Source organism: Siphateles boraxobius, unplaced genomic scaffold (assembly GCF_051911475.1).
Source record: "Siphateles boraxobius isolate OS27281-9 unplaced genomic scaffold, OSU_SipBor_1 65, whole genome shotgun sequence".
Taxonomy (NCBI): domain Eukaryota; kingdom Metazoa; phylum Chordata; class Actinopteri; order Cypriniformes; family Leuciscidae; genus Siphateles; species Siphateles boraxobius.
In genome coordinates, this window is record NW_027509192.1 from 22,902,576 (window position 1) to 23,046,754 (window position 144,179).

General features: G+C 43.0%; 12 protein-coding genes and 2 long non-coding RNA genes across 15 annotated transcripts; 9 read left to right on the forward strand and 5 right to left on the reverse strand.

Annotated features, from left to right (window-relative positions):
- The first annotated feature begins 11,878 nt into the window (after positions 1 to 11,878).
- Positions 11,879 to 75,668, forward strand: LOC143721241 (histone H1-like). 2 transcript variants are annotated; one of them, XM_077211526.1, is made up of 2 exons: positions 11,879 to 12,436; positions 75,645 to 75,668. In XM_077211526.1, exons 1-2 carry the CDS (start codon positions 11,879 to 11,881, stop codon positions 75,663 to 75,665), a joined length of 579 nt encoding a protein of 192 aa, XP_077067641.1. In that variant the 3' UTR covers positions 75,666 to 75,668. The 2 variants fall into 2 exon arrangements, with proteins under 2 accessions (XP_077067641.1, XP_077067640.1); XM_077211525.1 differs by lacking the exon at positions 75,645 to 75,668 and having other exon boundaries at positions 11,879 to 12,472.
- LOC143721246 (histone H2A-like) lies at positions 13,168 to 13,641 on the forward strand. Its single transcript, XM_077211533.1, has one exon. The coding sequence runs from the start codon at positions 13,204 to 13,206 to the stop codon at positions 13,588 to 13,590; it is 387 nt and encodes a 128-aa protein (XP_077067648.1). The 5' UTR covers positions 13,168 to 13,203; the 3' UTR covers positions 13,591 to 13,641.
- LOC143720485 (histone H3-like) lies at positions 14,387 to 14,815 on the forward strand. The gene has a single exon (XM_077209948.1). The coding sequence runs from the start codon at positions 14,387 to 14,389 to the stop codon at positions 14,795 to 14,797; it is 411 nt and encodes a 136-aa protein (XP_077066063.1). The 3' UTR covers positions 14,798 to 14,815.
- Positions 18,467 to 18,903, forward strand: LOC143720486 (histone H2B-like). The gene has a single exon (XM_077209949.1). It carries the CDS (start codon positions 18,483 to 18,485, stop codon positions 18,855 to 18,857), a length of 375 nt encoding a protein of 124 aa, XP_077066064.1. The 5' UTR covers positions 18,467 to 18,482; the 3' UTR covers positions 18,858 to 18,903.
- A 678-nt stretch (positions 75,669 to 76,346) lies between the features above and the next one.
- On the forward strand, positions 76,347 to 76,813 carry LOC143721245 (histone H2A-like). Its single transcript, XM_077211532.1, has one exon. The coding sequence runs from the start codon at positions 76,378 to 76,380 to the stop codon at positions 76,762 to 76,764; it is 387 nt and encodes a 128-aa protein (XP_077067647.1). The 5' UTR covers positions 76,347 to 76,377; the 3' UTR covers positions 76,765 to 76,813.
- A 697-nt stretch (positions 76,814 to 77,510) lies between these two features.
- LOC143721243 (histone H3-like) lies at positions 77,511 to 77,969 on the forward strand. The gene has a single exon (XM_077211529.1). The coding sequence runs from the start codon at positions 77,511 to 77,513 to the stop codon at positions 77,919 to 77,921; it is 411 nt and encodes a 136-aa protein (XP_077067644.1). The 3' UTR covers positions 77,922 to 77,969.
- A 1,995-nt stretch (positions 77,970 to 79,964) lies between these two features.
- LOC143721291 (histone H4) lies at positions 79,965 to 80,276 on the forward strand. Its single transcript, XM_077211579.1, has one exon. The coding sequence runs from the start codon at positions 79,965 to 79,967 to the stop codon at positions 80,274 to 80,276; it is 312 nt and encodes a 103-aa protein (XP_077067694.1).
- A 1,690-nt stretch (positions 80,277 to 81,966) lies between these two features.
- On the reverse strand, positions 81,967 to 82,278 carry LOC143721292 (histone H4). Its single transcript, XM_077211580.1, has one exon. The coding sequence runs from the start codon at positions 82,276 to 82,278 to the stop codon at positions 81,967 to 81,969; it is 312 nt and encodes a 103-aa protein (XP_077067695.1).
- A 2,715-nt stretch (positions 82,279 to 84,993) lies between these two features.
- Positions 84,994 to 85,498, reverse strand: LOC143720487 (histone H3-like). Its single transcript, XM_077209950.1, has one exon. The coding sequence runs from the start codon at positions 85,456 to 85,458 to the stop codon at positions 85,048 to 85,050; it is 411 nt and encodes a 136-aa protein (XP_077066065.1). The 5' UTR covers positions 85,459 to 85,498; the 3' UTR covers positions 84,994 to 85,047.
- Positions 85,499 to 86,178: 680 nt separating this feature from the next.
- Positions 86,179 to 86,605, reverse strand: LOC143721248 (histone H2A-like). The gene has a single exon (XM_077211535.1). The coding sequence runs from the start codon at positions 86,591 to 86,593 to the stop codon at positions 86,207 to 86,209; it is 387 nt and encodes a 128-aa protein (XP_077067650.1). The 5' UTR covers positions 86,594 to 86,605; the 3' UTR covers positions 86,179 to 86,206.
- A 7,286-nt stretch (positions 86,606 to 93,891) lies between these two features.
- Positions 93,892 to 96,137, reverse strand: LOC143721236 (uncharacterized). Its single transcript, XR_013196697.1, has 3 exons — positions 95,403 to 96,137; positions 95,122 to 95,312; positions 93,892 to 95,015 (listed from the first exon to the last, which is right to left on the reverse strand). It is a non-coding gene; the product is annotated as an uncharacterized LOC143721236 (long non-coding RNA).
- Positions 96,138 to 99,074: 2,937 nt separating this feature from the next.
- LOC143721293 (histone H4) lies at positions 99,075 to 99,386 on the forward strand. Its single transcript, XM_077211581.1, has one exon. It carries the CDS (start codon positions 99,075 to 99,077, stop codon positions 99,384 to 99,386), a length of 312 nt encoding a protein of 103 aa, XP_077067696.1.
- Positions 99,387 to 100,363: 977 nt separating this feature from the next.
- Positions 100,364 to 100,874, forward strand: LOC143721237 (histone H2B-like). Its single transcript, XM_077211518.1, has one exon. The coding sequence runs from the start codon at positions 100,378 to 100,380 to the stop codon at positions 100,750 to 100,752; it is 375 nt and encodes a 124-aa protein (XP_077067633.1). The 5' UTR covers positions 100,364 to 100,377; the 3' UTR covers positions 100,753 to 100,874.
- Positions 100,875 to 106,487: 5,613 nt separating this feature from the next.
- On the reverse strand, positions 106,488 to 107,746 carry LOC143720488 (uncharacterized). Its single transcript, XR_013196584.1, has 3 exons — positions 107,398 to 107,746; positions 106,985 to 107,162; positions 106,488 to 106,612 (listed from the first exon to the last, which is right to left on the reverse strand). It is a non-coding gene; the product is annotated as an uncharacterized LOC143720488 (long non-coding RNA).
- Positions 107,747 to 144,179: the final 36,433 nt, after the last annotated feature.

Genomic DNA, 144,179 nt, shown 5'->3' on the forward strand with positions numbered 1-144,179 from the left:
TCCTGCTTTTGGATCGGTCGGTCTGCGAGAAGCCGTTGCATCTCGAACAAGCCTGGTGTGTTTGTGTTTGGCTGCCGCGCTAGCGTTGCTGGGCAACATGAGATGTATACAGTGATGTAAGATCTGGCTCTGTGGTGTCTCTCTGGCCTGTGGAAAGGCAAACCGGATTTAGAAGAATCGTCATTCGAACCTTTTCCGAACTGGCAAAAGCTCTGGCTCTGTACTTGCACCAGGTTCATGCCGGTTAGAAAAGGGGTATTTGTCTGACTTTCCTGCTCATGTGACAGATCAAAAACATGCCAATAATATACTTTAATCTGACAATTGTAACGTTAATTCCGCAATGTTCTTACATATTATTGTGCACATTAAATTAACTCTTTGGGAAAACGTGTATAAACATTTGAAGATCATACATCAGTATCAACAAACACTTAAAGTCCCTCGGGATTCAGTTTGTTTTGTGGTGTGTAAGAACTAGGTTAGTTTAACTTTAGTAAAAATGAAGCTTGTTGCAAGGGAACAGGGTTTGTATACATTTTCCATTTCAAAATCCCATACTTTTCCACACTCAAATTATTTACAGCATTATGTCGGGCATATACAGTCATCTATAAATACTTTTATTTTGTTTCTTTCCCCCTCCCCTATTTGTTTTCTCAAAGTGATAACATGTGCGTGCTTACATGATGAGAAGAAATTTAAACACTTTATAACCTCTATATATTTATAGAGTGAATGCTGACAGGGGCGCCGCTAAATTAGGACTATAAAGGGCTCACACACTTTTGGGGCCCTCTATTTTATTAGGAGTAACAGTGTAATAGGGGCCCAACCAACCTCATATTTTTTCATAGGGCCCGACATTGCTAACAGGAGTCCTTACATTTAGGCTCCTCAAGAACAATAAATGACAGTAATATGTGACTGTATACAGGGACTTCATGTGTGTTTTCTTATAGAACTTTCTGCAACACTTTTTACATACTATAACATGTAGGCCCACAGCACATTTTTGCGTAGATCATAAAAAAAAATATATGTTTTTAATAATCTAGTTAGTGAGAAATCCGATTGGCTGGTAATATTAGCAAATTTAGGGACAGTTTCTTAAAAAAATACTGCATCTAGTACATTGGGCTTAAGTATTTGGGTATTGCATTATTAAGACGTAGTTAAAAATAAATTGCTGGATCCTCTTGTCATTGGTGTCCTCAAAGTCTCTAGGGAAACATAAGGATAATTATTTTTCTTATAATTACTGTGTGTCATGAGAGCCCCATTTCTTTTCACAAGAACAAAAGTAAGAAAATGATAATATTTTCTTTTTTAGGCTCCAATTTGGATTATTCTGGTGTAAGACTGCCCTGGTATACCTTTTATCTGTTATGTACACATCATGGACACACCTAGACAAAACAAGAACCATGCCTTGGACACACTATATTCAAACTCAAGATGGACACATTTGAACTTCTGACCTCTCTTACTTGTTATTATATTTATTAATATTCCGTAGGGGTTGATCTTTCAGTATTATGATTGGATGGCCTGGACATTGTGGATGATTCTGCTTTATCTTGTATAAATATGACCCTTCTTCCTTGATAAAGTTGAGAACGTGATGGTAGCCTACTACACAGTCTGTGTCTTGATCATCGATCTCGCACTGATGCCACACATCACAGGGGTCAAGGCCTGTTTCCATCTGATTACTGACAGATGCTTCGAGACTACAGAGTCTACCTGAAATTGAATCTAACAGAAAAATATTGTCTTCGGTCAGAATACCCTCGTATTCTCTGTTTTCAATTCCAAGAAACACATTTAGGAATTAAGTTGAACACTTCTAAACAACTGAGACCCAACAAAACTACATTTTGAATTGTTCTTGAGTGTTTAATTCAAAATGTTTTAACTTAGTTATTATCAGTTCTTTAGCTCCAGCGTCCTCATAATTTAGTACTAATCCCATTTTAACCTGACTGTGTAATTCTGAAAACCTTCATTATCCTGATCTGGTGTTTGTTTGGGTTAGAGCTGAACTAGTAGTCTGACCAAAACCTTAAAATCTGTGCAATTATATCCTACTGAGACCCGAGAGTTTGCCTGGTGTGCATTTTATAATTTTTCTTGCTATTCGGTATAAGTAGGACCTAATAAGTATAATAACTAAAATTTGTTTTTGTACAGGAAGTAGTTTTTGCATAAAATGACTTTATCCTCCTGAGAACTGAGTTTTGGTTTGGCGTACATTTTAGATTTATTCTAGGTTTTTGGGGTTTATGGCAAGCCGTTTTAACTTTTATTCATTTTCAGGATATGAATTCTTGATATCAACAATTCAATTTTCACTAGTTAAAATAATAGTTATTGATATCAGGAATTAGATTTCTACTAATAACAATGGCAATTTTTGATATCTGTAATTGTATTTTCACTTCTGAAAAGTCTCCATAAGCTGCCATTCAAAATCAATTGTTGATATCAAGAATTGATTTTTTACTAGTTGAAATTCCAATTTCACATATCAGAAATACAATTCTTATAGTAAAAACCTTTATTCTTGATATCAACAATTGAATTGCTCATAGTCACATAGTTCATTTATGATATCAATAATTTCATTTTCACTAGTGACAATGTTAATTTCTGATATCATGAATGTAATTGTTACTAGTAAGAAAGCCATTTTAGATATCTGAAATTATATAGATATCAGAAATACATTTTCAGATATCAAAAATTAACATTTTTACTAGTAGCATTTAATTGTTGATATCAAGAATAGACATTTCAACTAGTAACAATTGAATTATTTAAATCAGGAATTCGCATTTTTACTAGTAACCTAACAATGTAATTATTGATATCAAAAATTATATTTCTACTAGTAAGAAATCAATTCTTGATATCAACAATTCATATCCTGTGTGTGTGTGTGTGTGTGATCGCGATCGAGCAAGAGAGAGTGTGTGTGTGCGCGCGAGATCGCGAGAGAGAGAGAGAGAGAGAGAGAGAGAGAGAGAGAGAGAGAGAGAGAGAGAGAGAGAGTGTGTGTGTGTGCGAGTGAGTGAGCAAAGCAGTGGCGGATGCAGAACGTGACAGATGGGTGGGCCTGGATTAAGTCGAGGTGGGCCTGAATCTAGGGTTTAGTAGGCTATATTTATGGAGATGAGAAATAAAAACCGCACTGTACAGCTATGATCAGCTGTTCGGCCGAGCGAGCTTTCGAAGTTGTTAATAAGGAAAGACCGAAGCTGACCGGTTGGTTTTAGTCAAATGACCTTGCGGCACTCTCTGAAAAGTTGAGATGTTTTTCATCTCGCCGCGGCACATAGGCGCGCCTGGAAAAACGAGCGCGCTGCAGCCTGCACCACATGCGTATGGCAAGCAGTGTTGCCAGATTGGAAATGTCCAATTATCGTACCAGAAGTTCAAAATGATCGTATTTGGAAGAACTTTATCGTACACGACGTAAACGTGCAGAATACAGCTATTTATCCCAAGATGTAGGATGGATTAGATGGAGTAGGCTAGTGTTGACGTGCGGGCCGGGCGACACGTGTGGTGCCTGTGTGTGTGTGTGTGTGTATACGTGCTTGCGTGCAGGCAGGTGAGCCTGCAAAATGATTCTGGGTCAGAGAGAGAAGCGGTAGGATTATGGCAAGCCGTTTTAACTTTTATTCATTTCCAGGATATGAATTCTTGATATCAACAATTCAATTTTAACTAGTTAAAATTATAGTTAATGATATCAGGAATTAGATTTATACTAGTAACAATGGCAATTTTTGATATCAGAAATTACATTTCCATTAGTAACAATGCTAATTCTTGATATCAACAATCACATTTTTACTAATTAAAATGCTAATTCTAGATATCAAGAATTGTATTTCAACTAGTAAAAACTATAATTCTTGATATCTGTAATTGTATTTTCACTAGTGAAATGTCACCATAGTCTGCCATTCAAAATCAATTGTTGATATCAATAATTGATTTCTTACTAGTTGCAATTCCAATTTCACATATCAGAAATACAAGTCTTACTAGTAAAAACCTTTATTTTTGATATCAAGAATTCAATTGTCACTAGTTGAAATGTCTATTCTTGATATCAACAATTGAATTGCTACTAGTAACAATGTTCATTTTTGACATCAATAATTCCATTTTCACTAGTGACTATGTTAATTTCTGATATCATGAATGTGATTGTTACTAGTAAGAAAGCCATTTTAGATATCTGAAATTATATTGATGTCAGAAATACATTTTCAGATATCAAAAATGAAAGTTTTTACTAGTAGCAATTAAATTGTTGATATCAAGAATAGACATTTCAACTAGTGACAATTGAATTATTGATATCAGGAATTCACATTCTTACCAGTAACAATGTAATTATTGATATGAAAAATTATATTTCTACTAGTAAGAAATCAATTGTTGATATCAACAATTAATTTTGAATGGCAGCCTATGGTGACATTTCACTAGTGAAAATACAATTACAGATATCAAGAATTCAATTGTTGATATCAATAATTAAATTGTTGATATCAAAAATGTAATTGTTGATATCAAAAATGTAATTGTTGATATCAAAAATTGAATTGTTGATATCAAGAATTCATATCCTGGAAATGAATAAAAGTTAAAACGGCTTGCAGTAGGATGTGTGTTTGGACGAACGACTGAAAACTCTGAAATTACATTATGGGATTTTTTTTCATTATTGATCGTACATCGTACAGAGGTCAAGTCAAGTCAAGTCACCTTTATTTATATAGCGCTTTTTACAATACAGATTGTATCAAAGCAGCTTCACAGTGATAACATGAAAATAATATAACAGAGTTTGTTTCTAAAAGAAAATTGAGTCAACGTCCACCTTAAGCAAGGCAGATCAATAATATTATTGAATATTAAATGTCCCCAACTAAGCAAGCCAAAAGCCAAGGCAACAGTGGCAAGGAACCAAAACTCCATCAGGTGACAGAATGGAGAAAAAAACCTTGGGAGAAACCAGACTCAGTCGGAGGGCCAGTTCTCCTCTGGCCAACGAAGGAACAGTGCATGATTTATGATTCGGGCAGCATTACAAGTCAGATTGGATCGGAACATTTAGAATATTTATCCATTTCCATCTTTTGAAAGTCCAAGTAATCACGCCGGTGTTGAGACGAGTTGTTGAGGATCAGTGCCGTCCACCATAGAGGGTCCATATCGCCGGTGTTGAGTCGTCTCTTCACAGGCTTTGTGATTGGCGTATCTGAAGTCTCTGTGAAAGGCTGGATACAAACTGGAGCTGACGAACGCCGTTTTTCTCGGGACTCGCGTCCCGAGATAACAGCAGAAAAGCAAAAAGGGAAGATAATTAGCGTAGCTGCTGTTCATAATGATTTCCATAACACGGGCGTAAATGATAAAAAACATGAAGACAGTGATTCTTGCGTCCCAGAGTCACCCCCCTCCGTCCCCCACTCAACTCAGCCCTGCTTACTGACCTCTACATCCCTCCTGCTGCTGAGACCCAACCACAATCTCACAATCTCTCCGCAACCCAACCATACGCGCCGACCCGTTTGACTAAGGCTGTCGAGCCCCACTCTCGTCGTTAATGCAGGTTCAGTGGCAACGGTTCCGTATGGCATACCAACTACCGCAAAACACAATATCTACCCAACCACCCGTCATTCACGCAATATACACAGGAACGTAATGACTGTAAATACTATGCAACTTATACAAATAACCTACAGACTCTTCAAGTTTTATAATATTAAATGCATTTGATCTGATTCAGCAGTGGTATAAAAGGTAAGCATTATGTAAATGCTTGGCTAAAGAGATGCGTCTTTAATCTAGTTTTAAACTGGGACAGCGAGTCAGAGCTTCGAACAATATCAGGAAGGCTATTCCAGAGTTTTGGAGCTAAATGTGAGAACGCCCTTCCTCCTTTAGTGGACTTAGATATCCTAGGAATGACCAGAAGCCTCGAATTTAGTGATCTTAAAGAACGTGATGGATTGTAGGGCGATAGAAGGTCCATTAAATACACAGGAGCTAAACCATTTAGGGCTTTATAGGTCAGTAATAGTACTTTGTAATTGATACGGAACTTGATAGGTAACCAGTGTAGAGATGATAAAATTGGTGTTATATGATCATATTTTCTTGACCTAGTAAGAACTCTAGCAGCTGCATTTTGCACTAACTGTAGCTTGTTTATTGAGGATGCAGGACAGCCAGCTAATATAGCATTACAATAATCTAGTCTCGAGGTCATGAATGCATGAACTAACTTTTCTGCATCAGAAACAGATAGCATGTTACGTAGCTTTGTAATGTTTCTAAGGTGGAAAAAGGCTGTTCTTGTAACATATGAAATATGATTTTCGAAAGACAAGTTGCGGTCTAGTATAACACCCAGGTCTTTTACTGTAGTGGATAAAGTAACTGGACATCCTTCTATATTAAAGTTGTATTGTAAGTGAGTTTGTGGGTAGTTTTTTGCACCAATAAGTAATACCTCCGTTTTATCTGAATTTAGTAGCAGGAAATTACGCGTCATCCAGCATTTTATATCTTTGAGACACTCTGTCAAATTTGATAAGTTAGTGTTTTCATCTGGCCGTGATGAAATATATAATTGAGTGTCATCAGCATAACAGTGGAAATTAATTGCATGTTTTCTTATAATATTACCAAGTGGGAGCATATATATTGAGAATAGCAGAGGGCCTAACACCGATCCTTGCGGCACTCCATAGTCTACTGACGTTATCTTTGATTTTTCCCCATTTAAACAGACAAAATGATAACGGTCTGATAAGTACGATCTAAACCAGCTTAATGCCTGTCCCTGAACACCAGTGTAGTTTTGTAGTCGATCCAGGAGTATTTTATGATCGATAGTGTCGAACGCAGCGCTTAGATCGAGTAGAACTAGTATTGAGATACAGCCTTGGTCAGAAGCTAAAAGTAAATCATTTGTAATTTTAACTAGCGCAGTTTCTGTGCTATGATGCGGTCTGAATCCTGACTGGAATTTTTCATATATCTCATTTTCTTGCAAGAAAGAGCACAATTGAGCGGACACAATTTTTTCTAGTATTTTAGACATAAATGGAAGATTTGAAATGGGTCTGTAATTTGCTAAGTTATTTGGGTCTAATTGCGGTTTCTTAATGAGAGGTTTTATTACTGCCAGCTTGAATATTCTTGGAACATGACCTAAAAATAAAGACGAGTTAATAATATTGAGAAGAGGCTCTTCCACTACAGGTAACACTTCTTTCAGTAGTTTAGTGGGTATTGGATCTAATAAACATGTTGTTGGTTTCGATGCAATGATAAGTTTATTTAGCTCTTCCTGTCCTATAGTTGTAAAGCGGTGTAGTTGTTCCAGAGGGGCGATAATTGAGGCTGAATCATAAGACACCATAAAAGAGTGTACATTTACAATTGTGTTACGGATGCTTTCTATTTTCTCATTAAAGTAGTTCATAAAATCATTACTACTATACTGTAACGGAATATTTTGCTCTGGTGATGTCTGTATATTTGTTAGTCTAGCCACGGTGTTAAATAAAAACCTTGGATTATTTTGGTTATTTTCTATTAGTTTGTGGAGATGCTCAGCCCTGGCTGCTTTTAGAGCCTTTTTATAACGTGCCGATGATCACGGCGTCGTCGCGTTCCGACTCGCGAAGGGGGGAGAAGCGGTTCCGGGTGGAGATCTCGAAGACCGGGAGGGGCGGAGAGGTTCTTGCTCTGGTCCTGGCTCGTGTCTTTCGCTGTGGGATCACCCAGGGTCCATGGTGTTGTGTCGGTGCCGGAGTGAATGATGCCAGAGATGATCGCGTCCTCCTGGGCAGAGAAACGCACGGAGTAGACGAAGTCGGAGTCAAAAAGTTACTAACCACTGACTTATGAGCATCGGCGCGTGACGTTTCAAGCGCTGACCGCCGATCCCGCAGCTCGGCTTGTTTCTCCAGCAGACCACGGATCTGTTTCTCCACCGATTCCAGCTCCAATCGTACCGAAATCAGCTCGAATGTGTCCTCACCTGCACTCAGAGGTAACGTTAGACACACATCCGATATGTTCGCCATTATAACAGATGAACAGTAAATTAGTAGTGATACTATCAATATCACTACTAATTTAGGAGTGAAATGCTGGATATAACCTGTATCCTTTCAGTGAAACGGGTGTAAAATAAGACGGTCGGTAGGCGCGAGGCCACGCGTGAAATGCTAGCGGACTAAAGGCTAGTAGCCGAGATTCGCAAAGTTGGATCTAAGTAGCGATATCAAAGTAATCCGATTGTTTTTTATAAGGAATAGTAGCGAGGATAAGTTCCCATGATATAAAAATAGAAAGTGCTTGTTTATAAATTAGTTGAAAAGAAGAAAAGCTAGGATTAATGAATCAATTCGACGGAGCTCCAAACACAAACACAAACCGCATGCCTCTCAAAAAAAAAGAGGTCAAAATTATCGTACAAATACGATAATTATCGTACATCTGGCAACACTGATGGCAAGCTAAAGTATTCATAAGGCATGCGGGACGCGCGATTTGCCATAAAAGCGCGCATTCTTAACGTGCACTTTGTGGTCACGGAAAACGCGCGCCAGAAATTTGTGGTTTTTGCATTAAAAAAAAAAATAATGTTTGAAACTTTATTGTAAAGTGTTACCGGAATTACAACTGGAAAATTTGCGAGATGTGTCTCGAACGAAGGGATTAAGGGACTGTCCGAGGTGCTGAAATAAAAAACAGTGAACTTGAAACCGAGAGTTGTTTTTCTTTTCTTGTTACAAAAACACTTCAGAGGCATAAAAAACCTGCAGACAGAAACAATATCATTTAAATAGCAGATCACACGTCGAGGACGCACGTTTTGATGCAAAAGACGCGCGTTTCTGACGCGCTTTTTCCGTGACCACAAAGCGCACGTTAAGAATGCGCTTTTTTATGACAAATTGCGAGTCCCTTGGCAGTCGAAACGCATGCGTTTGACGAGTCAATCAGATGCCTGACCACGTCTTTCACGACCGCGTTGCTTCCATTATGAGCGCGAACATCTGAAATAACAAACTTGAGCGCGCAAAAAACGCGATATGTGAACGGGCCCGTCTTTGTCTTTCCAAGACACGGTGTTCATGTGAACAATGAGCCTCGTCCCCTCTCCTTGCAAGGGTGTCAAAGTCTGGACAAAATATGTACAGTGACATGACATAACTGCCAGATTCAAACTGTGCGTTCGCGCGTTGTCTGGCGCTGAGCCAGAGATGGACGCGCTCAGGCTTGTCATATATCATATAAAGTGTTCGGCGGGCCGTATATGGCCAAACTTAATTCATTATTATTATTATTATTAAACATTTTAATTTCGTTTTTATTAATCTGATTGGACGTGCCCACCCAGGCCCGCCCATAAATCCGCGCCTGGAGCAAAGTGACGGTACTGATCCACTTTTGCAACACTTTTGCGACACTTTTACGACTGAAGTGTGGTGTCGCACGCCTCTCCACATTTGTAAGTTGATGGGCGTTCCTTAAGTTTACCGCTATGGGCGTGGTTTTGACCCAGCGGCCAGTCTAGAACAAAGGCCCCTCGAGAGACTACTTCTATTGGATAGACGCGTCGCGTTTGACGGATTCATTTGCATAAAGATGGGAATGGCCAGCTTTTTGACGCGCAGCATTTTTCCAAATGAAGCGCTGCCTTCCCGGGATGCTTTGCGGGCGCGTTAAAGTCACGTGACGTCACCCATAGGAATAAAGTGGAGTGCGGCGCGACTGAAGTGTCGCACGGACAAGTGGATCAGCACCGTCAGTGTGTGTGTCGCGAGCGCGCGACGAGCAAGAGAGAGAGACAGAGAAAGTGTGTGTGTGTGTGTGTGTATGTATGTGTGTGTCTGTGTGTGTGTGCGATCGTGAGTGAACTGAAGCCCCGTTGAGTGTGTGTGTGTGTGTGCGCGCGCTCGAGTGAGTGAAGGGTCTTTCACACAGGACGCGGAATGCGCTGCGCTGGCCGCTGGGTTGAGCGTTGCCCTTCAGATACAACGTGATTTTGCGCTGCGCTATGCCATAACGATATATTAATTATATATATATATATATATATATATATATATATATATATATATATATATAAATAATTTGTTCCTTTGTTGTCAGCTTTAATGTTTGAATAAATGTTTTATTCTAAAAAAGAACTGAGCTCATGATTCCCTGTGTTGATTTCGATGTTATGTGTAGGCTACATATATATATATATATATATATATATATATATATATATATGTAGCCTACACATAACATCGAAATCAACAGTGTGCGTCACGAAGCTCAATGCAACTACAAATTTTTATTTTTGCTAACATCTTATACAATTTCAACAAAGCTAAGTCCCATTGTCCTCATATGTGGACATCAAGTTTAGCAGCATAGTAAATCTTTATTGTTACAAAAGTTTGTCAAATGTGCATGCCATTTTAATCGTACAACTCTTCTATGCATAACTTAACAAGAATCAACAATGAAATGTTTTTAGATTTTTTATCTTGTGGACGTTTTGGTCTGGAGTGGCTGCGTGACATCTAACCTGTGTTCTCCGCCATCTTTAAATTATTTATGTTACATTTTTTTTCTCTTCTGACCCCACCAGATGGCAGTGTAAGTGTCCTCGTTTGTGAAAAACATGTTTCAGTTACACAGAATTAAGTATTATGCTGCACACAACCAAAAATGTGATGTCCTCATATGAGGTCGCAGGGTCTCAGGAGGATATCAAACATATAATGCAAATGATATGACTGTTTTATGAATTAGCATTCAATAGTGGTTAAATCAAAATATAACAAACTTACAATGAGTGACCTGTTCTTTATCACATTAATTTAGCAGATGATTTTATCCAAAGCACCCTATGAAGAGATACAAGCGATTCATCTTAAGGAGGCAAGGACAAGAAATGCTTGCAATATAAAGTTTCAAACATTATCCAAAAAAGTACAAGCTATAGAACAAGGGAAATATGAAACTGGAGAAAAATAAGTTGTTTTTTGAGTCACTTGCTCTGCCTTGTTTTAAATGAGCAGCTCATTCAGATGAGTTTTTACTAAATCCTCCTGCACATGCCGAAAACATATAATTTAAGAATAAGGATTAACAAATATGACGATTTACATTTGTATTTACGTGATATGATGTATCAGCTTATGAAAAGGCTATATATTTATTATTAATAGTAATACATTTATATTATCTTAATGACAGATCACTGCTGGCCAGAAATGAGAGTCAGAGAGAGACTCAGAGCCTCGGATGATGTCCGTGTGCTTCAAGCTAACCAAAACAACATCTATATGAAAGCCTCCTCACGGCCCTCACTGATGCTGATTTCATTAAAGTCTCTTTCAGACTGTTGGCTGAACACACAAATGTGGCGTTCAGGCTTTTATCAACTTTATCACTTAAGCTATCCATCAAATTTACATAAGGCTTTCCCCCGTGGCTGATGCTCTCGCCTTGGATTTGATCTGACGAAGGCAAAATAAACATTTTCTCTCGCGTATTTTAGTCTCCGATGAAAGCTCAGAACCTCTGCTTGGTGTTCACTTTGTTTTGACTGCGCCAAACTATTTTACCACTCCAGTTTTTAACCAAATGTTAGAGAAGAAAACACACGCATGATGGGCTTGTGGACACGCACAGACGCCGACCGGGTAGGTTGAGTCTATAAGGTTCTCATGTGGTATTTAAGAGCGCCGCGCCGCTCGAGCAAAATCATTACTCATTGCTGAAATCAAAGACAGCTTTTGGAAGACTGCAGATCCGATCAAAGAGAGAAATGGCAGAAACCGCCCCAGCACCCGCTGCTGCCGCCCCGGCCAAAGCGTCCAAGAAGAAGTCCGCTGCGAAAGCAAAGAAAGCAGGTCCAGGAGTCGGTGAACTCATCGTCAAAGCTGTGTCCGCATCCAAGGAGAGGAGCGGCGTGTCCCTCGCCGCGCTGAAGAAAGCGCTCGCTGCGGGCGGCTACGATGTGGAGAAGAACAACTCCCGCGTCAAGATCGCCATCAAGAGCCTGGTGACTAAAGGCACACTGGTGCAGGTCAAAGGGACCGGCGCCTCGGGCTCATTCAAGGTCAACAAGCAGCAAGCCGAGACCAAGAAGAAAGCCGCTCCTAAAGCGAAGAAGCCCGCGGCCAAGAAACCCGCTGCTGCCAAGAAGCCCAAGAGCGCAGCGGTGAAGAAGCCCGCCGCCATGAAATCACCTAAGAAAGCCAAGAAGCCCGCTGCCAAAGCCGCAAAGAAGGCGACGAAGAGCCCCAAGAAGGCAAAGAAGCCAGCAGTAGCTAAGAAAGCAGCCAAGAGCCCTAAAAAGGCAAAGACTGTTAAACCTAAAGCTGTCAAGCCTAAAAAGGCAGCGCCCAAAAAGAAATAAAGTCCTGTTTTTACTTCAACGGCTCTTTTAAGAGCCACCCACTAACTCTGAAGAAGAGCAAATCTCGTTTATATCATTGATTTGAGTTAATTTTGAAAGCAAATAGATGAGACGTGACTTTTGACCTCTTTGACTCATGCAATCTGAACAAACAATTCAAAACACCCAGGTTTGAAGAAAAAAAACTTTTACGAGATTTATTGTAAATGGCCAAAAAAGCTTAAGAGAGTTCAGACAGTGATGATGAGTCTAAATGTGTTGTACAACAGTACAGGCACACACTACACTATGCTGAACAATTGTGACAATACAAAAAATCTACATCCAACCAATATGGGCAGTTATAAAACTTCAATATTACAATAGGAACATACTGTACAGTATCAGACGGTCATTGTGCCCAGAATATACAGTGTGTTAAAGGTGTATTACTTTTGGTAGTAACAGCGTACAGTATCCTTTTTTGTACTTAAAATTGTATAATTTAAAATTAACATTTCTATAGCTTCATCTCCTCTGTATTAAAGGTCGTTACGTGTGCATAATAATCCCCGCCACAAAAGGGGTTGGGCTTTGGAGGGAAGTTCAATGATTGGTTTGAATTTTTACAGACTGTAAACCAATGGGCGATTGGCACTCTCGTTTAAAAAAAGTGTGTAGTCATTCCCGAAGGTGTTCGATTAACAGTGACTGAGGTTATTGAAGTTACTAATCGATTGCAAGAAGTAAAGATGAGCGGAAGAGGCAAAACCGGCGGTAAAGCCCGAGCAAAGGCTAAGACTCGCTCCTCTAGGGCGGGACTGCAGTTCCCCGTCGGCCGTGTTCACAGGCTTCTGCGCAAAGGAAACTACGCCGAGCGCGTCGGTGCCGGAGCTCCTGTTTATCTGGCGGCTGTGCTCGAGTACCTCACCGCTGAGATCCTGGAGTTGGCTGGAAACGCCGCTCGGGATAACAAGAAGACTCGCATCATCCCCCGTCACTTGCAGTTGGCGGTGCGCAACGACGAGGAACTCAATAAACTTCTGGGCCGAGTGACCATCGCTCAGGGCGGTGTGCTGCCCAACATCCAGGCCGTGCTGCTGCCCAAGAAGACCGAGAAACCCGCAAAATCCAAATAAACCGATTGAAGACTTGGTTATTAAAACAACGGCTCTTTTAAGAGCCACCAATTTTTTCTGATAGAGAGCGCTTTTCCCTGTTAATATGTACCAACAGCATAAACCATTTTGATTCAGTGGAAAATGACATCAAACGACAAGTGTATAATTGTCTTTCTCCACTATTAACGTTACAGTTGACGTCGTGAAACTTACAAGCACATGATGCTCCCCTAATGTGTGTTTACCACCCAATCCATATCCCCTAATCTTAAAAAATAGTTGCCTGCCAAACTGAAAATTCATTAAATATTTCAGTACATTTTCTGAAATTGAAGTCGATATACATAGGCTTCAGAGTAAAAGAAATTGGTCGATGTTATGTCTTATGCCCTTTCGCAGCAGTTGATCTACGGAAAGATGGATATACAAGGCGAATAAAAACCCTAGTGTGTCTCGCTGCAGTGGCTTTATTCAGACTGTAATGTGATTTTATTCTAATCCGAGATCTGCACAACCACTGGGAATTAAGTCGAGTATTTCAGAACTAATAAATACAACATTGTGAATAAAAAGGCGCGCAAAGTAGTCAACGAAAAAAAACAATTCGAGCGGGAATTGGAACTTGTTTGAAAAGAGGAAACGCGCAGTCATTGGCTGGGACTCATGCGAAAACGTCACGTATTAGCCAATGACAAGCCTTGCATCCTCGTGACACAGTGATCTCGTGGCGGTTTAATGCTTTAAAAGCGGGCGAGAAACATAGAGCTGTATTTTCTGCACAAGTGAAGGAGGACAGAGAGAAAAGACCTCTGTAATGGCAAGAACCAAGCAGACTGCTCGTAAATCCACCGGTGGTAAAGCCCCGAGGAAGCAGCTCGCTACTAAAGCCGCCCGCAAGAGCGCTCCGGCCACCGGCGGCGTCAAGAAGCCTCACCGCTACCGGCCCGGGACCGTGGCGCTGCGGGAGATCCGTCGTTATCAGAAATCCACCGAGCTGCTGATCCGCAAACTGCCCTTCCAGCGGCTGGTGAGAGAAATCGCTCAGGACTTCAAGACGGACCTGCGCTTCCAGAGCTCCGCTGTCATGGCCCTGCAGGAGTCCAGCGAGGCTTATTTGGTCGGTCTGTTTGAGGACACCAATCTGTGCGCCATCCACGCCAAGAGGGTCACCATCATGCCCAAAGATATTCAGCTGGCCCGCCGCATCCGCGGAGAGCGCGCTTAGACCCACGTCTGATTCATCCCACAACGGCTCTTTTTAGAGCCACTTAAGTTTAAACTAAATGAGGGAATTTCCAATGTAATGCTGAAAAAAAAAACTAAAAGCTGGGTTTTGGTTTCAGTACGTTCCTGGTTTGAATAACCAACAGCATGTAAAAGGCGCGATCATTTAAATCATGTTTTATTTCAAGAAAAGATGGGGCACTGCGTGATTACAGTGTCGGAGGTAAATATACGTAGATTATAAAGCGTTTTAAATGTTCTCATTTAAGCGCATGTTATCACTTAAAGAAACCCAGTCTACCCGGTAATCATGTGGGAGAGGAGATCGTACTGTATGTCTACTGATGCTTCAATATCTAATGAGTGATTATAATCAAGATATTAATATTTTTCCTTCTAAGTATCACGTGAGTTGAAGGACTTCTCTAGGCTTATGAGATTTTACTTTTATAGAAGTTACCAGTGTAATTACTGAAATGTTCATCATGTATTCTCTAATGTCTGTATTAAACACCTGAGAGGTGACTGAAAGGGTCTGGCCGCTGCCAGGTATGCATCCAAGTGCACCAAATGTTTGTTCATTTAGCCCAGCTTCCAGAAATTATAGTCAGACTCTCACAGGAGTTTGTAAACCGCCCCGCTTACAGTTACAAAGATCACAGCAGTTATACCATTTCCAAGGTCTAAGCTACGTCATTGTGTACAGGTTGAATGATTCTCATTGGCTAAGAAATAGATAAACACAGTAATTTTCCACACATATACAGATAGACTGAAGCATATCTCCATTGATTAGGCAGCTGACACTCAGACCCTGGAGTTAGGCACGTCATGACCTTCCAGGTCACAGATTTGGGTTGCTGGGAGCCAGCATGTCCCGAACAACAACTCAGTCAATCTCCATTAATGCCAGTGGTTCCTTATCCTGTAACCAAGAAGACTAACACACACACTTTTCCAACATTGGATTTGCCCAGGCTCTAACTATAAACAGGAGAGTATTCTCAAAACATCAAGATCATGGGTTTTTCTCTCAAAGGGTGAGGACTTTCATGGAGTGATAATGCCTGATAATACCTCAAATATATTTTTAAATGAATGTCAGTGACAATTGTCTTAAAACTTAAATGAATTTATCCTTTAAACAGGTAATGTGTACACAAGATAAATCCTCTTTATTCTTTTGGAGGCATGAGAAAGATTTTTTTTTATTAAGTCTCTTTTGAGTATGTGGTTCATAAGACTTGGTTCAAATGTTCTGTACTTCATGGTGCTGGACATTCAGACTTTGCGGAAAGTAGTATATTAATCTTACTTTTCTTCAGTGGTTAAAAAAAACAATGAGCTGCTAATATTAGTTGTGAACATTGTCTTAAGATGCTAAAAAAGAAAGTTGTCATATGTCGTTCATGCTGATATTTAACACATTTTGAAACGTCTGTAAACGAAAAAAGTTGATCCACAATATTTCCACAATCTATGTAATCTGAGTTTAAAAATATCACAAATGTTGATTATCACATGTTATACTGATGTTATTCTATTTTGATGACTATATCTCTGCATTTTTCAAGGGTCCGATTCCGGAATCCACTGCCGCTTCAATGTATAAACGTATCTTTTTGAGTGATTTATAATCAAGTTATTAATCAATAATCATTTTTTTTCCTTCTACAAATTAAATTATTTGAAATACTTCTGCAAGCGTATGTTAAAGCTTTTATGTTACATTTCATCTTAAATCACTAGAGAATAACAATGAAATTGTCTGTACCTCTCACTGTGGGAAAAAAACCCATCAAGGTCTTTGGGTCTTTAACTGTAAAATTCCTCTACATTTTCAACTTTATTTTCTTGCAGGGCAGGAAAGGGGTTGTAAACCATTCTGCAGAGTTCAGCTAAAAAGTGACATGAAAGGATGTTTTGCTGATCATTTTCCAGTCTTGTCTTGGTTAAACTGTATGCAGTCAGTAAAGACAGTATGAGGAGTATCAAACATAATCCTGCATTTTAGCATTGCAGTTTTAATACAATAACTTTGTCTGTGTCTCCATCATAGACTGTCTCCATTGTTCGTGTTTCCTTATTTCCCATTACTAAAAAGGTAAAAAAAAAAAAAAAATATATATATATATATATATATATATATATATATATATATATATATATATATAAGATATTTAATAAAAAAATATATATATATATTTAATATTGTGATATGTTGTCTTGTGTTCCTCTTCGTTTACTTTGGTGAGCTTGTAGAAAATCACTTTTCATTATCAACCAGTACTTCAGTAAAATATATTATCTTTGTGAAATTAATTTCACAAATTTTGATATGAAACAAAGTTAAGGGTTGGGATTAAATCACATGTGCTTTGGCAAGTTTAGTGCTTTAGGTTGGGGTCATGTGATGCGGTGGTGGTTTCTGTCAGGTCCTGTAAGCAAATGTAAAAGTCTTCCATGTGAGACATACACAATATTTGTTCGTTTCGTTGTTTCCGTTGATCGACTGAAATAATCAGAGCTAAACATGTCTGGAAGAGGCAAAGGCGGCAAAGGACTCGGGAAAGGAGGCGCTAAGCGTCACCGTAAAGTTTTGCGCGATAATATTCAGGGAATCACCAAACCCGCCATTCGTCGCCTGGCTCGTCGCGGCGGTGTAAAGCGCATCTCCGGTCTGATCTACGAGGAGACCCGCGGAGTGTTGAAGGTGTTTCTGGAGAACGTGATCCGGGATGCCGTCACCTACACCGAGCACGCCAAGAGAAAGACCGTCACCGCCATGGATGTTGTGTACGCGCTGAAGAGACAGGGACGCACCCTGTACGGCTTCGGGGGATAAACCACTGAAACCAGGAGAAACTATAAACCCAACGGCTCTTTTAAGAGCCACACACACTGCCGCATAAAGAGTCAATGCCAACCAACGAAAAAACAATTGTAATTTTTTTTTCCAGGATGAATTTCAATTAACTCGTAAATAATTTCTCACTGTAATAAATCAGGGCCATCAACATTCCTCCTCTCTGAACTGATATCACGAATTAAACCATTTGTTTTTGTATTACACTTTAATCAATTAAACGAAACTAACCAAATAGTAATGTACCACAGTTAGCAGAAGTGTAAATGCAGAAACGAAAATATTATATATTGTGCACAGACGGCCAAATGGGCTTGTATTGACTTAAGTATTTTAAACATTTTAACACCATCTTTTCAAGATTCAATGAAGTTCCGAGGATAAACTATTTTAAAGGGCGTCTGACCTATTGGTCTCTTTTTTCCCATCTCTCTCAATGTGTTTATAAGGGGTTAAAATTACATGATGATACACTGCTTATTTTCTCCAAAATATTTAATAAAAGAGCGGGAAACGAAATAAAGGAAACTTGGGGGGAAGGTGTCGTTCAAACCAGAGTTGTTGACAAAATTATTAACGGCTCTGGTTCAAACCCAGAGCGGTGGGCGGGGCTATTATTTATCCGCCTGTGATTGGCCCTTGTTCGTCTCTTGATGCTTTGAGTTGTCCAATGAAGTACGAGTTTATGGGTTTGGCCTATGAAAACAGACAATCAGACGATTCCCTATGCCTTTGAAAATTAACATAGGGCAGTGAATAAAAACCTTTGTATCGCACTGAAATGTACATTAGTTCAACAGCTTTATGGTCTCGTATCATCATGCCTGAACCAGCAAAGTCAGCGCCTAAGAAGGGCTCAAAAAAAGCCGTCACCAAGACCGCCGTTAAAGGAGGAAAGAAGCGCAGAAAGTCCAGGAAGGAGAGCTACGCAATCTACGTCTATAAAGTCCTGAAGCAGGTTCATCCTGACACCGGCATCTCCTCCAAAGCAATGGGCATCATGGACTCTTTCGTCAACGACATCTTCGAGCGCATCGCCGGTGAGTCGTCTCGCCTCGCGCACTACAACAAGCGCTCCACCATCACTTCTAGAGAGATCCAGACCGCCGTGCGTCTGCTGCTGCCCGGAGAGCTGGCCAAACACGCCGTGTCCGAGGGCACAAAGGCCGTCACCAAATACACCAGCTCTAAGTGAGGCGTGCCTGACTTCAACTACCCCAAAGGCTCTTTTAAGAGCCACCCATTTTCTCATATAAAGAGCTTGTGTTTTTTTATCTAACGTTACAGCTTTCAACCAATGAGGATTGATGAATCTGCTAATATAAACTATGAACATTATCTCAGTTTTTTTTTAGAAGAATTGTGGATAACTTTCTTAATACTTTTCCAATTGGGTGCCATTCATTTAAAAGTGAAACCGTGAGCATGTCTTTTTTATTCCTTGCTCATTATGTAAATGGAAAACTACCACAGCAATTCCCAACTAATGTAAATCTCATACAACAACAAACCACAACTGTAATCCTTTACATTTTAAAGCTCACAAGTGTATTTTTATTTTTCAACAACAGGTGTTCATGCCTTGCATACCAATAAACCAATGCATATAAGATATCACTGTTTATTCTACAGTTTGTTTTCAGACCTCAAATAATGCAAAGAAATCAAGTTTATATATTTTTTTTTGGTGATCAAAATCTTGTCTTTAGATATACTGTATGTCATGTCCTAGGTGTAATTTGTCTTATTTTATATATTTGAACGTCATGTCAGGCCACTAGGTGTCAGTAGTGGTCGTTTTTCTGCCTTCTGTGCAGGTAAAGCCAGGTGAGGGTGCTCATCTCTGCTGAGACTGCTCGGCTGGAATTGGTGTGTATAAATAAGGAGAAGAGTGTATAAAGCCTCACTGATCTCCATTGAAGCAAGGCTTGTTTTCTGCTTGTTTGCTTTGTTTGTTGTTGATGTACATTGCTGCTGCTGTTCTGTTGTAAATTATTACAGATTTGACATATCCTGTTAGTTGCTTACCTGTTGTGATTTATCACACCTGTTGTGATTTATTACTCGTTTTATTTATTTTGGTTGGTAAAAGCTTGTGGTGTTACATTGATTTAGACAGCTTTTATTTGCTGAACCCATTTGTTAATGTCTATGGTTCCAGCCGTTCTCCCCAGATATCGTTCAATGTTGTGCGTTCATGCAACAAATGTGAGTAATTATGTGAATATTGTTTAGTCAACACTTTGTATTTATCATTGTGAATGTCAGATGTTTAGTGAATGACGATCGCGATATGCAAATGACGATCGCGGATAGACGCTAATCCTATGATCACGTTGTTATTATATGCTGCGTCTACACTCTCAGAAATAAAGGTACAGAAAAGTAAAAAAAAAAGGTACAAATGCTCGTCGCTGGGGCAGTACCCCCAAGGGGAACAAACTTGTACCATATTAATGGGTACAAAGAAGTACCACTACAGTTTGTGCCTTTTAGGTACAAATATGTTCCTTCAAGTGTACAAATGGCTCGTCGCTGGGGTGGTACCCCCGAGGTACAGAAATGGTACCCTTACCATAGGTACAGAGTTGTACCCTTTTATACTGTACCTTTGAGAGACAATTTGGTACCTTAGCAATACATTTGTACCTTAATCCACTGGTACAAAAAGGTACCCCATTAGATGGTACCAATTTGTTCTCGTTAGGGGTACCACCCCAGCAACGATGCCATTGTACCTATAAAGTGGCAAAAATGTCCTTGATAAATAGAAAAGAATGAGAGCAAAAGAAAGCAATGTTTTGTTTTCCCACAATCAATGATTTAAAAGTTAAATTGTACAAATTAAAATACTGGAAAATGAATAACTACTGCACACCACAATCTTCGTTTGCAATACTTTAATGAACACATTTTTTCACATTTAAACAACTTTAATGGAGACATTAGATCATGCGTTATACTGACTAAAAGCTACTGTGAGTGGTCATTGTATGCTTATAGAGAAAGGCAACATCAAAAGATTAGTCAATTAACACAAGTGCTAAAATATTTGTACAATCTGAAGGTGTAATTTTTACTATTCTTACACAGTATCTCATTGCCACAAATACAGATCTACAAGTGCCTCATCTGCATGCTCTTTATAGTACAATCCATCACAAAAGTCAGTTGATCTTCAATATTTACAGAGACCATGTCATCCCATACATCCTCATGGGAACAATATTTTTTTAAAACATCAGAAACAGGAACATAGGAGAAGCAACCTATTTTATGTCCTGTAGACCCTCTTAAAGTGTATTGAACTGGTTCAGTCAAGTCTAACATCGACTTGCAGTATTCTTTCAATTTGAACTGAGAAGAGAACTCTTTTGATGCTTCCTCAAAAAAATCATTGGACTGTAAAACATCAAGTCCTTTGACATCAAAACCATTTTCTTTAAGATAAGATAAAAATTCATTGTAATTCTCCTTAAAAAAAAACAATACAAAGTTTACATCACTAAGTATTTCTTGCTGAACAGATTCTGGTAAATTGTTTTTTCCCTGCATTTTAGGATGAAGCTCCAAATATTATTTTTAAAGTTATATAAAAGTACAAATTCATCGTAATTCTCCTTAAAAAACAAAACAAAATAGAAAGTTTACATCAATAAGTATTTCTTGTTGAACAGATTCTGGTAAATTGTTTTTTCCCTGCATTTTAGGATGAAGCTACAAAGATAATTTTTAAAGTTGTATAAAAGTACAAATTCATCGTAATTCTCCTTAAAAAACAAAACAAAATAGAAAGTTTACATCAATAAGTATTTCTTGCTGAAGAGATTCGGGTAATTTTTTTTTTCCCTGCATTTTAGGATGAAGCTACAAAGATAATTTTTAAAGTTGTATAAAAGTACAAATTCATCGTAATTCTCCTTAAAAAACAAAACAAAATAGAAAGTTTACATCAATAAATATTTCTTGCTGAACAGATTCTGGTAAATTGTTTTTTTCCCCTGCATTTTAGGATGAAGCTACAAAGATAATTTTTAAAGTTATATAAAAGTGTATCCATACGGGGGGGGGGGGGGGGGGGTGGACATCTGCATCATTATCACACATAACACGCTTAACACATCTTCAGAAGCAGGGTTTTCACTAGCAGGCTCCTCACATGCATGCAGATCAACCTCTAGCCTTCCCCTCCAAATTCTTTTAATCTATTCTTACATACAGTATTTCATTGCCACAAAGATATCACCATCAACTGTATACATATCAAGGGCATTAAAATCTAGCTCTGCCCCAGGCTGAATCACAGTCCATTCCTGGTCAAATTTGACTGAATAAGCAAAAAAGTGCTGGCTAAAATACTTCGGAAATATCAGTTTTCCACAAAGAACCCACGTAGTGTCCACATTAAAAATGTATTTCACTTGGAAAAAAAGAGGAATTCTCTCACCATGCAACACATCCAAAACAAAAACATCTTGTGTGGCATACTTGACATTGTTAATGGTTACTTCTGAAACACGTTGAATTACTTTATCTTCACTAAAAGAAACATCAGTAAAATATTGCTCTAGAGCACACTGGAGAGTACGTGGTAAGGAACAAAATGGAGTGCTAGTACTGCTTCTTGGTACCTTCTCAAAATCATCTAAGAAATTATTTGAAGAAAACTCCCAGCATTGTTTTAACTGGTGACGGTTGCTCAGAGTGGAAGCTATATTAATGAAATTACGACAATTACTTGCAATATTCTTAAAATATTGGTGTTTGCCTTCAAACCTCATGCACCAGAGAGAACGAAGAGGCCCAAACATTGACATTAATCTAGAATAATGAATTAAATAATGGCACTTCGGTGTAATGACATTTCCAAATACAGCTTTCAACTCTGTCAAAAATTCTTGCACAAGTACATCTAAAAGAGGAAGGTTCTCTCTTCTCACCGTTGGAGCTAGAACAATATCTACAATTTCTCTGCACAACAGGTACACACGCCAATATTGACACTCAGGAGGTATACGATGTGCGATCAAAAAAGGAACAAGTCTAAAAAGGCACCATTTCTGAGATGCTGAGCCCACAATGCCTCCTTTTTGTAGTAGTCTTTCAGACAACTGTACCGGCTTATTTGCTCTATCATTATGACCTATTGTCATTCTCTGTAGCTCTTCGTTTACCTCTGGTATGCTAATATGTTTCTCTTTATGAGCTTGGCACAGGATAAGTTTCAAAACTAAAGGTATGACACCCTCTAACATGTCATGCATTATGTCTGGAGGTAAGGACTTAGTAACATCAAAATAAGGAAGCACATTAAATGGACAACTACACTGTACCCCATATGTTACTCCACTGTCAGGATTTTGCTGGATACATTCCAGGTGATACCGGTGAACGTCAGATGTTCTTAAAACATAACTATCTTCCTGAAATTTCTCTTTTATATCTGTATATGTTCCCATACAATGTCTACAAACTCTTCCTGAGTTAAATGACATACTGAATCCTCCAATCATGTGAGCTGAAAGGTTATCACCTGAAATGGTAGCTAGGGCTGCATGGACATTCTGCTCAACCCCACCAACAGTGAGGGTAAACCCATCTGTTGAGAGCACTTTAAGATCATCTAGCAGTGGCTTTAGGATAACATCTAAGCCACACTCCTTTAAAAAGGAATAGCGCACCAGTAATGCTAAATCAATATGCTTCACTTGAGACCTGTACCTTCCATGTACATTACCTACAGTGTAGTAGAAGGCGCACAGTTTGTGTTTTGTTCTCTTTGAACCCAAAGGATTAACTACCTCAAATTCATCCTCATAAAAATGCAGTCGTAATGCATTTGGATATTCTCTAAAGAAAGGATGCTCTTTATAGTACAATCCATCACAAAAGTCAGTTAAGACCAGTTCATCTTCAATATTTACAGAGACCATGTCATCCGATACATCCTCATGGGAACAATATTTTTTTAAAACATCAGAAACAGGAACATAGGAGAAGCAAGCTATTTTATGTCCTGTAGACCCTCTTAAAGTGTATTGAACTGGTTCAGTCAAGTCTAACATCGACTTGCAGTATTCTTTCAATTTGAACTGAGAAGAGAACTCTTTTGATGCTTCCTCAAAAAAATCATTGGACTGTAAAACCTGCTGAAGTTCAGGACATCCTTTGACATCAAAACCATTTTCTTTAAGATGATAAGATAAAAATTCATCGTAATTCTCCTTAAAAAAACTAAATAGAAAGTTTACATCACTAAGTATTTCTTGCTGAACAGATTCTGGTAAATTGTTTTTTTCCCTGCATTTTAGGATGAAGCTACAAAGATTATTTTTAAAGTTATATAAAATTGTATCCATACAGGGGGGGGGGGTTGGACATCTGCATCATTATCACACATAACACGCTCAAGTTCATCTTCAGAAGCAGGGTTTCACTAGCAGGCTCCTCACTAGCAGGATCAACAGTAGGTAAAATGCAAGCTCTATGTTTTCTATAAACATGACATCTGAAAGATGGGTAACTGGAAAAAGTGGATTGGCAGTCATTGAGTCCACATGTGATCGAGAAGCCTGCCTCATGGGCATGAGTGTTAGTCCCACATGTTGGACCAACTTCATGAGAGTGAAAGTTTTTCTTTGGCACTTAGGGCACTGGTGTACACGAGGGCGTAAACGAGGCATTTAGAAGAGGAGGTTTATTACTCTAGTTACAGTCGTCGGCAGAGGCCGGTCTCCCTTCACATTAATTTTCGCAATACATCGCTGGAGGAAGGTCAGAGTGTTCTTGATTTTGGGTTGGTATTCAAGATTGAAAACAAAATATGAATAAAACGATGAGATCGTTGCTTCCTCTACCTTCATGCCTTCACACACCTCGACCCTGTCTACCTTCAGGGAACAGGAGCTTTGTCCCCCAAATGTGGACTTCCAGTCTTCTTGGGTCACCTGGACAATTGGGTATGGTGTGTTGGGTTCACTCTGAAGAATACAGCAAAGCAGACAGGGATGCAAACACATGTTTGGTCAAAAAAAGAGAGATAGTCAAAATAAAATTAAAATAAAAACACTGGAGTGCTAGAGATGCATACCTGTCCTATCATAATGTGATGATCCACACTCTCTTTAAAAATAATTGGCAGGAGGATGAGCGCCGCTCTGAAGTCCATTCCTAGAAGAGAATCAAGAAAAATCAATACTTTATTCATCCTGAAGGAAATTAATATTATGATTATGATCATTATAAATGATTTGTGTGAGTACACTCATAATAAGCTTTTTGTAAGTACCTGGTAGATCCTCGGTGAGCGCTTCTTCTCTGGCCTCCAAGTACTGTTTGGCTAGTGGAGATTTTCCTTGAGCCAGGGCAAGCACTTTGGGAACAATCTGGTTAAAGCTATCAGTGAAGCTAATGCTCACTGTGGAGTGGATACGACCCACCTCATCCAACAACTGCAGAAAGACAAAGACAGACAATTAAGCACCTGACCATGAGAGAAAGGGGATTACAGAGTATTTTAACACGCTATGGGGAGTTGTAACAATGCAAAGTGGAGTATAGTTCTAGACTATACTAGCTGTTTAAACAAACCATGTTTACAAAATCTTAAGTTCCTAAACTTGGCAGCATCACCAAGGTTCAGGAAGTGATTCTACGAAAGTTACAAACAGTTGAAGGGGGTGGGGCCAGACTCACTTCCTGAACCTATGGGTGATGCTGCCAATTTTAGTAAGTGAAGATTTTATAAACATGGTTTGTTTAAACGGTGCTAGTATAGTCTAGAAAGCCATATTTATTTACATGTTTTGATAAAGGTCTAGTTGTTCAGCTCGATGTTGTTCTAGGGTACATCTAACCTTTAACACTTACTCCTGAGGGTGTCTTTAAGAAGGGATATTTCTTCACAGTGTCCTCAACACTCATTCCTTCGGCGATCTCCTTTTGCCTCCATCCAAAGGTTCTCTGCATTAGGTTGCGTACAATCGCAGTGTCTGGCTGCGCCTTGCTGTATTGTGTTTGTAGAATTTTAACATGACCAGCAATTGAAGATGCATCTTCACCAAGAATATCAAGTTCCTATTGACAAAAATAGTAACGAACAGAAAAATAAAAAAAGGATCAGGCCAGGGGAGTGTGGGACAGATTTGAGCTGAGACAAGAGATTAGGTAAGGATACGACCCCAACCACGGCTTGTGTGTGCACATGTGACTAATCAACTGCCCCCCCTTAAATTGAAATTTGACAATCAAACAACAAAAATTGTTTACACCCAACTCACTGATCGTGGCTTGGTTCTCAGACAGGTGTTTGGAATCTCAGCGTCAGGTAGCTTGGACTTCGTTCCATGGGCAAACTTCTCTTTGATCAGTTTCACTTCTTCATTTTGGACAAGCGGAGCACGTTCGGTCTTGAATTTCCGTTTCAGCGACATGTGCCAGGTATGCTTATTTCAACAAAAAAATCAAAATTACTCAACAAAACCACTCACTTTGGATGAACAAAGCTAGTCCCATGCTTCGTCCTTATACATGTGTATTAGGTTTCAGCAGTTACAACAATGGAAGAGTCCATACGCCAAACGACTGTTTCACAGTTTATATGTGCAATATTACCACTCACCTGCAGCAGGTCACGGAATCAAGGCACAAATGTGTGTCCATCTACAGTAGCCTATAGGCTATATTCACCAGTTCCACTACAGGGTTTTTCCTGCATAGACAATTATGAGGTGGCCACCTCCATCAAATTTCGTGCCGCCTCCGCCTCTCTACACAACTCGGACAGACAATCACGTGCTCATATACACTTTTTCCACCGTGACGGTTCTGTTGCGGTTCCCGCTTGGGTCAAACCTTATAGTTTGCCGATAGTGCTGCACGGATCATACACCGCGGGTCGAGCGAGCCGAGTAATAACAACATTCAATTCAATTGAGGGTGGATGACAGATAAATCATTATAATGTGTTGAGTGTAATAAAGACACGGAACTCCCATCATGGTAATGTACGGACGGTTACAAAGTTGCGCTGTTGAGGCTCGCGCAGTTATTTATAACATTATAGTTAAGAAACAATAAAGGCTACACATGACCAGAGTGCTGTTTTCCAGAATGACATCACGATTGAAACCGAGATATTGATTTCATAACAGTTCAATAAACAAAAAGTTTAAATTAAGTTACTTACATTTTTAGATGCAATGACTGTTTTTGTTCTGTTTCAGCAGCGAAAATAGTTCCAAACAACAGAACCACAGCGCATCTCACAGCAACACTCATCCATGATTCATTACTGAATGATCAGGGTTTTGACCGAATCGCTCCAGTCAAAGATTCAATTACCCATTATTAAACCGCCTCATTCTGAATCAATCAGCCGTTTTTGAACGAATCGTTTAAATGAATGACTCAATAACTCGCTCATTAAGACGGCCGCCTGCCGCCTCCTACTGGCGGTTTAGTTTCAAAGTATCATTCTTTTCAACATTTGTGCTTTCATTCAGTGACCTGCTGCAGGTGAGTGGTCACATTGCTCCTATAAACTGTGAAACGGTCGATTGGCATATGGATGCTTCCATTGTCACTTCTGAGACTTAATACTCACCTATTAGGATGAAGGATAGGACTACAACAAAGCTAGCTAGACAATAATGACTATCAGGGCTCATTCACATGGTTTAATATTTATCATGGAGTAAATTAAGCAAAGCTACTTACATAGCCATTTCCTGTAACATCCTTCAGGAATGGGTATTTCCGGATTAATGCCTGGGCTACCTTGACATATTCTGCGTGAGTGGGATACCTACCATAGAACAGAAACAAGTAAAAGTAAATGCAGAATCGACACTTAACCTGTCGCCAATCATAATTACAAGCTATATACAGGGACAGCTGTCTAACCTGCACCAGAACCTTGGAAGCTCCAAGTGAGTGCACATTACATCTAAAGGTGTGGTCGCAGGGAGGTACTGCATATCGCTATGCATTATGGTAGGAGATTTGTATGCAGCTCCCCACTTCCCATAAAAACTGACAAATTATGTTATGACCTTAAAATGTGCAGCTTTAAATCATGGCTCGCTAGCTGTGATAAAAATGTTCTTATGCCAAGTGAGAGAAGGAGAATAAACAATAGCTTATCTACCTAAGACGATGATTAGTGACAGATATAGCATCTGGATTGGATCGGTGATCAAAAGACAAGACACAACACACACACGGGACAAAGAATTCAGCCAGTAGTACTTACATAGTATACATGGCAACAGTCTCATGCAATACTCTTATTATTTTGTGCCTATATTGTGGAACTCTCTGGACCTCCTCTTTGGCATCCAGCTTTGCTTGAAGCTCTTTAGGGAATGATGGGAGGACATAAACATCAGGCAGTCTCCCAACGGACTGAGAACTAGTTCTACAAGAAAAAATAGACAATTTACGTCTGTAAGTTCGTTATAGTAAGTACTATGGTAGCCGAGAGGGGTCACACTCACATGTGACCCCTCACGGCCACCGTAAAGTACAACGATTTGTTTCGATTTCTTTAAAACAGGTAAGTATGAGAGCTTAATAAAAGGGAGTTGGTGTTGCAGTGTTACAGTTGAATGAAACTCAACACTTGCCTCATAGCAGCATCAACATCTAGCACTTGAAATGTAATTGTGTGCATCTCCTCTGTGTCCATCTCCTCTGTAAGAATAAATAATTTGTTTAAATAATTGATAACAAGGTGGAAGGAATGGTGGGAGACCTAGGGCTACCTGTGCTGTGAGTAGCCGTTACGGGACAGCCTCTACCCATGTTGGGTTGTGTGTTGCTTTGAGTGGGACAGGCCTCTCCGTGTCCAGGCTCTTGCATCTGTCGTACTATTTGAAGGAACTTGGCCTGCTTTTTGAACGAGCCTTTGAATAGATGGTCTAGCATTGAGTCAGTTAAGCCCAGGTGTACCGTCTCTCCATCCACTTCATTTTCTACGGAATAAATAGCACATTGAATTTGATCATTACTCATGCATTATGGGTATATACACAGTAACTGGTTGTCCACATTTCAGAAATTCCCACAGATTCCATTTGTACAGTAGAGCAGTTTTTCTCAAATAAGGGTATGTGTACCCCTAGGGATACTTTGGAGTATGTGATTTTTTTACAAAAAAAAACTAATTTAAAAATATGTCATGCATAATTCCTACAATAATTATACTATAATAATGAATGAATTAGCCTAAGTGATGGATTCTACATTTGAAATGTAGCATTTAAATGTTTTGGTTTAAAACGAAAATAGAAACCTCCACTTCAGTAGCACCTGTATACACCAAACCTTCCAGTCTTGTACCTAGTTATATTATAAAGACATTAACAAAGGGATTTGTAAATATATTATTCCTAGCCTGGTTTATATAACATTTTATTCCAAAAAACATGGCGAAAATTTTTAAGGCTATTGGCAGTAGGCTATATTCTGATTTACAGGGATAACAAAAAGTAGATATCCTGTAATGTTTTCCCCATCTAATATGTGAACACAATGAAAAAATAATTTTGAACCTGGCCTTCCCCAATACTCAGATTCTTTTTTTTTTTTTTAATAAATGCAAGTTCCCTTACGAAGGGAACTCAACGATGCGTCCATCGACGCCATGGGAACGCCCCCAGCGTGACTGCGTCTGAAGCATCTATGTCAACTAGTCCAATGGAAAGAATGAGCGTCACGGGCGGGTGACGTCATGACCAGGATATGATAAAAGCACATCCGGTGCAAACCGGCATTAGCTTCTGTTGCCTCAGCAAGCGATCTGTGTCAAACTGTCTGTTATATTTACTGTTGTCTGTCTGATATATATATTTATGGAAACTAAACAATTGCACAACTCTGTGTTCTCCCTGCTCGCGCTATTTAACGAGTAGGGACACACACGAGCTTTGTGTGATGTGTTTGGGAGTAGAGCATGCGGTATCAGCCTCCGAGGGGGCTGATTGCCAACATTGTGAGAAGCTTTCGCTTCGCATGCTCCGCTCCCGCCTGTCACTTTTCGAGGAAAGTGGCCGGGCTCGCAATTCTCAGGGTGACAGGTCCCGCGTCTGCCGAGGCAGCGCGGAGAATGCATTCCTGTGGATCGCGAATAGGATCTCTTTACGGGGTTGGAGACGGGTCCGCGGATCTTATCTCCTCCCTTTCCACGAGGGATCCAGTGCTCTCTCGCCGGTCTCGGAAGCCCGCGCTGCGGTCTCTTCCGCCCGGGGAGAGAGAGAAATCAATGCTTCAGTGCTCTACCTCCGAGGAGGTAGATGTGCTGGGCATTGAAAGTGACACAATCATGGGGGAAGTGAATTTGCCATCTCTTTCCCCAGCGTATGAGAAATATATATAGCCTATATATATATATATGATAGTTTATATATTATATATAAAATAAAGTGAATATATATAAAAAATATATATAAAAAATAATAAGCTGGTGGAAGTGTTTACTAAGGCTGTAGAGAAATTAAATATTTATGGCCAGCAGAAATATGGGGGCACTCGTCCTAAAAATAAAATAAATTAAACGAGTTTCCTTCCCTCTATTTTTCCACCTCCATCACGGGGCCTTCCATTTGGGGCAATACCCCGGGTAGAACAGACGCTTGCGAGCTATCTGTCTCCCGGTTCAGTATCGTACCTGAAGGCGTCGGCTTCTCTCACTAAACCATTAAAGAAAACTATTTTTTAATCTAGTGGGAAAAGCATATATGGCAGTGGGTCTAGCATGGGCCTGCTTGCACACCATAGCAGTGCTACAAGCATATCAGGCTGACCTGCTGCGGTATTTGGACAGAAGTGAGGGAGTTTGGCCCGATGGGGTTTGAGAACTCCGTCGGGCCACAGATTTATCTCTCAGGGATGGCAGCCCTTGTGGTCACTGAGAGACACCTCTGGCTCAATTTGATGGGAATCATAGAGAAAGATACAAGATAATCTCTCCCTCGCTATGTCCAACCCCCTGGGGCTGCTGGGCGTGAGCAGCTCCAGCCGTCTAGTTTCTCATACACAACACAGCAGCCAAAGCCTTCAAAGCAGAAGCCGGATCCGAGGACCGTTCTTCACGCTGAGAAGGCTGCGGCTCAAAAGAAAAGGTCTGGCGCCACCGGCGTCAGACCGGTGAGGGCAGCCCCAACCGGGGTGGAATGGTGTACACCTCATTATACGGTGCCCTTTCCATCTCGGTGCCCTCAGGGGACCGTTCTGCCAACCCCGCCACCCTTGGTGCTTCGGGGCGCAGCGGTCTCCAGCGAGCTTCTGGCGCAGCGTCAACTCGACATTGCGTCGGAATGCGCCCTCTGAGGGGGGTTCGAAAACAGTCAGTTCGGGTGGTTCCTGCCAGTATGCTTCAGGTCCCCGAACTGGCTGTCTTTATTACACCAGAGGCCAGCCTCGAGGGGCTGGTTCCCTTGGTAGATTTTCTGGCAGCGCGGAAGCTACTGCCAAATATATCTCTATGGGTCCTGCAGTTAGTAGTAAGAGGCAGATTTGGTTCTCGTCCTCCAGGCTACAACGGGGTGTTGCTCACGTTAGTGCATTCCGAGCAGGCTCTGGTAATGGAGCAAGAGGTAAAGGCCCTGTTAGCAAAGAAAGCTATAGAGCAGGTGTACTCACCCGACATTGCGTCGGGTCTTTACAGTCGTTATCTCATTGTTCCAAAAAAGGATGGAGAGCTGCGTCACATACTAGATCTTCGTCTGTTGGAGTGTTTGGTGCTGGAACTCAAGTCCAAAATGCTGACACTCAAACAGATCGTGACTCAAATCAGATCCGAGGACTGGTTTATCACGATAGATCTAAAAGACGCATACTTCCATATCTCCATCCTCCCTCAGCACAGGAGGTTCCTGAGGGTTTCTTTGGGGCAAAGAACACCAGTATCAGGCACTTCCTTTCGGTCTAGCTCTATCACCCCGCACATTCACGAAGCGTGTAGACGCAGCTCTGGCCCCGCCAGGCTGCAGTGCATATGCATTCTGAATTGCATAGATGACTGGCTGATTCTAGCGGAATCAGAACAGTTAGCGGTTCGGCACCGAGGTGTCGTTCTCGCTCCTATGCAGATGTTGGGGTTGAGGCTCAATGCCAAGAAGAGTGTGCTTTCTCCAGTACAGAGAACCACTTTCCTTGGTGTGGTATGGGATTCAGTGACGATGCGGGCCACTCTGTCGCCCGTTCGTGTAGCTGCTATCCTAACAGCCACAAAAGAGCTGAGGCTAGGCCAGTCACGCACTGTAAAACAGTTAGAGAGACTGTTGGGTCTTGTGACAGCAGCGTCCAACGGGATAACTTTTGGCCTGCTGTACATGAGACCTTTACAGTGGTGGCTCAGGACCAGAGGGTTCTCCCCGAGGGGAAACCCACTTCGTATGATCAAGATCACGCGGCGGTGTCTCCGCACCTTGGTTATATGGAGGAAACACTGGTTCTTAACCCAGGGTCCGGTGTTGGGAGCTCTTTGCCATCGAGTTGTGATCTCGACAGATGCTTCCCTCACCGGCTGGGGAGCGGTATTGGAAGGCCGCTCAGCTCAGGGCTTGTGGAGGAGTCATCATCTCTCTTGGCACATGAATTGCCTAGAGATGATGGTCGTCTTCAATGCGTTGAGACATCTCCTCCCAGACCTGAGGGGCCATCATGTGTTGTTCTGGAACAGTGACTGTTAGGCCTCAGGGCAGCAGCGTCCAATGTGATACCCTTTGACCTGCTGTACGTGAGACCTTTACAGAGGTGGCTCAGGACCAGAGGGTTCTCCCTGAGGGGAAACCCACTCCTTACGATCAAGATCACGCGGCAGTATCCCCGCGCCTTGGTTATATGGAGGAAACTCTGGTTCTTGACCCACAGACAACACGTTGGTGGCCTCTTATTTTGGTCCCTCAAGAAATTACGCTGTCTGAGGGCAGTGTATATTCCAGGGGGGGCCAGAATATTGGAGCAGACACCCTGTCGAGGCAGGGGCTGAGGCCAGGGGACTCCACCCCGAGGCGGTGGAGCAAATATGGGAGTTTTACGGCCAGGCAGAAGTGGATTTGTTCTCGTCTCAGCATACGACGCACTGTCCACTCTGGTTATCCCTCACTCAACCAGTCCCCTCGGGGCTGGATGCTATGGTGCAGACGTGGCCGAGGCTACGTCTGTACGCATTTCCCTCCGTTGCTCTGCTCCCAGGAGTTCTGGAGTGAATCCGCCAGGATGGAATAAGCCTATTTAGTAGCACCACCCTGGCCGAGCTGAATTTGGTTTGCGGACCAAATTTTTCTCCTCGACGGACCTCCCTTGGAGGTCCCGATCAGGAGAGACCTTCTGTCTCAGGCAGGGGATGCAATATTGCACCCCCGGCAGGGGATTTGGGAACTGTGGGTTTGGCCTCTGAGGGGGCCCAACTCATAGAGAGTGGTCTCTCAACCGAGGTTGTTTAGACCATTCTAAGCTCCAGAGCTCCCGCTACGAGGAAACTATATTCACTATTTCGAGAGTTTTTCACTTCTTGGTGTTACCAGGGTCAGTGGGATCCGGTTAACTGTTCAGTAAACACAGTATTCGAGTTTCTGCAAGAACGCTTTGTATCAGGTCTATGTCCTTCCACGCTTAAGGTATAATATGTGTGGCGGCCATTGCGGCTTTCCACGCCCTGGTGGGTAGTTTTTTAGGGTAGTACATTTTTGGGTCGAGACCCCCTGATCACTCGTTTCCTTCGTGGCACTTTGAGGCTGAGGCATGCAACTTGCACTAAGGTGCTGGCTTGGGACCTTGCAATAGTTCTAGAAGGCCTATCTGGGGCTCCCTTCGAGCCCTTAGATTTGGTCTCAGAGAAGTTCCTTTCTTTTAAGACTATTTTCTGCTAGCTATTTCGTCCCTATAAGAGTCAGACCTTCAGGCCCTTTCGGTCCCCACCTGCCTTGAGTGCACTGGGATGGCCAAGGCAATCTTACCCGAAACATGGATATGTTCCAAAGGTGCCTACCATTATTCCGAGGCCTATTGTGCTGCAGGTTTCTGTACTCCCCCATTTTTCGGACCAGGAAAAGCTGAACCTCTTGTGCCAGTGCGAGCACTGGACACTTATGTTCATCGGACTTCTCTGTCGAGAAAATCCAACCTATTGAGCATATAGATAGTCGAGACTATTCTTCTTGCTTGTGAGTCTTCTGGCCAACCATTTGGTGGTCAGGGCTCATTCCACTAGGAGTATGGCTTCTAAGCGTATTATCTGGAGTTCTCTCCAAGACGTTTGTGATGCGGCGGGCTGGTCCTCACCGCTCACATTCATGAGGTTTTACAGCTTGGACCTGGATGCTGCCCCAGGTTCTCAGGTGCTTAGTGCTTAGTTACAACAGACTGACACTCAGGTACTTGGAATTCTGGCGCTTTGGGTATTCTCGTTCCCATGGCGTCGATGGACGCATCGTTGAGTTCCCTTCGTAAGGGAACGTCTCAGGTTACTATTGTAACCATAGTTCCCTGAGAACAGGGAACGAGACGATGCGTCACCCTGCCATACTTCCTGCATCCCTGTGATCGGCTTGCTTCGGCAATTTTCGAAGCTAATGCCGGTTTGCACCGGATGTGCTTTTATCATATCCTGGTCATGACGTCACCCGCCCGTGACGCTCATTCTTTCCATTGGACTAGTTGACATAGATGCTTCAGACGCAGTCACGCTGGGGGCGTTCCCATGGCGTCGATGGACGCATCGTCTAGTTCCCTGTTCTCAGGGAACTATGGTTACAATAGTAACCTGAGACGTTAGTGCATATTTAATTAGATAATGCCTCATTTGTATATTTAAACATTAAATTACAGAAAACATGTGAAACATTTTTTTTTTTTTTCATCTTGTAACGTTAATCAACTGGTAAAGTTTCATGGTGATATCTGCTAGTTAAAAAAAAGCTTTATATTAAAAAAAAAAAAATTATACCAAAAATATTTTGCACTGGTTAGGGGGTATTTGGCTTAAAGGGTAACTAAACACTGAAACAACTTTTTTTAGTTAATGATCTGTAAGAATGGAACTTCATAAATGCTGTTCTTTGATTCGAGTACATTTTTTGACATTTGGGTATAAAGTGTTTTAATTTTCAAATATATGGTGTAAAAACGTATGAGTGCTGCCCTCTTCAGGTTAAACGGAAAGCTCCTGCAGTAGGGGTACTCTCTGACGTAGGGTACTCTATGACGGACCTCTGTCACACCCTTGGTGTGAGCTCACCACGCCCTTGGCAGCCCCTGGTATAAAAACATCTGGTTCCGTCAAAACTACTGTAGCGAGTCAGGAGTTGGAATTACGAGTATTGAAAACGATCAGGATAGTTTTATATTTGAAAATCAACAAACAACAAATAAAACAAGCAGCTCTATGCACTTTTTAAGGCAAGATTCTAATTTGTGGCATTTCCTTCTGACCGTCGTCAATAGCAACGCATTATAAACACAGTGCAAATCCATGCATCACAACGGACGCGCTCTCTCGTTTCATTCAAATACAATTTGCCGTCTTGCGTCTCCGTTTTTGATTGTATTGAAAATAAAATCAGAGTTAATTTATTGTTTACAGAGTTTGATAATATTGTTGTGATCATCCTGTCTGGACGATTGTTTTGTACGCTGTACAAAATGGATTTATAAACAGGTAAGATTTAAAACATTAATGCGAACTTTTCTTCGTGGAAGCTTCACGTTTATTTCAAGTGAGTGAGATAAAATATTTCAACTCAAAACAACATTTTGAAGTGTATTGCAGCGACTTTTTTGTGCATGTTCTGCAGACAGGGTGACCATCATCGATTAAGTTTCCCTCAGGACTTTTGTAAAAGCCAAAATATGACCACACACCTCAGATTTGGCCCTCTTAAAAGGCAGAAAAATCAGATGAAGGTGGGGAAGAAAATACTTCAAATGACCGCTCTGTTGCAAAGCTACTTGCGTCACTCCAGTCGGTCTCCATTTTAGCGAGTTTGACAGCAGCTGTCAATCAATCCCTCACTGCGGTCTCAGTTCGTCCCCTCTATCTCCGCTGGGCTCTGCCCACTTTTCCAGCATTTTTCAAATATTGCCAGTGGGTGGAGTCAGGCTCTGACCAGGGGTTTAGTTACCCTTTAAAAAAGCAATTCAAAAGGGGTACAATTTTGAAAAAAGCTTGAGAAACACTGCGTAGAGAAGACCCGGGAATTCTAACGTACACAACATAGACGCCACCATCTTCTAACGTTAAACTGTGTTACACAGTTCCACGTGCACAAAATGGAATCGAACATCATCCAACATCTTCAACTTATAAATATATAATACCCGTACACTAAACACTTACATACTTGATTATCTACATAGCTGCAGCACTATTTGGGCATCAACTTAACTTTAACTCAACTTTTCAGTTGAGTACGTTGGCTGTATGAGGGAAACGATAGCTGTAGCCAACTTTAAGGTAACGTTAGCTAGCCAGCCAGCTGAATTTACTGGCAAACGTTAGCTAAGGTCAGCTAACATTAACGTTATGCTTTCTTCTTTACAACTAGCTACATGTAACGAACGTTAGTGGTAACTTACAAATAAGTCCCGATATAATGTTAGCTTGATCTAACTGTAGCTAACGGGCGCTAGCGTTACGTTAGCAAATGCTGATCAGCCAACTTTAATCAGCTTAAAGTGTCACTTTCAAATGCACGTTATTAGCTAGCGACAGTATTACTCACCTCTGAATTTCTGCGCTTCTCCTTCTGTCATAGTTAATCCACCTTCTATCAATGTTTGGATCAGCTCATCTGAGGATAAAGTTGGCAAGGCCATTGTTGAGCTGTCAAGCGTCCTGCAGGCTCCAGCGACTGCCGCCAATCCGAGTGAAAGAAAGAGGCGTGACCACTGACCTAGAACGCGAATACCGCCGGCGCGAAAAAACAGCCAGTCATAATAGGCCTATTTCACAAAATGGCGGCTGAGACCGGAAGAAACCGGAATATTCTGGTCGCGCCGCCGCCCTCTACGATCCCCATTCTGTCACGGTTTTTGAATCGGCTCTCTCACGCTGATGTGTCTGCGTGAGTGTATTGTGTGGGTGAGGTTACTCATTGTGCTGATTAGTGTCACCAGCTGTCTTCCATTCCAGTTCCCTTTATATACCCAGCAATTCTCTCCCTTATTGTCAGATCGTTGTGGTTGTTCCCCGGTGTGTTTCCTGTGCTCGTGCCTCGTCTGCTGTTCCTCGCCTGCTGTTCCTCGTCTGCTGTTCCCCGTCTGGAGTTTCGTCAGTTCGTCGTGTCGTCTGGATGTTCGTCAGTTCGTCGTGTCATCTGGATGTTCACTTTCCCTGGGATTCACTCGAGCACGTCATCACCTGTTTACCACCGGATCGCCATCTCGTCCCTGCTTCACTGTCCATCTGAGTGTTGTCCCCGACTTGTGCCTGCTTCGTTGTTTCAGTCTGCATAATCCATTAAACTGAGTTTTACTTGCATACTGCATCCTGCTGTTTATTTCCTCACAGAACGATCTGACCAACCATGGATGCAGCAAGTTCATCACAGCTCAACGATTTCATCGCTCACAGTATCTCACGTATGGACCAACAAGCAGAGAGCATCTCGGGCACAGGTCGTGCGGTGCAAGCACTCGTGAAGCAGGTGTCCGAGCTCACCCAACAGGTACAACTTTTACAGACTCCCACTGCGCCCCCCACACCGCCCGTCCCCCCACCACCGATGCCTGCAGCAGTTGAGAGACCAGAGCCACGCCTACCCACACCAGAGGGATATTCCGGTGAACCGGAGTATTGCAGAGCATTCCTCACAAGATGTTCTATGCATTTTGCCTTACAGCCACGCACTTTCCAGAGCGAACAGACCAAAGTAGCCTTCGTACTAACCCTACTGTCAGGGAGAGCAGCACTTTGGGGAACGGCGGTGTGGGAGAACGGAGACGACTGCTGCACCTCGTTCCAGGCACTCTCCGAGGAGATGAAGAGGGTTTTCGACCGTGCAGTGGCGGGTAAGGAGGCGGCCAGATTACTCGCCGAACTGCGACAGGGAGAAGGCTCGGTGGCGGACTACTCCATTCGGTTCCGCACCCTGGCCGCAGAGTGCCGTTGGAACGAGGAGGCGCAGTGGGATATGTTCCTGCATGGGTTGGCTGACCGCGTTCAGAGGGAAATATACGCGATGGACTTACCCGAGACACTGAACGGACTGGTGGAACTTGCGCTGAGAGTGGACTCGCGCCTGAATCGTGTGACCAGACTGACGCGACCCAGCCGTTCCCAGTCCAGCCCGGAAGACCACCAGCCCGGTGGCGCGAGCGCGGTCAGCCCCGCATTCGACCACGAACCCATGCAGGTGGGGAGAGCTCGGCTTTCCCGGGAGGAGAGGGAGAGGCGGAGATCCCAGGGACTCTGTCTTTACTGTGGCCGGGCAGGTCACTTCATCCACTCCTGCCCGGTAAAAGAGCAAGCCCGGTAGTAAGTATGAGGCTACTATCGGGTGGGATCTCCGCCGAGAAGACCTCATCACCATCATCAACCCTCCTCCCGGTAAGACTGAGATGGCGACAGTCGACGCACTGCACCAACGCACTACTGGATTCGGGAGCGGAGGGTAATTTCATGGACTTCAAACTTGCACTTAAGCTTCAGATTCCCGTCACTCCTCTTTCGCACCAGATTACAGTCAACGCACTCAATGGTCAAGAACTTCCCCTTATTACACATGCTACTGAAGACATTACCCTAATCACTTCTGGAAATCACACAGAACTCATTTCATTTTTTCTCATGGACTCACCACTTGCACCAGTGGTTTTGGGACACCCGTGGCTTTCCAGGCACAACCCCCGGATCGATTGGTGCACTAACACTGTTTCCACATGGAGTAACCACTGTCATGAGTCTTGTTTAGTGTCTGCCTGTCCTTCTGTGTCTGGTTCTATGTTTCAGAGTGAGGCAGCGGATTTGTCTAACGTGCCCGCGGAGTACCAAGACCTGAAGGAGGTGTTCAGTAAGTCTTGCGCTGCTTCTCTTCCTCCGCATCGTTCCTATGACTGTGCGATAGATCTACTGCCAGGTAAATCTCCGCCTAAGGGCAAACTTTACTCTCTTTCTGTTCCCGAGAGGGAGGCCATGGAGAAATATATTTCTGATTCTCTGGCCTCTGGGTTCATCCAACCTTCCTCTTCTCCTGCGGGGGCGGGGTTCTTTTTCGTTGGGAAGAAGGATGGTTCTCTGCGACCTTGCATTGATTACCGAGAGCTGAATAACATCACGGTAAAGAACTCTTACCCTTTGCCGTTGATGTCTTCAGCTTTCGAGAGGTTGCAGGGAGCATCCATTTTCACGAAACTGGACTTACGTAATGCATATCATTTGGTTCGCATCAGGAAGGGGGATGAATGGAAAACCGCTTTTAATACCCCTAGGGGGCACTTTGAATATTTGGTTATGCCGTTCGGGCTTTCCAACTCCCCAGCGGTTTTTCAAGCACTCGTGAATGACGTGTTGAGAGACATGGTAGATCAGTTCATATATGTTTACCTGGATGACATATTGATTTTTTCTTCGTCTCTCCAGGAACACGTTCAACACGTCAGGCGAGTGCTCCAGAGGTTGTTAGAGAATGGGCTTTTTGTCAAGGCGGAGAAATGCTCGTTTCATGCACAGTCTGTTCCCTTCTTAGGTTACATCATCTCTTCTGAGGGAGTGCGCATGGATCCTGACAAGGTTAAGGCTGTGGTAGATTGGCCAAGTCCAGATTCCCGTAAGGCCCTACAGCGGTTTCTGGGATTCGCCAATTTTTACCGACGTTTCATTCGTAATTTCAGCCAACTAGTCGCACCTCTGACTGCCTTGACCTCCCCCCGAACGACGTTCAGGTGGTCGAACACTACCGAGGCAGTGTTCAACAACCTCAAAAGTCGCTTCGTTTCGGCTCCCATTCTTGTCACCCCTGATCCCACACTTCAGTTCGTGGTGGAGGTCGACGCGTCAGAGGTGGGAGTAGGAGCAGTGCTTTCACAACGCGCTTCCTCAGACGACAAGATGCATCCCTGCGCGTTTCTTTCTCATCGACTATCGTCTGCCGAACGTAATTATGACATTGGTAATAGAGAGTTGTTGGCAGTCAAACTAGCGTTGGAGGAGTGGCGTCATTGGTTAGAGGGTTCGGGGGTTCCCTTTATCGTTTGGACCGACCATAAGAATCTTGAATATATCAGATCTGCTAAGAGACTCAACTCCAGGCAGGCTCGGTGGGCTCTTTTTTTCGGTCGTTTTGATTTTGTTCTCTCGTACCGCCCCGGGTCCAAGAACATCAAACCCGACTCTTTATCTCGTATTTTTGATCCATCCGAACGCCCGGTGACTCCCGAGTGTATTTTACCTGAGAAAGTTGTCATCTCCACTCTGGTATGGGAGGTCGAGTCGAAGGTCAAAACAGCCTTAGAAGGGGTAACGCCTCCGCCTGGTTGTCCACCGAGCCGATTATTTGTTCCGGAGGGGTTACGGTCCGACGTTATTAGATGGGGTCATTGCTCCAACGTGGCTTGTCATCCAGGAGTGACTCGCACAAGGTTTCTAGTTAAACAACGATTTTGGTGGCCATTGATGGCTCGCGACATTCACGATTTTGTTTTGGCTTGCTCAGTCTGTGCCACTAGTAAGACATCTAACCAACCCCCAGACGGGTTACTTCGACCGCTGTCTGTCCCTTCGAGACCCTGGTCCCACATCGCTCTAGATTTTGTCACCGCCCTCCCGCCTTCCAATGGCATGACGGTTGTTTTAACCGTAGTGGACCGGTTCTCGAAGGCGGCACATTTCATTCCCTTGCCCAAATTACCTTCAGCCAAGGAGACAGCGGTCACTGTCATAGATCACGTTTTTCGGTTACATGGCCTCCCGATGGACGTGGTCTCTGACAGGGGTTCCCAATTCGTATCCAGATTTTGGCAGGAATTTTGTAAATTGCTGGGGGCCACGGTCAGTCTGTCCTCGGGCTATCATCCCCAGAGTAATGGCCAGTCTGAGCGAGCCAATCAGGACCTCGAGAGAATGTTGCGATGTTTGGTTGCCAAGAATCCGTCGTCCTGGAGCCAACAGCTTTCTATGGTGGAGTACGCCCACAATTCATTACCAGTGTCATCCACGGGCCTCTCGCCATTTAAGTGTAGTTTAGGTTACCAGCCACCAATTTTTCCGAGTCTGGAATCCGAGGTCGCGGTCCCCTCCGCTCACGCATTCGTCCAGAGGTGCCACCGTACTTGGACTAGAGCCCGTGAGACTCTACTCCAAGCAGGGAGGCGCATGAAGGCCAAGGCCGATCACCACCGGTCAAAGCCTCCCGTTTACGTCGTGGGTCAAAAAGTGTGGCTTTCTACCAAGAATATTCCTCTCCGCTCCGTGTCTAACAAGTTAGCTCCTAAATTTATCGGCCCGTTTCCTGTCACCAAGATTATTAGTCCGGTGACAGTCCGACTCAAACTCCCTCCTGCGTACAGGAGAATTCACCCCGCCTTCCATGTGTCTAAAATCAAACCCGTGTTTCATTCTCACATTAATCCGCCTGCCCCGGTTCCCCCCCCGCCGCGACTCGTAGATGGGGAACCCACATATTCGGTTAACCGCATTCTGGACTCGAGACGGAGGGGACGAGGATTTCAGTACTTGGTGGACTGGGAGGGTTACGGTCCGGAGGAGAGAAGTTGGGTACCGGCTAGAGACATCCTGGATCACTCCCTTATCGATGATTACAATCGACAGGTAAGGGAGTCTGAGAACGCCAGGAGGCGTTCTTAGGAGGAGGGGTACTGTCACGGTTTTTGAATCGGCTCTCTCACGCTGATGTGTCTGCGTGAGTGTATTGTGTGGGTGAGGTTACTCATTGTGCTGATTAGTGTCACCAGCTGTCTTACATTCCAGTTCCCTTTATATACCCAGCAATTCTCTCCCTTATTGTCAGATCGTTGTGGTTGTTCCCCGGTGTGTTTCCTGTGCTCGTGCCTCGTCTGCTGTTCCTCGCCTGCTGTTCCTCGTCTGCTGTTCCCCGTCTGGAGTTTCGTCAGTTCGTCGTGTCGTCTGGATGTTCGTCAGTTCGTCGTGTCATCTGGATGTTCACTTTCCCTGGGATTCACTCGAGCACGTCATCACCTGTTTACCACCGGATCGCCATCTCGTCCCTGCTTCACTGTCCATCTGAGTGTTGTCCCCGACCTGCTTCGTTGTTTCAGTCTGCATAATCCATTAAACTGAGTTGTACTTGCATACTGCATCATGCTGTTTATTTCCTCACACATTCATTCCACTGATCTAGAATGACATTATATAGATCAGTGATTCATTCTTAAAATAGTCTGTGAACAGTTTGTTTTCTCTCAGTCATTAATTTATCTTCCAAAAGTAAGAATGGCAGATGTTGTCCGTTTTGTTTATAGTTTTCAGGGAGCTGTGAAAAGATCGAAATTGGACAAAGGTTACAAATTCTTGACGTTTGCTTACATGAAAAGTTCCATTGATTTAAATGGCATGACACTTGATTACTAAGCGCACACTTACTATAGCTAGACTAAAATAAATAAATTGAAATTATGTCTGATTGTAGCCAGGCTATTGTGAAATCTAGTGGCTTTTGTTGAAATTTTATGTTATTAAGTGTTAGTTGTCTAGCAGGAGATTGCAGCAATTTTCCACTAGATTATGGCTAATTTTTCATGTTACCACCATGAATGAAACTAAGAATTGTAAGTTACATACAGTGAATCTGACCTAACGTTGCTAGTAGGTCTAATAATGAAATCAAGGCAAATAATAAAAAAAATGGTTAGACTAAAAACTTTAATGAAGTGAGTATGTTTAAAAAAAATCATGATGTTACAAAATCACATTTTACTGTCTGGGAAAAGAAAATATATTTCCCTATATATGAGTGATACATATATTAAATGGTTTAACAGTATATTTGAAAATATACAGAATATTGTGTTAATATATTACAATAGGCTATATTGAATAATATTAAGGATTTGCCACTTTTCATATATTTAAAATGTGAGACACTATATTTACTAATATATCATAATGTATGTAATTTTATATTCAGTAATAGGCCTACACTTCATAATATAGATGTATATGTGATCAGATATGGTACTCCATGTGTAATATATTGCAGATATGTTTACTCATGCAGCATTAACTCACATAAAGAAATATATAATGTGTTATTTATTTTTTTATTTACATTATAAATGTTTCATTTTTTCAAAGTAGTTATCAAAAACACAAGCACACCTGCATGTACTGAAGTGTTTAGCCAAAGACTATCACTGTGCCGAGGAGTGCACAGCCATTATTTCTTATGGTATTCGGCCAATCGTCAACCTTATACATTCACATTTAAATGTGAACATGTATGTGCAATATAATGTACACAATAAAGGAGCCCAGCCGCCCTAGCGCTTTGGAAAAAGGAGAACGCGGCGCGCCTCAATAAGCGCCTAGCTTTTGCTACGCGTTTTTAGGCGCTATATCATATGTGAATCCGCCCTTATTCATCACTAAATTCACTTATGAGAACGTTTTAGGCGAGAAATTACCTGTTTAGATTTAGAATATAGGCAGTCTTGTGAAAATTGATGCCGAATTGACTATTTGCCTCAAAGTTTTCGGAGTTGAGAAGCTCCATGAAGTGAGGCGACAGCCAGCAGGCGCCTGCCCCGGCCGCTAGCTCGTCGCTCGGCCAGTCCTGCTCAGAGACCCCGCTGGCGCTGTGAGCTGGAGGTCTCTCAGACCGTTCTCGTAAATACGAGGCTTTTATTTCGCCGTGGACGGTTCGTTTGTTTAAATATCACAACACATGTCCAGATAAACGGGAACCTGTGGTTAACTGTCTTTTCGGAGTTAAACTCCACAAGTTGGCCGATCGTCACACACACACACGGCCACAGCGCAGCAGGCAGAGGTGGGGGAGAGAGAAATACCCGTTTCTCTTCGGCAGACTTGTTTACAAATTATGACAAAGGGTATCAGTCTTAGAAAAGGCACGCATAAGCTGCTACCCCAGATGATTGTGTACCCTGTCACTTGAAAAGTATACTTCTTAGTACCCCGCAGGAAGTGTACCCTTTGACTTGAATAAGGTACTTTTTTGTGCCTTACATGATGTGTACCAGAAAGGTACTTCTTGGTACCCATGGGAACAAGATAGGACCTTTGATAGTACATTTGTGAATGTTGTACCTTAACTATTACTTTATATGACAATGTACCTTTTCAAAGGGTACATATGCACCTTTCACCATGCATATTTCATTGTGTACCCCTTTTCTTTGGAAAGGTACTTTTTGGTACTCAGCTGGATACATGTTTGTACCTTTGCTGGCACATTTGTGAAATTTATACCTTAAAGTACTTAATTGTACCCTCACTGTACCTTTATTTCTGAGAGTGTACTGTTTATTTGAAGTTTATCTTATTATATGTTTCTTTGTTATCTGACAGTTGAGTATTCATTTGTGATGACTATTTAGCCAGTTATTGATACCTTGTGAGGTAAATTGTGTACAGAGATATTGTATTCATACTGTATTCCTTTATTTATATATTCTACAGACCACAACACAACATGATTACATCATATAACTTTACCTACCATCCTGAGACTGTAAATGGATGTCACTTACTGCCTGACAAGTATTATTAAAGAGAAGTTTGACCAAGATATACTTCTCCCGCGCCTGATTCTCTTACCGGAATCACTGTCCATAATTGTCCGCCTATAGAACTGTAAATTCACAAAGGTTGCCAGCGGTGCTACTCTGCAACAAATTGGTCCTTCGAGCCGGATGTGGCAACAGTAAACAGTATGGACACGGGAGCTAGCGATGCATCAGACACAGTGGATAGACCCAAGAGACAGAGTAAACTGCCTTCCCATCTGGGTGACTATGAGGTTGGCTACATACCTCCTGTGGACCCTCCTCCAACCGCTTCTTCTCGCTGTCACAGCCAACATAAGAGCCAGTCGAGGAAAACGTCCCATAGTAAAGTCAGCTCTCGTTCCAGATCCAGTTGTCATTCCATTGTATCTGGTGTTCAAGCTACATCTGCACTCACACGCAGCCAGGCAGCCATAGGATAGGAGAAAATGAAACAGCGCCAGTACGACGACCTACTTCAACAAATGGAGGAGGACACGCTGGCAGAAGTAGAGTACCAGAGACTACAAACCCAAACCAAAGAGGCACAACGTGCTCAAGAAGAGGCTCTCATGGCAAAGGAGGCCTTATCTAACCAGTTAGAACGACGGCGCAAGCTAAAAAGGGCGGAAGCTGATCTAGAAGTGGCCAAGCTGGCGAGTTCCCTGCTCAGCCAAGACACAAGTTTGACTGATCCAGAGCATCAAGCATCGCCAGATACAACTGGGCCACCATCACAGTTCCACCAAGCCAGCTCAGCCCACTCACCTGTATTTCAACAGTCTTCTTGCTCCTCATCTTCCATGATGCAAGCCACACAGACGGTTACAGAGGCAAAGAGCACATTAAGGGACACACGCACAGTTCAGTCAACACCCAAGCAACCTTATTTGGCACTACAAGCGACTATGCCTGCACAAGTTCCAGCTCTCACGGCGCAATTGTCTTCATGTGTAGTCACTCAAGTCCAGGTGAGACCAGACATAGCATCTGGGGAGAACATGTCACCTGTCCCACAGCAGCTCAGCCCAGTCTCAATGCCACTACCTCAATTCAAGCCCATGCAATCAGCAGTCACCCGATTTGCGACACCACACACAGATGGTGTTTTGATATCACAGCCAGTACATCCTGTTGTAACCATTGCGTCAACCTCAAACGTGAACACTCCTTTTCCAAGCCATGTAGCCCCACCTATCAGCCAGAATCATTTTTTTACAGCCCCTCAGCAGCGAGTGACTGTATCATCTACTGCACCCATCTGCCATCAACCTTATCCACGTCCACCTGTTCCCCAAACTGGTAACTTACCTCAACCCGGAACAGAGCTTCTGATGGCAGCAGCCTACGGGATCCCTCGCCCCACACTACCAGTGTTTGAGAGTGGTACAGAAAGTGACTTTGCTTTGTTGAAACTGGCCTTAGACAATCTATTAAGTCACCATACTCACATCAGCGAGCAGTACAAATACCAAGTGTTACTGAGCCACCTGAAGTTTGCTAGTGCTCAGCAGTTGGCTAAGGCATATATGCACCACCCACAACCATACACCGCAGCCTTGCAAGCCTTGCAGGAGAAGTATGGCCAGCCCAGGCAGCTTGTTCAATCAGAATTAGGAGCTATCATGAGTACTCTACCGCTCAGAATGGGTGATACAAATGCCTTCGATTCATTCGCCTTATCTGTGCAATCCCTGGTGGGCATGCTAAGGACGCTGGAGGGACAGTACGGATATGAGCTTATGTGTGGTTCTCACGTGGACCGCCTTCTGGGAAAGATGCCACCCGCTTACCGAGACGGCTTTGTAGAATACTGTTTAAGCCATGGCATCCTTCAAACTGGTACGGATAGAACCTACACTCTCCCCGACTTAGCGGCTTGGTTACAAACAAAGTCACGAGCAAAGCGCATCTCAAGTCGGGCTGCTGCTATGTTTCAGTTTGACACAACAAAGTCATCTGTAAAGAGTAAAGGCACTCCATATCATCGAGAGCGTTCAACACCTGTACTTCTGACATCAGAGAGAGCTGCCAAACCCTCTGAACGTACCCAGACTAAAGCCATTTCAAAGCTAAAGCCCTACTGTCCTCATTGCGACAACCAAGATCACTTTCTAAACTCATGTGATAAATTCAAAAGGTTGACCACCACCCAGATCGTCACCTGGATCACAGAGGGTAAACGTTGTTGGAAATGTGGTCGGAATCATCCAGTGGACTCCTGTAATCTCAAGCGTCCCTGTAAAATCTGCAAAGAACTGCACCTGACTGTCCTGCATGACTCTATCAGAGATACTTCGAGAGCGGTGCTTATGGTGAGTTTGCCATCCACTCAAATCTATCTCGACAGACCCAACCGCTCACAGAAAGTTATGCTTAAGGTTGTTAAAGTCCTCTTGCACTGTGGTGGCCAAAAAATAGAAGCTCATGCAGTTCTAGATGATGGCTCAGAAAGAACAATAGTTCTTCCTCCAGTAATTCAGCAGCTAGGATTGAATGGAGCTCCAGAGGTTCTTTCTCTTCAGACAATCCAACAAGGTCATACCAAGCTTGAAGGGTCCACAGTAAAATTGGAGGTTTCTCCCATCACCAAACCCACAGAAAGGTATGTCATTCGTGATGCATTTACTGCTTCGGCTTTAAGCCTTGCTGAACATAATTACCCAGTGGCAGCACTCCAGAAAGCATATCGCCACCTAAAAGGTCTACCCTTGCAGTCTGTAGACAAAGTGAAACCCTTACTCCTCATAGGGTCTGATATGCCACACCTCCTGACTCCTATTCAGCCAGTCCGTAGAGGAGCAGAAGGTGGTCCCGTTGCCATATGTACCAAGCTTGGTTGGGTACTGCAAGGCCCAATGTGTCCGATTCAGCCCCCTAAAGGCCAGCAACAATGCCTGCATCTAATGACAGCCCCAACACGTGACGAGTTGTATCAACATGTGGAGCGCTTGTGGCAAATTGACACCTTGCCATACAATGAAAAGCTGATCACAAGATCAAAGCAAGACCAACAATCCTACAACCTCTTGCAGTCTGCTACGGTCAGCGTATAAGTAAACGGTATCCAGCGGTATGCTACCCCGCTAGTAAGGCGTACTCCTATCACCAGGCTTTATGCAGGCAAAGAGGCTGTGCTCCCCAGTCTCAGAAACATTGAGAGAAAACTGGGCAAGAATTCCGAGCAAGCTCAAACCTACTGTTCTGAAATTCGAAAGCTTGAATCTGAAGGCTACATTGCCAAGATAAACCCAGAGGAGGCAGAAAAGTCCATAGAGTCGTGGTTCATACCGCACCACATGGTGCATCATAATGGGAAAGACTGAATAGTCTTCAACTGTTCCTTCCAGTACCATGGGCTGAGCTTAAACGAACAACTCCTTCCAGGGCCAACACTGTGGCCATCTTTGCTAGGTGTCATACTGAGGTTCAGACAGCATGCAGTTGCAGTGAGTGGGGACATCAAAGGCATGTTCCACCAAGTACGTTTATTACCTGGTGACAAGTCTGTGCTGCGATTCATCTGGAGGAACATGGATAGGGAAGCGGACCCAGACATCTATGAGTGGCAGGTATTGCCCTTCGGTACGACCTGCAGTCCGTGCTGCGCCATTTATGCCCTTCAGTTTCATGCCCAGGAACACCAAGACAGCATGGCTGGCTTAGCTGACATTGTGGAGAACTCATTTTACGTCGACAACTGTCTTCACAGTACTCCCGACCAAGGTGAGGCCAGGGCTATAATAGATGGGTTGCGTCAGTCTTTGCTAAAGGGAGGCTTCGAGATCAGACAATGGGTGCAATATACCATCAGTTCTCAAACACCTCCCATCGGTAGCCAGATCAGCTAGTAGCAAGTGCTGGTTGTCTCAGAGTAGCACTGACATGCAAGAACCTACTCTCGGTCTACAATGGAATTGCCTCGAGGACACCCTTGGGTATAAGAACCGCATAGCAGAGCCTGTTCAGCCCACCATGAGGAATCTGTACAAGACTTTGGCCAGCCAATTTGACCCTCTGGGTTTCATAGTCCCATTCACCACGAGGGCTAAAACTCGTATCCAGGATCTCTGGAAACACAACCTTGGCTGGGATGATCCTATCGAACCCCTACACCTGCGTGAGATATGGTCCAAGTGGGTTGCTGAGCTTTCCAGTATCACCAGACTGCAATTCCCTCGAACTTATGCGCCTGGCGGTGCTGACACTCCTTCCACTGTTCGGGAGCTCCATGTCTTTTGTGACGCTTCGGAGAGGGTATATGGTTCCGTGGCCTACCTTCGGGTCACAGACGACAGTGAGAAAGTCCATGTCACCTTTGTCCTAGCTCGGTCTAGAGTGGCCCCTCGTAAATGTCTATCTATGCCCCGCTTAGAGTTGTGCGCTGCACTTTCTGGAGCTCAGATGGCCAAAGTGATACAGACTGAACTGACCATTCCCATACACCAAGTCATATATTGGGCTGATTCAACTACGGTGCTGCATTGGTTAAAATCAGAATCCTGCCGATACAAGGTCTTTGTGGGGTCTAGAGTAGCAGAGATTCAGACTTTGACAGATGTTACCAGATGGAGGTATGTCGACTCTGCTCGAAACCCAGCTGACCATATCACTAGAGGTCTTACCTTAGATGAAATAGCAGGTCCTCACCAATGGAGATCTGGGCCATCCTTCCTGACTGAACCACAGGATATGTGGCCGTTGACACCCAGTACGGAGTCTGCACCTGACCTGAGCGAGATGAGGAAAGCATCCTTTGTTGGAGCAGTCACTGTCATTCCCAGTCCAGTGCCTTCAGACCTCAGTCAATTCAGAACCTGGAACGAGCTAGTTCAAGCTACTGTCGAGTCCTGTAATGGGGCGGCCAACATCAATGCCTTTGAAGCCTCAATGTATACACAGGCAGAAAAGCTCCTCTTAGCACAGTCACAGCTTGATTCATTCCCGGAGGAACTCAGAGCTTTGAAAGCTGGAAAGCCTATCCCGGCAGACAGCCGTTTGAGTTCTCTCGCCCCAGAGTACGACAAAAATACTGGTCTTATCAGAGTGGGTGGACGACTTCGTCGTGTTGAAACCCTGCCTTCTGACATTATTCACCCGATTTTCCTAGATCCTCAACATCAGGTCACAAAGCTACTCATCTAAGACATAGATCAGCAACTCCATCATCCAGGTGCAGAGCGAGTGCTAGCAGAGCTACGTCGTAGATACTGGGTGCTTAGAGGCCGTGAAGCTGTGCGCAAACACCAGCATTCTTGCCAGAATTGCCAGTTTTGGCGCGCCAAGCCACAGAACCCACAGATGGCCGACCTTCCACCCTGTAGGTTACGCCTGTATAAGCCACCATTTTACTCCACTGGTGTAGACTGCTTCGGGCCTTTTCAGGTAAAGATAGGTCGGCGCCAGGAGAAAAGATGGGGAATAGTATGCAAGTGCTTGACAACCAGATGTTTACATCTCGATCTTCTGGAGCACCTGGATACTGACGCCTTCCTCCTTTCTTTACGACGCTGTGTAGCCCGTAGAGGAAAGCCTTTCGAGATTCTATGTGACAATGGCACTAACTTCACTGGAGGCGATCACGAGTTAAAAGACTCCTTTCGTCGAATGGCTCCTGAGCTGCAGGAACAACTGGCTAAACAGCAGATCCAGTTTCGCTATAACCCACCGAGTGCCCCTCACTTTGGCGGGACATGGGAGCGAGAGGTAAAATCGATTAAGACTGCCTTACGAGTCATTCTACGTGAACAATCCGTGCCTGAATCTGTTCTGCAGACTTTGCTAGTTGAAGTTGAGGGCATACTCAATTCTAAGCCTCTTGGCTATGTCTCATCGGACATTGCAGACCCTGATCCCGTGACTCCTAACCTGTTACTCATGGGACGTCATGATGCTTCATTACCACAAGTCCTTTACGACTCTGACGAACTCTTGGGGAAACGCAGGTGGAGACACAGTCAGGTATTGGCCGACCAGTTCTGGACCGCTTTCATTCGCTGCTACTTACCAGAACTACAGGGTAGACAGAAATGGAGATCAGATGGCAAAAAGATGGCAGTGGGACAAGTGGTACTCCTAATTGACCATCAACTCCCACGAGCGCTATGGCCTGTGGGTACAGTGACAGAAACCTTCGCAGGGGCTGACGGGAGAATCCGGACAGCCAAACTTCAAGTCAAAGGCAAGATGTACACACGCCCTGTTGTGAAACTGATTCCACTTCCTCCAATGGGGGATAATGATACAGACCCTCCAGACGGCCTTTCTTAAGGAATACAATTATCCTGACTGATAATCGGGGGCGGCTGTGTCAGAAAGTCCTTCCCGGAACGGAAAACAGGCAGTGGTTTCTGACGGACTTAATCATAGTTGCTACTTCCAGCAGACTGATGCAATAGCCAGTTCCAGCCGTTCTCCCCAGATATCGTTTAATGTTGTGCGTTCATGCAACAAATGTGAGTAATTATGTGAATATTGTTTAGTCAACACTTTGTATTTATCATTGTGAATGTCATATGTTTAGTGAATGATGATCGCGATATGCAAATGACGATCGCGGATAGACGCTAATCCTATGATCACGTTGTTATTATATGCTGTGTCTACTGTTTATTTGAAGTTTATCTTATTATATGTTCCCTTTCAGTCGATAACGTCGGACGTAGTCGACGCGACTGAAATGGGATCACGCTAGGGAGCCTGTCTTCTTCGAGTACTATTGAACGAGCCAATGTAATTGGCGTGCGTGATTCGCATCACACACTCCGCCCCCGCGGCGCGGGTATAAATACGGAAGTGGATGCACGCACTAGTTGCCTTTCGCTTCGGAGCCGATCGTTTGATGTCTCTGAGAGTGCTGTTGTCTACAACGAGCGAGTGTGTCGGTGTTCTTCAGGAAGACTCTCCCAGTGCTGGTGTTCTACAGCGCGAGTGCAGCGGTGATCGCGAGCTTTGAGCTCTCAACTGCTGTTTTAACAGCAACAAATTTCTAAATGTTTGTGTGTGTTGATGGCTGGTTAGAGGGCGGAAAAGTGAGTGCTTCACTGTTTCAGTTCTCTGTTCAGTGTTGCCGCGGTCATTCCCCTGTGTGCTCCGGCACAGGTGACGGTCCTATTTTCTGAAAGAGCAACACGGGTGCGTTTGCGTCTTTTTCAAGATGTCATTCCGCCCGTGCGTTTCTGGGTGCGGTCGTTCCCTGTCTCTCTCTGATGGTCACAACTGTTGTGTCACGTGTTTGGCTTACAGCACGCTGAGACAGCTTTTGTGGACAGCTCATGTTTTCACTGTGGGAACATGACTGTCGCAGTGTTGAGGGCGAGACTCGCCTTCGTTCGCGGAGAGCGAGTCCCCATTACCATGCCCCACCCTCGGGTGCTGTGTGGGATGGGTGACCGGAGGATAGTGTTGGATGTCCCGCCCGGTAACCATTCCCTGTGGGCTCCTCACTCCTCCCTTCCACTGCAACCACTGGAGCCTCCTGTGTTGTCTGCTGGTCCATCTGTAATGGGTGGGCCAGCGGTTTCACTCGGGGCTCCCCTGGAGGACAGGACGCCGATTGCAGCATCGGAGGGTGAGCTGACTTCTAGAGATGATGACTCGGCTGCATTGTCTCCCTCCGGGAGTTCAATGTTGCCCGAGCCGGATCCAGAATTATCAGCTATGCTGAAACGGGCCGCCGAGGCTGCCGGGCTCGAGTGGAACCTCCACCGTGTCCCGTTCAGTCTCGGTTGGAATCTGGAGTTTGGTATCTTGGGGCGGGCCGCGCTGGTTCTCAGCTCGCCGCCCCAGTGCCTTTCTTTCCCGAAATGCATGGAGAGCTTGTCAGGTGGTGAACAGCATCTTTCTCTGCCAGAAACTGCCTGACTAGCTTTTCCCCCTCATTACCCTTGATGGAGGAACGGTGAAGGGTTGCGAGGTGTCCCTCCATTGGAGCGGTCTGTCGACACAGGTGCACCTGTGTCCGGCGGCCGCTGCCTTTTGGGGGGATCCTTGTCTCCCCCCTAAGGCCTGTGAGTTTCGTCTGCTCCGACGGGCAGAGCTTACAAAGCCTGTGGGCAAGCCCCTTCCTCTTGCGTGCCATGGCGTTGCTGCAGGCTAGGGCACCCATGGCATGCACGAGGGTAATCCAGACCGTGCGCTCATAGGTGAGCACCGCACTGCATCCAACCTCACCCTCCGGGGTACGGGTGTCGTAGCGTGCGTGATCGGTCTGGCGATGTCCACCTTGGTGGTCCAGTAGCGCCTTCGTTGGCTCAGCCTGGTTGGTATGGCGGATGCGGACAAGGTTCGGTTCCTGGTCTCCCCAATTTCCCAGGTTGGGCTGGTCGGCGACGCGGTGGAGAACTGCATCAAACAGTTCTCTGCCGCTCAAGCGCAGACGGAGGTCATCCGGCACATCCTGCCCCGGTGGCCAGCTGCTGCTTCCAACCGCCGCCGGTGGCAGCTCCTCCGCCTGCTCGTCGCCGTGGGCGTTCTCCGGCCGCCGCTCCTGCTGGCCCTCCGCAGCAGCCTCCACCCAGGCCTCAGCATGGAGCCGGCCGCAGTTGAGACGCCCAGCCCGCTCCAGGCGCTGCCAAGCCAGGTGGCAAGCGACAGCGAAAGCATTCCGGAGCGGGCCGCCCAGGAATGGATGAGATGCTCTTGGAGTGGCACGATCACTCCCTCCCCCCGGGTGAGGGCCGGGTGGAGCCTTTGTTTGTGTGTGTGTCTGTTCCGCCGCTGGCTCCCTAAAAAAAAAAAAAAAAAAAAAGCGGAGCAAGCGGTACCCACACTTCAAGGAGAGAGCAATTTCATCTGTTCCTGGGTCCCAAGAGGGCCAGTCTGGCGGGTGTGACCCTGTATAGCCTTACACCCCTCAGCTCCCCCTTGGTCGCCAGCAGGCAGCTTGGTGCGTTCGAGGACCCGGTCATCCGCCTTCTCACGCGCCCCCTGCCGCTTGTGGAGACAGGTAAGTGTTGCACAGCACACTAACACCACTCTCTCTACTTTGCTGCCCCACCTCAGGCTCGGCTACCCCGCTCAAGTCAGTGATAGTCATCACATTAGGTGTTGAGCAGACGTGCTCCTGAAAATTCAGTGATATTCATCACACCGACTGTTGAGCAGTGCTCCTGACTTGTGCGTGCTTATCTTATCCTGCTGGCGAAGGATTTGATATAGCCGCTCCTCCAGCCGGTACGAAGGCCAGTGTAAACTCGTTCTTCGTGCTACTAGGGGGTGGGTCGTGACCATCTTGGCCCAAGATTGGTCTGCAGCTTTGACCTGAAAGACAGGTGCTTCAGATCTCTACCTCCCGCACCGCAGGCCATCCTGTGTGTTGCGTCTAAGGGTGGAGTATCAGTACAGTGTCCTTCCCCTCGAGTGCTCCAGAGCGCGTTGGGTCTTCAGGTCAACTGGAAGAGAGTAATCTCGCCCACGGGCTGAGTATCTCTTTTCTAGTTTTGGAGAGGTACTCGGTCCAACATGTCTCTCCAATGAGAATGTGTTCAGCTGGTGTTGAAGTGAGAAAGGGTCCCACTGAAAGAACTTTCAGAGGCTCCTGGGGTATATGGTAGTCGCAGCCTTTGGCTCCCTCCATATGTGACCGCTTCAGCGCTAGCTTCACGATCGAGTCCCGAGGTGACCGTGGCAGAGCAGCTCACCCTGTGTGACTATAGTTCATCCCGGTCTGCTGCCAAACCCTCTTCAACAGAGGGGCCATGTACAAAGGGCGTGTTTTAACGGGGGCCTGGGCGACCCCCGACTACACGGGCATTCGTGCCTCGAGTTGTTAGACATTGCGACCGTTGCGCAAGCTTCCCCTGCATGTCACAAACTCACCCGTCACCTCCTCCTTGGAGTCAGACGCTTCTGAGGGCGCCTTGTTCCACTCCTCCCGCTTACTCAATCGTGCCGCCATCGAGCCTCACGACAGTTATAGCCAGGGCAAGTGGAGACTCCATCCCCTGGGTCCGGCTGGGTCATGACCATTCCGGGGCCGCTCAGTTGCCCCCCCGGTTTTATTTTTCCGCCAGTGTTTGGGTAAACCGAGCGGACTACCCTTGGACAAACACTGGGACTCAGCTGCCCCAGGGGCCCGCAGAAATGCGTTTAACCCCAGTGAGCCTTCTAAAAGTGACTGCGACTCATGGTCGCCTTGCGCCTGCAAGTCAGTGAAATCATCACTCTTCATGTTGAGCAGAATTGCTCCTGAAACTCATTGAAGTTCATCGCACTCAGGTGTTGAGCAGCAATGCTCCTGTAGCTCAGTGAGTCCATCACAGGTAGCTCAGGGAATTCATCACACGCAGTGCTGAGCAGAAATGCTCCTGGTGCTCAGTGAAGTTCCTCGCAATCAAGTGTTTAGCAGAAATGCTCCTGAAGCTCAGTGAGTTTATCACACTCAGGTGTTGAGCAGTAATGCTCCTGAAGCTCAGTGAACTTGTCACACTCAAGTGCTGAGCAGAAATGCTCCTGTCGTTCAGTGAAATTCTTCGCACTCAAGTGTTGAGCAGAAATGCTCCTGAAACTCAGTGAGTTTATCACACTCAGGTGTTGAGCAGGAATGCTCCTGAAGTTCAGTGAACTTGTCACACTCAAGTGCTGAGCAGAAATGCTCCTGTCGCTCAGTGAGGTTCTTCGTACTCAAGTGTTGAGCAGAAATGCTCCTGAAGCTCGGTGAGTTTATCACACTCAGGTGTTGAGCAGGAATGCTCCTGAAGCTCAGTGAACTTGTCACACCCAAGTGCTGAGCAGAAAATGCTCCTGAAGCCCAGTGATCTTCACATGTTGTGTTGAGCAATGCTCCTGTCTTTTGCGCCCGTCACTTGCACCTACGTGCCATGTCAGGAGAGGAACAGGTCTTCATAGTTGCCCCTTATTGGCCCAACTAGACCTGGTTCCCTTCAACAGCCTTCCTGACTTCCCCTGAGAACTCTTTCGGGGACGGGGCACGATGGCACACGCGTTCTTCCCCCGGAGATTCCGGGTGGTCTTACATCTGAACGCGGAGGTTCAGGTGGCTATCACAAGAACATGTGATAGTTACCATCACTTCTGCGAGCACCCCCTAGAATTGGGTAGCGTGCTTACGCCTTTAGAAGTGGAACCTAGTCGTTGAGTGCGTCTTCTCTCCAGAGGAGATCCTGAAAGCTTTCGATCACTTCAGTGCTCTCTTTCCTGCAAAATGGGTTGCAGTAGGCTGTTTTCCTTCACCCTCAAAATGATGTTGCCTCGGTGTTTAAACGACGCTCATCGTGTTGCAGAAGTATGCAGAAGCACGTTCTGATCGTCAGGTTCCTGAGGAGCAAGGTCTTGTAAATCCTTGTGTCCCTCTTTATCCTCTTGGGCCTTGTCCCTGGTGCGACTCCACTGCAGAGACCGCCCCTGAGCCACTGCAGGCAGTGAGTTAAAAATTCTGTTATATCAGTTCTCCTGCTCGCGTGGTCTCTACTAGAGGGTAGGGACTTGCTCGCTTTCGGTCAACGTATTGTGCCTGGAGTCTGGGCCGGCTAACTCTCACAAGCTGAGACCCCGGCTCGGATGGTGCCCAAGGTTCCTACCTCTCCCGTAATAGGAGCAGGTGGTGAGCCTGCAAGCGCTGCCCTGGAGGAGGCAGATCCAGCCCTGGCTTCTCTGTCCGTTCGCTTGGACGTGTACAAAATGCAAGTCATAGACCTCAGACCAGCTCTTCAAATATCTGTTGGAATTCAGCAGAGAGGGAAGGCTGTTTCCATGCAAAGTTGCACTTAGTGCTTGCCTTCATTTCGGCAAAGGTCCGAGATGCAACATGTCCACTTAGGTGTTGAGCTCCTCTATGATGAGTGTAAAGTGCTCCGCCTGGGCGTTGACGATATACTTTGCTAAACAGATTCTAGAGTTGGGGGCTGGACGACACCTAGTTGAACCGCTGCTTCCCGTGGGCTCCCTTCTCATGAAGCCAGTTTCACCGTGAGCCCGGTTCAAGTGTCGGCTTGCTGCGCCATTTCCCTCCTATGGACTGGATACGTGCGCCTTTCTACTCCAGTTGAGTTCCCTTAAAATTGAACCCTGTTGAGTTCCTCCACACCCCTCCGACGTCGGACGTGCGGAACGTCTGGTGTTAGGCCTACCACTCGTAAGCAGTGTGGAACCTGTGTTAGGCTGGGTCCATATGTTGCGGTCCCTTCGGTGACCCCATATGGGTATTCTTCCACGATACGGCTCCCTGCGGTGAGCCCGTGTCTTCCCTCGGCAGAGTCTCTCTGCCGTCACTGTCCGGTGTGTCTCCCCCCGTCTTAGGCTGGAGCCACCCCAGTGACATTCCATATGTTAGACTGCCCGGTTTCCGCCCAGTTCATATGTGTATTCTCCACATTACCTCCCTTGGGTTGGATGTGGCTTCCGCAGCGTCCCTTCCTTCCAACGTACGGGGAACGCTTTCCCAGTGGTCCTGTAGGAACAGCAGTGACTTCCCTGGCCTAAGCCCTGTCCTTCCCCGCCTTAAGTTTGCGGGGGCATCAGGAGGCTTTGGTTTAGGCACTGGAAGGTGGCAGCGTTAGTGGCGTGTTCAATGGTTGATCCCATTTCAGTCGCGTCGACTACGTCCGACGTTATCGACTGAAAGGGAACGTCCTGGTTGCGTATGCAACCCACCGTTCCCTGAAGGAGGGAACGGAGGACGTAGTCCCCTTGCCACTACCGCTGGACCACCGCTGACCCCGGGTTACTCTCGGCTCCTCAGCGAAAAGCAACTAGTGCGTGCATCCACTTCCGTATTTATACCCACGCCGCGGGGGCGGAGTGTGTGATGCGAATCACGCACGCCAATTACATTGGCTCGTTCAATAGTACTCGAAGAAGACAGGCTCCCTAGCGTGATCCCATTTCAGTTGCGTCGACTACGTCCTCCGTTCCCTCCTTCAGGGAACGGTGGGTTGCATACGCAACCAGGACGTTTCTTTGTTATCTGACAGTTGAGTAGTCATTTGTGATGACTATTTAGCCAGTTATTGATACCTTGTGAGGTAAATTGTGTACAGAGATATTGTATTCATACTGTATTCCTTTATTTATATATTCTACAGACCACAACACAACATGATTACATCATATAACTTTACCTACCATCCTGAGACTGTAAATGGATGTCACTTACTGCCTGACAAGTATTATTAAAGAGAAGTTTGACCAAGATATACTTCTCCCGCGCCTGATTCTCTTACCGGAATCACTGTCCATAATTGTCCGCCTATAGAACTGTAAATTCACAAAGGTTGCCAGAGGTGCTACTCTGCAACAAACAGACTCCCTTAAGCATAACAGCTCCTCTAGGGATAGCGTCCAATTACAATGGAAAATTCCTTGGGAGTTACTGGGAAATTGAATTTACATATAAATTCTTCATGAATTTAAAGTAAAACCACCTGAAAAACCTTCTGTAACCGGGAAACAGTCAAAAAAAAAAAATCCAACCAATTACTAAAAAACAAAGATCAGATAATCACAATTTCCCCCACAGTATTAAAGGTGTGACAATTCATCGACCCCCGAAATACACACACCTCAGCCTACAGGCCTTGATCACTATCAGCCCCTCTGTGCCTTTAGGAACTCCAAATGGTCATTGGGGAAAACAGAAAAGCAAATGTCTTTCAAATACCTTGGATTATTTTCAATCCTACAAGGACCTGCACCTAGAAACGACCTAGAAACTAGAAAGTGTCAGCAGAGATTGTGTCGAGTAGACTTTCATCGAAGGCCTCATCGACATGACAGCCATCGGCACTGATCCTCAACGAACCCGTCTCCATACCGGTGTGACTCTGATCTTAAACCAGTTGGAACTGGATAGTATTCTGATTGTTCCAAACCAATCTTGACTTCTGACCTGTAATGCTACCTGCATCATAATAATACACTGTCCGTTCATTGGCCAGAGGAGAACTGGCCCCCGACTGAGCCTGGGTTCTCCCAAGGTTTTTTTCTCCATTCTGTCACCTGATGGAGTTTTGTTTCCTTGCCACTGTCACCTTTTTCCACCTTTGTTGCCATTGGCTTGGCTTGCTTAGTTGAGGACATAAAATTTAACATTTAATTTAATATTCAACAACAATATTGATCTGCCTGCATTGACATTATTATACAATAACTGAACTGAGCTGGACTATGTCATCACGGTTTACTCCAGAGTGGCTATATATATATATATATAGAGTGAACTAAATTAATTTAAAAAAATTAAAAACAAAAATGAAGCATCACTGAATTTACTTAAGCTGGATTATGACGCTATTTTCCTCTGGAAACAAACTTTTTTGCATTATTTTCCTGTTATCACTGTAAAGCTGCTTTTAAACAATCTGTATTGAAAAAGCCCAATAGAAATAAATGTGACTTGACTTGACTTGACTCTAATTAATGACCCTAACTAGGGGAGCAATATCAGCATGACCCTGAAAGTATGTATGAGGGTCAAGGCCTTTTACGTTGTATTTTACAAGACAGATTTATATTCTCTACCAAACCCAAAGGAATGGAGGCCTCAGTAAGTGGCCAATGGCATTCAACCTTATAACTTGAATTCTTATATTCAAGGGGCTCAGAAAAAAAAAAAAAAAAAAACTTAGGCCTTGCTGCTAGCTACTACACACGATGCTGTAATGGGCGGAGGCCTGAGCACACTGCTTTTTACTCTCAGGAGAGAAAGATCTGACAACGCCCATAAATATCTGCATGGGAGGCTTTTTGCATGGGTAGCCTGCTACCTCTGCTGCTATCTACCCTGTTACACCACTAGCATTTACACCTAATGCAAAAGGCGGGCATTGGCCAGAAATTTTCGTATCATAAGGCCAACCTGTTTTAGTGAAGAAGGGTCAAAATGGAGGACTTTAGAAATAATGACGCAGAGGCTCACGCTCGGCTCTCTAATTGGATGTCATACAACGGAAGAAAACATACAACAACAGCCTAGACTACCAGTTACGTTAGTGCAAGTAAATTCTGCATTTTACAATGCTAAAACTGCCTACATGCGCCGGAGTCAAGCTATTATTCGAGCGATCTGTGACAATTCCCGTGTGCAGCGGCGGTATCAACCGTACATGGAGCGGCGGTTTTGGGTTTAGCCGGGAAGAACCAGCGCATGGTGGGATAATTTTATCAATGAAGTTGTGGTTCCTGAGTTATGGTACGAAAACTTTCGAATGTCCAGATCGGCACTTATCAACCTGAGCGGAATCTGAGGAATAGTCAATCTGTTTCCTGTTTACACCGGCATGCGCATGTCCAGTGAATGGTGAATGGTCACGTGATCCACGTTTTCAGTCGTTTTAATGTGGACGGAGATCAATTCAAATACGCAGCTAAACGCTGGTGTGGACGGAGATTGTATTCGTTTTAATTCTCAGTTTCTAAACTAAAACGCAGTAGTGTGGATGGGGCCTAAATCAGAGGAGGCCTAAGGTTATGCATAGCCTACCTATGTATGGGAACTTCAGGGACCTATTTTTACTCCTATAAAAACCCTACCTAACACACCCCTTAAACTTTCTAACAGGGAACTGAGGTCTAATGTTCAACCGTACTAAAAACTCTCATAAAGGGAGGAGACCTACAGAGCTCAACCTGCTGCCCGTAGAGCGATGGCCTAAATGACATTCACAAAATGGATGCCTATCACCATAAAGAGCTCGAAAGAGCGCACTTACTACCAAACCCGACGCCAGACCTTCAGAAGGGTTCCAAATTGAAGGAATCACTCCTCACAGGTCCAACGCCTCAGGGCTGATGCAAGAAGCGCCTGGGGTGTAGGAAGTGTGCAGATTCGGACGGCAGTGTTATGCACAATTTCATGCAGCCGAACTTTCCCCTCACCGTCTTGACGGATGTGCCGAAAAGTTGTTTAGCCTTGTATTGCTTACGATGATTACAAAAAGCAAGTATATTAAATTATGGGTCGAAGATCATTTCCTTGGACAAGTGTGACTAAAGTTAAACAGACACTTTGTGAAAACAACTTAGAATATTTTGCAGCTTATGAAAATTAATGTTCTGCCAATAATAATGATGAAGATTATGATTGGGCTATTATGATTAAATCAGCCACTGGTGGACTGTAAAAGAATACAGAGAACTGCTTAATCAGTGGCTCTGTTTGCATTCCTGAATGGGACACACTGATTCAAGGGTGTGCAGTAAGTTGGAGCCGAGAGTGTTTTAATGGTGGTCATCAGGACCATTTAATATGTAACTGTAAATGCCCACCGAGAAGGTGTTTAAAATATGTTAAAATGACAACACATTTTTGGTAATAATATTGGTTTGAAAGTAGATCAGTGTTTAAATGACGACAGTGACATTTTTCGTCTGAGACATAAGAGATAAAAAGGTCAAAAGATTGAAGTCTTAAAGTGAATCCTTTTGAAGAAAATATCTATAATAGTAATTTCTATAATAGTAATTTTTATAAGTGAATTGATGAATACAGGTTGATGTAAAATTAATGACTCCAACAGATGTGAGTTGCAAAATATATCAAAGTAACTAAAATGATGATTGTGTTGTAATTAAACATTTTAAAAAGGTTTTAGATGATATAGAGAGACTAATCTCACAGATGATTTACAATAACTGCAAAAGTATCACAAGCAGAGAGTGCTTGCCTCGTCAAACTTATAGTGTGAATCCTAATTGGAGATTGATAAACTCCAAGAGAAAACTAAAGTCAAATATTAAACTATGGTTGAGAACTTGACAATTAAAATTGAGATTGAGAAATGTGAAACGTTATTGAGAACTAGAATAATTATTTTTATGTAAGAACAAATAAGCAGAAGCAGTACTGGATTAACAGTTGCTAAATGCTGATTAAACAAACAGCTTGAAAAGTTGACCATGAAAGAACTAGAAGCTGATGTTTTGCTTTCAAAAGATAAGGTTGTTATTGGCTGTAATGAAACAGTTTGCTTATCTGAATCTGATGTGTGCTGTGGCTGAAACTGCCAGTGCAACAGACTCAATATGAGTGGAAATTTGTAATGCCTAAATTTCCTGATGTGTGGGCAAAAGACAAATATAAATAATATGTTTATTTGAAACCGTATGTAATATCTGGCAAAGATGCCTTAAGCTGGGATAGAGTTAAAAGATGGTAGATAAAGTTAGACGTTCATGAGAGTGCAGTGTACCAGTCCCTCTCTCATTCAATGTCTCTCTCTCATTCAATGTCAGCTAAAAGCTGTTACCTGAGTCAATGTCATAAGTGATAAGCTATTTGTAGTGACATCTTTGATTAGGTTATTTTAGGACCAGTAACTTCTTTGTCTGATCTTAGTCCCCACCATGAAACGGGGGCGGGGCCGACGGAAATGTACACTGAATGTACGGTTGTGATGTAAATCCACTGAGTAGCTAGGTTGCTGCTTTTAAGATGGTTAATGGATTTAAGTGATTAAATACTGTTGTTATTAACCTGTCTCCCTGTGTTACAACTATTAGGCAGTCCAAATGGCCCTGGTGACTCTTGATTGTGTCTTTCCTGAGCTCCAGAGAACAACAGATTTTGTTGAAGGAAACTCTCAAAGATTCTGTGATGGGAAAAAGCGGTTACCAGTGGGCACGAGTGACCATCTCTATGACGGGTAAGACCTTCTTTGGCCAGACAGGGGGCAACCTAAGGCAGGGGGGTCACGTAAAGTCACTGGGCATCTCCTGAATGGAGGTGTGTTATGTGAGACAGGTATGAGAGTTGAGCAGGAGCTGTGAGGCCAGCAGCGTCCTTATACCGTTAAGGGGAGATGAAGCGGTGACGAGTTACTGCAGTCTGCCCCAGAAACAAAGCTCCTCTATACCACTCCCCAGAAACCGCATTAGTTGTATGGCTTGTTTTTCATTGTGACAAGCGTCTGAAAATATGCCAGGGGGGACAACACCCTGATGGAGGTTATAGATAAAGAGCTAACTGGAATGGGCTTTCGGGGTTCAGTCGGGGCCATGAAGTGATTCCCATTAGTTGTTGTGGAGACAGTAATAAAACTTTTTTTGATGTCGGTTGCCTTATGGGCAAGGAAAATCATAGTGTTGATTTTGAACTAATATGTCTATAACATAGTTTTAACTCTTGAAGGTCGTTAGACATGGTGGTGGCTAAAGATGAAGACAGCTTTTGGTTTAAGAAAAGTCTGGATAACAAAGGTGAATGGTCAAAGATTATTGTAACGAATTTAATATTACATTTTATATAAGTTACAGTCTTAGAAATTTATTTATAGTGAGAGAGACTGCTTGAGCGGAGGAAGGGATGGTAACTGTGTCTGTCTTTCTGTCATCGGCCTGCTATAGCAAGCTGAAGCAAAATAATGATAATGAAACAAAACAACCCAGCTGACCTCGTTAAATTCTAATGAATAATGAACAGGCATGCTTTGAAACTGGTTAAGAGACCATGTAAAATTAGGTAGAAGCCACAGGAAAATGGGAAGTTTAAAATCTTATTTAAAATTTAAATCTTTTAGCAATAATATAAAGAAAAATGAACATTGAAAATGAACAGTTAACATATGTGTGTCTAGTATGAGTGTGTGTGATGGTGACAGCACTTTATGTCTTGTATGTATTAGTTTGGGGTACTATTATTTCCTGATTTTGAGGATATTGTGTCATTAACCTCTGGAATTAGTGTTTTATCATTACAGATGGGTTAAGTGAAATGACCAACTTTAAAAAAGTTGACAATTCTAAGTCAATCTGATGAAAAGACAATGCAGAACATGGGACGAGCTTTAATTGGAGTGGTTCTCCAGCTCTGTCTGCTATTGGTAATTATGAATGCTTTTGTCATTTATGATATTGAACTGAATTACTCTCTGGATTAGTATTTTATATAAATTGGAATTTTAAAGAAGATTGCCGTCTGGGGTAAAACTCTTGTCTAAATTCAACTGAGGGTCTAAATTTAAATAGACAACTAGGTGGGATCATAAGGACAAACGTAGGAAAAAAAAAATATATATATATATATAGACTTGACGGCAGAGAGACAAAGTGACACATTGGCTAAGTCACTATCCAAATTATCCAGAGTGAGCTCCCTCATTTTTATTGAAAGGCCGGAGGGCGAACAAAGGAGGAGTGAATATAACTTCTAAAAAGAAAAGGTTTTATTTCTCAATCCATTAAATGTATGTATGACATTAGATGTCTAAGAAAACTACAATTTAATAAAGGTAAAAAGAGAAAGCAGCTATATGGCTGTGGGCTGGGATCTGAGTAACATAATATTTTGGTTTCTGTAAAACTGTAAAGATAAGTGGAACTGAGACAAATACTGTGAGAAGTAGTTATAATGAAAAATAAAGTTGTAGTTAATGATAAGAAAACAAGAGTATTGAAGAATTAATAAAATACCATGATTTCCCTAACGAGGGAACTTTAAGTGTCACTAGGCTGACAGTGGTGAGAGACTCGGATGCAGAAGGAACTGGCATGTAGGGCAAGATGGAAGAAATATAGTAGAAAAAAAATGTATGTTATGAAAATACAATTTCTGATAGAATTTATGGAAGTCAAATTAAGTTTAAATGGTATGGAAAAGTGAGTTTCAAAATAAAAATAATAAGACGTATGATTGACAGGGATTCAAGTGATATAAGGATAAGGAATGAACAAAAGCTTTATTAAGCAGAATGGGGAACGATCCTATATTTTAGTGGTAAAATAATGACTGAAATGATGATGTGAATTTGTTTTATTTTATTTCTATTTTTGAAACAAACAAAAAAAGGGTATAAGATGTTATACAATTAAAATGGTACATGCTATGTGACTGTAAACTGAAGGATGATTTCAGTAAAGACTTAAAGTGCTTACATCGATTATTATGGGCCTTAATTATTAATATTTTATTTGTTTGTTGTTTATTTTTAGTTAGACAACCATTGTGTTTTGAACCTAAAGGGTCTATAAAAGGGGTAGTGAAAATAATGGATTAACCATCCAACTTTGTTTATAATAAAAGGATTTGGAAATCATAATTTTATTTAAAAAAAGTAATTAAAAAAAAAAACCTAGTGCTTATATTCTGGTATTCATGATTATAGACAATGTCTTTATTTAGGATCTGAGTAGTGACTGTGGATCTAGCCCATGCTAGGAATACAGCAATAGTGCTTGCTTATTTAGCCTGGCTTCCAGAGAATAAATATGTACTTGTTTCGTAATCAGTTATGGGTTTTATAAAAATTTTAACCTGACTGATAAACTGAGGAAGAATGACATTGATGTCCTGTTGTGAGTGGAAGGTGGGAGAGCCTCTTAATGGGGACTGGAATTTTTAGTATCCAGCATGTCCGTGACGAGGTGAAGAGACAAGTGTGACCCGTCAGGGGAGCATGCGTCACCACTCCTCCCTTCCGTAGTGACCTCACTGGTTAGACCAGACGTGGCGGTATTGGACCACACATTGGTCTAAAACGGGGGACTGAAGGGTTGGTCAAAATCCCTTGCCTCTTCAAATACATCTATAATCATATCCTTTGGAATGCTTATATACTTCCTTTATAAAAATCAATAATCAAATATATTCATTATCACATAATAATTTTTATATTCTTTGGTCTTGTGAAATTATATTGTCTTAAATGCATGTGATGTAAGTAACCAGTTTCTTTTAGGTGCATTCCAATCTTACTTTGAGATTGCACGCAGTACACGCAGGACACGAAGGCCACGTAACCCACAAGGCCGTTTGTCTCTTTCTCTGGTATCAGTAGAGGGTCCTAAAGGCAGCGTGGACACATATGATTCTTCGCTGGACATATGGTCAAGCTATATTGAGCGTTACTATATCGAACTTTAATTGTTGTATTAAAATCTATTCTTTCCAGTATATTTCCTTCCTTCGGAGTAAATGCCAGTGATCTGTTTTTCTCCCAAATTAGTGAATGTTTTAGCATTATGTTTTGGTATTCTTAACTGATAATAAGGAGCTCAGACTCTCTTCAGCCTTGATGGGAGCTGTTATTTGCTAGTGTCTGTTATGTGTGTGTGTGTGCGTATGACATTCTATGTAGGTTCTGGACGTTCGGACCAGACACCCCGGCGCCCTTCTCTAACCTGCGAGGCCACCACAGACCTAAATCTAATGAGTGGACGACAACTATCTTGACTAATGGCGATAGGCAACCCTATCTCCTCACATGTGTTAAATTGTGTAAGCTCTTAATGTTTCTTAGCCAATGAGAATCATTCAACCTGTAAGCTATGACGTAGCTTAGACCTTGGAAATGGTATAACTGCTGTGATCTTTGTAACTGTAGGCGGGGCGGCCTACGAACTCCTGTGCGAGTATTGAAGCTGACTTCTGCTGATGAAACTGCAAACTATCTTCAGTAAATATTTTCTTTAATTTTTTATAATTCTGACTCTGGGTCTTCATTCTTCATATCTGGTCCTGGGTCTTTAACTGTACACCCCTTACAGTTGTGACAAACTTTTGAAAGATGATCAGGAAAATTAAAAATGGATGGGGTCGTTCCTTGCCGTAAATAGATGGTCTGTCCAGTCCTGTCAAAATCCGAAAATGACAGCTGCACAGTAAGGTGCGGTCTTTTGGCTCGAAGCCCTCAGTCCTGAGTGCATGACTGACTTCTCTGTTTATCACTTGGGAATCTACAAACAAAACAAATCCATAAGTCCATAGTATTTTTAGTGTACTTCAAGGGACATAGCCTAATGGGAGCAGAGTAAAGGGCCTGGCTGAAAAGGTTTGTTGCCGGTTATTTGTTGTTGTAAACCGTATCTGTTTTTTCCCGTTTTTTTTTCCCGTCACGTCTTAACTCATCAGATACAATTGGGGTAAACAGCCAGAACCAGTATGTTTGGATAAACTTGTTCAGGTGGACGTTTTAACTTAAAGGTATAGCGGAGGATCTTTCCGAATTTTAGAGAAGACCCGCCCTCTCCATTTTTTTTTTTAAAATGCACATGTGCCTATTAAACGTGTTGAGTGACCGAGGACTCAAGACATGATATGCAATGGAGAAGTAGCTTGTTGCATTCGTGTAATAAATACTATGGTGAACACATTGTAATTATCGAAAATGAACACACAAGGTTTTAGAATATCTCAGCGTGATACCATTTACCATTTGGTCACAAGGCTACTTTAGACAAATTGAGATGTTTAACGTGTCTACGCGGTGCATGACTTGTGCCAAGGCTAGCATCGCTAATCATAGCTTACATTAACTTTTACTAGCTGTGATTTTAAATGGATTTCTCCAAATAGCATGACAAACTTTACCTGTCTAGTAACGTTAGAATCTTCGTGACTGCGGCATCAGTGGGAAGCCCAACCTGAGCTTTTAGCGCATGCCAGCGTGTGAAATATTCACCCAAAATCACTCTGGTCTTGTTTCTATATTCTGCGGCCTTTCTCTTCTTATCATACACTTTGTATACATTTTTTCTCTTTCGACCCTCAGCCATTTTCAAAGGAATGGCTGAAACCGTAACTCATCACACATAATACACCTGAAAGTGCGCATGCGCAGAAGGGACGAGCACTTACGACGGCCTTACGTAAACATAGCACCAGAATGATTGACACTTAGGTGGACCAATAGTATAGGCTACCCACCCGGAAAAAGAAAATCCTCCGCTATACCTTTAAGACTCATCTCCATTAGCCAAGAATGCTGACTGAAGTTAGTGTAGCATGCAAGCTGAAAATATAAGGGGAGACTGAACTCGGCCACACAGCGCCAGTCAGAGAAACTATTGAAAAGAAACCAAAACAACTGTCCACATTTCCAACATCGTACAATAATATGGAATTACTTTTGTGCCAATAATAATGAAAGTAACTTTTCAAGAAACTAATGAAAATATAAATTGAAACTGAAAAAAATATCTTTGAAACTGAAAAAGAATAAATCGCGGGCACATTTTTTTACTTCGTTCTTAATACACGGCATGTTTTGCTAACTATTTCTCATATTTCTTTCGCTAATCTGAACTTACAAATGCGCTTCCAGAATTTTCAGTTACGCTTCTGAAGTTTTCGTTTACGCTCCCTGAATTTTCGTTCGCAGTTCTGACACATATCTCTCGTGGGGGCGGGGCTAGTAGCAGTGTGTTCTCATTGGCTTCTGAGTTTTTGATTGACAGCTTCGTGACCTGGAAGTGAAGACGTCAGTGTTGTGTTTACATGTTTGAATGTGAGCGTCTGTAAGCGCAGCTTTCTATTTCATTTTACTGATATTAAGTTTGTGTATTTATTTGCTGGTACACTATATTGTTGAGATGATTTCTTATAGAAGGAATAGTAGCCTACAGACGAATGATATCATTATCATTAGTCATCGTCACTATCAGGATACTGGATACTCGTGGTAAGTCTTTTTTTTCTTTTTATATATACAATACTAATACTGTTTATAATACAGTACTTGCTTTTTAAGGTGGTGAGGCATTTTAGAGCTCAGTGAGCCCATAACATTATACAGTGTTGTCTTGATTCAACTGTTAGCCCAATCATTACATGACTTGTTTATCTACATACGATTATGTCTTTGATTAGATCATAGTTGCTTAGATTAGATAATATTCCCCCCAGCCACCCCAAACAACATTGGGCTAGAGTACTGTACAGTATCTGTACTGTGTAGCCTACAGTACAAAAAGTACTGTATCAGACAATGACCGATACCATTGGACCAGAGCGCTGTCAATCACTGCCTGATTCAACTTTGGCAATGTAAAGCCTTTTTTTACCATGCCAATAAAGCTATTTAAACCTGAATTTCTCAATTTCTGATGAATTTGTGATGCAGAGTTTTTGAACTCATACCACGTCTCTGTTCATGATATGTAAACACACAATTATTTTGAAGTATCACCCTGGTCACAATATTTATTCTGATTACTTTTGTGTGATAAAGATGACTGATAAAGCTATTATATGTAGCTAGTATGAGTAACAAAATGCTTTTTCTGTGTCCATATTTGACTAATAATAATGCAAAAATGTTCACTTCAAATTAACATTTCTGAGAAAAATGTTTAATCTTTAATACTCTTTAATAATAAATATATGTCCAAATTCAAAACTTAATACATGCAAGTAATTATGACTGAAAACATCCAGCAACTAGGGAATACACAGCCATGGATATATGTTTATATATAGGGCTATAACAGCCATCTACTGGTTACACAACAGTATTACAGATGATAAATGGTGCATGACTCAGATGTAAATATTTAGTACTGTAAAATCCCTTAAAACATTTATATAATTTGTTTGAAATAAATATTTTAAGTCTTCAACTTGTTACTGTATGTGGGAGTTCAAATCAGTTTGTATTGATTATAATATGTTTCCTTTCTCATTTTCCAGGGAGTTGAGCAACTTTTCCATAAACAAACTTCTGATGCTGACACAGAGGATGGAGTGATAGTACCAGAGATACACTGTCCACATCAGACAATAATCTTACTTTGTTCAGACACATCACATTTGAATGACTGGGATCTTGATCTTCAGACACCTGATTTATTTTGTTTTTATAAAATAGAAATATTTTAATTTCCTCTAGATCAAAACAAACACAGTTCACAAGTACACAAGAGGTTGCACTTGATTTATATTAGTTTATGCTGATCATGGATTAGCATACCAACAGCATATGAATGTTAAGGGGATAGTTCACCCAAATATACAATTCTCACTTATTTTACTCACCCTCATGCTGTCCCAGATGCATTTTACTTTCTTTCTACAGATAAACACGAATTAAGATTTTAAGGAAAGTAATCCATCTCTGCGAGTCCTAAAGATGCTTTAAAAACCACACACAGTGACCGTGATGTCCATGCGACCTCAGTGGATGAATCAATGCCTTCTGGAGTGAAACAATAGGCTAGACAAGAAAAATACTAATAATGTAAATTGTAAACCGTTTAAAACTATTAAAAGTCACTTCCGACCAACTATCATATGTACATGAATTACAATCCACTTGTATTATATGGACTCACAGAGATGGATTATTTCCTTAAAAATCTTTGTTTATGTTTATGTGAAGAAAGAAAGTCATATACATCTGGGATGGCATGAAGTGAGTAAATGATGAGAGAATTCTCATTTTTTGGCCGGACTATCCTTGTACCCACCCAGTCACTGCTTTGTTACTTTTACTATAACAGGAACTGTTCAAAGGATCATAGCATCATTTAAAATGTATATGAATTTTAAATATGTATTCTGTATTTGTAATTGTGCATTTTGTATAGTAATGTATATCATGATAATACTGTGCATTACATATATAGTATGCAGGTAATGTTTTGTGGATTCTGGTCTTTCCTGTCACAACATTATTGCATCCAAGACTTTCACTTTGATACTTGTGTATATGCCGTATTGACAATAAAGAATGTACATTTATTTGAATTCATATTTGTAATTACTTTCATTTAACTGGTTGTATAAATCACAATTGAAACTGTTGCTGATTGTTAAAATTTTAATTTTAAATTTTAAATGTTAGAAGATAATATTAACTAAATTAAATAACTAAATAAAATTATCAGCATGATAAAAAACATTCTTTGTGTGACATATGTAATGAAATGCCCTTTGAGGTCTGTACCATTTGACAACAGGCCACGATTGTAATTTTTATATTGTTTAAATTCCTCTTATGTAAGTGATCATTAATGTTGATGGTGTAAATGCATATGCTGACAATGAGTAATGTGATGGACATGGTTGCCAACCTTGATTACCTGGTTGAAGTGAAACTTTCTTCTTGACGGCTGAATATCACACACTATGCTAGTATTATTTTTAAATTGTAACAGCTCAACCTAACCAGAGCCTAACATGCAAAAGAATCATCAGGAATAAACAAATATTCTCCGAAAACATTGGACACTAAACAATATTTTCAGTATTATACAGTAGGCCTATTTTAATGTACAATTACACCTGAATAGTGAATAGACTCAATAGATCTCTTGCACTCCTAAAAGTTTCTGTCGACAAAGTAGTAGCAGCAGGTAAATACAGATAAAATTAAAAAACAAACATAACTTAATATCAGTAAAATTAAATAGAAACCTGCGCTTACAGACGCTCACATTCAAACATGTAAACACAACACTGACGTCTTCACTTCCAAGTCACGAAGCTGTCAATCAAAAACTCAGTAGCCAATGAGAACACACTGCTACTAGCCCCGCCCCCACGAGAGATATGTGTCAGAACTGCGAACGAAAACTCAGGGAGCGTAAACGAAAACTTCAGAAGCGTAACTGAAAATTCTGGAAGCGCTTTTGTAAGTTCAGATCAGCGAACGAAATATGAGAAATAGTTAGCAAAACATGCCGTGTATTAAGAACGAAGTAAGAAAATGTGCCCGCGATTTATTCTTTTTCAGTTTCAAAGATATTTTTTTCAGTTTAAATTTATATTTTCATCAGTTTCTTGAAAAGTTACGTTCATTATTATTGGCACAAAAGTAATTCCATACAATAACCTTACATTGATATAAATACATTCTGTTCATTGTCGGTTTTCCTAACTGTCAAAAACTAATGGGTAACTAGCTAGCTAACTAGTATGGATTAGCTGCGGTCGTTAACCAAGGACTGAAACAAACCAACATAACCAGAAATATAATTTCGTATCATTCAATATCATAAAACACATTCTCACTTGTGAAATGTAATCCCTTGCTGTCTGGTTTTTAGATTCCGTTTGTATGAACATCCATATGCAGCACAAAAGTCCGGCATCATCCATGAATTCGAAGTACAGGCGGAGATAGCAGCCGCGTTACCTAGCTACTTCCTATGACAAGACCCCTGTTCCAAGATGGTGGCGGTTTTGACGCATGCTTAGAACCCAAAGGCGACATCTCGCTGTCCGATGAAAGCCGCGTATGTCCATTTTGACGATTTTGAGATTTTTCGACGGATAGAATGTCCAGGTTAATTTCCGTATACAGTATGCTTCATGTTATCTAAATGACCAATGAAAAGTTGTGAAATCATGTCATCTGATTTTCACGTATATCCATTTGGTGTCAAGGCGGTCAATCACGCCGCGTATCTCCCACCCTGTGGAGGCATCTCGCCGGTCTCGTGAAGTTTCATCTTGAAGAGCAACATGCAGGTTGGACACCCCACATAGCATAGTGTATGTTGATGATAGAACAACTAGATTTTCTTAACTGGAGTAATATATATTTAGCCATTAAAGATATTTTGAGATAAATTGTGATAAAATAACTTCCGCGTCTGTAAAGCACTAACCGGAAGTGACGATCGGCGAGGGAGTCTGGTCAAATTCAAGCTCAGATTACAATGGGTGCGAATGAAGAAACCGAGTTCTCCGATGTGGACGAACATGCTTATGATGGCCCACAGGCCTATAATTATGAGCCTCCTAGGCGAGATAGTAGTCAGGGGGAGATCAGGGGGAGGAACAATGGGCAGAGGAGAGAAGTAGAGTTGTGGTGTCAAGAAAACCAGTGGCGAATAGGGCAAGTTACTTGGTGAGTTCATGTAAGTTAGCACCGTGGCTAACGCTGGTTCATCTACTGTATGGCTAGTACCTTGGTGTTTTGCAATAAATCTGCTTTAGCAAACATACGTTCGACCTTGTTCTTGATTAAACATCCATTTAGATTGTCTTAATTTAAGCCAGCAACGTTTTGTCTTCTCATATTCTACGCTGACAGTGATTATGCAGTCCATCCAAGCTGGTTAGCACTATCTACATTAAGATAATCTAAATACCATGCCATAACAACAAATTAATAATGACAATACCTAAGCTACAATAGCAACAGTCTAATGGCGCTTTTCCACTGCATGGTACGGCTCAGTACGGTTCTGCTCCCTTCGCTTTTCCACTGCGTGGTACGACTCAGCTTTAGCTCGGTTTGCTTTTCAACTGCAGCTAGTGATACCATTTAAAGTGAGCCGTACCGTACCATGCAGTGGAAAAGCGCCTTAACATTCATATCTGTATAAAACTCCAGTCCGCGGTTTTGCCTGCAGGAGAGGGGCAGATTAGGAAGAGAGGCAAGGGTCTCCCTGATGGCTTTTTGTTGGCTAGGTGCTTGTGCGGACATTGTGAGTCTATGGCGTCGGCGGTGTAAACTTTGACGGTGGACTTGATTCCATCGAGTGCACCGAGGGAACAGCATCAGTAATCAGCATCACGTGGTCCTTACTCCGAAATCCCATCCGAGACTCCATCAAATCTCCAGGTCGGTAATTCTCCGGAGTGAAATGTGCGCAACAAACGACCGAGTGTGTGGTAACAGACGCGGCAGTGAAGTCTGCTCTCTTCACCTGCACAAAACGCACCCAAGACCGAAAAGCCTTGTTTTTCCTAGAAGGAAAATTATGGACACGATGTCCTGACAGGCTGGAATTCGTGCAATAGCACAAACACAACACTTTACCATTATGGCTTCTCTAAAACTTTATGTCTCTCAATACTGCTCTAACTACACCAACACCCAACAATGAGAAAGCTGACCGCAAGCTCTTTTATTTACCTCGGCCTACGTCATATGATGCGTTGCTATAAAGGCGTATTCCAGAGCCTACTACATTTTAATCAAAATTTCAATACCAAATGAGATTTCATTAGTAATTTCTACATATGTGTTTTTAAAATACCTCTGCAGACAATTTAAAGTATTGATTCAGAAATAAATTCAACCTGCATGTTGCTCTTTAAGCGTCTCTGGAAGCTCAACATTGGATAGCCGAATAACACTGTGAGGTAAAGTATCAGCAAACGTTTGTTTTTGACAACTGTTCACAAGTTTATTATATATTCACAAAATTATGGTAGGACTGTGCAAACAAAGTATCAGTCTAGCATTGCCATGTCAGTGTATTGATTCATTGTCCCTTCATAGTTTGCAAGAGACAAATTAACTGAGCGTATTTAATAAACTGAGACGTAGGCTATTTAATAAACTGAGCATAGCTAGTCCTTATCTGTCAATATGAAACGCGACTTGGTCATTCTAATTAATGATCGGAAGAACGCGTATCGACCACCGTTACTGTATAATATGCACGTATGTCCATTTAAACTTGATTTTGGTCAAATGTGGATTATATCATTACACTGGCAAGAATATGGTTACATTTAAAGATGCCGTACCAAGTATGCAACACTATGTTCAACTGCTTTTGAAATTACGGTGTTTTTTTCACTTCCTGAAAAGTAACCGTTTTGGACATACGTGAGTTTCATCGGGCAGCGACTGTATATTATATAAATACGCTTATTTCAAGCAGCCGTTATTTTGAAATCGAAAGCGAGGCTTCGGTGGGAAGAAAACCGGAAGTGTCGCCTTTAATCATAGGAGAGTCGCGAATGCGATGGCAATTTGTTGTGTTTAATGTAGAAATTAGTTATTCTAAAAAAGTTATTCTCAGTGAAATTCATTTATATATATATATATTTTTTTTTTTTCAGAAAGTAAAAAAATAAGCAGGAACGAACTATATCTACGTATCCTATATTGGATATTAACATCCAATAGTGTAAATCGCGGCAGCAGCTTCAGGTTGGTAGTCCAAGGCTTTGTTGTTTATTTCTGTCTATTTCCGGTTTATTTGTTGTTTATTTTCTTTACTTCCGGCGTTCTTCCCACCGGAGCCTCGCTTTTGATTTCAAAATAACGGCTGCGTGAAATTAGCGTATGGAGTCTAATGAGCATCTCCAACTGTCAAAATTTTAATTTAGACAGTTGAAGTTTGAATAGTCGTGGCTCAATCATAATAATCATTTTCTCTTCACATAGTTTCCGATGAAAGCTCAGAACCTTCCCTAGTGAAAAAATATGCTTTATTGTATTTGAAATATATTCCCTTTTTCAATAGTACATTGCAAATATAGTAACACAAATTGTACTCTCTTCATATATATTAAAAGTATATTAGCATCACGTTTTTACCTATTTTCACAATACAAATTTTAACAAACTTTAAAATAATTGCAGCTACTTAAGTACATTTTCTAAAAATATATTTTAGAAAAATATACTTGTCAGTGAAAATTCAGTTTATATTTTAAAAGTGTATTTATTTGCACTTTATTAAAAATATATTTTATGTATATTTTAACTATGCCTGAAATGATCATTGTAACAATGCAAATACATTATAGTATACAATAGTATTTTGTACAAAGTTTAGCTCAGTCTTATTTGTATATTAATGTGCATGAAGACAAAGTGAAGACAAAGTGTGCAATTTGTTGTGTTAACTTCTAGTCTGCTCCGACAGCCTTGTGGGTAAGTGCTCTGACATATCGCGTCATTTGCTTCAGGAGACTGATTTTGAGTCCCGACTTGTGTCCCTTTCCAGATCCCGTCCCCCGTCTCTCTATACATCACTTTCTGTCTAGCTACTGTGTCCTATCCTAATAAAAGGCCAAAAATATTTAAATACACTTGTGGTATATTGCTTGTATGTTTCAAAGACACTCGTAATGAATTTGTAATGCACTTGTAACACAAATAAAGTACACTTTAATATCACTAATCAAGCATGTAATTAATCTCTACACAGGCATAAACTTAAAGTATACTAAGTATACTTGAAATCGGTAACTTATGACACTTATACACTTATGATTTACTACAATTTAATTACAACTAAAATATACTTTGTACAAAATTAGTTGTTTCAAAATAGCACGCTATAAGTTAACTAATCATTGACACTTGAAATAGGCCTATTCTAAATTAGTCTGGCTGCAAATACTTAGCTTTTTTTTTTCACCAGGGTCTGGTGTTCACTTTTTCCCGCTCTAGAGCCAATCAATGCTGAAACCAAAAATGTCAGAAACCACTTCCGAACCCGCTACTGCCAAAGCGCCCGAGAAGAAGTCCGCTGTGAAAGCCAGGAAAACAGGTCCAGGCTTTGGTGAGCTGTGTACGCATCCAAGGAGAAGAGCGGCGTGTCCCTCGCCGTGCTGAAGAAAGCGCTCACTGTCGGGGGCTACGACGTGGAGAAGAACAACTCCCACGTCAAGATCGCCATCAAGAGTCTAGTGACTAAAGGTCAAAGGTCAAAAGGACCGGTGCCTCTGGCTCATTCAAGCTCATCAGCTACTCCTAAAGCGAAGAAGCCCGCGGCCAAGAAACCGGCCACCAAAGCCACTCAAGGGCAACAAAGAGCTCCTAGAAGACAAAGAAACCAGCAGTAGCTAAGAAAGCAGCCACGAGCCCTAAAAAAGACAAAGACTGCTAAAGCTAAAGCCGCCAAGCCTAAAAAGGAAGCGCCCAAAAAGAAATAAAGTCCAGTGTTTGTTCCTCAACGGCTCTTTTAAGAGCCACTCACTAACTCTGCATAAGAGCAAAAGCCGTATATTAATGATTTCTGTTAATTTCGAAAGCAAATAGCTTTCCCTAGCTAACCCTAACCCTAAGTCAAAACACACTGTTTTTAAGAAAAAAATCAATTAAACCATCATTTATATATGAGAAATGTATTGTAAATGGCCAAAAAAGCTGAAAAGGGTTCAGACAGTGATACCAGTGTAAATGTGATGTTGTACAACACAATACAGACAGGGTATATCCACACATTATGCTGGAAAATTGTGATGATACAAACAATACGAGCAGTGATTAAAAAAAATTCCAATATTACAATAGAAAAATAATACTGTACAGTATCATAAGGTCAATGTGCCCAGAATATACAGTGTGTGAAAGGTGTTGTAATGTTGGTTGTAACCGCGCACATCAATTTTAGTAGTTATTTAAATTGTATATAACAAACATTTCATTTTAACTGTCTTGAAGTTCATAAAAAAACGTGTGCATAATAATCCCCCTGAGAAAGGAGGTTAAGCTTTGGAGGGAAGTTCACTGATTGGTTTGAATCTTTACAGACTCTAAACCAATGAGCGACTGGCACTCTCGTTTAAATTCAGCATTTGGAAACACAATAACTGCAATCTACCACTGTTTTTACTGTTAAGGTTGTAATAATTAATTTAAACGATGAGTGGAAGAGGCAAAACCGGCGGTAAAGCCCGAGCGAAGGCTAAGACTCGCTCCTCTAGGGCGGGACTGCAGTTCCCCGTCGGCCGTGTTCACAGGCTTCTGCGCAAAGGAAACTACGCCGAGCGCGTCGGTGCCGGAGCTCCTGTTTATCTGGCGGCTGTGCTCGAGTACCTCACCGCTGAGATCCTGGAGTTGGCTGGAAACGCCGCTCGGGATAACAAGAAAACTCGCATCATCCCCCGTCACCTGCAGTTGGCGGTGCGCAACGACGAGGAACTCAACAAACTTCTGGGCCGAGTGACCATCGCTCAGGGCGGTGTGCTGCCCAACATCCAGGCCGTGCTGCTGCCCAAGAAGACCGAGAAACCCGCCAAATCCAAATAAACCGATTGAAGACTGGGTTATTAAAACAACGGCTCTTTTAAGAGCCACCCATTTTATCTTACAACGAGCGTTTTTCTTTGTCTACAAACCCTATACATAATTGGTTGAATAAAAAAATGAACCATCAAATCTGTGAAGATGCATGACTTGTCTTCATCGATGATTATAGGTGTAACAGTAGTTGTGCGTATGCTTGTTATAAGCACATGATGATCCCCTAACGTGTTTACTACCCAACCCATTTCACCTAATATTAAAATTAATTGTCTACCAAGACGTGCTAGTTGCATATAACGTTAATGAAAATAAATTATCTGAAAAAGAAAAAAAAGAAATTGGTTATCAATGTCACATACCAATGTTTTACGAGACGGCTTTTATACAGACTACAATGTGACTTTGTTGTAATCCAAAATCTGCACAACTACTGGGAATTAAGGTGAGTATTTCAGAGCACATAAATAAAACAATAAGTATAAAGACCAGGGAGGTTATGTACACTATTTGATGAGCAAAGTAGTCAACGGAACGAAGCAGCTCGAGCGGGAAACCCTCCGCTTGTTTGAAAAGAGGATACGCGCAGTCATTGGCTGGCACTCATGCGCAGTCATCACGTCTTAGCCAATCACAAGGCCTGTATCCTCGCGACACAATGAGCTCGAGGCGCTACAATGCTTTAAAAGCCAGCGTGTAACACAGGGCAGAATTTCCAGCGCACGAAGAACAGAGAGAGAAAGACCGCTGTAATGGCAAGAACTAAGCAGACTGCTCGTAAATCCACCGGTGGTAAAGCCCCGAGGAAGCAGCTCGCTACTAAAGCAGCCCGTAAGAGCGCTCCGGCCACCGGCGGCGTCAAGAAGCCTCACCGCTACCGGCCCGGGACCGTGGCTCTGCGGGAGATCCGTCGCTATCAGAAGTCCACCGAGCTGCTGATCCGCAAACTGCCCTTCCAGCGGCTGGTGAGAGAAATCGCTCAGGACTTCAAGACGGACCTGCGCTTCCAGAGCTCCGCTGTCATGGCTCTGCAGGAGTCCAGCGAGGCTTATTTGGTCGGTCTGTTTGAGGACACCAATCTGTGCGCCATCCACGCCAAGAGGGTCACCATCATGCCCAAAGATATTCAGCTGGCCCGCCGCATCCGCGGAGAGCGCGCTTAAACCCGCGTCTGATTCATCCCACAACGGCTCTTTTAAGAGCCACATCAATTATACTGAATGTGTAATTTCCAAAGTAATGCGGAATATAGCTATTATTAAGCATCAGGGTACTAAGCTGCATGACATTTTTTTTCTTTAACTTCCAGGTTTGAATAATCAGAGACCGCATATAGAGCTGCACACACACGGCTCAGGCTGGAGAAGGCTCCTAGGTTAAGGTTCTGTATTAGACTAAAAATACATGGTCTGATTATTTATTGATATTCACTAGTTAACTAACTTGACTGTAGGTTATAATGGGATAACTTTCACTTCATGTTCATTTTGTAACAAAAACTCAGTTTGGATGTTCGATGCCAAATATACTTTTAATTTTAATATTCCAAAATTGACCTTACATTTAAAAAAAAGTGCAAAATGTACTTCTCATTCCAAAAGACACAGGTAACACTTCACAATAAGTTTTAATTCGTTCACATTCTTTAAAGGGATAATTAAAAATTCTGTCATTTACTTACTTTCTAATTGTTCTGACTAATCATGTATAGAATCCTTCATTCTGTTGAACACTATTTTAAAGAATGATGGTTGCCAATCCGTTTCTAGTCCCATTGCTTTTTTCATACTATGGAAGTATGTAATGTAATATATATAATAATGTTTTTGAGCCAGTTATTTATATTTTCTGCTATAGTGTCAGTAGGAAATATATATATTTTTTCCATTTCCAAACATATATATATATATATATATATATATATATATATACATGTATATATATGAACATATAGGGTGGTTTATATAATTGTGTGTATACATATGTATCTTTTACACAAAATCATAAAATTATATCATAATTATAAATAAACATATGTGTATGTGTGTGTGTGCGTGCGTATACATATATGTATATATTTTACACAAAATAAACAATAGTAATGAAGTGTCCGAAGTAATTGATTTTTCAAAATGCTCATTAAAATTACCAAAAACTTGTAAAACTTAGGAAACACATTTGGATGAACAATTAATTAAAATAATAATAATAATAATAATAATAATTTATATGTATTTTCTAGTCTAAAATGAACGCCCTTGGCAGCATGTGTCCTAACATTTGCTAATGTCTCCACTCTCTTGTTGCCAAAAATGTCAAGCGCATGGCTAATAGATTTTAGTTTTGTCATATGTCATATATAATGCTAAACTATATATTTTTTTGTTGAATATTATTATTATATTTTAAATCTATCTATCTTTACTTCACTTTTTTATTGTGCTATTTGTTTATTTCAGTTTATAATGAAGTTTATAATAATTACCTTCCAATATCCTATAATTTATGTCATTTTGCCATCATTTTATTTGATTATTTGTGACACAGTGCTGCACATGAATGTTATTTTGTCCCTTTTGCAACTGAGCTAGACAATGTTTACTTCTTTGTTAATGGAATAAAACACTGATTTCAATTATTTAACCCAGTCTTTAAACTAATTGCTGGAGGTTTGTCATTTGTTTAATGCATTAACACCATAGACCTATACTTCCCTGTGTTCTACTAATGGTCACATTTGTCACCAGATATTAAACAATTTTTCATGGACTTTAAAAAAAAAAGTTTTTACATAATTAACATTGATTGTTTAATATCCCTACAAATTCCCTACAAATGGGATTAAATGGGTAAATAATTTAACTTTGATATTGTACTATGTCGTCTTGTGTCCCACTCGGTTAATTTGGTGAATTTGTAGAAAATCACTTTTCATTATCAGCCACTACTACTGTAAAATATATGATATTTGTTAAATACATTTTATGAAACTTGAATTTTAATATCAAACAAAGGTCAAAGATGGGATTCAATCACATGTGTTATAGCTATATTTTGGGGGAGGGGTGTGTATCATGTGACGTGGTGCTGGTTTCTGTCAGGTCCTGTAAGCAAATGTAAAAGTCTTACTTCTGTTGACATACACACACTGCATCTGTTCGTTGTCTTTCATTGGTTGCGGTCGACTGAAGTAATCAGAGCTAAACATGTCTGGAAGAGGCAAAGGCGGTAAAGGACTCGGGAAAGGAGGCGCTAAGCGTCATCGTAAGGTTTTGCGCGATAATATCCAAGGAATCACCAAACCCGCCATTCGTCGCCTGGCTCGCCGCGGCGGTGTCAAGCGCATCTCCGGTCTGATCTACGAGGAGACCCGCGGAGTGTTGAAGGTGTTTCTGGAGAACGTGATCCGGGATGCCGTCACCTACACCGAGCACGCCAAGAGAAAGACCGTCACCGCCATGGATGTTGTGTACGCGCTGAAGAGACAGGGACGCACCCTGTACGGCTTCGGGGGATAAACGCCTGAAACCAGGAGAAACTATAAACCCAACGGCTCTTTTAAGAGCCACACACACTGCCGCTTAAAGAGTCAATGTTTTTACCATATTAAACATATATTTATTTTTAAGACGCTTTGTTTACTGAATCCAGGATGAACTTGATCAAATGACTTTTCGCAGTAATATACCGAAAGAGTATGAACTATTTTGTTTTCTTTAACAAATAACCTCTAAAAATTAAAACATTTGTTTTTGTGTTAGACATATTAATCAATTGAACGAATCCTGTTTTACGAAGCAAAAAACCAATTAAGTCAAAATAGTACCCCGGTTTACAGAAGTGAAGGTGTAGAACATGTTATATATTGAACACAAGTAAATTACCTTATATTTACTTTTTCTGTCATTAAACATCTCAACAATAGTTTCATGAAGATACACTGTTTGTTTTTTCCTCCCAAACTCCCTCAGTTGATTTATAAGGGGTTAAAAAGTTACTCGATGATTCATAATATTAGAACCGCTTAACATTATTTCTCAAACATAGAATAAAGGAGCGGGAAACGGAAAAACTGAAACTTGGAGATGGTGCTCGATGCAGAGCCAAATGGGAGGAGCTAGAGCTCGAGCTCCCCCTTTTCTGGAGCTCCAGCTCCACCTCGCCAGAGCTCTAGCTCACCCTCGCTGAATCTAGTGGACAGAACATGACGCGCAATCAAGCCTGTTAATGTTAGTGCGAGTTTCACCCGTGATGAAAGGACAAGTTTGTTTTGATGCGCAAGATGCTGGCAAACATAATATTGTATTTTTCTCTAATATTTGTCATGATTATGATAAATTATAAAATTATTTATCGTTTCGGTGACAAACGCGTAAACACTTAATAAGAACATTGCTCACACTATGTGTGCGTGTTTCTAAAAACTGTTGAAACTTTGTATCTATGTATTATTTTCACTTTATTACGAGGAACAGTTTAATTGTTTTCCTCACTTTTAAAGCCGCTTTGGACAAAAGCGTCTGCTATATGATTATGTAGGCTAAATTACTGGACTTAAAAGGCAATGTGAAAGCTTACTATCTGTGCACCCGTTTATTTTTTTGTCCACCGCAGTATTTGTGTGAATTAATCTAAATCATCTGATTAATTCATGAAATAAAAAATAATAAGACTAAGTTACCTAATCTGCCCTTTTTGTACCTAAATGTAAAAGCATAGGCTACTCGAACAGGCCAGTTGTAATTTTTTTTATATTGTAAATTAAAATGGAATATTGACTGTAATATTGGATAGACTCAACCTTCATGTGATAGGCTCTGCATTAAGCTATTTTAATGAAATGGAAACAAGCAGTCCAGTACTCTTAAACTTTTTACTTAATTTTTTACTTCAGCAATAATCGGCCAAGGGTCTTCTTTAAAATGATACCAAACTTAAGTCTGTGCTCCCAAGCTTCACATTTCTATGACAGTTTTTAAACACGGACAATTTTGGCCTCTGTGTACCTGTGTAACTTTTTTTAATTGATGCAAAAGGGTTAAAGAGACCAATACTGTTGATGGTCGCTGTTATTTGTTTAAGTTCATCCTATTAAGATAATTACAATTGTTTTTTTGTTGGTTGACAAAAACATTGACTCTTTAAGCGGCAGTGTGTGTGGCTCTTAAAAGAGCCGTTGGGTTTATAGTTTCTCCTGGTTTCAGGCGTTTATCCCCCGAAGCCGTACAGGGTGCGTCCCTGTCTCTTCAGCGCGTACACAACATCCATGGCGGTGACGGTCTTTCTCTTGGCGTGCTCGGTGTAGGTGACGGCATCCCGGATCACGTTCTCCAGAAACACCTTCAACACTCCGCGGGTCTCCTCGTAGATCAGACCGGAGATGCGCTTTACACCGCCGCGACGAGCCAGGCGACGAATGGCGGGTTTGGTGATTCCCTGGATATTATCGCGCAAAACTTTACGATGACGCTTGGCGCCTCCTTTCCCGAGTCCTTTACCGCCTTTGCCTCTTCCAGACATGTTTAGCTCTGATTACTTCAGTCGACCTCAACCAATGAAGGACAACGAACAGATGCAGTGTGTGTATGTCAACAGAAGTAAGACTTTTACATTTGCTTACAGGACCTGACAGAAACCAGCACCACGTCACATGATATACACCCCTCCCCCAAAATATAGCTAGAGCACATGTGATTGAAACCCATCCCTGACCTTTGTTTAACATTAAAATTCAAGTTTCATAAAATGCATTTAACAAATTTCATACAGTAGTACTGGCTGATAATGAAAAGTGGTTTTCTACAAGTTCACCAAATTAACCGAAGTGGGACACAAGTTAAATTATTTACCCATTTAATCCCTATTATTTATTTTTTTTAAAGTCCATGAAACATTGATTTAATGTCTGGTGACAAATGTGACCATTAGTAGAACACAGGGAAGTATAGGTCTATGGTGTTAATGCATTAAAAAGAATGTCAAACCTCCAGCAATTAGTTTAAAGACTGGGTTAAATAATTGAAATCAGTGTTTTATTCCATTAACAAAGAAGTAAACATTGTCTGGTTCAGTTTCAAAAGTGAACAAATAGCATTCCTATGCAGCAGTATGTCACAAAAAAATCAAATAAAATGATGACAAAATTACATAAATTACAGGGAATTGGAAGGAAATTATTATTCACTTTATTATAAACTGAAATAAATAAAAAGCACAACAAATAAGTAAAGTAAAGAAATATATAGATAGATAGATAGATAGATAGATAGATAGATAGATAGATAGATAGATAGATAGATAAGTAAATAAATGCATATGGTCACATGACCAAACTACCCAATCATGTTAGACGTGCCCTGAACTCATATAGACATCTTAACCCTCTATGTTGTATTTATAAATGCAGAAAATTGCATTTAAAATACAATAATAATATTCAACCAAAAAAAAAAAAAAAAAAAAAAAGATTTTGACAACAAGGATGTGAAGGAGACATTAGCACATGTTAGGACACATGCTGTCACGGGGGTTAATTTTAGACTAGAAAATACATATACATTATTTTTTTTTTTTTAATTGTCCATTCAAATATTTTTTCAAAAGTTTTTGGTCATTTTTTAATTGCACATTTTGTAAAATCAATGACTCAAAGACCAAAAATATGAGTCTTATCAAAAGCCCTTTAATAAATTAACAGGTTAGGATTACGTGAACTAGCTTACTATAGCTAGCTAAGTATAAACAAAAAGATATTCACATTGAGGTTACTTGAATTTTTTAAGTTAAATGTAAGGATTAGTGTACTCAATCATTTCAAGTTAAGAACAAGTAAAATGTATGAGTACAAAATTGAAATCTGTCAGTTGCTACTTAAAAATTTGAATTTCTTTACTTAATAAATTTCAGGCAACTGATTGCCTTACATTTTTTGAGTTTTACACAAGCCTGTAATTTCCCAGTAAATCTAAAGACTTTTAGCAGGTTTGGTGTGTTTGATTGGGGTCTGAGCTGAACTCTGCAGGATGCTTGACAACCCATGTTCTGCCCTTCATACATTGATTGTCAATTTTGTGAATGAACCTTTCTTACCCAGATCTGGCAAAATGTTTCAAATTGTGCTAAATAACAGCAGGAACAACATATGACTGAATATGCTGAAAAAGAATATCAAGACAATGTTATTAGAGATTGTTATTAGCAGCTTATGGCTTCTTTTACTGAAGAAAAGTAACAATAATATACTTTAAACAAAATCTAAATGTCCATCATCATGAAACAGAGAACATTTGAACCAAGTCATATGACGCTTTATAACCTGCATATATTGACCTCGGACACTTTGGTTTGATACCGTTTATTTTTATTTTCTGTAAAATATATACGCATGTATACACACGCACACTCATATACTCTCTCTCTCACAGATATATATATATATATATATATATATATGTATATACACACATATATATATATACACACATCACACACAAAAAATCACAGACACTGTATATATATATATATATATGTGTGTGTGTGTGTCTGATTTAAAAAATGTATAGATATACACGCATATATATATCCTACTGACTCACTATAGAGTCAGTAAAATAAGTACATTTATGTACATATTACATTATACTTCCATAGTATGAAAAAAGGCAATGGGACCAAAAACAGATTGGAATTCTTTAAAATACCTTTTTTTGTGTTCAACAGAATGAAAAAATCCATACATGATTAGTCAGAACAACTTGAAAGTGAGTAAATGACAGAATTTTTTTCAATTTTGGGCAAACTATCCCTTTAAATAATATTGTTAACAAGATAATAATGTTAACAAATTAAACCTTATTGTAAAGTGTTACCAGTGTGTTTAAAATAAAAGGTATAACGTTGGTTGGCATCCAAAACTAGTATTTGGTACAAAAACAACAAGTGAAATGTTATCCCATAATAACCTACAGTCAAAAAAACAAACAAAAAAAACGTGGCACTACTTACCGACATTGTTTAAAATGAATATCAATAAATAATCAGACCATGCATTTTTAGTCTAATACAGACTTACTCTAGTCTAAACCACAAGGTTCGCCTCCACATCCTGCCTAAGCTGTGTGTGTGTTTAGCTCGATATGCGATATCATAATTATTCAAACCCGGATATCATGCGGCGTAGAACCCTGATCCTTAATATTTGTTACGTTTAACATTACTTGAAATTCCCTCATTTAGTTTAAACTTAAGTGGCTCTAAAAAGAGCCGTTGTGGGATGAATCAGACGCGGGTTTAAGCGCGCTCTCCGCGGATGCGGCGGGCCAGCTGAATATCTTTGGGCATGATGGTGACCCTCTTGGCGTGGATGGCGCACAGATTGGTGTCCTCAAACAGACCGACCAAATATGCCTCGCTGGACTCCTGCAGGGCCATGACAGCGGAGCTCTGGAAGCGCAGGTCCGTCTTGAAGTCCTGAGCGATTTCTCTCACCAGCCGCTGGAAGGGCAGTTTGCGGATCAGCAGCTCGGTGGACTTCTGATAGCGACGGATCTCCCGCAGAGCTACGGTCCCGGGCCGGTAGCGGTGAGGCTTCTTGACGCCGCCGGTGGCCGGAGCGCTCTTGCGGGCGGCTTTAGTAGCGAGCTGCTTCCTCGGGGCTTTACCACCGGTGGATTTACGAGCAGTCTGCTTGGTTCTTGCCATTGCTGCGGTCTTTTTCTCTCTGTCCTGCTTGCGCTGGAAGTTCTGCCTTGTGTTACACGCTGGGTTTTAAAGCATTGTAGCGCCTCGAGCTCATTGTGTCGCGAGGATACAGGCCTTGTGATTGGCTAATACGTGATGACTGCGCATGAGTGCCAGCCAATGACTGCGCGTATCCTCTTTTCAAACAAGCGGAGGGTTTCCCGCTCGAGCTGCTTTGTTCCGTTGACTACTTTGCTCATCAAATAGTTTACATAACCTCCCTGGTCTTTATACTCATATTGTTGTATTTATGTGCTCTGAAATACTCACCTTAATTCCCAGTAGTTGTGCAGATTTTGGATTAGAACAAAGTCACTTTGCAGTCTGTATAAAAGCCGTCTCGTAAAACATTGGTATGTGACATTGATAACCAATTTCTTTTTTTTCTTTTTCAGATAATTTATTTTCATTAACGTTATATGCAACTAGCACGTCTTGGTAGACAATTAATTTTAATATTAGGTGAAATGGGTTGGGTAGTAAACACGTTAGGGGATCATCATGTGCTTATAACAATCATACGCACAACTACTGTTACACCTGTAATCATCGATGAAGACAAGTCATGCATCTTCACAGATTTGATGGTTCCTTTTTTTATTCAACCAATTATGTATAGGGTTTGTAAACAAAGAAGAACGCTCGTTGTCAGATAAAATAGGTGGCTCCTAAAAGAGCCGTTGTTTTATTAACCCAGTCTTCAATCGGTTTATTTGGATTTGGCGGGTTTCTCGGTCTTCTTGGGCAGCAGCACGGCCTGGATATTGGGCAGCACGCCGCCCTGAGCGATGGTCACTCGGCCCAGAAGTTTGTTGAGTTCCTCGTCGTTGCGCACCGCTAACTGCAGGTGACGGGGGATGATGCGTGTCTTCTTGTTATCCCGAGCGGCGTTTCCAGCCAGCTCCAGGATCTCAGCGGTGAGGTACTCGAGCACAGCCGCCAGATATACAGGAGCTCCGGCACCGACGCGCTCGGCGTAGTTTCCTTTACGCAGGAGCCTGTGAACACGGCCAACGGGGAACTGCAGTCCCGCCCTGGAGGAGCGAGTCTTAGCCTTAGCTCGGGTTTTACCGCCAGTTTTGCCTCTACCGCTCATCTTATCTTTTATACTAATATGATCAGGTACTTTGACACCCTAGTGCCAATTAGCAGTATAGTGTATTTTGTTTGTCTCCACACACTGAGTTTAAACGAGAGTGCCAATCGCCCATTGGTTTAGAGTCTGTAAAGATTCAAACCAGTTATTGAACTTCGCTCCGAAGCCCAACCCCCCCTTTCTGGCGGGGATTATTATAATACGTAACGACATTTAAGACAGAAGAGATGAAACCATTAGCAATGTTTGTTATATAAAATTTAAGTGCAGAAAAGCATAATGTATGCTGTTACTACCAAAAAATACTACACCTTTCACACACTGTATATTCTGGGCACAATGGCCGTCTGATATTGTACAGTATTTCTATTGTAATATTGGAGTTTTATAACTGCCCATATTGGTTGGATGTGGGTGTTTGTATTGTCACAATTCTCCAGCATAGTGTAGTGTGAATATATTCTGCCTGTACTGTTGTACAACATATTTAGACTGATCACTGTCTGAAACCTCAAGCTTTTTTGGCCATTTACAATAAATCTCGTACATAAATAATGATTTACTGGAGTTTTTTTTTCAAATGGGTATTTTGAATTGTTTGTTCAGACTGCATGAATCAAATAGGTAAAAAGTCACATCTCAGCTATTTGCTCTCAAATTAACAGCGAGTTTTGCTCTTATTCAGAGTTAGTGAGTGGCTCTTAAAAAATAAAAAAAATAAAAATTAACACTGGACTTTAAATTATTTATTTTTGGGCGCTGCCTTTTTAGGCTAGCCGGCTTTAAGTTTTGCAGCTTTAGGTTTAACAATCTTTGCCTTTTTAGGGCTCTTGGCTGCTTTCTTAGGTTTACACACACACACACACACACACACACACACACACACACACACACACACACACACACACTTTCATTCATTCATTAATTCATTCATACATACATCCATTTGTTTAAATACATTTATGTTGTTAATAAATAACACTAAATTGTTGTTGTAACATCAACTTGCAAGCATCATCTGCAAGTTTTGATTTTCACTGTAGGAATCTCAAATGCCATGATTTGCCAATGCAAGAGAGTACCAGCACGAATTTCCTTCTCTGTTGGCCTCTAGTCAGTTAACGTAGTCTGATAGCGTAGAGCTACGTCACAGGTAGGCTCATATTGGCTGACACTGGTCATGTGGGTGATGTGTGTGACGTACAACAACAGAAGCTTACTGTTATACTAGTGAACTGACTCGAGGCCAAACAGAGATGGAAATGAATAGTTGAAATAAAGTCGTTATTTTCGGGGGGGTTTTCGCACAAAAAGTATTCTCATCGTTTGATAAATTTAAGATTGAGCCACAGTAGTCACTTGGACTATTTTAACGATGTCTTTAATGACTTTTCGGGGCTGGCAAGTTTCAATCCCTGAAGAAGCCTATGCTCTAATATGGAGGAGTGATCCAGCTCTCAGATTTCATTAAAAATATCTTAATTCGTGCTCCGAAGATGAACGAAGGTCTTACGGGGTTGGAACAACATGAGGGTGAGTAAATACTGACAGAATTTTAATTTTTGGGTGAACTAACCCTTTAATACCGATAGCTTTATATACATGTTGCTGCTGATTGGACTGCAGTTCTGACACACCCACCAAACAAGAGAAAACGTCTCAGGTTACGACTGTAACCCTAGTTCCCTAAGAGGGGAATGAGACGATGCGTCGATGACACTTTGGGAACGCCTTTGCGTGACTGAGTCTGAAGCACTACTGTCAACTAGTCCAATGGAATGAATGAAGCGTCACGGGCGGGTGACGTCATGACCAGGAAGATATAAAAGCACATCCGGTGCAATGCTAGCGTTAGCTTATAGAGCCGAAGCAAAGTCGATCGCAGGGATGCAGGAAGTATGGCAGGGAGACGCATCGTCTCGTTCCTTTCTCAGGGAACTAGGGTTACAGTCGTAACCTGACACGTTCCCTTTCGAGGGAACTCGCGATGCGTCAATGACGCTTTGGGAACGATAATACCCAATACGCCATAATTACAAAATGCCAGATGATAAAACTGTCGGCAAATTAAGTAAAAAGCACCTGGGATCCTGGGGCAGATTCCAGGTCCAGGCTATAAAACCTCACAAATGTTAGCGGCGAGGACCAACCCGCCGCATCACAAACCTCCTGAAGGGAAACTCCTAATAAGAGGGCTTTAGAGGCCGCCATACTTCGGGTAGAGTGAGCTCTGACCACCAAAGGACATGGCTGGCCAGAGGACTCATATGCAAGAGAAATAGCCTCGACTATCCACTTACTGATTGTCTGTTTAGAAGCAGGAAGACCTTTCTTAGGTGAACCAAAACAGACAAACAACTGATCAGATCTCCTCCACGGGGCAGCCCTGTGGACATAAGTGTCCAGTGCTCGCACTGGACACAAGAGATTCAGTTTTTCCTGGTCCGAAGATGTAAACGGAGGAGGACAGAATGCCTGCAGTACAATAGGCCTTGGAATATTGGTTGGCACCTTAGGGACGTAACCCTGCTTAGGGTATACTGCAGGCCTCAACCTCAAGGTGCCACGAGGAAACGAATAATCAGGGGGGCTCGACCCAAAGATGTAATACCCACAGGGGCGTGGAAAGCCGCAATAGCCGCCACATAAACCTTTAAGGTAGAATGACATAAACCTGACGTGAAACGAGACTGGAGAAACTCAAGTACTGTGCTGACTGAACAGTTAACTGGATCTCGCTGCTGTTGGTGACACCAAGACGTGAAAACTTTCCACTTAAGTATATATAATTTCCTCGTGGCTGGAGCTCTGGAGCTAAGGATAGTCTCAACGACCTCAGTCGAGAGACCACTCTCTAAAAGTTGGGCCCCCTCAGAGGCCAAACCCATAGGTTCCAAATCTCTGGTCGGGGGTGAAATATTGTGCCCCCTGCCTGAGACAGAAGGTCTCTCCTGACAGGAATCTCGAAAGGAGGGCCGTCTAGGAGGTGAATTAGGTCCGCAAACCAAAAACGACTCGGCCAGCGTGGAGCTACTAATAATACTCTGTCCTGGCGGACTCTCTCCAGAATTCCTGGGAGCAGAGCAACAGGGGGAAATGCATACAGACGTAGCCTCGGCCACGTCTGTGCCATAGCGTCCAAACCCAAGGGGGCTGGTTGCGTGAGGGAGAACCAAAGTGGACAGTGCGTCGTATGCTGAGACGCAAATAGATCCACTTCTGCTTGGCCGTAAAATTCCCAAATGAGCTCCACCGCCTCGGGGTGGAGTCTCCATTCCCCTGGCCTCAGCCCCTGCCTCGACAGGGTGTCTGCTCCTATATTCTGGTACCCTGGGATAAACACTGCCCTCAGGGAGAGTATCTTCCCTAGGGACCACAAGAGGATCTGGTGCGCCAGTTTGCAGAGTGGACGCGAATGCAGACCCCCCTGTCAATTTAAATAAGAGACCACAGAAGTGTCGTCTGTACGGACGAGCACATGATGGCCCCTCAGGTCTGGGAGGAAATGTCTCAACGCATTGAAGACGGCCATCATCTCCAGGCAAATTATGTGCAAAGAGAGATGATGGTTCCCCCACAGACCCTGTGCTGAGCGGCCTTCCATTACCGCTCCCCAGCCGGTGAGAGAAGTGTTTGTCGAGATAGCAACTCGATGGCAAAGAGCTCCCAACACCGGACCCTGGGACAGGAACCAATGTTTCCTCCATATAATCAAGGCGCGGATGCACCGCCGCGTGATCTTGATCATACGAAGTGGGTTTCCCCTCGGGGAGAACCCTCTGGTCCTGAGCCACCACTGCAAAGGTCTCATGTACAGCAGGCCAAATGGGATCACATTGGACGCCGCTGCCATGAGGCCTAACAGTCTCTCGAACTGTTTTGCAGTGCGTGACTGGCCTACCTTCAACTCTTTTGTGGCTGTGATGATAGCAGCTACACGAACGGGCGATAGTGTGGCCCACATCGTGACTGAATCCCATACCACACCAAGGAAAGTGGTTCTCTGTAGTGGAGAAGGCACACTCTTCTTGGCATTGAGTCTCAACCCTAATTTCTTCATATGAGCGAGAACGACATCTCGATGCCGAACCCCTGACTGTTCTGATTCCGCCAGAATGCAGCCAGTCGTCGATGTAGTTCAGAATGCGTATGCCCTGCAGCCTGAGCGGGGCCAGAGCTGCATCTACGCACTTCGTGAACGTGCGGGGTGACCGAGCTAAACTGAATGGAAGCACCCGATATTGGTATACTTTGCCCCTGAAAGAAAACCTCAGGAACTTCCTGTGTTGAGGGAGGATGGAGATATGGAAGTAAGCGTACTTCAGATCTATTGTGACAAACCAGTCCTCGGATCTGATTTGAGTCACTATCTGTTTGAGTGTGAGCATCTTGAATTTCAATTTCATGACCGCACGATTCAGCAAACGAAGATCTTAAATTGGACGCAACCCCCCATCCTTTTTTGGAACAATGAAGTATCGGCTGTAAAACCCCGATTCTCTGTCGGGGGAGTACACCTGTTCTATTTCTCCCTTTGCTAAGAGAGAATTAACTTCTTGCTCCATTACCAGAGCCTGCTCGGGATGTACTACCGTGAGTAACACCCCGTTGTAACGAGGCGGAGGAGAACCGAATTGGATTCTGTAACCATTCTCTATTACCTGCAGGACCCAAGGAGATATATTCGACAGATTCTTCCACTCTGTTAGAAAATCTACTAAGGTTACCAGTCTCTCGAGACTGGCCTCTGGTGTTAAAGGAACAGCCACTACGGCGACCTGAAGCATACTGTCAGGAAACAACCGAACTGACTGTTTTTGAACCCCCCTCAGAGGGCTCACGTCCGACGCAATGTCGAGTCGACACTTCGCCGAAATTTCGCTGGATACCACTGCGCCCCGAAGCACCAAGGGTGGCGGGGTTGGCAGACCGGTCCCATGAGGACCCCGAAGTGGAGCGGGCACTGTATTCTGAGGTGTACACCGCTCCACCCCGGTTGGGGCTGTCCTCGATGGTCTGACGTACATAGCGTCAGGACCTTTTCTGAGCCAAAGCCTTCCTAGCCATAAGTACGGTCCTCAGATCCGGCTTAGACTTAGCCGACTTCGGCTGAGAATGTTGGCTCGGTCCCCAAGATTTATTCGAGGGAGCACGAGACACAACACTTATTTTTTGTTGCACACGGTGCGAGGAGCTTGGCTGGGGGTGCTCACGCCCAGCATCCCCAGGGGGATGGACTCGTCGAGGAAGGAATTTTTTAAAAGCCTCAGATTGTTTTTTATTTTCTTGAAATCTTTCAACAACCGAATTCACCGAGTCACCAAAAAGACCAGAGGGAGAAATAGGGGCCTCTAAAAGAAAAGCCTGATCTTTATCTTTCATATCTGTCAGATTTAACCAAAGATGTCTCTCAGTAGCTACGAGGGCTGCCATAGACCGCCCAATGCGTCAATTCGCACCGCGTTAACCAATCAGGAGCCTAGCTGCTTGCTGCTGTCACGTGGTGAAGTATCTGGATGCTTCAATAAATTATTTTGTAATATGACTGTGGTTCTAATGCACAACAAAGCAAATATTTTATCACATAAAACTTGATTTCAATATATGACACATTCATTTTGTATTGAATGCTATTTATTCCATATCTAGATTATATGAAATATTATTATAATGTAAAGACAACCAACATACTGCATAAGTTCGTGTCTGGACAGTGTTGTGTGAGAGAGAGAGAGAAAAATCACAGGACAGATTAATCACTTTTGGAGGCTGGCTCCATTTATCATCAAAACAAAAATAAATGACAGATTAGGTGGATGAGGGCGAGGGTGATCCTCGCTCCAATGCGGGACAACAGGTCATCAAGCTGGGCGCGGGACAGGCGGAAGTACCGCTGAAAGCCGCCGTCATCCAGGCGCAGCTCCTGGAGCGAGCCAATGGTGAAACTCGCCACATTGGGTTCGCCTTCGAAGGGTCTGGTGGACACAAATACGGCGACGATTACCCCTACGCCGCCGTTCTGCTCTCCAGAGCAAATACAGAGCGGTGACTCTCTCGATGAATGCTCGATCAACATAAAAAAGATGGCCGCCAATGGGTTTCGATTCTGACGCGCGTAAATTTCGCTTCAAACTTTTGTTTTTACGCGCGTCAGTTTCACTCTTGACACGCGAATTAACACAAAGTGGTCAAGCGTCAAACTAGACGCGGTAGACGCAAATTTGACGCGCTATTCGCGTCCGGTGTGAACGCACAGTTAGACTCAGACGACGACATCTTTTGTCTTACGTCGGCCACCGTAGCTTCTCATTCGAGTTTGAAAACCAAGGGATAGACCGCGAGTGACTTGCTGTTTGCAATTCGCAAAACTCACCACTAGATGCCGCTAAAAATTACACACTGCTACTTTAACAATTAAATGTTACTGTTAAACATACTGTGACTAAAATAAGATTGTTTAGTTGATATTAATGTAAAACACACAGACGTACCTGATCCGAAATTTGAAGAATTTCAGCATTAGGCTACTTAAATTAATAGACATTACTTACCATGTAAGGTTATAGCAAGTGTCGTCCTCAGTCGTCAAACATTAAAAAAGTTTACGGTCCTAAGGGGAGAAAAATTTTGTAGTATTTAACTTAAGTGATAGAAAATGATTTGGTACAGGCCAAGTAATTAATTCGTTTTGAAAATACTACTATTTCTACAAAAAAAAATCATAATTTTCTACTAAAGAAAACCTTGAATTTTTTCCTGGATGAAACACCTCGAGCTAGGCGGATGAAACATAAATAAAAATGTATTCGTTTATTTTATGTTTTATTCATAGATATTTCTAGTTTGCGGGAGTCCCGCGAATCGTTTTAATATCGATTCACACACAGAGTCACAACTCACACACTGAGTGAGTGGATTACCGCCCACGCCCGGCCATCAAATTTAGTTCCGCCCCAGATAGCAAAATTGTTTCGCGCCTTTTATGGCCCAATTATTGTTCTTAGTTTTGGCAATCATACCGCCAGGAATGCAGGGCCAAAACCGGCCCAAAAAGTTTTGCCAAAAGCACGCCAGAAAGCTGCCAGAAAAATGCCAATGCCTTACCAGAAGAGAGCCAGAAGACCCTAAATTGGCCCATATTCATGCCATAATATCGCCATTGAAAAGCCAGATGTCTCCCGAGCACAGGCCACAACTCTGCCAGATTATATTAAAACAACTAATTTGGCCCATATTCAATATCTGCACCCAACAGCAACCATACAATTCAAAGAGAAATCAAACCAAGAAACCATAACTGCTGAAAATTAGTGTTTATTTTCGAATCAACAAACATATGACTTAAATAGGTAAACATTTACAATTATTCATTTTTTTATACAAATAAAATGTAAGAAAATAAAATGTAAAAACATTTGATACAAAGCTTGGTTTTAGAAATCACACTTAGTTGTGTAAACCATGAAAGACCACAAACTTACGAACGGTAGTGTATGTTAAAGTGTGGCCAGAAACGGGCCAAAGTGGAATGTATATGTGTGTGTGTGTGTGCCTGACTTTGTGTTGGTGTGTGCCTGACGTTATGTGTTGGTGGGTAGCTAGTGGTGGAGGATTTTGCTTCTCCTCCTCCTACCCCCCTCTCGATCGCCAGACAAATACAACCAACGCCTCAACCATTGCTCCACCTCCTGGTTCGTGGATTCTCTGCATCCAGGATTTCTCCGAATGGCTTCTAGAAACAAGCAATTAAAAATATCATGGCAGGTTTCAGAGTTTAAATATAAGACTTTTTAAAGCAAAAGTAAAGACAGGCAATGCCATTTAAACTTAAATTTCATTTAAGCATTTAAGTTAAGTCCCATTCTTCTGTTGACTTTGTGTGAAAGACTTAAGGGAAAGGGGCAGCATAATTTGTTCATACAATTTCTTTACCACTATGGAGTTAAACAGGCACAGACCTTACAAAAGAGATGTATACATAGCCTGATAAGCCAGACTATATCATAATGTGCAGTCTGACCACGAACGATAGACGAACACCCCTTTCACACGTACATGGTTATTTAGAAAAACAAAGACATTTCTCTGCGTTTATGCCCTTTGTTTACATACAAACAAAGAATTTGCCTCTAATAACGGTGGCCACTACACTGGAGAGCCTTTATTCACCCTGTATTGAGGGGTGGCAGCTCATCGAAGTGACTATGAAGCTGGTAAAGGAACCTAAAAATGTTGCCTGGTACATCTTATCAACACTTTTCCCTGTAACAACATTCTTGACTTCTAGGCCCCGGAATGATGTTTTGCTATTGAGGCCTGTCCAATTCATTTTGCGGGCCAAGTCGTTCTGAAGAAGCATCTTCATGACCCTCCACACAGTGCCCTTGAGGGTCACGCCCCCAGCAAGGCCCAGTGTCAGCACCTGGAAAAATAAAAAATTAAAGTTTTGAAAATATGAATGTTCATTGCAAAGAAAAAAAGAGTTCAGAAAAAAATCTGGTCCAAATACTAATGATAAAAGTAATTACCAAGTCCTTTCTCTTCTCTGGCTTTGTCTTAATGTCGCGGTCCAGCGCCAAAAGATCCTAAGCATCCATCAACGGCAGGGAACTTCCGTCCATGTGGTGTAGGTGTAGAAGAGAGATCCTGAACAATCCGCAGCAGATTTCTTTGCTATCACACATCACCTCCTGCTTGGCAATGATCTCTCGTAGTAATGCTGAAACCAGAACATTTTAAAAACTGTTCAGTCCTTGCTAGCTATAACATAGAAATGTATTGTAAATGGGAATAGAGCATAAGGTCTCACCAGAGTGCAGATCCATCTCAGAAGCAGGATGAGGGGCAAGATGGTAAGATGGCTCAGGAGTTCCATGGTGGCGAGACGGCTGAGAGGCAAGATGGTAGGATGGCTCAGGAGTTCCGTGGTGGCGAGACAATTGAGAGGCAAGATGGGATGGCTCAGGAGTTCCATGGTGGCGAGACGATTGAGAGGCAAGATGGGATGGCTCAGGAGTTCCATGGTGGAGAGACGATTGAGGGGCAAGATGGGATGGCTCAGGAGTTCCATGGTGGCGAGACAATTGAGAGGCAAGATGGGATTGGCTCAGGAGTTCCATGGTGGCGAGACGATTGAGAGGCAAGATGGGTTGGCCCAGAAGTCCCATGGTGGCGAGACGATTGAGGGGCAAGGTGGGATGGCTCAGGAGTTCCATGGTGGCGAGACGATTGAGGGGCAAGATGGGATGGCTCAGGAGTTCCATGGTGGCGAGACAATTGAGAGGCAAGATGGGATGGCTCAGGAGTTCCATGGTGGCGAGACGATTGAGAGGCAAGATGGGACGACTCAGAAGGTCCAAGGGCGTGAAACGGCTGCAGAGAGGCAAGTTGACTAGCTGGCGGTGATATTTCATCTGATGAGAAAATGGCGTCACGCAACAGTGACGGCAGAGGTGGAATGGAGGGCACCTTATGGAGGACTGGTTTGCGCTTCACAGGCTCCTCATCAGACTCCTCCTGACTCGAGAGGAAGCGCTGGTTTGGTCTTTGAAGAGAGAAAAATAACAAATTATTTACAACCCTACAGCCATGTAAGGCCCATTTACACTGCCTACTATGAAGAGAGCCATCTATGAATGGAACTCTATAAAACTGAGGTTTTAAAGTAAATTAAAATCCCACAGTTACGGCTTCTCACCAACTACCCCACATACTATTTTTTTCAGTGCTACTTACAGAAATTTGGCAACTTAAATGCTTAAATCTTTTTACATGCCTTAGTTTAGAGACAAACATTATGTAGACAAACAGAGCAAAATCTGAGTGCAATACATATTATCCTGATTCAGCAGATTTGCAACATACCTGTTTTTTCTTTTTTCTGGCCTCCCCTCCTCTGCTTCTGACTGGAGGTCTGTGTCATCTTCTGCCCGACGAAGTTTCAACCTTGCCTCACTAAAGCTATCTGTCAGGAAGGGGAACCAAGTGAAAAACAAAGCTTTACGCAAACCGGTATTAGTGTTGTGAGATAAGATCATGATTGTTATATTAAATCACTCGGTTCTTGTAATGTCTGCATCCCAATGTGAACTTTACATTAAAAAAAAATCTCCAAATAAATACACTTAATGACACCAGTCATAAACATAAGTGTCATTAATGTTCATGATGTGCGTCATGCTAATAAGGCTCACTCTTATGTAGACACCTTCAAATAAAGTGTTACCGTTGGACTTAAATTTTAAGAAATACATAAAGGTGGCTTGATTTAGTCTTGAACCATGAACAATGGATTAAATTGAACACTCACTTGCTTTGTAAAGAACCCTGATGTCATAACTTGTCCAGGTCTCCTTAGGCATCTCACAGTTCTTGATGGCCTTCATCATGGCATCGAGTTCGTAGTTAGGCCATTTACAAACTTCTCCTTCTACCCACACACCTGGCACCACCTCCACTTCATTTGTCTTAATGAAGCTCACTATGAAATACACTGCGGGTTGGGGGGGATTTAAAGTTATTTTAAATGTAAAAGGGGAAAGACAACAAAACTGCCCTGTTCCCCAAATGGCATCCTGAAATATTTTAATACGTCATTCAGCCTTGTACATTTTAAATCTGAAGACAAATGTACTGTATATGTATGTAAGAGTTAGGCTATGTATGCAGCAATACTAAATTGCTCAAAGAAAGTAGTGATCTAAGGTCAGAATCATTAGAGGTGCAGCATAATAGTGGAGACTCGTTTTTTTTGTCTTTACTTCATAAGGGAGTGAAACCCGGGCCCATTAACAGCATGATTATTACAAGATCCAGGCTTAAATGTGCAATGTGTAAAAATTTTGAGTATCTATTAACAGAAATGCAATATGCCATCCATAACTATGTGTTCAGTGGTGTATAAAGAACTTACTTAATAAACCGTAATGTTTTTATTACCTTAGAATGAGGCATTTATATCTACATAGGCGCGGGAATCCCCATCTATGAAGGTCGACATATTGTGACGTCATGTTTCTACAGTAGCCGACAGCGAACAAACAGCGCTACAGAGCGGGCTTCGTCACTACCTTGTAAGAGAAGCCGCAGAAAGCTAGAAGCTAGCCATAAACACAGTGAGTAGTGACTTTTCCCTTGTCAGTGGTGTAAAATATGTAGTTGGATTGTTTCATGTAACTTAATTCTTCTCCCTCGCTGTGTTATGGCTTTGCTATGTGGGGATAAATGTGCTGGTTACGTTCGTGAGACAGCTGATTAGTACTCTTGTCATTGACCGTAAAACAGTTACAGGAATCACCAACCCGTCAATCTTGGAAGCATTTTAAGTCGATCGAGTTTCCAAAATCGGAGAAAAAAAGCCTATTGTGTGTAGTAAATGGTGTCTAGGGGATGCGGAGGCGCGCGCGCTGTTACAATCACGTCATTTTTGCCGCACGCACCTTTGGGCTCATGTGGACGCGTCCAGTATAAACAGGGCTTAATGCTTTAACCAGCTCAGCCACAGTAACAGCTCATATTAGCCAGCTAAACTTTTACTACCCTGTTAGAAAAAATATATAGTTGCATAGTTTCATGTGGTTCTTCTCCCTCGCTGTATTATGGGTTTGCTATGTGGGGAGGAATGTGCTGGTTATGTTCGTGAGACAATCAACTAATTACTATTATTATATTACGTATTAAAACCCTTGATCCTCACCTGACTATGCCTTTGTAAACTGTATCCATGATGTGGTTTATAATGGACTGTGGTACAGAAACTTGGTTTACTCTGGCTATTCTCTGCCGTCTCAGACGACGATGTTTGTCCCGTTTTAGCCACCGTAGCTTCTTTGAAAGGGAGGGGTGAGCGGTGGGCTGAGCCCTTAGTGTAAACTCGCAACCGAACCGCTAGATGTCGCTAAAAGTCACATACTGCACCTTTAACAGGCGCATGAAGGAATCAGGTGAGGTGCTGTACTGCAGTCACTGAGATCATTCATGTAAACATGAGCTGAGACTATAAAAACTGCTCTCTTATAATTTGTCAAATAAAATTGTCCAAATGTATGTTCATGTCATGTATTTGTACTCAATATGTAATATAACTGTTTATGTCTGTGCTGTTACAGTTAGTAACTGATGTGTAGATTAAATTTGTACAATTATATGAAAAAAGATCAAAATAAATGATAAATTCTAAAAACTCCAGCCTAAAAGCTTTTTCAGGCTTGATTCTATTCATAATGTAACATTATTGAAAGAAAAAAAAACTTTTTTTCAATACAGAAAACTTACTTTTAATATGAACAAAGGTGAGGATGAGGGTTGGGATTCAATCACATGTGCTCTAGCTATATTTTGGGGGAGGGGTGTGTGTCATGTGACGCGTTGCTGGTTTCTGTCAGGTCCTGTAAGCAAATGTAAAAGTCTTCCTTGTGACACAAACACACACAGTATTTGTACGTTGTCTTTCATTGATCGATTGAAGTAATCAGAGCTAAACATGTCTGGAAGAGGCAAAGGCGGTAAAGGACTCGGGAAAGGAGGCGCTAAGCGTCATCGTAAGGTTTTGCGCGATAATATCCAGGGAATCACCAAACCCGCCATTCGTCGTCTTGCTCGCCGCGGTGGCGTCAAGCGCATCTCCGGTCTGATCTACGAGGAGACCCGCGGAGTGTTGAAGGTGTTTCTGGAGAACGTGATCCGGGATGCCGTCACCTACACCGAGCACGCCAAGAGAAAGACCGTCACCGCCATGGATGTTGTGTACGCGCTGAAGAGACAGGGACGCACCCTGTACGGCTTCGGGGGATAAACCACTGAAACCAAAACAAACTACATAAGCCCAACGGCTCTTTTAAGAGCCACACACACTGCCACGTAAAGAGTCAATGATTTTGTCAACTATCAAAAACAATTGTAATAGTAATATCTTTCCAGGATGAACTTGAACAAATAACTCGTAAATAATTTATAACAGTGACCATCAACATTCTTAGGTTGATGATACACGGCAATTTTTTGAGCAATGTTGCTGGGCAATCTTGCTGAGCGATTGTTGCTTGGGCACTTTCCCATTGAAAATGGGCAATACATTTCCATCTGGATCATTTAGATCTGTCGTGGGGCCTGTTTCTCATCTGGTTGCCCGTTGACGGCAACATTGCTCAAAAAGTTGCCCTGTGTATCATCACCATTATTGTCTTTGATCTGATGATATTGAAAGTTTAAACATTTGTTTTTGTACTACACCTAAATCAATTAAACGAATTTACGAGACTAACCAAATAGTACCAGTTAGCAGAAGTGAAAACGCAGAAACGAAAATATTATATATTGTCCTCAAATGGGCTTGTTAACTATTTATGTATTTTAACAGTTTAACAACATATTTTCAAGAATCAACGAAGTTCCGTTGAATGGGTTTATTAGGGGTTTTAAAATTACACGATGATGCACAATATTAGAACCGCTTGTTTTCTCAAAAATATTGAATAAAAGAGCGGGAAACGAAACAAAGGAAACTTGGGGGAATGGTGTCGTTCAAACCAGAGCTGTTGAAAAAATATTATTTTACGGCTCTCGTTCAAACAGAGCGGTGGGCGGGACTAATATTTATCCGCCTGTGATTGGCCCTCGTTCTTCTCTTGGTGCTTTGAGCTGTCCAATGAAGTACGAGTTTATGGGTTTGGCCCATGAAAACAGACAATCAGAAATTTTCTCCATCCCTTTGAAAATTAGCATAGGGCAGTGGATAAATACCTCTTTACTTTAGTTCGTCAATAATCTTATGATCTCGTATCATCATGCCTGAACCAGCAAAGTCCGCGCCTAAGAAGGGCTCAAAGAAGGCTGTCACCAAGACCACCGGCAAGGGAGGAAAGAAGCGCAGAAAGTCCAGGAAGGAGAGCTACGCAATCTATGTCTATAAAGTCCTGAAGCAGGTTCATCCTGACACCGGCATCTCCTCCAAGGCGATGGGCATCATGAACTCTTTTGTCAACGACATCTTCGAGCGCATCGCCGGTGAGTCGTCTCGCCTCGCGCACTACAACAAGCGCTCCACCATCACTTCTAGAGAGATCCAGACCGCCGTGCGTCTGCTGCTGCCCGGAGAGCTGGCCAAACACGCCGTGTCCGAGGGTACAAAGGCCGTCACCAAATACACCAGCTCAAAGTGAGGCGTGTCTTTCTTCAACTACCCCAAAGGCTCTTTTAAGAGCCACCCATCTTCTCAGATAAAGAGCTTGTTTTGATACATATTTAATCCTATGCTACGAGAGTTTTGGTGAATCTGCTAATATAAAAAGTAAGATTATTTTTTTAGGAGATTTATAAAACCTATTATTAGCCAGAGCAGGTTTTGTAACACTCAGTTTAAAATGATGAAAAAGCTTGCCATTATATATTTAGTTAATGGTCTATCACAGATTTGCTTTCACTCCGAAACAACTGTATTAGGGCCTACTAAAATTTGAAGCTTACTCAAAAGTGTAGTTTTACCTTTCAACAGGCATTCATACGGTGACCGAGAAGGGCCACAACACATACAAACGCCACAACAACTACATATTCAGAAAACACATACAGACGCCACAACAACTACATATTCAGAAAACATGCAAACGCCGCCACAACAACTAACGTTACATATTCAGAAAACGCATACAAACGTCACAATAACTACATATTCAGAAAACACCTCAAAATTCAGAAAACGCATACAAATGCCACAACTATTCAGAAAACAACTTCGTCGATTTCACATCACGTACGCTGCAAATATTCACAGCACGAGCAAATAGAGAAACGAACTGCAAAGACACAACGGAAATGTTTCCAGGAGCCCATAATCAGTGACGGACCCGCATCCATCCGGTTGTCTTCGCGCTATCGTTTACATTTCTTTTACTGTCTATGGCGCTATCTGAATGTGCGCTTTTGTTGTCTATGGCTACAAGTAATGCATCTATTTAATGACCAGAAGCCATGACCAGAAGCGAGCTAGCCAGCTAGTTTCCAGCTAACAACGTTGGCAGAACATTTAACAACAATTATCTGCGTGGACTAATACGTTATGGGGACAATACCTAACTATGTTGAAAACACACAAAACCACTTCGGTATCAGAGCACATCGACAAGTCTGTCATAATACAAGAGAAACACTTACCTCTTTTTTTCTCTTCTTTTTTTACTTATTGAACATTTTTCTAATTACAATAAACAATCAAGACGTCTGGGATTACACCCATCTGAATATTTTGATATGAAAAGAAATCTATGTTTATAGATTTGGAGGACAACATGCTGTGAAGAGATTTCCATAAATTCTGAGCCATATGACATTCATAAAACAGGTGTTCAGTTGTTTCAACATTAATGTTGCAGATAAGACAATTGTCTACCTCAAACTTGAATCTTTTCTTTACAAACTCATTAGAGGGATATATATTATTTATTGTTTTAAAATTTACTTCCTTAAATTTAGGAGGAATTGGATATCTTAAGAATTTAGTTCTAATTGAAGATATTTCATATTTGTTATAACCAAGAAAGAAGAGAGTACTCCTTGTTCTACCCGGGTACAAAAAGTTAACCAGAGTTTGCTTAAGGAATTTATTATTACATTTTGTATCTACCAGGTCCACATAATCGATTTTAATTTTGTGTAGTCTTGGTGATGCAATGTTCATAATAGTATTCTTTATTGCTTGAATAGGGACCTTTGGAATGTTCTGTGTTACTTTGTTGTCATCCACAATTGAGCAGTTAATATTATATTTAGAATTAAATTCCTCCAGTTCAAGAATATTACCATTTTCATCCAATATGTGAACAATTGGCCATATTTGCTTTTCCCACCAGTCTTTCAGAAACATAGATTTCCTTCTACACAATATAACTCTGTTGTTCCATAATGGAACATTGTGGGGACTGAAATTATGTTTGAACATCAGTTTCCACTGCAACAAAACCTGTTGATGAAAAGTTGAAAGTTGAATAGGCAATTTAGATATTTCAAAGTCACATGTTATTAAAAATGTAATACCTCCCACTTTATCAAAGATATATGCCGGTAAGGAGAACCATATCTCTTCACGCTTCCTCAAAAAGGATTGGAGCCATTTAACTTTCAATATTCCATTCATAATTTCAAAGTCGATTGCCTTTATGCCAACTTCCTCATAATCTTTCAACAGATCTCCTTTTCTAATGTAGTGATGTTTACAAGAGATTAGGATGGATATATTAGTCTGGAAATAGATTCAATCTTAGTCAACATCGTTCTTCCAAATAATGTTAAATCTCTTTGTAGCCAACTGTTTAATGTTTTTTCCACATTTATCAATATTATCTTGGATATTATTTTTTTCACTTGTATCTGATGATTTGGAAATCCAAATACCTAGATATCTAATGTCATTTTTGACTGGTATATTATATAATGAGGATTCAGAGCAGTTATGAATGCTCATCAGTTCACATTTACTCAGATTCAGATATAGACCCGATGCTAGTGAAAACAGCTCTATTACTTTTACAGCTACTGGTTTTGTTCCTTATTTTGTAAAAACAGAGTTGTATCGTCAGCGAGCTGACTTATGAGTAACTTGTGGTTGTTTATCTCTAAACCTTTAATATTTGAATTTTTGACCGCAATTGCTAGTTCAGTCACAGCAATGAATAAAAGAGGAGAAATACTACAGCCCTGTCTTATTCCTCGTTCAACCTTAAATCTAGGACATGTACCTTCTGAGAGGGAAACACAGCTATTAATATTCGTATGCAACATAATGATCATATCAAGAAACTTATTTCCAAAGCCAAAGTGTCTCAGTGTGTTAACAATAAATAAGTGTTCCTCTGAATCGAATGCTTTCTGGAAATCCAAAAAAAAAAAGATAAAACCATCTTCCTTAATTAAATAATTATAATCAATAAGATCCAGGACCAGGCGGATGTTATTATGGATGGATCTTCCTTTAAGAAAACCAGATTGTGTTGGGCTGATTAATTTAGATATACCCGTCTTTAATCTTGCTGCCAAAACTGTTGTTAGAATCTTGTAGTCTGTATTCAACAGTGTAATAGGTCTTAGATTGCTTTTTTTTTTTTTATCTTTTCCAGGTTTTGGAATCAATTTGATTATTCCTTGTTTCATAGTTTGCATCAGTTCTTTTTGATTAATACATTCCTTTATAGCCTGAAACAATAGGTGTTTTAAGTCTTCCCAAAAGTGTTTATAAAAGTTAGATGTAATACCATCTGGACCTGGCGAACGATCAGATGCCATTTTTTTATAGCATAATCAAATTCTACAATTCTTAGTTCCTCATCACAAACTTCTTTTCTCTCAACACAAATTTTCATCAATAACAGGAATCAAGTTGTTAATTTAATCAAAAAAAGATGAGGCATCTTGTTCTGAGTAGGAAGATTTATAAAGATTCCTATAAAAATTGAAAACTTCTTTTTCAATGCGTTTGGGTTCTGTACATTCTTCTTCATCAACTATAAGACTACAAATTGAATTATATTCTTGTCTGCGTTTTTCTAATTTGCAAAAGTATGCAGTAGTCTTTTCTCCTTCTTCAATCCACCGGGCCCTGGATCTAATATATGCACCTTTAGCTTTATCTATATACATTCTATCCAATTTGGATTGCAAATTACTTATTTTTTCTTTGTCCTCTTCACTCCAATCTGATTTACTATAAAGTGTCATGAGTTCTTGAACCACTGTTACTTCATGAGCTCTCTTTTCTTTATTCAGTTTTTTACCAAACGTTATTGAATGCTTTCTAATACTAAATTTCAAAAATTCCCATTTTAGTATACACTCTCAGAAAAAAAGGTACATTTTTGTACCAAAGAAGGTACAAACCCTTGTCACTGGGGCGGTACCTTTTACTGGTACAAAACTGTACCTTAATATAAAGGAACAAATTTGTACCATTCCAGTTTGTACCTTAAAGGACATGATTTGTACCATGGGCAACCAAATTGTACCTTTTGTTTTTTAAAACTTGTTGGTAGGCTACGACAATATTGAACCTTCATCAAAGGTACAAATTTGATCTTTTAAGGTACCACCCCGGTGACAAGCCCCTTTGTACCTTAACTGTGTCAAATATGTTCCTTCGAGAACTATTAATGGCTGATTTCCTAATGAATAACATACACATTCAACAAATGAATCCAAAAGGCATCAATTTAATGAGTACTGCAAATACATATCAAATACATATGAACGTTTGAATACTTTCGTTCCAGCTTACAGTATAGTATTTCTTTGTGTAAATAAATCAAAAACTTCACAATAAAAACTTCACAAAATTAACAGAATATCACTTCTTTAAAAAGATTTGAAAGAATTCAAAATGCAATTACACTAAAATGTTACAGTACATAAAATATATTTTTCTCATCTACAACAAAGCTAGACTTGTTTTTTCCTCCCATTTCACACAATACCCTTGCATTTATTTAACTTTTTTTTTTTAAACACCATCCTCTACCCCAACTGCTCGGCAATTTCAGATCCCTCCATTTTTACACGGCTGAAGATTCTCCTCTCACTGAAGACACGTCCAGTCAAGACGTCCCCAAAATCTGCACAGTGGGTTGTGATGTAGCCAGTTCTTCCTGAACAAAATGAAGAATAAGTATTAGAAAAGACAGAAGTTAATTGATAAAATTTATACTCCCAATGACAAGCTAAAATTTGACCTCTAGACTTAAAAATTCACCCTAGAACTGACAATTCTGTCATTTACTCGCCCTCAAGTTGTTCCAAACCTGTGTGAGTTTCTTTCTTCACTTGAACACAAAAGAAGATATTTTGATAATTGAAACAGTTGATGGGCCCCATTGACTTCCATAGATTTTTTTTTTATATTATGGAAGTCAATGGGGCCCCATCAAATGTTTAATTTTTTGGGTGAACTAAATCCTGCAACATCTCGTCTGGCATCCATGTAATGTGCTTCTATAATGGATTTCAGCTTAGCCAACCTCAACACATTGGACAATTTTGAAAAAAATGAAAGTGAAAATTCTTTTCTTAATTACTCACCCTCATGTCATTCCACACCTATAAGACCTTCATTCATCTTCGGAACACAAATGAAGATATTTTTAATGAAATTCTGAGAGCTTTCTGTCCCTCCATTGGGAGCAATGCAACTAACACATTCAAGGTCCAGAACGATAGGAAAGACATCATTGAAGTAATCCATGTGACTCTTGACATGTTTAACCAATTTTATGAAGCGGTGCTTTGTTTGTTTTTGCAACAAAAAAACAACAACAATTTAACACTTTATTTAGGAAAATACTGACCTGCAATCCTGTAAGGGAGCACTATGACGCATGCTTATTATGTTGACTCAAGACCGGAAGTTGTACCGTGAATGTGTTTTAGATGATATTATTTTCTAAATATAGAGGTAAATATGTTGTTGTTGTTTCTCCGCAAAACAAAGCACTTGCATCGCTTCATAAAATTAAGGTAAAACCACTGGAGTCACAAGGATTACTTTAATGGTGTCTTGACTACCTTTCTGGGGCTTGAATGTATTAGTTGCGAAAGCTCCCAATGGAGGAACAGAAAGCTCTTGGAGTTCATCAAAAATATCTTCATTTGTGTTTCAGAAGATAAACAAAGGTCTTACGGGTTTGGAACGACATGAGGGTGAGTAATTAATGACAGAATTTTCATTTTAATGTGAACTATACCTTTAAGGAATCCTGGAAACACCTTAAATCAGCCACAGCATGCATTCAGTCCATCCAGATATGAAAAAAACAGTTTCACAAAAAAGAAAAACCTTTCTGCATTTTTACTTTTTACACACACAAAAGAATAGCAGTTTTAAATGATTCACTTAAAAAAATGTTTTTTAAGAGAATATCATAAGATTAATAAACTCAAATAACTCATTGTACTGATACTTGCCTCAGCTGAGGATGCAGTCAGACTTTCAGATGTGTGATCAGTGAGGCCAGTACTGACAGTTTACCCCATCATCTTCATGATCTAAAAAACAAAGACACATTTGCTGAGTTTCAACAAAATTCTCTGATAAAATGAATGGCATCTATATATATATCTACATCTATATTTTATCTGTGCACTGTTCGGTGGCATTGTTCAACAACTGCATACAGTAACGTTATTGTATGTGGACTAATGTACACCACCATGGCACCTCTAGTTAAGCATTCATTTACAATAATTACGATTGAAATGTGTACTTACGACACAGAAACTCAATTGCTTTGAAATATATTTGCAGACGCTAATAGCACTGACTGGATTCGTACCTAATTAAGCTATTTACACGCTAATGTCATGTTGAGTGGCTGTAACGTTTAATATGTTTTTTATTTGGTTAAACATTAAACTCACCTTTGAATTTCCTCTTCTAATTCGAGTCCAGCCTCTAAAGTTCTTCTGACGATGAAGCGGGCAAAGCCATGGTTGTAGTGGTGCTCGTGCTGGTGGTAATCTGCTTCCCGCTCCGTTCTATTTGAAAATGCAGTAACGGCTGCAGCGACCTTGGGCAATCAGTTTCATGTTGTTGTGCCTAATTGCAAAGTTAACAGTTATAGTGGACAATGGAGAACAAACGCCATAGTATTTACACGGGATGACTTAATACTAATCAATAAGTGCATTATAAAGTGTAACGTTATACAAGTCAAATGGCTAAAAGCATTTGGTGCAAAGCTAATTTAATTCGCTAAATTTACGTTAAGTGGCTGAAACATTTATAGTTTCGACTTGTGAACTAAATATAAACATAAATTATCAGAACTCACCTTTTAATTTTGTCTTCTTCAAGTTTGATATTTAAAATAAAACGCGCAGTCATGTAGCCTGCTGCCCGCTGTCAGTTTGGAAAATTCCTTAACGGCTGAAGCGATTTCGACCAATCAGCGTCTTGTTGCTATGCCAAATACTCAACACAGAAACCAATCACGAATTTAACAGTAGTTTGGCCTATCATTGTACCCTTGATGTGAGAACAATTATGTACCTTCATTTCAATTGTACCTTAAAAGGTACCAAACCTTATCATCAGAGGTCTTTCCTGTACCATTAAAGGTACTATTATTGAAAAGGTACAAAACTGTTCTTCGAGGAACATTATTTGTACCATCGTGTACCTTTATTTCTGAGAGTAGATGTGTCTAGTGTATTGTCATTTTTTATAGCAAAAATATTTTTTTTAATGGAATGACACAACTCTGAGTTTTTTAGTAACTCCGAGTTAAATTTCCAATAATCTTTTGGTTTGTTATTTTTATTACTCTTTCGAATTTTCAGGTTAATAATACAATGATCACTTAAAGGACAGCTAGCAATTTCTGTTTCTGTGACATGCTCTGAAATTGAGTTTGATATCAACCAATAATTAATTTGAGATTTGTTTTGACCATTAGGTTTATGCCAGGTAAACTGTTTCACTACACTATGCAAACTTCTCCAGATGTCTATCAATTGGTTATTATTAGCAAAAGCTTCCAAAATTGTGTTTCTATGTTCACTCAATAACTTGGAAGGCCATCTATCCATCCACTCATCAGGAGATAAATTGAAATCCCCTCCAACAATAATATGATCTGTGGGGAATTTTGCTTTTAGTTCCAAGATAACTTCTAATATTTGATGTAACAGATTTCTATTTTTGGTATCGTTGTTATAACCATATATGTTAATCAGAATAACAAGATTAGCATCAATTTCCAAAACACAGGCTACCCAGTGTCCCTCCATGTCTGCTTTTCCACCCAGAATCTTACCAGGGCATCTGTTGAAACATATGGCAACTCCAGCCGACCGATTTGTCCCATGACTGAAGAGAATTTTATCTCCCCATTGTTGTGACCAAAACTTAACATCAGATATATCAGAGTGAGTCTCTTGAAGAAAGGGGCAATGTGCTTGTTGCCCTTTGTAAAACAAAAAGACAGCTTTTCGCTTAACTGAGTCTTTAAGTTCCCTTGTATTAAAGGAAATAAAAGAAAGGTCAGTATTTAACTGAAATACAGAACACATGAACGAATGAACTTTTTGTGAAGAGAAGAAAGAAAAATGACAAAAAATAGGGAGGTGGAGTAAAAACGTTGAGATAGAAGTCCCATCACCCGAACTGATCCACTATGTATTCATTTTAAGCACTAGTTTCATCCCCTAACTTAAGTGTCCTCCATAATACGCTAGCCTTCGATGAATCCAAACGGGCCCCTGAAGCCTGCAGCCTTTCCTTCCTTTCTAGCCTGGTCGATTTTGGGCCAGAGAGCCTGTCTGGAACGCCAGTCCTCTTGAGTCAGATCTTCAGTAAAACAAATCCCCTCTTCTTTGCAGATTGGAGAAGTTTTTTTTCGCCTCCAGATGTCATCCCTCACTGCTCGTCGCACAAATAAAATGATTATTTGTAGTTGCCGGTTGTCCATCATTCTTCCCACTCTGTGGACAACGTCAACTGCTTCATCCAACTTTACCGCCAGGTCCGGTGCAATCCTGCGATGAAGCTCCACCACCTCCTCTCTTATGTTTTCATTAGCCGTTTTTTTTTTTTCCCTTTGATGCACAAGCACCACCGTCTTTTGTATCTGTCATTATTCAGTACTCGACCCCTCATGTCTTCATTTTCTTTAGTCAGTAGCCATGTTTCCATCCTCTTGTCAACCGAATTATCTGAAGTTCGGTAAAAAAACCCATGCGAATAAAGCTGGTGAAAGTGTGTTTCCATCCAACGGCTTTAAAGCGAATAAAAACCTGTACGTAATGACGTCACATGCTGTTTTGCGATCAAATTGGTATATCGAATTGATTTGAGACATTTTAAGGTGTTTCCATTCATTTTCGCACTGAATCGAACAACATTCAAGCAAACTTTTGCGAACAAAGTTTTGCTAGACAAAACGGAGCCTAATAGTGCTTATGTGCCAGCTGATAGCGACATATGTAAGGGAAAATGTATATGCCAGGCGGTTGTTATCCTGAAGGGGTTGCATTCGCTAACAACCGCCTCGCTATACATTATCCTGCTTATTACATGGCTACCTACCAAATAAATCAATAATTTGACACAAAATATTAACTTAAAAAGGAGTTTATTGATTTAAAACGAGTAGTGCTTCTGCTAAAGAAAATAGTCTGTTCCGTCTCTGAACTGCGTCCATGGCAACGGTGTGTTATACTTAGCAGCTCCACAGTCTGTTAACAAGAAATAACACACCGCATTCTACATTAGAATTCAACCAAGCCACGTAATAACAAGCAAACCTAACATAAGAAAACAACGACGCTATAAACACATTGCTATGATGATGCAGATGCACGTAAATGCCCGACGACAACGGAGGCAGCCTGTGGTGTGGGAACGACAGCGCTCCATCAGTTCTGGGAGATCATGGTTCAGAGACACTTCACGGAAACCCTTTGGTTGAAGCATTTTTTTGCTTTGTCCACTTACATCTGTCTTTGTTGACATCCGCCATGTGTGCGCAAACAGAGCGGGAATACTGGCCGGAAATGAACTCGTCTTCTTCTATGTTTTGTGGCGTGTTGCAACCATAAAAGGGCCTAAAACTTAATCGCAATTCATTATTTATTCGGCAAATAACGTTTCCATCAGCTTTTATCGCATTTGCCGTATATCGATCAAGATAAAATCCGATGAGACCGAACGTATTTCATTTGAGTCGATATTCATGAAATTTAATCGTATTTTACTGTTTCCATAAGGCATTTTTCATTCGATATCACTTAATTCGGATAAAAAGGTGTGGATGAAAACATGGCTAGTGTCTCCACTTTCTTTTCCAGGTGTTTTATTTTCGTTTTACACTCTTTTAGGTCTTCTGCGTTGAACTGCACCGATTTAGCAATAGAAGCTAGCATGGAGCTGTGCTGTTGCAACTGCATGCTAAATTCTTCCATGCGGTCGTCTACACGTTGACCGAGAGAGTTGATAGCATTCAGTATGGTTTCGGTGTTTGTTTCTTCTTGAGACAAAAGTTTCGTTTTCTTCTCCAGGTGTGTTTTTTCAGGGGTTTCCGCTGGAGTTGTCGGCCCTCGTTTGTTCCTGCTAGCGTTAGCCATACCTGCCGTGTACACTCATCATCCCACAGCTTTCAAATGGGAGACTTTTTTGCACTGGAGGCTTTCCGCTGTTATGTTTCTTCATTTTCGTGCTGAGAACTGGACAAATGGCAATTAATAGTGGATATGTATTTTTAATTAACTATAACATCGGGACTTCTCGAGGAGCTCAGTGAGATGCGACTGCACGGACCGCCATCTTTCACGCGCCCAGAAACACTTACCTCTTGTAGCCTCTTATTTGCAGCGTACGTGATGTGAAATCGAAGTTGTTTTCTGAAAATGTAGTTGTTGTGGCGTTTGCATATGTTTTCTGAATTTGGAGGTGTTTTCTGAATATGTAGTTGCTGTGGCGTTTGTATATGTTTTCTGAATTTGGGGATGTTTTCTGAATATGTAGTTGTTGTGGCGGCGTTTGCATGTGTTTTCTGAATTTGGAGGTGTTTTCTGAATATGTAGTTGTTGTGGCGTTTGTATGTGTTGTGACCCTTCTCGGCCACCGTACATTCATGCCTTATACCAATGAAAAAAATGAATCTGTGTGTTCATCCTATTATTTTTAAAAAGAGAAAACTCCAAAAATATCTGAAAAAAAAATCATAAAACAAGATGGATTTGCAGAAGTATAGAAAACATTACGATGATGTGCTGACACTTTTTAAATAATAAATGTGGCTGTTTTATTTTTTGTCTACTTAAAACTCAAATTCATGAACTTGTGTTTTAATGTTTAAATTTCATTAGCTGTAGGCCTATATGCAGTTAAGAGTTAAATGCAAAATGTTTTTTTCTCTGGATTTATTATTTTTGTGTTTGTGTAAAATAGTCATTAAATTACTGTCAACATTTCTTCCAAATTTCAAGTAAGAACATTATTGTCATTTAGAGTATTTATTTTCAGAAAATGACAAATGGTTTTACAATGGTTAAAATATTTTACATTACAAATATTGAGATACTTGATTTTATGTTATGCTTATGGTTGAATAATAACTTGAGATACAATATTTAATTATAATCTGATTTATTATGAGCAAGACTGTGCTAATGCCAGTGTCAATATCTTGGTCATTAAATTTACATTATAAAGAAGTTATAGTATGAGATCTAGCTGTTTATTTGAACAAAAATATATTAGAGGGGAACCACTCCCTTTATAAATGAATTATGTTGAAACAACAATTTACAATGTATACGTAATCAACTTATCACCTTAAAATGTTTATGCTACTGTTTAATTTCATATAACTTAATGCTGTGTGTTGGTTAAAGATAATTTTAAAAGAATTTGAGACAACAGTTTAATTGATTCAAACGGGTGAATTTGTTTTAAGAGTGAATTATGTGGACTGGATAGAAAAATCCACAGTACTTTTGCAACAAAAAAAGAAAAAGAAAAAACCTGTTCCAAATCCAAGAACGCTGTGAAAATATCTGCAGATGAGTGTAAATAATGCTAGCACTGGAGAGATTAGCAAAATACAGACCATATAATTTACTGACAGCTTTTGAGAGTCTTTAAAAATGGCCCAATACAATATTCACAAATGACTGGATGTACAGTGTAAGAAAATGATCTTTGAATATAATGGGGAAAACCAATTACTTCTGATTCGTATATATTTTTTGATACAAAGGATTGCTCTATAAATGGTCAGTGCTTAATCTGTAAATTCTGAGCTGTTGTGCCTAATTATGAACATGAAGAAATGAGAAGCCAGAGGAAGTGGATTTGAGGCTATGTTTATTCATTGGAACAAATTAAAGATAAATAATGTTTGCATCCACATCTTTATGCACGGACTCTGTTTGTGAATGTTACTTGCTTACTCACTCACGGTTAATGGAAAGCAGTAATAATCTGAGTTCCTCTTTCAAGTACTTAATGCAAGTTATTTGTTTTCCAACGTATTGACTGACAGCTCTCCCGTCTTCATGTTGAGAGAAATCATGAGTAAGAGCAGAGGCGTTGTGTGCGCTGTGAACATCATGTTCTTATTGTAGCATCATTGTGAGCATGCAGGCATTTACTCATCTTACAAAAACACACTCCTTTATTTAATCTCACATAACCAAAGTATTTGCTGCTGACCCTTTAGGACCAATTAGTCCATACTAATAAGCAAAAATGACTTTAGATAAACATCACTTTATTATTATTATTATTATTATTATTATTATTATTATTATTATTCATAAAGTAAGAATGTTGAACTTTCTTCTACTGCTTATTCTTCTGTCGCCCATTTAAGAAATAGTAAAGCAAAAGTAACATTACTTTCCATAAAAAAAATAACAAAGTATGCCATTATTTACTTTTAGGGAGTAACACAATATTGTAAATCATTACTTTTAAAAGTAATTCTTCAACGATTTAGTCGGGTTAGTTAGTTGGGTAGGGAAAGGTAACAGAACATGTGCATTCTCAGAATTAACATCGAAATTTAATGCGCTGGATGTATCATCTTGAGTTCTCTTACGAGAGTATCTTTCGTACTGCGTAATATCTTACGCTATGGGGAAAACCTCATATTATGAAGAGATATTGAAGTCAAAAATTATCCTTAATTTTGAATTGATGTAAAACGCTGTGCGGCAACATGCAGACATAGGCAAGAAGGCTTGCGCGCCTATTTGGCTGCCCTGCGGCAACAGCAGCAGCCTATCGAGAGAGGCCCTGCGTGACACCATATCCAATGGGGGCATTTCGCGCCCATTTCGTCACGTCCCGCCAGAAAGGGTGTGGCCTCGTCCTATAAAAATAGCTTGATTAGGCTGATACAACTGATTTTCATCTCTTCAGCGAAGTTCACGGATCGCTGGATCCAGAGTGAGAACCCGCGCCGTCGACACAAGCCTTCTGCGGGACGAGCCCTTGAACCTGAAGCCGCTGGCCTCACCTCCCCGCCTTCAGTCGCCGTACCTTCTACGCTTTCCATCGTATATATCCTTTACCTCTGCTGACAGTGTTTGTTCGCCGTTGCAACTCACACTTCTCTATAACTCCAAAAAGAGCTAGCGTCTTTTTCAAGATGCCTTCTTCCTGTGGCTCGTGCCGAGCGCAACTCAGCGACGGGGATCGCCATGTGATCTGCGTTTTCTGCTTGGGTGAAGATCATGCGGCTCTCGCGCTCACTGACCGCGGATGCCCTCACTGGGAGCTGATGCCTATGGTGACTCTGAGGACTCGCCTGGCATCCTTCTCGGAGCCCGCACTTCAGCCCGCTGTGGTGCCGCGCCGTAAGAAGCGCCGTGCACAGCGCGCCCCTGAGCTCTCTCCTGCCCGCCAAAGCTCGCCGGTTCGCCCGCCAGCTTAGCCGGCATCACTCGAGTCGCTCACCGATGGACAGCGGCCACCTCTGCCGCATCTGCCACCGCTTCCCCCATTGAGCTCGACGAACCAGCCGAGGCCTGTTCTATCCTGGCATCGGACAGCGAAGACTGGGGGAGCTCTGTGGACCTCCCCCCGCTGCCCGCGAGCCGTCTGGGAGACGAGCCGGCATTGAAACTGAGCTGATGCGTCTGCTCTCTCAAGCCGTCGACAACCTCGGCCTCGACTGGAAGGCGCCTCAAGAAGGACACCGCCCCATCACAGTCGAGACCCGCGCCTTTCCTTCCTGAGCTTCACGAGGAAGTCGTGAAGTCTTGGAATGCCCCCTTCTCGGCCAGGATGCGTACCTCTGTCTCTGCAGCATTCTCCACTGTGGACGGTGCGAAAGATAGAGGGTACCTTTCTCTTCCTCCAGTGGAAGCAGCGGTAGCATCCCATCTCTGCCCGCCCACTGCTGGACGGCGTGCTTTGACGGTGCTACCCTCGAAAGCCTGCCGAGTGACGTCAGCCATGCACGGTCGTGCTTACACCGCCGCCAGGCAAGCTGAGTCAGCGCTGCATACAATGGCTATATTGCAGATTTTCCAAGCCGACCTTCCCCGTAAAATGGACGAGGAAGGACCAGAAGCTATCTGCGTGGCGGATCTACGAAGCTCTACGGACCCCGCTCTACGCGCTGCAAAAGCCGCTGCACAAGCCGCACTTCCTGCCGAAGCTCTCTAGTTCCGCAGCAGGCTGCTCTAAACAGCCGTCTGCCCGGGGCTCTCAGCCGCAGCCTGCACCACCCGCCGCCGCCGCTTCTAAGCGCCGCCAGGCCCGAGACCAAAGACGCACTCTCGCTCTGCTGGACGCCGCCCCCCTCAGCGCGGCCGAGAATTGAAATCAAGCCTGAGGTCTCAAAGCCTTCCTAGCCTCCCTAGGAAAGCGACGGTCTCCAAATCCCGCTGCGGCCGGGTTTTTCACAGAAACTTCTCGCTCATTCAGTTCCAAACAATGCGACTGTCCCAGAGTACTTCGCAGTAAACAAAAAGTTCCACAGCCTGCTTGCCTGCACTCAAAAGCCATTTTTACGCCTACCCAGATAAATCCAATAAAGAGTGTATTTTCTGCTGTTCCGGCCACGGCCGATGGTGTTATGAGTGTTGTAAGAATGCCCCCGTCTCAGTGCCCATTCCCACACGCAGACACAGCCCGCCACAATACAGGGCTAGCACAAATAAAATCGACTCATGTCGATTGTGCAATAAATGTAGTGAACGTGCCCACGACACAGTGCCCACAAACACTATACGAAGCATGTCCCACGGTTTCTGTAAAAACGAAACCAACACACATTCAGTCAGCGCGAGCCGACAGTGTTCTCAGTGCAGTGAGTGTGCCCGCTGTCCCGCGCCCACATTCCCTCACAGACATGCCGAACCCTACGGGGCTCCTCCCGCTCGCCTTCTCTCCACAACCTGTCAGAGAGAAGCTGAGTGCGGTCGGGCTGGCCGCTGTGATCAGCGCACCCCCCGCCTCGCACACTGCAAACACAGTGTTTATTTCTCAGCACACCGGAGCTCCACGGCCGCCGTTATACCGTGGCCAGAGCCCAGATTTCATTCTACGTCTAGCTATTCACGCAGATGCGTGGGCGAAGCTTCCCGGGATATCAGAATGGGTGCTGAATACTACATAAAGAGGCTATTCGCTGCAGTTCGTTCGACGCCCCCGCCGTTGCTCGGCGCGAGTCGAAACGACGGTAAAAAACAAAGTATCTCATCTACTTCGAGCCAAGATAGCGAAACTACTGAGCAAAGGGGCTATAGAACCGAAGAATCTCAGGCTCAGAGCGAAGGGGGGCAAAAGACGGGGGTCTCAGACCCATTATAGATCTGCGACAGCTGAACAAAGCGCTCGCGAAGCGCCAGTTCAGGATGATTACAACCAGGAAAATCCTCGCGCAAGTTCGCCAGGAGGACTGGTTTATGTCAATAGATCTGAAAGACGCCTATTTCCAAATACAAATAGCGTCACGTCACAGGCAATTCTTGAGATTCGCCTTCGAGGGCCAGGCATACCAATAAAAAGTCCTCCCGTTCGGCCTGTCCCTGGCACCCCGTACATTTACGAAGTGCATGGACGCGGCTCTCGCACCCCTGAGACTCCAGGGCATGCGAATTTTGAACTACTTTGACGATTGGCTGATTCTAGCTCGATCACAATCAGAGCTCATAGAACACAGGACCACATTACTCGACCATCTAGAGAATCTGGGTCTCACAGTCAATTGGGTGAAGAGTTCGCTGTCTCCCAGCCAGAAAATTTATTTTCTGGGAACAGTACTGGACTCGCTATCCATGACAGCGCGTCTGTCGCCGGAGCGTGGACTGGACATTCAGCGCGCCGCGAAATCCTTCTGCCGCGGCTCAATAGTCCCGCTCAAAAGGTTTCAGAAAATGCTGGGCCTCATGGCCTCAGCAGCTTCAGTACTCCAGCTCGATCTTCTTCGTATGCGCCCACTGCAGCTGTGGCTGAGAGCGTGAGTTCCGCCCCGGGCATGGACTGCTGGTCGGTTTCGCCTCCGGGTCAATCTAAAATGCGTTTCAGCTTTGGAACTTTGGAAAATAATCGACTGGTATCAGTCAGGTGTGAGTCTGGGGACTCCCTCGAGTGTGAAGGTGGTGTCCACGGACGCCTCCACCTCGGGATGGGGAGCGCTGCTTGAGGGCAGACCGTTCTTTGGCCAGTGGTCAGAACGGGAAAAGCTCCTACACATAAACTGTCTGGAAATGATGGCAGTCGACAACGCGCTACGGCGCTTCTGTCCCCAGATAAAGGGTCACCATCTCTTGGTCCGGTCGGACAACAGGTCAGTGGCGGCATACATAAATCACCAGGGCGGCATCAGGTCCCGAAACCTTTACAGGCTAACCGAACGCCTCCTGGTCTGGGCTCATTACAACCTGCTTTCACTGAGAGCAGCACATGTGCCTGGTCACCTGAATCTGGGACCAGACAGACTGTTCAGAAACAATGTCCCAGCAGGGGAATGGTCGCTGCACCCGCAGACGATCCGACTGCTGTGGGAAACATTCGGCAGAGCGCGGGTAGACCTGTTCATGCATGGGCCATCAACGGGTACCCGCTAACCTCCCGGAGGGATCGTTAAACACGATCACGCAGGCAAGGGCCCCGTCTATTAGACGGCCTTATTCCTCGAAATGATCTGTGTTCTCTGCCTGGTGTCAAGCTCAGGGCTTTTCACCCGCAGACTGTGGGGTCACGGAAGTACTCTCCTTCCTTCAAGAGCTGCTGGATAAAGGCAGGACCCCATCCACGCTCAAAGTGTACGTGGCGGCCATAGCAACGTTTGCAAAACCTGTGTCTGGCCAGTCACTGGGGAAAAACGACCTAGTCGTGCGATTCCTCAGGGGAGCTCGGAGGCTGAACCCTCCCAGACCTCCTTCAGTCCCGGTGTGGGACCTTTCTACGAGCCAATCCATTTGTCAGACATGAAGCATCTGTCTTTCAAAACGGTGTTTCTTTTGGCTCTCGCTTCAGTGAAGCGCATAGGGGACTTATAAGCGCTTTCAGTAAGCGCGTCATGTATGGAGTTTGGGCCTAATGACTCAAAAGTCATACTCAAACCAAGACACGGGTACGTGCCCAAATCCCTCAACACACAGTTCAGGGCCCAGGTTATTTCCCTGTGCGCCCTCCCGGTTCATGATGAGGAGAAGGATGCGACTCTCCTTTGCCCCGTCAGGGCACTGAGAGCTTATGTGTCCCGCTCGTCTGTCTTCAGACAGACCGAGCAGCTCTTCGTTTTGTTTGGCTGACGCTCCAAGGGACTGGCCGCATCAAAACAGAGCCTATCCAGATGGATAGTCGACGCCATAGAGCTGGCTTACACTTCTAAGGGCCTGCAGTGTCCTTTGGGAGTCAGAGCGCACTCCACGAGAGGTGTGGCCTCATCGTGGCCGTGGTATAGTGGGATTACCCTGCAAAGTATCTGTACGGCCGCGGGCTGGGCCTCGCCGTCTAGATTTATAAGGTTTTTTAACCTAGAGGTTCCCGCCTTACAAGCCAAGCTTCTGTCGGTCTAGAATTCAGTGCTATCTGCCCCGCTGCGCCGGCCCAGATGCTGAGTTTTGCTTGTGCATCGCTCACTGATCGATAGAACAGCTCCATGGGGGTTGAATAACCCATACTATTACCCAGTTCAGGCTGAACACGTTCACCCTGTCTGCGTGAAACACTGTTAACATAATCAGCTCCTGTAGGATGCTATTTCATGGGGAATCATGTTTGCAGTCTCTCTTCTCCGACTCTCTGTGAGTCTATGGTGATTGTGCACTGTACGTGCCCCGGGCTACTGCCCTTGGGACTTTGGTGTTGGATCCCAGTACGTACGGCGTGTTACAGTGTGTTCCCCATAGCGTAAGATATTACACAGTACGAGAGATACTCTCGTAAGAGAACGTACTCGGTTACTAACGTAACCTCGGTTCACTCTAGAGAGGGAACGAGTACTGCGTATCTTGCCGTGCATACAACAGCTCTGGTTCGCTTCGGCAGCCGCTTCTGTTGCCGCAGGGCAGCCAATAGGCGCGTGAGCCGTCTTGCCTATGTCTGCATGCTGCCGCACAGCGTTTTACATTAATTCAAAATTAAGGATAATTTTTGGCTTCAATATCTCGTGGAAAAGAGGTTTTCCCCATAGCGTAAGATATTACGCAGTACTCGTTCCCTCTCTAGAGAGAACCGAGGTTACGTTAGTAACCGAGTACGTTTTCTGTTTCAAATGTGGTTTAAGGTGATGGAAACAGTTTATTAGCATACTGATGGCGTGTTGTGGCCATTTGTGCATGTAAACACTGCATTATCCTTTAAGCCCAACAAAAGATTTGACCAACATCCTTGACATCCGTATGGAAATAGGAAGTTTAAACTCGAACCATAGTCAGGGCTCTCAAGTCTCACGCATTGGGCGTGAGACACACGCATTTCAACCCGTTCACACGCCACACCTTGTATTTCTCACGCTGAGGAGTAAGGGAACTTGTCCCGCTATACAATTAATGGACGAGGCGCAGGCAAACGGAGGGAAGTTCTCTGCCGAGTTCATAGCATCTGTCTCGAGTTATACAGAGTTAAATCCTAGCTACCAGCCAATCAGAAATTAGAATTAGTTGTTTCCGGGTAGATTATGTGTTCCCGCTGCAAGCACGTTAGTTACTAGACAACACGCGCACACACGGAGTGGAAGTTGAAAGAGCACGATCTGATGAATGCGGTTTGCGGACATCTTCATTTATTTTTTATTTATTTTTAGCATTTTGATTTTACGATTCCTGGACGATATCTCTTGCGTGTGATCAAAGACAGTGAGAGCTGATGTTGAGGAGTGTAGCCAAATTCGTGTTAAATTATTTTTGATGCATTCAAAAACTCTCCAACTGCTTTTAAAGGGGTCATCGGATGCAAAATACACTTTTATATGGTATTTACAAATAAATGTGTCTTTGCAGTGTGTGGACACAATCGCCATGCAATGAAAAAAATCCATTCACTTTTTTTTAATCCTCAAAAAGCCAAAAAGTTGTTGCTCATTATCATTTAAAGAGACATGCACCGAAACGGGTCACTGTGAACAGAGCTGTTTTTGAAGAGGTAAAAAGGGTGTTGTTTTACACAACAATTGAGAAATTTTAACCAAAGTATGTTACAAACTTTACATGAAGACCCAAAAGAATCATACCAACTTGTGGAAAATGGGCATCCGATGACCCATGTAAAGGTGACCGGTTTGGGTCTTGACATACATGCTCAGGGCAAGTTGTTATGACACAATGTTATGCACATTGAGCACTGATGTTCATTTGGCTTGTTTGGGGTCAAATTTATTTTTATTTTTCAATAAATTTGTATTTTTTAAATATAACTATTCATTTTATTTGGATGAATTTGTCTTATTATCAGATTTAACAATTGTTATAATTTCCATTTGTGCTGGTCAATTATGAACAATAGGCAAAATTTAACTGCTAGCAAAAATTGAAGCGAATTTGGTTGGGTCGAGGGACCGCTGCTGCAAATATTTGGGTGGCTCCTCCCCTAAATCTCACTCTAAACTTTTGATAAAACTTGAGAGCCCTGCATAGTCATTTTGCATGCGGGCGCAGCCACCAAAGGTCTCGATCTACTTTGCTCACAATGTTTTTGAGAAACGCAATTCAATTCCCCAAAAATCACACTATGAAAAAAACATACAATCATAACATACAAACTTTATTTAGTTTCAGTTTTAGTTTTAGTAATTATAGTTTAGCAGAGCAAACAGAACACTTCCAGTGTAGACCAAAGCGGGACGCTTAATTTCAGCAAAGTTTAATGTTTGTCCAGATTACAGTTCCCTTTCGAACGGTCACTTCGTATTGCGTAGCTATACGCAGTGGGGAAAACTCCTTTTCCTCGATTTACTGAAGCCTATTTGTAAAACGCATTTGCAGCTGCACAGCTAGCACATTGAGCGTCTGTCACGCTCATAGGCTGTGCTGCAGCAACTGCACATCCAATGGCGCGGGCGACTCTGACGGTCGACCAAAGAGCTAGCCCAACGTCAGAGCCCGCCGAGGGGGCGTGGCACAGCCTAAATAGACCCCCGAAACCGCCATTATAGCAGATTTTTACTCCTTCAGCGACAGTACACATGTCCCTGAGCTTCTACTGATTATTCGCCGTCGAACAAGCCTTTCAGCCTGAGCGTGCTTCTCTTCAGCAGACTTCGCCTGCACGTCGATTGTCTCCTGACGCCGTCTCACCTGTGGCTATCCGGCGACAGCCTTTATCCTTTACAAGCATTGTGATTATTTTCAGATTCCTCGTTCATCCTGCGCCACGTGCGGAGGCCGTCTGCACGAGGCAGACCAACACCCTAGCTGCATTTCCTGCCTGGGGATCGACCGCGCTGAAAATGCACTCTCTGCCGGCGGATGTGCGGCCTGCGAAAGCGTCGCAGCCAACGGCAACCGGAGGGTTTGGAAGTTAGTAAATGCACGCCGGCCGCGTCCCCGCGTGCTTCACTTTCCCCTGCTCACTCGCCATCACCGGTCCTGTTCGTAGGAGACCAGCGCCCCCCCTCCCACGTGGCAGGCCTCGTCTCCTTCGGCGGATCTCTCGAACGCGACGACAGCCTTTCCATCGCCGCTTCTGAGGATGAGTGGCCGGGCTCTCTCGACCCCGTCACCGCTTCTCAATCTTTGGCCAGTGGTTCAGCGACCAGGACTAACTCCGACGCCGAAATGCTTCGGATCCTGACGAAGGCCGTCGCGGACCTCGAGCTAGAGCGGGCCACGCCCGAGGAGCCGCCTCGTAGTCGGCTGGATGGATGGTTCCTGTCGGGGCGCCAGCAGGCCCCTCGTCACAAACCAGCGCCATTTTTCCCCGAAGTCCACGAGGAGCTTACCAAGGCCTGGCGCGCTCCTTACTCTGCACGTGTGGGATCTGCAGTTTCCGCGACGCTCTCCTCCGTGGATGGCGCAGCGGAAAAGGGTTATGAGTCTTTGCCGCCCCTCGAAGAGGCCGTGACCGCTCATCTTTGCCCGAGCACTGCAGCTAGCTGGCGAGCTAGAGCCGCGCATCCAAACAAACCGTGCCGAAACACTTCAGCCCTCGCTGGACGCGCGTATGCCGCCTCCAGTCAGGCTGCTTCGGCCCTGCACACGATGGCCGTGTTGCAGGTCTACCAGGCCAAACTCCTCCGGTCCATGGACGAGGCTGGCCCGGACCCGGAGGCCTTTCGGGACCTGAGAAGTGCTACAGACCTAGCGCTGCGTGCTACTAAGGCTACAGCACAGGCCGTCGGAAGGAACATGGCGAGTTTGGTCGTGCTCGAGCGCCATCTTTGGCTCAACCTCACCGAAATCAAGGAGGCTGACAGGACTAGATTTCTCGCCGCCCCGGTTTCCAGCTCCGGTCTCTTCGGCCCGGCGGTGAAAGGATTCTCGGAGAGGTACACAGAGGCACAGAAAGCGTCCCAGGCTATGCGACACTTCTTGCCGAAACGCTCGAGCTCTTCGTCCAGCAAGCCCAAACCACCGCCTTCGCCTCATCCAGCCAAACCGGTGAAGCAGGCCTCTCAGCCCTGCCCTGCGGCCGCTGATAGCCACCGCCAGTCAAGGCCCGCGAAGCGCTACCCGCTCCCCCGGCGTCAAGGCCCGCGACCCAGCGTCGTGATTGGTACCACCGAAGTCGTCCTAGCAACAGGCGGGAAGAGAGAGGGCTCGTGTCTCGCACTAGCCGGACCACCCTCGAAAAAGCCAGCAAAACTTCCCACAGCTCCCTGTTCAGTTCAGGCGGCTGGGGATTTTATTATTGTAAACAGGCCCGCAGCAGTGAGCGCGTCTTTACAAACAAACGCCGTTTTCACGGCGACCCAAATAAAGCACAAAAAGAGCATGTTTCACAATCACAACACACGGGTTCACGGTCCCCCTTCTCTAGGTGGCCCCCTCCCAGTTGTAACACTGACTTTCCCCCAGGCAAAAGCCTGTGTAGTCAGTCAAACACTCAGTGCGTGCATAAATCACATTATAAGGGTATCAGGTCCCCCTATGTTAGGCGGCCCGTCCCATTCAGTGTGTCAAGCCCTAGCCACACGGGCCATAGCCTTGCAAGCTATACCCGGTGTGTCGAGTTGGGTCATAAACACTATAAAGCGAGGCTACTCACTCCAATTCACTCGCAGACCCCCCAAATTCCAGGCGGTTATCGAGACGTCGGTGAGAAGCAGCGTGGGTCACGTGCTGCGCACCGAAGTTCAGAATTTATTAGCAAAAGGAGCGATAGAATCAGTCCCTCCCGCGCTAATGTATTCGGGGTTCTACAGCCGCTATTTTCTAGTCCCAAAGAAGGACGGCGGACTCAGACCCATACTAGATCTGAGACATTTGAACAAGGCTCTCATGAGACGGCCTTTCAAAATGTTAACACTCAAACAAATTCTCGCGCAAGTTCGCCTGGGCGATTGGTTTGTTACAATGGATCTGAAAGATGCATATTTTCATATTCAGATCAACCCTCGTTACAGGCCATTCTTGAGATTCGCCTTCGAGGGGAGGGCATATCAATACACCGTCCTGCCGTTCGGTCTGTCCCTGGCACCCCTCACATTCACGAAATGTATGGATGCAGCGCTCTCCCCACTGAAAAGTCAGGGAGGGCGCGTGCTGAATTATCTCGACGACTGGCTGGTGCTGGCGCAGTCGAGAGACGAACTGATAGTTCACAGGGATTTGATACTCGGCCATCTAAAATGCCTGGGGCTCACAATCAATGTTACCAAGAGCAAACTGACCCCCAGCCAGACTGTAGTCTTTCTGGGCACTGTTTTAGACTCTGTGACAATGAAAGCGCGGCTCACTCAAGAGCGCGCGCTCGCTGTACAGACACTGGGTTCAGACACCAGGGTTCCTGATCCTGATCGATTGCTCCTGTCTGCCTAGCTGCCTGCTGTGTTTTGTTTGCTTCGAGGCTGTAAGCTCCGTCTAAGCCTCGTATTAGCTTTGTATTTCTTTCTGTTTTGAACCATCATTTACTACCATTTCTAGTTGTTTATACTACTAAATACAGCTTAGACAACATCTCAGATTAACCTGACATCGCTAGCTTCCGTTATTGTAAGAACAACACGCTAGTAACTCGCTAGCCTGTTAACGCGCCACCCGTGCGCTCAGTTATTTATTTATTTTTCTCTCGCGCGCCCGCGACTCTGAGTTCATAAAAAGCCCAGGTGAGTAAGAATCAGTCAACAAACACGGTGAGTAATGTCTTGTCCTGTTATTGTCACCTGCACTTCATGTCACATGTTTAGCATAGCCTTCCCCGTCGGCAATATAGGGTTTATATGTGATAAATGCAAGGAAACAGTCAGGCTGACGGAGAAGATTTCAGAATTAGAAACACGCATCCAAACTTTAATTGAGGATAGTAAGTGTGCTAGAGCTTTAGATTCTACTTTGGATGCGCCTAGCATAGTGAACTCTTTACATGATTCGGTTCCGGCTGAATTATTGCCTGTGCAGCCAGGCAGATGGGTGACAGTGAGGGATCGCTCTAGTCACGGATCAAAAAACCACTCTTCCGTTCCGATTAACATAACAAATCGATTTGCCCCACTCAGTGAAACACCCACTAAGAATTCTGTTGATTGTGCCCTGGTAATTGGCGATTCTATTACACGGAACGTGAAAATAGGGACACCAGCCAACATAGTCACATGTTTGCCGGGAGCCAGAGCCCCTGACATCAAAGCAAATTTAAAAGTGCTGGCTAATGCTAATCGTAAATTCTCTAAGATTATTATTCACGTCGGCACTAATGATGTTCGAACTCCGCCAGTCGGAGATCACCAAAATTAATATTAAAGAGGTGTTTGAAGTCGCAAGTACGATGTCAGGCACTGTAATTTGCTCTGGCCCCCTTCCTGTTCGAAGGAGTTATGAGATAGTTAGCAGATTGTCATCACTCAATGGCTGGCTGTCTAAGTGGTGTCCGCAAAATAATATAGAATTCATAGACAATTGGAAAAGTTTTTGGGGCAAACCTGACCTGTTGAAAAGAGATGGTATTCATCCCTCCTGGGATGGTGCTGCTCTTCTCTCTAGTAATTTGGCTCATAGTCTTAGAGACAAAACATGACAATCTGGGGCTCAGGTCAGGAAGCAGACAAACTGGCTAAACCGACCGTCTGCTAGCGGCCTCGCGTCACCAAGGTCAGATAAATCCCATCACATAGAGGCTCTTTCACCTAGATATCATCATATAGAGACTGTGTCTGTTCCCCGAATTTGGAAATCCAAAAAACGTCCAAACCGATCTAAGGTTAAAGATGTAATTGATATTCATCAAATAAAAAATAGATATAATACAGATGAGCAAACGATAAAGCTTGGGTTGCTGAATATTCGATCCCTTACTTCAAAAGCGCTCATAGTTAATGATATGATTTCAGATTATAACCTAGATGTGCTGAGTATGACAGAAACCTGGCTAAAACCAGACGATTACATTACTTTAAATGAGTCCACCCCTCATGATTACAGTTATAAACATGAACCTCGCCTGAAAGGCAAAGGGGGAGGTGTTGCTGTAATTTATAGTAATTTTTTCAAAACCACTAAAAAATCTAGTTTAAAATATATTTCATTTGAAGTGTTGGTGCTTAATGTAAAAATATATAATGTAAACGATAAATCAAGCTTGAGAATTCTGCTGGCAACTGTCAACAGGCCACCAGGGCACCATAAAGATTTTATCAAAGAATTTGCTGACTTTCTATCAGAATTAGTATTGACTGCAGATAAAGTCCTAATTGTTGGTGATTTTAATATACATGTAGATAATGGAAAAGATGCAATGGGATTGGCATTTAAAGACATTCTTAACTCTATTGGAGTTAGACAACACGTGTCAGGACCTACTCATTGTCGTAATCATACTCTAGATCTAATATTATCACATGGAATCAATGTTGATGCTGTTGAAATTCTGCAGCCGAGCGACGACATCTCAGATCATTATCTAGTCTCATGTAAATTACATTTAGCCAAGGCTGCAAAGCCAACTCCGTGTTACAAGTATATTAGACCTATCACTTCTGCCACTAAAGATTGCTTTATCAATAATCTTCCTAATCAGTTTCATCGTCTCAGCATCCCAGATAGCTTAGAAGAACTTGATATTGCAACAGAAACTTTTAACTCTCTCCTTTCTAGCACTTTAGATACAGTTGCTCCGTTGCGCTTAAAGAAGATTAAAGAAAATAGTCCAACACCGTGGTACAACGAGCACACCCGGGCCCTTAAGAGAGCAGCCAGAAAAATGGAGCGCAACTGGAAGAAAACAAAACTAGAGATATTTCGGATTTCATGGAATGAGAGCTCGATTGCTTACAGAGAGGCTTTAAAAGCTGCTAGATCTGCTTATTTTTCAACCCTATTAAAAGAAAATAAACATAATCCAAGGTATTTAATTGAAAAAGTGGCTACACTAACGAAAAAGAAAGCTTCAAGCCCAGAAGTTTCCAAGAAACACAGCAGTAATGACTTTATGAACTTCTTCACTTATAAGATTGATAATATTAGGGACAAAATTATAACTATGCAACCGTCTACTACAGCATCACATCAGGGAGTGCATTATAGTCTCCCCGAGGTAAAATTTGATTCATTTGTTGCCATAGGAGAGGAAGAATTTTGCAAACTCATTAATTCATCTAAATCGACAACATGTATGTTAGACCCTATACCGACTAAACTACTGAAAGAGATGCTTCCAGAAGTCATAGATCCTCTTCTTAACATCATTAATTCATCTTTGTCTCTAGGATACGTACCAAAAACCTTTAAGCTGGCTATGATTAAACCGCTTGTTAAAAAAAACGCAACTTGATCCTACAGAATTAGTCAATTACAGGCCGATCTCAAATCTACCTTTTCTGTCAAAGATACTAAAAAAGGCAGTATCCTCACAACTGTGTTCCTTTCTTAAAAGAAATGGTATCTGCGAGGATTTCCAGTCAGGATTTAGACCGCACCATAGCACTGAGACAGTTCTCATTAGAGTCACAAATGATTTGCTCTTATCATCTGATCGTGGTTGTATCTCTCTATTAGTGTTACTTGATCTTAGTGCTGCATTTGACACCATTGACCACAACATTCTCTTAAATAGACTAGAAAACTATGTTGGCATTAGTGGAATTGCATTAGCATGGTTTAAATCATATTTATCTGACCGCTATCAGTTTGTAGCAGTAAATGAAGAGATGTCTTATCGATCACAAGTTCAGTATGGCGTACCACAAGGCTCAGTACTAGGACCGCTGCTGTTCACTCTGTGCATGCTACCTTTAGAAGATATCATTAGGAAACATGGAATTAGCTTTCACTGTTATGCTGATGATACTCAGCTCTATATTTCTTCCAAACCTAACGAAACTCACCAATTCACAAAATAATCGGAATGCATAGTTGATATCAAAAATTGGATGACTAGTAATTACCTACTACTAAATTCTGAAAAAACAGAGATTCTAATTATTGGACAAAAACTTCCACACGTAATAACCTAGAATACCGTCTAACACTTGATGGCTGCTCTGTTAAGTCTTCGTCATCAGTTAGGAACCTGGGTGTGCTCTTTGATACCAATCTTTCATTTGAAAGTCACGTGTCTAGTGTCTGTAAAACCGCATTTTTCCATCTTAAAAATATATCTAAATTACGTCATATGCTCTCATTGACAAATGCGGAACAACTAGTTCATGCGTTCATGACATCAAGGCTAGATTATTGTAATGCTCTACTGGGTGGTTGCCCTGCACACTTAATAAACAAACTACAGCTAGTTCAAAACGCAGCCGCTAGAGTTCTTACCAGAACCAGGAAGTACGACCATATTAGCCCGGTTCTGTCAACACTGCATTGGCTCCCTATTAAACATCGTATAAATTTTGATTTACTGATTACTTACAAAGCACTAAATGGTTTAGCTCCCCAGTACTTGAGCGAGCTCTTAACGCATTATAGTCCTTCACGTCTATTGCGATCTCAAAACTCCGGCCAGTTGATAATACCTAGAATATATAAATCGACTGCTGGCGGTAGATCCTTTTCCTATTTAGCACCAAAACTTTGGAACAATCTTCCTAACATTGTCCGGGAAGCAGACACAGTCTGTCAGTTCAAAGCTAGACTAAAAACACATCTCTTTGACCTAGCATTCACATAACACTCTATAGACTTCTATAATTCAATATTAGGCTGCTTAGATTAGGTCAGCCGGAACTGGGAACACTTCCCTCAAATCCTGATGTACTCGTTACATCATAAGAAGAATGGCATCTACGCTAATTTTAGTGTCTTTGTTTATCCCGAGGTTTTCCCGCAGCCTGCTGGATCCAGGTCGTTTCCAGATCTGACGAAGGACTTTCGCCTGGACCTGATGACAATGCAGTGCTGAAGTGCCAACTAGCCTCTCCCTATGGAGGATCCCTATACCACTCTACAGATAAAGCGTTGTGGAATTTTTCGGTTCGCGTACATACCCAAAGTGATAAGATAAAATAAAAATTCTGCATCAAAATTTATAGACAAGTAGTTTGTTTAGGCATGGTTTGTAAGGAATTACAAACCTGCGCACATATATTCAAACGCACATAACTATAGAATCAATCCTTAATGCTCATGTGAACGCCATCAGCGTCTATCACAGGTTCACGTTTAAAGTCTGTTTAGAGAGAACGGTGTCATCTTAGCGGCCCCTAATTTAATAACAAATGATCATTTAGACGGAAGTGAATCAATCAAAACTAACTTTAGCTGGAAAAAACATTTTTCAAGAGCCACTATAAAACCAAACCAATCTCTGTTACCTTAAATTATATGTTTATCTCTGTAAAGCTGCTTTGAAACAATCTACATTGTTAAAAGCGCTATATAAATGAGGATGACTTGACTTGACTTGACTGGCAGCTGCGTTTAGGGCGCGCGAGCGCGCGCCTCTGAAGAAATTTCAGAGACTACTCGGTCTAATGGCAGCTGCATCATCAGTACTCCGCTTGGGATTACTGCACATGCGCCCGCTGCAGCACTTGCTGAAACGCCGTGTGCCAACCCATGCTTGGCAGTCAGGCAGCCTGCGCATTCTGGTGAATCACGGGTGTTTAAGAACACTGATTCCCTGGTGGGCTCAGGACTGGTACCACAATGGGGTGACCACAGGGGTAGTTTCCAGAAGGAAGGTGGTTTTTACAGACGCGTCTAACCTGGGTTGGGGAGCGCTGCACGAGGGTAAGCCTGCGTCCGGCCTCTGGTCGAGCACGGAGCAGAGCTTACATATCAACTGTCTGGAAATGAAAGCAGTTGGTTTGGCCCTGCAAGCTTTTGCGTCAAACCTCAGGGGTCACCACGTCCTGGTCCGTATAGACAGCATGTCGGTGGTGGCCTACATGAATCGCCAGGGCATCAGGTCAGGCAAACTGTATGCTATGGCGAGGGACCTCCTCCTGTGGGCACAGGCCAATCTGAGCTCGCTGAGAGCAGCGCACATCCCGGGCGTCCAAAATGTGGGCGCAGATATGCACTCACGGGGCAACACTCCCCTAGGCGAGTGGTCCCTGAACCCTCAGACGATCAGTCTGATATGGGAGATGTTCGGCGAGGCCGAAGTCGACCTTTTCGCCTCGAGAGCCAACACCCACTGCAGGGTGTTCTTGTCGAAAAACAGGGACGCGCTGGCTCATCCCTGGCCCAGTTGCCCCCTTTATGCTTTTCCCCCCGTCTCGATGATTCCACAAGTCATCGAAAGGGTCAGGGAGAGCGGATGCTCAGTCCTTCTGGTGGCTCCTCTCTGGAAATCCAGACCATGGTTTCCGGAACTGGTTCAGTTGTCAGACACGATCCCCTGGCCTGTTCCTATGAGGAAGGATCTCCTCACACAGGCCAACGGAACGATATGGCATCCCCGACCCGATTTATGGGCCCTCCATGTGTGGCTCCTAAACGGGTACCCGGGGACCTCCCTGACAGGGTCTTAAACACTATCTCTGAAGCAAGGGCCCCGTCTACTCGGCGCCTTTATGCTTTAAAATGTTCGGGTTTTTCCAGCTTGTGCTCGAAAAATCGTATTGACCCAGAGTCATGTGAGGTTTCTGTGGTGCTCTCTTTCCTGCAGGAGCTACTGGACGCGGGCCACACCCCGTCCACGCTCAAAGTGAATGTGGGAGCCAGTGCAGCGCATCATGCTTTGGTGGCTGGCCGATCACTAGGAAGGAATGACCTGGTGGGAAAGTTTCTGAAAGGTGCTAGGAGGATTAACCCCTCCAGGCCCCCTTCGGTGCCGCCTTGGGACCTCTCCACGGTCCTTAGGGCCCTGAAGGGACCGCCTTTTGAGCCGCTCCAGTCGGTTGATCTAAAACCACTCTCGCTAAAGACTGCTCTCCTGTTAGCATTTGGCATCTATCAAGCGAGTGGGAGATCTGCAGGCCCTCTCTGTGAGTCCTGCATGTTTGGAGTTTGGATCGGGTGACTCCAGAGTCATTCTCAAACCCAGGCATGGTTACGTACCCAAGGTGCTCTCAACGCCGTTTAGAGCACAAGTTATTACGTTGTTAGCCCTTCCCCCTTCTGCCGAGGATGGGGAGGTTAATCTTCTCTGACCTGTTAGGGCGCTGAGAATTTATCTGGAGCTTTCTGCGTCCTTTAGACAGTCAGAACAGCTGTTTGTCTGCTTTGGTGGCAGATCTAAGGGTGATCCAGTCACTAAGCAAAGACTGTCTAGATGGATAGGTGGTGCCATTTCTTTGGCCTACACCTCAGTGGGTCAGGTTTGCCCCATAGGTGTCAAGGCCAATTCGACCAGAGGCATGGCCTCGTCGTGGGCTTGGTCATCTGGGTTTCCCATTCAAGATATTTGTGATGCGGCCGGCTGGTCCTCGCCTTCCACATTTATGAAGTTCTATAATATGGAGGTACCTTCCCTGCAGGCGAAGGTGCTTTCGGTATGATTTAGGCCTGAAGGTGTCTGGTCTTGTCTACAAAGATTACTGTGCATAATCACATACATATTATTAAACCCACTTCGGCCGGTTATAAAGTTATACTAATAATCCCGACGGTTTCTGGTTTTGTTAGTATATTCTGTTAGTTGTTATTGACTTATATATATTATTCAGACCCGACAGTGTCTGGTCTGTTATATATTTTCATATATACATATATTATTGGGTTCTGGCTTGTTCTGTTAACTCAGGGGTCCTGAGTTTGCAGTGCAACCAGTTACTTGGGTGCGGCGTTTTGCATGGCGTCCCCACTGCGTATAGCTACGCAATACGAAGTGACCGTTAGAAAGGGAACTACTCGGTTACTATCGTAACCTCAGTTCCCTGAGAGAGGGAACGAGTATTGCGTAGCCGGCCGCACTGTGTTAACTGGTGAAGTTGTCACTTCAGTCGTATAAACCTGCTATAATGGCGGTTTCGGGGGTCTATTTAGGCTGTGCCACGCCCCCTCGGCGGGCTCTGACGTAGGGCTAGCTCTTTGGTCGAGCGTCAGAGTCGCCCGCGCCATTGGATGTGCAGTTGCTGCAGCACAGCCTATGAGCGTGACAGACGCTCAATGTGCTTGCTGTGCAGCTGCAAATGCGTTTTACAAATAGGCTTCAGTAAATCGAGGAAAAGGAGTTTTCACCACTGCGTATAGCTACGCAATACTCGTTCCCTCTCTCAGGGAACTGAGGTTACGATAGTAACCGAGTAGTTAACTCTTGAGAAGACATCTTAATAAAAATAAAATAATGGTTTGAGATTGAACAAAGCACCAAATAAATGGAACTTAAAAGTATACAAGAAAAAAATATGAAAAATTCAGACAAACTAATTCATATTAAAGATGAAATCTTGTTAAACGTGCCTAGTTTACTTTTTTTCAGCTGTAAATGTGGCAGAGTGACCACTGGTACATAAAAAAAAACAGCTCAATTCATCTGACTACAGCCAACACAACCTGCTGTGAAGCCAGTGTGATTAAATAATTAAGTATCTATGCAGTGTGTGAGTGTGTATATGTTTTTCTATCCTGGTGGGGACTAAAACCTGAATACACACAGACTCATGGGGACTCGTGTCACTGTGGAGACCCACATTGAGGTACACAAGGCTATAAATCATACAAAATTAGTTTTTTTGTAAATGTAAAAATGCAGAAAGTGTTGTGATGGGTGGGTTTAGGGGTCAGGTTAGTGTGAGAAGACAGAATAGTTTGTGCAGTATAAAAACCATTACGTTTATGAAGAGTCCCCACAAAGATAGTGCACCAGAGTGTGTGTGTGTGTGTGTGTGTGTGTGTGTGTGTCCTGGTATTCCATACATTGCGGGGAAATGTATCCACGTGGATATTATTAGCAGTAAATGTTTTATAAAAACAAAGATAATAACAGCACCTTTCAGCCTTTCAACCTCCATGCAAACATGACATCTCAAACATAGTAGCCTAGAACATTAAAGGTTTTTTGTGCTTGACGAACTTGTTTTGCTGTCGCACCCGCGTCTCGCAAATGAAACGGCATTGTTAAAATGCTGCGCTCAAGTTAAAAGTCCAACTTGCATCTTATTACCTTGTGTTATTTCCCATTCCAATGCAACAGATGCATCCTTTATGAACAACGCTTAGCACTAGCCATGTGTTCTACGTTATGGTCCTTCATTGAGCGCGTTACAGCAGGACAGCTGTTAATCGCCAGAAACTTCACGCGTATGAAGCGCAATATCAGCCACATGTAAGATTTTCCGCCAAAGTAGAGCTTAATAACGAAAACTATTATTTATTTTTGCTAATTATTATTTTATTTCAGTTAGTTTTTCAGTAACTGTTGTTAGTTTCGTTTAGTTTTATTTTTTTCATTTATTATGAATTTTTTATTTTATTTCAGTTTACGAAAATGTTTTTTGACCAATAGTTTTAGTTTTAGTTTCAGTTCCCTTTCGAGAGGTCTCTCCTATTGCCTAAGTAGCTTACGCTATGGGAAAACTCCTTTTCTCGAGAATATTGAAGTCTTTATGTAAAACGCATTGCAGCTGCACAGCTGACAGCAATGAACGAAGGAAGCTCGGTCATTGGCTGTGCTGCGGCAACTTGCTCGAACCAATGACGGGGCGACTCTGAATGCGCGACCAATGAGCGCGCTTCGCGCCCGCGCGCGTCAGAGCCCGCCAAGATGGGCGTGCCCAAGAGCTATTTATTGGGCGCCCCGTCATGAGAGTTCTTTAGATTTAATCTCCTTCAGCGAACACCTTCTTCGCTGGATCCTCCGGATTATTGAAGCCTTCGCCGCCGTCGAAAAGCATACCAGCGGGATTGATACGAGGACGTCGGCACCTTCAGCCGCCTTCGAACGCCATCCTACTGAGCCATCCTGCGTGCCACACACGCAAGTATCTTTACATCTGTTCCCCCCGCGACACTTGTAAAAGAGCAATTTTCTGAGGCGTTGTTTCAAATGCCTTCCTGCGCGTCGTGCAGAGACCTTCTCCCGGACGGGGATCGTCACATCATCTGCGCTCGCTGCCTGGGCCGGGACCACGCAGAAGCTGCTTTGACCAAGGGCGGATGCCCGGAATGTGATGACCTGGGTCTCTCCGCACTGCGGGCTCGCCTCGCCGCTTTCGCCGTGAGCGAGCCCATCGCCCCCACCCCTCTGTTTGAGCCGCGCACTAAGAAAAAGCGCCGCTCAAGAATCAAGAATCAAGAATCAAGAATTTTTATTGCCAAGTAGTGTTGTGCACATACAAGGAATTTGCTTTGGTAATAAGGTGTTACCGAGGCTGCTATATTCAGCGCCAACTTGAGAAAAACAAAAAAACAGCATGACATGAGGAGAGGTGAGGAGAAAAAAAAAGCGACCCCCAGACTATGCTCCTGTAAGGAGAACAGTCTGGGAACAGGAAAAAACACCTCAGCAGCATTAGCACATAAACAGTACACTCTACAAACAAGACATTGCAACATGGTGGGGAGTGGGGGATGGAGGTAGTCCAGCCCAGGCAAGCAGCATCCGGTCCTGCAGCCATTATGGCGCTGGTCACAGACCCGCCTGTCAGACTGGGGGTACGAAGCGGCGAAGGCGTGGGATGGGGTGTGGGTTAGGTGCATATCTGTGTATGTGTAAGTTCATGTGTGTGTAGGCCTGGAGAGAGTCGCTAAGCCAGCACCATAATCTAGGAGCCTCAGTCCGCAGGATTGTCATAGCGATACACAGCAAGTTGCCATGGAGACAACCTTGATCATGTCCCAGGCAGAGTCAACAATCAGCAGGTGTCTGAGGAGTCGGGGAAGGAATGCAAGAGCGGCTCACTGCAGTGCTCTTCCGGGAGAGTTGTTGTTCCAGCAGCGGCCTTGGCCAAGGCCAGTGCTGGTAGGGGGGTGCCGAAACAGATAAGATTGGGATTGTTTGGTCTTCGGGCGAGTAGCCGCATTCAATTTATGCAGGCTATTCTCCTGGTCCGTTTTGGTCTCTGAAACGATCCATTTGCCTTTGCAAAGCTGTGAGCTTCTCCATGATGTTATCCATATTGTGGTTCATAGACCCAGTCTGAGTGCAGACAGCTCTGCCCACCGCTTCAATCATCACGGGCAGCCTTGCGGGGCTTTTGACAGCTGTCACCGTCTCCTTAGTTCCTCGGTAAACCAGGGCAATGCCTAATCCAATCAGCAGAAGACCTGTTATCATGGTGCCGAATAGGTAGATATCTTCAACGTCCTCCACGGAAAGAGCCGCCAGACACACGACCCGCCACCTCTCCCACGCGTCCATCGTGTAGCCAGCTGCGAAGGTCCCGGCAGGGCAGTCAGGTTCCCCCGAACCCAAGCTTCTCGTCGAGAAGATGGTGTCAATTGCGTTGAGAGACCAGTTGATCAAATCCATAATTTCTTGGTTTTGGAGAGCAGTGTAGCGAGGGTCTCTCAAAGTACAAGACAGTAGACGTGACGAGAGAAGCAAGCAGGAGAGGCGAGGGGAGGGAGAGGGAGAGAAAATGCGACCGCCTTCGTTGAGAGCCAAGAGGGAAGCTCACAGAGGCTTCCTGAACCGGAGCTCAGTGACGTCACGCCGAGCCAGTCTCCGCGTGCTTCACTGCCGCTCTTACCTTCCCCACCGCCGGTTCAGTTCACCCAGCTGGACCCACACCCCTCTAGCAGAGCGGTGGGCCTTGTGACTTTCGGCGCGTCCGAGGACGATGGGGGAATGGATGACAGCTTGTCCATCGACGCTGCATCGGACGACTGGCCGGGCTCCACTCTCGACCCCGCCCCGTCGACGCTAGCTAGCACGAGCGGGGGCTCCACCATGGATACGGAGATTATCCGCGTCCTCTCGAAGGCCGTAGAGGACCTCGGGCTCGATTGGTCTTCTCCCGAAGAACCAACCCGAAGCCGACTGGATGAGTGGTTTCTGCAGGGGCGCCAGCAGGCCCCTCGGCAAAGGCCTTCTCCCTTCTTCCCGGAGGTTCATGACGAACTCACAAAGTCATGGAAAGCCCCCCACTCTGCGCGTCTGAAGCCTTCTTTTTCTTTGTCGCTCTCCTCTGTGGACGGCGCGAAGGAAAGAGGCTCCGAGGGAACGCCGCCCCTCGAGGAGGCCGTGGCCAATCATCTCTGCCCGCCCTCCACCACCGGATGGAAAGCCAAAGCTTCCCACCCCTCGAAGCCCTGCCGCACTACTTCTGCTCTCGCCGGTCGCGCCTACGCCGCCGCCGGCCAAGCTGCATCAGCGCTTCACTCAATGGCGGTACTTCAAGTGTTCCAAGCTAAGCTTCTCCGCTCTATGGACGCGTCTGGCCCCGAACCCGAAGCCTTTAAGGACCTACGCAGCGCAACTGATATAGCTCTGTGAGCCACGAAGGTCACCGCCCAGTCTATTGGCCGCGCCATGGCTAATTTGACTGTTCTCGAGCGCCATCTGTGGCTGACTCTGACGGAGATGAAGGACGCGGATAAGGCGCCGTTTCTCGACGCGCCTATCTCCACCAGCGGGCTGTTTGGACCGACGGTTAAACGTTTCGCCGAACGCTTCACTGAGGCTCAGAACGCTTCACAAGCTATGCGCCATTTCCTGCCCAAGCGCTCCAGCTCATCGCAGAGCAGACAGAGACCGCCACACCCCCAGCGGGCTAGAACAGCTCCCACCGCCTCTCAGCCCGCGCCTCATGCTGACGCTCGACGCCGCTCGCGCTCCCACAACCGCAAGCCGCCTCCTGAGCGACGGGGTCCTCGGCCCAAGATTGTGCTGAACCCTGAGCCTCGAAAGCCGTCCTAGCCACAGGAATGAGAAGAGAGAGTGCAAAAGCTCAAACATTACCCAGTCCCCTTACAGGCGGCTGGAAATGTCCATACAGCAGTCAATGGGCCAGTCACAGAGCTCGCTCACCTGCAAACAAACGCCGTTTTTACGGCGACGCACAGAAAACACAAAAATAGTCTTTTTCTGCCTGTGTCACTATGGGTTCACATGTCCACAAAGTGTGCATTCCCAGATACTGTCAAAACAGTGCCAAATTCATTCCCAGCTCAGGCTGCGCACCCCATGAATGTAGATCACGTGCCTACGGTCATGTACGCACCACTACACACAAGCACTGTTCACACAGTTATGAATTCATCCCCAGTAAAAGCGGGAAACATTATAAAAGTGACGCGTGTGCCTACCACTGTTTATGCACCCCCACTTATAAACACTGTCCTTACAGTGTCAAACACAACCCCAGCTCAGGCTGCGAGTTTTACAGACATAGCGCGCGCTGTTGTAAGCACACACGCGCCCATTCACTCAGCTGCTCAGCGCGCGCCCGCGCCTCTGAGAGCTACGAGCTCAGGCGATTCGCTGGCCGGGTCCCTACGTCACAGCGGCCCGCCCCTAGCCTGTATTCAGCCCATATCTGTACACGCAGCGGCATGGGAAAACATTCCAGATATGCCGAAATGGGTATTGAATATAGTAAAGCACGGATACTCGCTCCAGTTCGCTCGCAGACCACCAGGTTTTACGACTGTGGTCGAGACGAAAGTGAGAAAGGAGTGTTCACAGGTTCTACGCACCGAGGTGCGCAAACTAATAGAAAAGGGCGCTTTTGAAACTGTTCCCCCCTCTATGAGCGAGGCAGGTTTTTACAGCCGCTATTTTCTCGTCCCGAAAAAGGATGGTGGTCTCCGCCCCATCCTAGATCTCAGACACCTGAACAAAGCACTAATGATTCGCTCGTTCAGAATGTTAACAACCAAGCATATCCTCGCGCAAGTACGCCCAGGAGATTGGTTTCTCTCAGTGGATCTGAAAGATGCTTACTTTCACATTCCAATAGAGCCTCATCACAGGCCGTTTCTGAGATTCGCTTTCGAGGGACAGTCTTACCAGTACACAGTACTTCCGTTCGGCCTGTCCCTGGCTCCCCGTACATTCACGCAATGTATGGACGCAGCACTTTCCCCCTTGAGACGAAGGGGAGTGCGAATACTGAATTATCTCGACGATTGGCTGGTCCTAACACAATCAGAGAGTCAGTTAATAACACACAGATCTTGGATTATCAGCCATTTAGAATGCCTGGGTCTAAGAATCAATTTTGCAAAAAGCATACTATCTCCCAGCCAGAGTATTTCTTTCCTGGGAATAGTTCTAGACTCGATGCAAATGACAGCGCGTCTCTCATCAGAGCGCGCGCTCACCATCCGGCGCCTTGCAACATCATTCAGGGCGGGCGCGCGCGCCCCCGTCAAGCGGTTTCAGAGGATGCTCGGTCTCATGGCCTCGGCATCGGCCGTACTCCAGCTAGGATTGTTGCATATGCGCCCTCTCCAACGCTGGCTAAAGAGGCGCGTCCCTACTCACGCGTGGCGTTCGGGCCACTTTTTAATCAGAGCGAACCACGGCTGTATAAAAGCCCTGACGCACTGGAAAGCCGCCGACTGGTACCAGTCAGGCGTGAGTCTGGGTGTGAACACAAGGAGAAAGATGATAACGACAGATGCCTCCAAAATAGGTTGGGGGGCCCTTTACGAGGGCAGGCCTGTCTCCGGCTTTTGGTCAAACCTGGAGAAGCGCCTACACATAAACTGTCTGGAGATGAAAGCGGTCGCTTTGGCTCTCAGAGCCCTGCTTCCACATCTAAAAAACGAACACGTCCTGGTCCGAACGGACAACATGACGGTAGTGTCGTACATAAATCGCCAGGGTGGACTCAGGTCGAGCTCCATGCATTCAATGGCCAGGAGACTCATTTTATGGTCCCAGCACAACTTGCGCTCGCTGAGAGCAGCGCATGTGCCAGGCGCCCTGAACCAGGGGGCAGACATGCTATCCAGAGACAAGATTCTCCCAGGAGAATGGGCTCTCAACCCGCTGACGATTCAATGGTTATGGAAAACCTTTGGCAAAGCGGAGATCGACCTCTTCGCCTCCAAGGAGAACGCGCACTGCTCTCTTTTCTTCACGAAGAGCACGGACGCGCTCGCCCAGAGCTGGCCGAGCCGCCCCTTATATGCCTTTCCCCCGATCGCGATGCTGCCACAGGTCATCAGTCGGGTCAGAGAGGAGAAAAATGCAGTGCTTCTGATAGCCCCACTCTGGAAGAACCAAACATGGTTTCCAGATCTGATGCAAATGCAATCTGCACCACGGCCTATTCCACTGAGGCCAGACCTCCTCAGTCAGGCCAGCGGGATGATATTTCATCCCCGCCCCGATCTGTGGGCCCTTCATGCATGGCCCCTCAACGGGTTCCCAGGAACCTCACGAACGGAGGCTAAAAACCATCGCTGAGGCGCGGGCGCCCTCCACGAGTCGCTTATATGCCCAGAAATGGAAAGTGTTCAGTGACTGGTGTAATGCCAAGGGCCTGAACCCTGAGACATGCGAGATTACAAACGTACTTGCTTTCTACAAGGGCTTCTGGAGGCGGGCCGCACCCCCTCCACGCTCAAAGTATATGTGGCGGCCATCACAGCGTCACACAACCCTGTAATGGAACGGGCGATGGGAAGAAATGACCTAATTATTCGTTTCCTAAGGGGCGCTAGGAGGATGAACCCTTCACGCCCCCCCTCAGTGCCGATCTGGGACCTAGCTACTGTCCTAGACGCTCTTAAAGGGCCCCCGTTCGAACCACTCCGAACCGTGCACCTTAAACAGCACTCGCCTCGGTCAAGAGAGTGGGCGACCTGCACGCGCTTTCGACAAGCGCTGCCTGCCTAGAATTCGGACCTAACGACTGCAGGGTCGTCCTTAGACCGAAACATGGGTATATTCCTAAAGTGCTCACCACTCCCTTCAGAGCACAGGTTATCTCCCTAACTGCGCTATCGTCTCCAGCAGACGAACACGACGCTAATCTACTCTGCCCCGTTAGGGCTCTCAGAGTGTATTTGGAGCGTTCTGCCCTATTCAGACAGACAGAACAACTGTTTGTATGCTTTGGCGGCCGTACGAAAGGTTCCGCCGTTTCAAAGCAGAGAATCTCTCACTGGATAGTTGAGGCTATAGCGCTGGCTTATGAAGCTAAGGGACTTCAATGCCCCTGGGGAGTCAAAGCACACTCCACCAGGAGTGTGGCTTCTTCCTGGGCATGGTCGAGCGGGATACCGATCGAGGATATTTGTGCGGCGGCAGGCTGGGCCTCACCGTCCACATTTATCAGGTTCTACAACCTACAGGTCCCGACATTGCATTCCAATGTACTATCAGCATGATACTAGTTGAACTACGAGTTCGTATCTAGATTATGTATGTGCTTGTGTCACACTGAGCGCCTTCTAGCCGCTCTGTATTTTTCCCACATATAAAGCTCGCCTCTGCCAGCTAGTTGGATGATAACTTTGCTTTTCAGCTCAGGCACCTGCCTCTGGCTATCATAAGGCGAAGTTCAGCACGCACGGCGTTTTGCATGGTGTTCCCATAGCGTAAGCTACTTACGCAATAGGAGAGACCTCTCGAAAGGGAACGACTCGGTTACTAACGTAACCTCGGTTCCCTGAGAGGAGGGAACGAGTATTGCGTAAGCTGCCGTGCTTGTGCTTGGTTAGTTCGCTTCAGTCGTTTTAACCTAAAGAACTCTCATGACGGGGCGCCCAATAAATAGCTCTTGGCCAGTTGTCTGCGAAGTGTAATAAAAAAAAGAAAGAAAGTTAAGACAAACTTATATGGGTGCTTGACAAAGCTAGACCTGAAGGTGTAAACCAATTTTGAAAGCTCTGATATTCTTACAGGGCCTAAAGCCAGACAGAACATTGAATACACACACAAAATATCTGAATGAATCCATCAAGCAAGAAAATGGAACCTAAAAAAAATGGGGATATGGTTTAAAACAGAACTACCATAACCCCGAACGTAAGACCTGTAACTGTTCATGAAATGGCAATCACTGAAGCCACGTCTGTAGAGTGAATCAAGCCAAAAGATCTCCCTCTTTTTTTCATGATCTAAAACAGTGTAACTTTGACATAAACTGTCAAGTGCTAACACTTTGCTTTACATTTTCAATGTATGAAAAAACAAAGCAGAATTTTCTGATTATTTGAACATTAAAAATAATTATTTTGAGACCTACACAGATCATCCAATGATTTCCAGTCCAGGAAGGCAGCAGAATGAAGTCATGACTTGCTAGATTTTCCTTAATAAAACAACGCAAAATTAGATATAACATTTAGAATTTAAATATTTTTAAAATGGCTTCATACTGCCTCAGTTACAAAACCTTACAATGATACTCACAGGAACATTAGACATTGGGTCAGCACACAAGGGTGGCAACCAAGTCACGGTCACATACGAATTAAAGACATGGACCATTATGTCCTGTTAAGTAAAAGTGCAACAATTAAAAAAGGAACCACATTCCTATTTTTACACACATCATGCATACAGAATATTTGATCAAAGTAATTATTTGCATTACCTGAAGGCCAACAATATCCTTCAAAACTGAAAGACAGGCATTCAAAATCTGTTAACGTTAAAATAAATGCATTTAAAATCTGTTAACATTCAGGGATATATTTATTAGACCCCATACTACTGTACTGTACTGTACTGTATGGGTTAAATGTTAAAATACAGTATGTTTGCTGCTTCTCACTGTTGCAGTGAGGTATCCTAAAGCAAGGAAATCCTTCCTTGTGAGGACTGTGTTTCCAACATAAGCCAAAAACTCCCTTGATGGTCTCGTCTCCATCAAGGCATAGTTTAGCTTTAAAAAGGAAAGTGAAGACTACAATATGTATCTCTTTTTTTGTTGATGTCTTAAAACAATAATAGAAACCTAACCGTAATAAAAAAAAAACGAACTAACCTGGTTCAGCTGGACTGTACTGGGTGACTGTTTCCAGCATACCTTGTTTGGTTGCAAAGCAGTAATACCCACCGTGGAACACTTAAGGACTGAGGAGCACATAAAAGTGGGAATAAATTGATTAAAAAAACATCTGGTTTAACATCAAATTACAATTTATTTAAAAAAAAATACATGCTTACATTGGTCGTCTTTCTCATCAATTTGAACAGGTTCTGGGGTGTGCCGTTAGATGGAAAATAAAAGTTGATGCATTATATACTTTTATATAAGGATTGAAGAGCACATAAAAGTGGGAATAAATTGATTTAAAAAAAAAACCATCTGGTTTTACAATAAAATTAAAAAAAAATTAAGTACATGCTTACATTGGTCTTCTCTTTGTGTTTTGTCTCCAGAGGGTTTCTCATCAATTTGAACAGGTTCTGGAGGTGTGCCTTTAGATTGAATAAAAGTTGATGCATTATATATGAAATAATGCTTTAACACAAAACATAGTAATAAGAGAAATTGTACCTACAATAACCTGACCATTATCATTCAATGTCTGCTGATCAATTGGTGACACAATTTTTCTGAGGTTTTCTTTCACACTTTCATGTTGTGATTTGTTGTAGACGTGGATTATGTTGCGCATTAAGAACACATTTGCTGAAGGTGTGAGCATGTTCAAGAAGTAATTATTCTTCCGTATGCAAGCAAAGAGTTGTTCAGCAGTTTGGCTATTTAACCATCCACTTAGTTGTGGGACTAAGTCAACTCTTCTGAGGACATCTTTTGGGTCTTTTGTGTTACACTCGTGAAAGCGGTCGTACAGAACATAATGCTCAGAAGACCCAGTTAAAGGATGGCAGGTGGGATCCTTTTCCACCTGTTTGACTTTTAACCAGGGCAAATTCACTGTGAACTTGCTATCTTTAGCCAGCTGAATATTTTCAGCGCTTGGCTCTGCAAGTCTGCCTTCATGAGGGCTAAAAGGTAAAGTCTCTGGGTCCCGGAGGTTAGTGTGTGTTGCTAGTCCTCTGGCAAAATCATATATCGTTGTGCAACCCAAATCGACACATTAGGTAAGTGCTTCCATGAAAAGAGCAAATCAGCAAAGTCTACTGGACCCTTTATTGCTATCCATCTATTGTAATGAATACAACATTAAATCAATGATACATAATAATATTTATAATAATAATAACTTACCAGAAGCACACCAGATTTGTTGGAACACTGTCATATGAGGAGCGGTTTTGCATCTCATCTCTTAACCTTACACAAGGTCCATCTTAGATCCTTTCGACTCCAAACCACACTCTTTGCAGAGTTTCCGTATGGCTTCAACCTACACCATCAGTGACATAAATAAAAAGCATCGACTACTACTTTATTAAACAGTATTATCTAGGATCTCACCTTCATCTTGAAGAGCTCATCTCCAAGTCTTTCTTCAGTTATATGAAGATCAAGCATGTCACACGGCTTGGTTTTCTGAATTTTTGCAAATTCAGTGTTCAACACCATTTCAGATTTCCTTGTGTTGACACCAATCCATGGAGCCCAACAATCGTAACTTGGAGGAACTACGAAGGGGTTTTTCCTTCCACCTTGCATTTATAAAGTGTCTCCATATTAACAACCACATTGTGCAGCACACAAGTTAACAAGCAACACTATTAATAACAAAAACAATGAATCCAACATAATAATAATGAAAATAACAACTTACTTTGAAGAAATCCCCGTCCAACCATCTCTTGTGTCACTAGCTCCCAGAAAGACAAATGTTGGTGTGTCCCTCAAAGTCATCAGGGGGAGATTTTATTTCACTGACTGAAATGGAATTCACGAGAAACACTAGCATAAAGATATAATTTCTAGGTGCTGTACAGTGAAGTAACTTACAAGGCACACTGAATACTCCTTTTTTGTGGAGGTCCATGATTACCACTTTAGGGTATTATCCACAGTTGATGCAGGAGTACATGTAATCATGGTTTGTCAGCGCTTCAAAGCGAATGTAAGCATGAAGCACAGTGTCATGGCTGGGAAATTTTGCATTTTCAGTGGCTTCAAGCAGGCTCAGGATTCTGCTAACAGCAGTGTGATTCTACAAGAACAAATCAAACATTTTAAAGGCAAATTGGAATCTTAAGGTTAAAGGATTTCAAATGCAATACATTTAATGTTTCTAATTTAAATAATTTATTTCAGCAGCATTATCAGTACTATAATGGGTAACATACCCTGAATAGCATTACGAAGAATCAGGCATAAATGCAAAGAAATCAGCAGATGGTCATTAAAATTATGGATCCCATCTGTGAACTCTTGATAACGAAACATTATTCTGCAATTGATGCAGACTTTGTAGTAGGTGGAAATCCCTTAAAAGGGAGGAGTTTGCTTTTCAAACTGCAGTAACTACCAACATTGTTATTTAAAAAAAAAAAAAAAAATTCCTTTACTTACCTTCCACAACTCCTGTGAAGGTCAAAATCTTCGCTCTGGATGTTATGAGAATCGGCTCGCTTAGAATCTGATTCCCCTTGCATTGTGAGCAGAAAGTCTCCTGTGGAATTAGGCTGCGTGGGAATTCACACCTAGGTTGAAGGCCATTGATCAGTTCCTTTGGAAGGTCTGCAGGAAGTCTTTTTTCTCTTAGCAAATAAAATACCATTTTCTTTAAGCTTGCATCATTTGGTGGGTATTGTTGATCTTGTATATCTTCTGTTTTGTGCTGACAGCTCGGGACAGGATCAGTTCTTTCTGGGCATTACTTTTCTAAAGAGGGACTTCTGAGTTTGAAATAAGTGCCACTTAGCAATTGATTTGTGCACACATGACTGTTTTGTCTTGTTACATGGGCAACTCCATGTGATTTTTTTGGAGTCAAACACAACAATCACTCTTCCAAGCCGGCTATAATAGGATGTTTTAGGTTCATACACTGAAATATATTTCTTGGAAGAGGGTCCAGCAATTGTCACCTCCACTGAGAGTGGCACACCTGTAATACTTGCTGCCTTCTGCCTTTCAATACACTTCTTCTTTCTGTCTTCACCTAACCACTTTTGTCACCATCTCCATCAGTTCTTCTTCATTTAGAGTGTTAGTGTCATCAGTGCTCCGAGGACAGAAAGCCAAGGATTTTATATGGTTGCATTAAAATGCCTTCAAACCAATTCGAAATGCAAAGTCAGTGTTTGTGTTACACTGGTCTACCTCACACATGATTCTGTGGTTTGCCCCCCATGCCCTCTTCTGCACATATATTGGCAGTGAAG

What these genes read in the sequence shown, in the direction of transcription:
- LOC143721241 (XM_077211525.1), top strand. Translation starts at nt 11,879, where the DNA reads ATGGCAGAAACCGCCCCAGCACCCGCTGCTGCCGCCCCGGCCAAAGCG.
- LOC143721246 (XM_077211533.1), top strand. Translation starts at nt 13,204, where the DNA reads ATGAGCGGAAGAGGCAAAACCGGCGGTAAAGCCCGAGCAAAGGCTAAG.
- LOC143720485 (XM_077209948.1), top strand. Translation starts at nt 14,387, where the DNA reads ATGGCAAGAACCAAGCAGACTGCTCGTAAATCCACCGGTGGTAAAGCC.
- LOC143720486 (XM_077209949.1), top strand. Translation starts at nt 18,483, where the DNA reads ATGCCTGAACCAGCAAAGTCAGCGCCTAAGAAGGGCTCAAAAAAAGCC.
- LOC143721245 (XM_077211532.1), top strand. Translation starts at nt 76,378, where the DNA reads ATGAGTGGAAGAGGCAAAACCGGCGGTAAAGCCCGAGCGAAGGCTAAG.
- LOC143721243 (XM_077211529.1), top strand. Translation starts at nt 77,511, where the DNA reads ATGGCAAGAACTAAGCAGACTGCTCGTAAATCCACCGGTGGTAAAGCC.
- LOC143721291 (XM_077211579.1), top strand. Translation starts at nt 79,965, where the DNA reads ATGTCTGGAAGAGGCAAAGGCGGTAAAGGACTCGGGAAAGGAGGCGCT.
- LOC143721292 (XM_077211580.1), bottom strand. Translation starts at nt 82,278, where the DNA reads ATGTCTGGAAGAGGCAAAGGCGGTAAAGGACTCGGGAAAGGAGGCGCC.
- LOC143720487 (XM_077209950.1), bottom strand. Translation starts at nt 85,458, where the DNA reads ATGGCAAGAACCAAGCAGACTGCTCGTAAATCCACCGGTGGTAAAGCC.
- LOC143721248 (XM_077211535.1), bottom strand. Translation starts at nt 86,593, where the DNA reads ATGAGCGGTAGAGGCAAAACTGGCGGTAAAACCCGAGCTAAGGCTAAG.
- LOC143721293 (XM_077211581.1), top strand. Translation starts at nt 99,075, where the DNA reads ATGTCTGGAAGAGGCAAAGGCGGTAAAGGACTCGGGAAAGGAGGCGCT.
- LOC143721237 (XM_077211518.1), top strand. Translation starts at nt 100,378, where the DNA reads ATGCCTGAACCAGCAAAGTCCGCGCCTAAGAAGGGCTCAAAGAAGGCT.